Source organism: Hyaena hyaena, unplaced genomic scaffold (genome assembly GCF_003009895.1).
Source record: "Hyaena hyaena isolate Hyena2069 unplaced genomic scaffold, ASM300989v1 scaffold_836, whole genome shotgun sequence".
Lineage (NCBI taxonomy): Eukaryota > Metazoa > Chordata > Mammalia > Carnivora > Hyaenidae > Hyaena > Hyaena hyaena.
The window spans coordinates 434,157-550,523 of record NW_024081464.1 but is presented as its reverse complement, the minus strand read 5'-3'; the positions used below and the strand labels follow the sequence as shown (position 1 = coordinate 550,523).

General features: G+C 46.4%; 3 protein-coding genes and 1 pseudogene across 7 annotated transcripts; 2 read left to right on the top strand and 2 right to left on the bottom strand.

The window, feature by feature from the left end:
• Positions 1-21,552: 21,552 nt before the first annotated feature.
• CTSB (cathepsin B) lies at positions 21,553-41,313 on the top strand. Of its 3 annotated transcripts, XR_005525952.1 has the most exons (11): positions 21,553-21,654; positions 33,426-33,576; positions 34,591-34,676; positions 35,423-35,537; positions 36,737-36,855; positions 37,657-37,742; positions 38,005-38,148; positions 38,668-38,784; positions 39,718-39,846; positions 40,335-40,489; positions 41,098-41,313. XR_005525952.1 is itself a non-coding variant. In XM_039219727.1 (10 exons), the coding sequence occupies exons 2-10, from the start codon at positions 33,451-33,453 to the stop codon at positions 40,430-40,432; spliced, it is 1,020 nt and encodes a 339-aa protein (XP_039075658.1). In that variant the 5' UTR covers positions 21,553-21,654; positions 33,426-33,450; the 3' UTR covers positions 40,433-41,313. The 3 variants fall into 3 exon arrangements, 2 of the variants coding, with proteins under 2 accessions (XP_039075658.1, XP_039075659.1); XM_039219727.1 differs by having other exon boundaries at positions 40,335-41,313; XM_039219728.1 differs by lacking the exons at positions 21,553-21,654; positions 33,426-33,576; positions 34,591-34,676; positions 36,737-36,855 and having other exon boundaries at positions 35,464-35,537; positions 40,335-41,313.
• A 986-nt stretch (positions 41,314-42,299) lies between these two features.
• Positions 42,300-82,189, bottom strand: FDFT1 (farnesyl-diphosphate farnesyltransferase 1). Of its 2 annotated transcripts, XM_039219726.1 has the most exons (8): positions 81,940-82,189; positions 72,687-72,784; positions 71,654-71,837; positions 64,599-64,727; positions 61,105-61,296; positions 53,013-53,189; positions 51,773-51,925; positions 42,300-45,597 (listed from the first exon to the last, which is right to left on the bottom strand). In XM_039219726.1, exons 1-8 carry the CDS (start codon positions 82,036-82,038, stop codon positions 45,376-45,378), a joined length of 1,254 nt encoding a protein of 417 aa, XP_039075657.1. In that variant the 5' UTR covers positions 82,039-82,189; the 3' UTR covers positions 42,300-45,375. The 2 variants fall into 2 exon arrangements, with proteins under 2 accessions (XP_039075657.1, XP_039075655.1); XM_039219724.1 differs by lacking the exon at positions 81,940-82,189 and having other exon boundaries at positions 72,687-73,057.
• Positions 82,190-88,346: 6,157 nt separating this feature from the next.
• Positions 88,347-90,046, top strand: LOC120222040 (annotated as a pseudogene).
• Positions 90,047-92,881: 2,835 nt separating this feature from the next.
• Positions 92,882-105,624, bottom strand: NEIL2 (nei like DNA glycosylase 2). Of its 2 annotated transcripts, none has more exons than XM_039219733.1 (5): positions 105,473-105,624; positions 103,446-103,585; positions 97,432-97,787; positions 95,779-95,975; positions 92,882-93,909 (listed from the first exon to the last, which is right to left on the bottom strand). In XM_039219733.1, the coding sequence occupies exons 2-5, from the start codon at positions 103,581-103,583 to the stop codon at positions 93,548-93,550; spliced, it is 1,053 nt and encodes a 350-aa protein (XP_039075664.1). In that variant the 5' UTR covers positions 103,584-103,585; positions 105,473-105,624; the 3' UTR covers positions 92,882-93,547. The 2 variants fall into 2 exon arrangements, with proteins under 2 accessions (XP_039075664.1, XP_039075665.1); XM_039219734.1 differs by lacking the exon at positions 105,473-105,624 and adding an exon at positions 105,286-105,303.
• Between the last annotated feature and the right edge of the window lie 10,743 nt (positions 105,625-116,367).

The window sequence follows — 116,367 nt, the reverse complement described above, 5'->3', positions numbered from 1 at the left end:
CGACGCGGGGCTCGAACCCACGAACCGCGAGATCATGACCTAAGCGAAAGTCGGACGCTTAACCGACTAAGCCACCCAGGCGCCCCCATTTTGAGTTTATTTTTGTGCATGGTGTGAGAAAATGATCTAGTTTCATTCTTCTGCATGTTGCTGTCCAGTTCTTCCAACACCATCTGTTAAAAAGGCTGTCTTTTTTCCATTGGATATTCTTTCTTTTTTTGTCAAAGATTAGTTGGCTGTATACCTTTGGGTCCAGCTCTGAGTTTTCAATTCTATTCCATTGGTCTATTTGTCTATTTTTGTGTCAATACCATACTGTCTTGATGATGACAGCTTTGTAGTAGAGGCTAAAGTCTGGCATGGTGATACCTAGGGTTCTCGCTCTTGCTTCCTCGGCTCACAGCAGCACGATCTGGTCTAGGAACGCAGCCTCCATATGTGCCTCCAGTGTTTACATTAGTAGGTGAAGGATAGAGGCTCCTTTCGGTTGGGTTAAGTGAACTCACTTGAGTGCGTCACCCAAGATTTCTATCTCAATGCTAATAGCTCTTTGTACATAAAATAAAAATCTTCAATTAAAAATGATAAATAAATAAATAAATAAAATAGTAAATATATAAAAATCCAGATTTTAAAAAATTCTATTTATTTTAAATAATGTGGGGCTTGAACTCATGCACCAGCAATCAAAAGTCCTATGCTCTACTGACCGAACCAGCCGGGTGCCCTTAAAAATCCAGATTTCTACTTCTATGAAATAAACCAGAAAGCAGAGCAACATTCTGTTGGCATTCCCTGCATGGCAAGAATCCGCTAGAACTGAGTAGAAGTTATCCCTTTATGTAAGGCCTAAGTGCTCCATGGCTTCCCTTACCTCTCCATTCCCCAAGGTTCTCCCTAATGCTGAGACACACAATAATTACCACTCATCATAATGAACTTCTTTCTCTGATAATAGAGAAATATTTCTCTGTGCAAGACTCTCAAAAATGGGGAGAGGAACTCAGAGCTGCCAACTCAAGGAAGCCTCCGATGGACTCTGATATGACAAAGACAGTTTATGAAGGATGTGGAGGGCCCATGGAGCCACTGTGTACCATTTTGCAATTCACCCCATTGCTTCTGTGAATGATGCCCCCTAGGGTTGTGCAGTGAGCAACCTGCACAACTGTTCAGTGCATTCTGGAGGCATGATAAAGATACAGATGTGGCACAGTCTGGTGAGAACAGGGCAGGCAGGATATGACCCCAAATGGGGTGGGGGAGCACACTATGTCCACAGAAGGAGCCCTTTCAACTTTACTAGAAGAGAGAAGAGAAATGAAGAGGGCTTGGGTTCGATTACGATGCCATACCTCAGAAGAAAATGGACACACTTAACTCTTTCTTCTTTCATCTTCAGGAAAGGACATGATCCTCAAAGGGGAGAACACAAAGCAAACATGAGGAGTCCTCTGAAGTCCGAGGTTAGCAGTATGCACCTTGCCCTTGTCGAATAGGCTAGAAGCTCAGACTTCCAGAGGGCTCCAGTCTCAGGGGCAAACAAAGCATAACTGACTTCTCTAGGTTTCAACTTGGTGTTTTTTATTATAGAAAACAAGAAGTTTCTAGACTCTGAGAGACAAAGACTAGACAAAATATTTTGTGTTCCCTTTATTTCCTCTCCACTGGGCGGCCCACCCTTAGCCACAGGACCTTCGATGAGTCCTGCAGCCAAGTCTGGGGAAGCCACCAGGTAGTAGTTTTAAGCCGCCTCTTCCCTTCCCCTAGGGCAGAATGTGGGCTCTCAAGACTTGCAATCACAATTAACTTACTTCTCTCATAATAATGAGGGGCAAGTGCTTTGATTTTTTTTTTAATGCAAATCGAAACATTGGAAAACAAACCTACTTAATAGTCTCAGAATGTTCTGCGGGTTCAAGACTTTCTCCTTTCTCTGCCTGGCATATTTTCCAAGAGAGGGGAAGGTAAACCTTGGTGAAGGCTGAAGACTAGACAATGGCCCCAACTAGGTTCCACCTGCTTCCCAGAGTATAACGAATTTATTGCCCAGTGAGTGCCAAGGCCTCTTGGGATTGGCTGAGGGGCTGAGGGGGCAAGACCGGGTATGAATTTAGCAGGAGGCATCTGGGAAGACAGGGACTGAGGATGGAGGCTGCCATGAGCGCTGAGATGCCCATGTGCAGAGTCAGAAACAAGGTCCTGGAAAGGGGCCGAGATGAGCAAGACACCACTTCTCCCTCCTGGGGCTCCCCAGGATGCTTACCACCAAATAACCACAAGGCTGTTGGCAAGGTGACTACAGAGAGCCGAGAACTGACTCCAGAAGCTTCAAAAGAGGGAGAGTGCACTTCCTGCCATGGTGATCAATAAACACTTCAGGGGAAAGATGCATTGATTCTTAGCCTGGAACTCCAAGGTGGAAGAGGAGAGAGGGATAGCGTTTAAAGCAAAGGGCACTGCAAAAACAAACTTCACAAGGCTGCAGAGTCTATTCTTACTCCTTCCTGGTGCTTAACCCCCTCGCCCAGGTCCCACATTCTGCCACATCCAGCCATATTCAGGGATGTGTCGTGCCATGTCCCTCTTCCCCAAATGTTCATGCTGATTTCTTGCTTAGAAGGATCTGAGGCATTTGCTCCCCACTCTTCCTCCTGTTGAAATTCTGTCTTTAGAGGTCTGAACGCAGAGGTCTCTTTGGTGAAGTCTTCCCTGATTCTCCAAATCAGGATTCCAGTTATGCCCTCTTTTTCCCCATCCTTTGCCTGACAAGGTGTGTGTGTGTGTGTGTGTGTGTGTGTGTGTGCGCGCGCGCGCGCTGAAGTGCAACTCATTTGGTTCCCCAGTTAGAATACCACCACCTCCTGGGGTGGGCCCTGGGGGTCCCTCCACTTTCTACCCCCATGAACTCCTCTAGTTGGTCTTGATTACTGCTCCTGACTGATTTGCTGAATCCCAGCCAAATGAACTCAGTCTGTATCCTGGCTTTACTGCTGACTGACTATGGGTGCTTGGACAGATTACCTCAATCTCTGTGCCTCAGTTTCCTCATTTATTAAGAGGTCTTATAGGGTTGATGTAAAGAATGAATGACATTGTACACTGAAAGTACATATTGACTATTATTACCATTTATATTTATTTGTATGTATATATCACGTATATTTTTAAATCCATCTTTGAGAATCCAAGGTCCTTTTCACCTTGAATCCAGAGATAAGAATTTCCTTCAGTGACTGAAATTGAGCAAAAGAGCCTGACTTGTCTTGAGCTCACAGCGACCTGGGACTATTCTGGAAAGACAAAGGAATTCCCGTCATCCTCTTTGCAGCTCAAACCACAGATCAGGCTTCTAGAAAGCCATCAAATATTTAGGATGGGGCTTTTGCGACATCAAACTTTCCCTAGCTGGTCAACATTTTTATAAATAAATGAATATTACTGTTCATAATAATAATGAAGATGAGAGACTGGTGGCTTTGTTATGCTTCCCTAATGTGGAGAAGAGAAAAGTCAGGTGATTTAATGAAGAGTCTGAACATTAGAAAACTGAGAAAAAATACTCTTGCCCTTAGAAAAATAGCTGTAACTTCACTGCTTCCAGAGGAAGTAGCACTTAGTGGGGGGTGCTATCCTCATTCCACCCTCAGCTGCTGTACTCCTGGGTCCATTCTAGGGGCTCTGCTTTTAGGAAGATAGTGGCAAATGGTTAAGAGGCCCAGCCAGAATGATATCAGGTCTGGGAACTGTATCCCAGGAGCATGAGCTAATGGAACTATCGCCATTTGGCTCGACACCAAAAGACATGGCAGCCTTGCCTGGGCAGAAAGTGATATTTGAAGCTGAGGAGTAAGGAAGGTGGGCAGAGATCCAACTCCATATCAGGAAAACCAAACCTGCAGACATCTTGATCTCAGACTTCTAGCTCCCAGAAGTATGAGAAAAGTAATTTCTGTTCCTTAAGCCCCCCAATCTGTAGCACGTTGTTACGGTAGCCTTAGCAAACCTTTGAATCTGGGATATTTCGTTCCATCCTCATAACTACTCACATTATTTTCCTTATTTTGCAGAAGAAACTGAGGCTCAGGGTAGTCAGTTAATTTTCCCCAGTTCTTACAGTGCACCCACTGTAAGCGGCAGAGTCAGGATTTTGTATAAGGTTTGTGGGGTGTGAAACCCACATTCTTTCTACCTCATCATGTTGCCTAGTGAAATTAACGTTTTACTGAAAATACTCTACAAACTGGTCCTGTAACCAGACCAATCGGTGTAAGATGCTCCAGTGGAAGGAATTTATTGCTGGTACCGTAGGGAGGTTGGACTCCACTCAACTTAACCTCCTGGGACATGCTTTGCCACCACTCACAGCAAGGTCATCTGGACCTGCAGAGATGATGATAACCTGATGGGGGAAGTTCTGTCTGCTCCTCTCAGGGTATTCGAGCCACGTGGTGTCCAATAGGACCTGATGGGAAGCAGTTGGGAGAGGGGAAGTCTCCTTTGCACTCTCTCAGAGAGACAATATTCTACAAACCCTGATCTCAGCCCCTTTCTCTGATGGATAAGAGAAGTCAGGCCCCTCCCCTACTAATTAGGATGATGACCACCACCGACAGCTTCCATCTCCCAAGCACTATGCTAGGCACTTGGCATCCGTATCATGAGGCAATTACTATCCCCTATCAGAGAGGACACAGAGGATGAGACTGAGGCTTAGAAAACTGAGTGACTTGCTCAAGGAGGCACCAACTAGAAAGGCACGGAGCCCAAGTTACACCTTCCAAACACTTGTCCTTCCTCTCCACCACCCTGCCTCATGCTGACAGACACCAAAGGACACATGGAGACACACCCATGCAGCCCACTAGTGCTGGACCCCAGATCCCTAAGAAGACATGCTCAAAAGCCCACAGAGACTCTTCTTGTAGTCTCACCACAAGAGACAGGAGACCGCCACGGATGGCAACCTCATCATCCACCTAATAAAGTGGGAACTCATGGTTAACAGCATGTTCCCATCCAGCCATACCCCTAGCTTCTAGCCCTCTGTGTCTCTCCGCCCCTTGCCTTTGACCCACACTGCAGGAGGCAGCCATGAGGGCGGGGAAGCAGCCAGCAACCACACTATAATCATGGCGTTTGTTAACTCTGGCTCGGGAAACACCAGCACGATGATGATACCTGTCAGGTGAATTCCTACGTTCGGCTTGTTGACATCCGCGTCAAGTGGTGCCATCATCTGTGTGCGTCTGGAAGGATGGGTGGCATTGGCAGTGGATTCACACGCACAGTGCCTCCCTGGAACTCAGATTCTTACCTGTTCCAGCTCAGATAGTTTCATGTCTGTGTTATTTCTCTACCTCTCATCATCCTCAAGCCCCAGTTAAGGGGCTAAGCTAAATTATCTCAAAAGATTTAAAAAACATGTACCTCAGAAGATCATCAAAGCACCAGAAGTTTTGGATTTCATTCCCTGGATTTCATCTCTGTCCCAGTCTGGCTGTACCAAGCTCCTTATTATTAGTCAGGGTTCTCCAGAGAAACACGCCAATAGGATAGAGATATTTATATAGAGAGAGATAAAAAGGGGATTTATTCTAGGAGTTGGTTCATGCAATTTTGAAGGCCAAAAAGCTGGACAACCAGGAAATCTGTAATAGAATTCAGTCTATATGCAAGAGCCTGAGAACCAGGGGAACCCACAGTATAATTCCTAGTCTGTGGTCAAAGGCCCAAGAACCAAGGAGCTACTGGTATAAATCGAGGAGTCCGAAGAGTAAGAACCAGTAGCTCTGATGTCTGAGGGCAGGAGGAGATGCTCATCCTGGCTCAACAAGAAAGAAAATATTGACCCTTCTTTTGCCTTGTTCTGTTTGGGCTCCCAGTGGATAAGATGATGCCCACTTGCATTGATGAGGGCTGGTCTCTACTCAGTCAACTGAATCAAATGCTAACCTTCTCTAGAAACACCCTCACAGACACACCCAGAAATTATGTTTTACCAACTACCTGGACATCTGTCAGGACAGTCCAATTAACACATAAAATGAACCATCACACTCCTAGATGAAAATCAGAGTCACCTTTATAATCCATACATTTATCCCTTTACTGAATCATTCAGCTGACCCCTGCTAAGTGCTTGCTGTGAGCTACCTGTTAGAACAGCTACAGAAAATCACTGGAAAAGAGTGAAGTAGCACTTGGCAACCTAGCTTTCCAGACCCCTAAAGGTATGCAATCTCTAGATAAAAACCACAGCCATGGTGGGTTTTGTTGGTGGGCTGACTCATCTCTCTCTCCACTTATATCCTAAGTTATGCATAAGTCATGCTTGCCACTCGATCCCCAGTACAGCCTGGCTCATAGTAGGCAGGAAAAATATATAATAAACACTGCAGACCTGAATACATATTTTTATATTAATACAAACATGAATATGAAGTTACAAGTGAAAGTTGAACTTTACATGCATTTTTCATATGAAAACTTTGGGTCAAAAGTGAGAGAGGCATGAACAGGTGGAGTGTAGAGGTTCTTTTTAGGTCCGTGAAACTCCTCTGTGTATGGTGGATACATGTCATCGTAAATTTGCCCAGATCCATAGAATGTACAAAGTCAAGAGTAAACCCTAATGTAAAACCTGGAATCTGGACAATAATGACGTGTCGAGGCAGATTCATTGATGGTAACAAATGTACCACTCTGTGGGAGGTGTTGATAGTAGGGGAGGCTGTGCATGTGTGGGGGCATGGCGCATATGGGAAATGTCTCTCCCCTCCTCTCAGTTCTGCTGCGAACCCAAAATAGCTCTAAAAGAAACCAAAAAACCTTCAGGGCAAGTCTGTGGGCTGGGTAGGTGTGTCTAGAACATGTTCCCTCTCCCAGGAGAGCTTCTAGAGCACCAACAAAGCCATTATACCAACTGAGAAGGAGCTGCACCCCCACCCCCAGTCCAGGGGCCGGGGCCCCTGCTAACCAGCTGGTCCTCTCCGTCCTTCCCCACAGCCACACCCCAGGACTGGGAGATGAGCGCAACACTGGGTTTCCAGGCACGTACAATTCCGCCAGCAGTCCTGCCCTGCCCCATTTAGTTCAACTGAGCAAGTTAGGAATTTCCTAAAGGAACTTTCCCCGAGAAGTGAAACTGAAAAGAGAGCCTAAGACTGATCCCTGAGCTCTGACTGGTGCAGGACCTCCTGAGGCCAGGTTGGGGTAGATAAGCCTTGAGGGACTTCAGAGAATGGGGAGGCTGCTGTGCCCGAGGAGACAGGGAAGACATGGGTTGTTTGACCACTGAAAGGAAAGGGCAGAGATACGTAAAGGAGCAAGAGAGCCAAAAAGACGGAGAGGTGGGGACTAAATGGAATCCAGCACAGGTTGGGGAACTAAAGAACATTATCTGAAAGGAGATGCCTCATGTTTTGGATGCACTTCTGCAAAGTAATGTTTATTTTTGAGAGAGAGAGTGAGAGACAGAACATGAGCGGGGGAGGGGCAGAGAGAGAGGGAGACACAGAACCCAAAGCAGGTTCCAGGCTCCAAGCTGTCAGCACAGACCCCAATGTGGGGCTTGAACCCACGAACCATGAGATCATGACCTGAACTAAAGTCGGATGCTTAAGCCACTGAACCACCCAGGTGCCCCACTTCTGCAAAGTAAAACCCTCCTCCACCTCTTGGCCACCTCTGGCCCACCTCACTGCCCACTCCCAAATCTCCAGGAGGGTCTACTAAACTCCTGGATTTGTGGAGGATTTGTGCAGATGTGTACAGAAATCAAGCATGGGGTGGAGTTCTATGTCCTCAGAAAGCACACTCACCCCCTTCCCCTAGTGCGCTTCCCCCACCCACAAATATGCAAATATTGAAAGGGACAGCTTTAAACATGGAAGGTTTCCCTCCATATTACCTGATTCTAAAGAAAGGGGAAGCCCCCAGTTGAAAACCTAAAGCAAAAGCACAAAAATAGAAAAGCATAAAGGGAACAAGTTGACAGAGCACAGCTATTTTTGCTTTGACTAACTCAGTTGATCTTAGCTACACCGACCACGGTTTCCCTCCTGTCCCATGGTCTTCAGCTGCTGTGCTGGTTCACCGTGAAGGCTGCCTTCAGGCTTGAGCCAAAACTATCCTCTCGCCCTAGACTACCTGACCCACGTCTGGCTCAGTGCTCCGAGCACCCTCTGATGACAGGTCTGGTCATGTTACAACCCTGCCGCCTACATGTCAACTCCCCTCTGTTGGCAGAAGGCTCCATGCTTTTACAGATCCACAGCCCATCAGCCCAGCCAACCTTCCAGGAAGCTCCTTTCCAGGACCAAAGGCCAAGTCCAGCTGAGTGAAAGCCAATAAACAGAGTTCGGATTAAGTCTGTCCCCTGCCCCCATTGAATGTCCAACTCCTTCTCAGCCCTTGGTGCAAAATTCACCAGCTTCCCCCACCTCATCCCCTGATGACTGATCTACTATTCCCCTTCACACGCACAAATGAGATGATTAACAGTTGAAAAATGCCCTCTATGTTTAGTCACAAACACATCAATTAGAGGAGGTCTTCTCATCCACACATAACTCTAGATAAACAAACAAGGATGAAAAGCTCACACAGGTAAACATCTGGAGGAAACAAAGGATTTCAGTCTTACTGTGGAGTTCTAAAATCTGAAGACATACTCAAGCTAAAGGAGAATTTATGAAAAATAAAAACACTCTTCAAGGATTAGTTAATGTTTAAAAATTACTTATTGGCTATCAATAGCAAATGAGCCAATGTTTCTAAATTGATAGAGAAATTAGACCATTCTCCATGGCCCATCTCAGTGATATTAAAATGAGCCTGAGCAATGATTATACATTTAAATGGGAACCCAGTTTACTCTTCACCTTCCCTTCATTTGGATTATGGCCAATGATAGAGAAACCCTAAATTGAGGTACTTTCCTATTGTCACTCCTATTGGCTAGTGGGTATTCACTGCTGGTGGCATGATGCTGCCTTTTCACAGAGAGCTAAGTCAGTAAGTCTGCCCCTAGGAGAAATTTAGCACCTAAGACAAAAATACCCCAAAACATTCCATGAGAGCCCAAAGTATGAGACCCAAACTAGACTCTTCAATTCTCCTACCTCAGACCCTCTTTGCAAGCTTCTCAGGAGCCTTGGAGTAGGTCCAGGGGACCCTGTGGCACTGAAGGTGATGACTATGATCTCAGAAAATGAGACAGGAAGAACACTGGCCTGAGTCAGGAGGCTTAGCTGCTTATGTGCATGTGACATTGGAAAATTGCCCAGCCTTTCCTTGGTTTTGTCATCCGGAAAAAGCCTACCTCACAGGGCTGCTAAGAGGCTCCAAGTAGAAAAGGTTGAGTGAGGGTGAGAATATGTTGTAAACTGTAAGAAGCCGTATGAGTGCAAACATGCTTACTTGTATTGCCAGTGCTTTGATTTGGAGGAGTGCTTTGATTACTGAGCTTGCTCTGTGCTGGGCACTAGCTACTAACTTCCTGCCATGGACCAAATTGTGTCCCCCCCAAATTTCATATGTCTAAGCCCTAATCCCCAATGGCCCAGTCTTTGGAGATGGGGCCTTTGAGAAGTAATTGGGTTTATTTATTTTTTAATGTTTTATTTCTTTTTGAGAGACAGACAGCATGAGTGGGGGAGTGTCAGAGAGAGAGGGAGACACAGAGTATGAAGACAGGCTCCAGGTTTTGAGCTGTCAGCACAGAGCCTGACGCAGGGCTCGAACCCATGAGCCATGAGATCATGACCTGAGCCGGAGCCGAAGCCGGATGCTCAACCGACTGAGCCACCCAGGCGCCCCAGAGAAGTAACTTGGTTTAGATGAGGGCATTCATGAGAATAAGAAGAGACACTAGTGAGGTTGCCTCCTGTCTCTCTCCACCTGTCCTCATGGAGGAAAGGCCATGTGAGGACACAGCAAGAACGCAAAACCATTTGCAACCCAAGGACAGAGCCCTCACCAGATGCTAGCCCTGCAGGCACCGTGAGCTTGGGCGTTCAGCCCCCAGAACTGTGGGAAATAAAGTCCTGGTCTTTAAGCCACTCTGTCTACAATGTTTGGTTATGCAGCCCAAGCTGACTAAGACGTTCCCTTGATCTCCTAACAACCCCGAGATCACCTCTATCATCACTACCATTCTACAGATGAGGGAAAAGGAACCCGGAGAATTTAATAAACTTGTCCAAGGTCAAGGCCACCAACTGGGAAGAGGTGGAACCAGGATTAAGAATTCATGGCAGAGACCACCAGGACCTCACACAAACCATTTCTTATTCCTGGGCACACAGCTAAACCACGTTTCCCAGCCCTGCTATGGGGAAAGCTCTCTTCAGTGGAATATATGTGAAAGCACTGTGTGCTGCTCAGAAGCTAGGGTGGTGCTGAGGACATGGGCATTCCCCCACTTTTCTCTCTTTCTTTGACAGGGACCTCAGAGGTCCATGTGTAGGAGATGGCCCTGCAACAAGAAGGGAGCAGCCTAGGTCCCTCAGGGACATTATGAAGCAGAGCTGCTTCCCCCAACCAACCCTCACTGGCCTCCAGCTTTAACAGGAAATGAACTGTTGCTGAAAGAAAGAAAGAAAGAAAGAAAGAAAGAAAGAAAGAAAGAAAGAAAGAAAGAAAGAAAGAAAGAAAAAGAAAGAAAGAAGGAAAGAAAGAAAGAAAGGAAGGAAGGAAGGAAGAAGGAAGAAAAGAAATGAACTGTTATTAGGATAGATCTATTAGTGTTATAGATGCTCACATGACATACCCTGACTAATATGTTCCCAGGAGTCCTTCCTAATTATATAAAGTGAATTCTAAAAAGCAAGGCAACCAAACCAGTATTTTATATGAAAATGATGAAGATATTTGTTTACAATGTAAAAACCTGAATACCACCTCTGATTGTAAACCAGGAAATAACACAAAGGTACTTTTTTTCATTTTAAAATTTTATTTAAATCCAAGTTAGGTAACATATAGTGTAATAATGATTTCAGAAGTAGGATTTAGTGATTCATCAGTTACATGTAATACCCAGTGCTCATTCCAACAAGTGCCCTCCTTAATGTCCCTTGCTCATTTAGTCCATCCCCCCACCCAACACCCCTCCAGCAACCCTCAGTTTGTTCTCTGTATTTAAGAGTCTCTTAATGTTTACTCCCTTTCTTTATATCTTGTTTTTCCTTCCCTTCCCTTATGTTCCCATGTTTTGTTTTTTAAATTCTACATGTGAGTGAAACCATATGATACTTTAATTTTTTAATCTATTTTTCAGAGAGACAGAGCACAAGCAAGGGAAGGGCATAGAGAGGGAGACATGGAATCAGAAGCAGGCTCCAGGCTCTGAGCTGTCAGCACAGAGCCCTACATGGGGCTCAAACTTATGAACTGTGAGATCATGACATGAGCCGAAGTCAGACACTTAACCGACTGAGCCACCCAATCATATGATCATATGATACTTTTAAAAGGAATATAGGAAAGCTCATTTGCTGTGGCATTTGTCTTCAAGGAAATTTATTTTGATTACCAACACTTGTGCTACCTAAGTCACTATGTTCTATAGCAAAGTGTCCTTTTAACTTTCAGTAGCCAGCAGAGCACCTGTCTTGTAAGAGACTATCAGTTAACATTTGCTGAGAATGACTGGCCTTTGCTCCCTCATTGCTTTCTGCTCACTACCCTGTTGAGACACATACAGTCAGTAATGTCCCCAGATTTTTCTCTGGGGTCTCTTTTGGGAAAGTCCAAAGCAGCCCTGTCCCTGTCCTCTAAGATAGTGTTAACAGGCCGAACTACATCCCTCCAAAATTCATATGTTGAAGTCCTAAGCCCCAGGACCTCAGAATGTGACTGTTTGGAGACAGGGCCTTTAAAGAGGTGATTATGTTAAATGATTCTATTAGGGGAGGCCCTAATCCAATCTGACTGTTGTTCTTATAAGAAAAGGAGGTTAGGGCACAAAAAGAGACACCAGGGATTGTGCATGCAAAGAAGAAAAAAGATATATTTGAACCCACCTTTTAAGTATAGTTTTTGTGGAGTTGTTTTCAACTTTTGTTGTTTTGTTTCGTAGAGTTCTAAGACCAGAACTTTATTCCAATGTGATATTAAGAAAAATCTCAAAGATAACAAAACTGGAAGAATTTTACAGTGAATTTTATGGTGAACACTGATATGTATACCCAGTATACTACTGTGAATATTTTACTGCATTTGCTTTATTGCACACTTACCCATTTTCCCGCCCTTCCTTCAATTTCTCCATCCATCCATCCATCATCCTAATGCATTTCAAAGTAAGTTGTAGATATCTGTAACTTCCCTCTCAGCATCCACATCACTAACCAGAATCCAGTATTTGGTTACAGTGGTTTCTTTTCACGTAAAGTGTATCAACGATGAGGAAATTCACAAAGCTGAAGTGCATATTCCCAACAGCCTTGAGAAGGATATACATCTGCTGTTCTGTGAAAGGGAAGTATATGCAAAAAGACTTCCAAAGGCCGAAGGATCCTTTTGACCAAGGAAAAAGGCTGACAAATTCATCGAGGCAAGAAATGATTTATTTAGGAAACTTAGGAAAGACACATGTCTTGCATGGATGCAAGCCTAGTAGATTTCTGCAACCCTACCTCCCTGAAAACCTACTTTTTATAGCCCTTAGAAGCTGTGAGTCCTTCCTGGGGGACCACTCAAAAAGAGAATGTTTAGGAATAGGTGTCTCTCAGTCTTCTTTCCAGGGAAGATGATGGATATAATGCCCTGAGGGTATGCTTAAGGGTGTGTTTAAACAAAAAGAAAAAATGGGGGGAGGGGGGAGCTCAAGAAGGTTTCACGGTCATGAAGGTGGCAGATTTGTCCAAGATGGCATCATTGTGCTCACACACCTGTGTAACCCAAACCCCTCTCAAGATGTAGAATATAACCATCACTCCAGAAAGCTGCCAACCCTCTTCTCAGTCAATTCCACTCTCACTATCCCCAGAGGCAACTATTATTATAATGTTCATTCCACGATAGATTGGTTTTGCTTGCCTTAGAACCACATTTAGTATATGTGCTGCTGAAGCGAGCACGCCTTAGAACCACATTTAAAAGGAATTATACAGTATGCATTCTTTTGCTTACGGTTTCTGTCACTCAGCATAATGCTTTTGATACTGATCCTGTGGTTGAGTGTAGCAGTGAGTTGACCTCTTTCTGCTTGGGAAGTATTGTTAAATATATGGGGGCTTGTTGATAATTCTCCTATAGATGCACCCTTGGCTTGTTTCCAGTTTTTGGCTGTTATGAATAAAGCCACTTTAAACACTCTTGTATAGCCTTTTTGTGGCCATGTGTCTTCATTTCTCTTGAGTAAATACATAAAAATGGAATCGTTGGGTCATAGGGTAAGGATGTGTTTAGTTTTGTTTAAAAAAAAAAAGTGTCAGAGGTTTCTTAAACCAAAGTGCCTGAACCCTTTTACTTTCCCACTAACAATATCCGATTACCCATTGCTCCACATCCTTGCCAACATTTGGCATTGTCAGTGTTTTTAATAAAACTAGACCTTTCTAAATCTGGCTCTAGACATTAGGAAATGGGAGGGGTTTGTCATCCCTAAGCCTGTATCTGTGGGCACTGTGGTTGGTGAACTGTACAGGATCTAATTTAAATTTATTCCTCATAACCACTTATTGAGAGGCTGGGAGAAGTGGGATGATTGTAGAACTGGGCTTCAACCCCAGGTTTTTCTGGCTCTTTTTTTCCCCCCTCAGCTTGATTAGAAACAAGAAGATATTAAAAAGGGAGATCTCTGTGCAAAGGAATATTGTCAACCTTAGTTGACATTAGTCAGAGCCCTCCAGGAAACTCAGAAGATTCTGTTTCCTTATGGAAGCTGATGCTTCTGGTCCTGTAGGTTTGGATGACTTGGGGACAGAGAATGAGAGGGGAGCTAAACCCTTCTCCAAACATAGGCTTCCTTCCACCTGCTACAGGTCTCAGGAAATCAAGCTCTCAGGCTCATAAAAGGCCTAGAGAGACCTTCCAGAGGTCTTTTCTGCTTCCCTAAGCCCTGAGATAAGGAATCTCTGGGGCTACAGGGTTCTGGTTGCAGCTCTAATCCCAGTTCAAGTTAAATAATATCCTCCAAAATGGGCTGGTTGATCCAGTGGGAGCCAATGATTTCTCTGGGGAGCTCCCAGATTTGAGGAAATATATCATTGCTGGGATCTGGGTAAAAATGGAGAGGAAATGGAATGCATGGAGCCTTGTCCATCTAGTCCTCATAATGGGATGAGGTAAACACAAACATCTTCATTAGCCAGATGAAGAATATGAGGGTCAGAGCCTCTGGGTCACTTATCCAAAGTCATACAGCTCTACATTGCAGATTCCAAACTCCATCCATCTCCTAGTGGAAAGGATTGATGCAGGGGTAATAGAATCACAGGCTTGGAACTGAAGGACTGACAGAACACTCTTCATAACCTGCCAGACCACTCGTGAGAATGCACGCTATGGTGACATTCTCAACAAGGTGGCTGCAGCTTCCGCCGCACCCACTCTGTGTTGAGACCCCACCCCTGAGACAGAATGCTAAAGCAAGATCCTGAGGGAAGGCAGTGCCTTCCATGTAGGGACTAGAGCCTGAAGCTGGCAGGGAAGGAAGTTCCCAGCAGAGGGACACTGGGCACTTATTTCTCCAGCTCACCTATTTGCATTTTAGCAGCAATCTCCTAATGACAGAGCGTCATGGCCAGAGAAAAAGCCACTCCTTGTCCCTTCCTAAAATCCCCTCACAGACTTTGTGGCTCACGGGTGTGTGAGTTGTGGCCCCTCTTACTGCCTGTTGAGGCAGGAGAAAGGCTGTGGGGGCGGATTCACAAAGTCCTCTTATAAACTCTGCTCTGACCCCAGTAAATTGTCTCAAGATGTCTTCAAGTCTCTTTTTCTTCATCTCTAAAAACTTTTCCTTCCATCACAGGGTTGTTGAGAATATTCTTTAAAAGGCGTGTATTATATAATAAAATGTATTACAGGGTAGGCAATCAATTAGCGTTTTTTATTCTCCTTTCCTCTGGTTTGGCCAAATACATTGTTAAAAAGAAAGTTAACTTGTTATATTGTGTTAAACACCATCCTATTCCTTTGGGGATTGTGAAAAGACTTCATGCGGACACACTTTTGCCTTGGGCCTATGACCTTCTGTCCAGCTCCTGTCCTTTCAAGTCAGTTTGGGTAGGAATGTTGGTCTGATCTTGGAAGACTCTTGCAACTCAAAGCCTGCAGGCAAATTTGAATTAACAGGTTGCAGCACTAACTGGGAGGAAAGGAAAGGTAGGGAGGGGATTCACTCCTCACTGTAGAGTCAACGCCTGGGAGAAGGAACTGACCACTGCTAAAACTGTTACCCAAAACTGGCTTCTCCCCTTGGTGGATGTTGAGCCTAAAGACACAAGCCAAAGAATAGAAAAAGGAAGAGTTTTGGTTGCAACAAGTACAGAAAAACACCTAGGATATTTCCCAAATCAGTGTCTTCTCGAACAACGGAGTTGGGGAACTGTTTGAGGTTTTTACATTTTTAAATAATGTTTATTTTTGAGAGAGAGAGGAAGAGACAGAGCATGAGTGGGGGAGGGTCAGAGAGAGACAGAGAGAGAGAGAGACAGAGAGAGTGAGACAGAATCCAAAGCAGGCTCCAGGCTCCAAGCTGTTAGCACACAGTCTGACACTGGGCTTGAACTCACAGACCTCGAGATCATGACCTGAGGCAAAGTCAGAGGCTTAACCAACTGACCGGTCCAGGGACCCCCAGGACTGGGGAAGTTTTAAGCTAAGCGTGCATGCATATTTATGAACAGGCTTGTGCAATTGGAATACAGCATGAGGTTGGGGCAAAAGTCATCTTAAAGTGAAGGAGTCCAGGTCAAAGTCACTAGGGCCAGCAAGGGTCAACATTATCAGTTCTCTGACTCTAGTTTGTCTGGTATTTGAGTGCTCAAAGGGGTTTAGATCCTGTGAAGATTACTCACCAATGTGTGTCAGGTCAATTTTCACTTTTGAATATGATTAGGCTACCTGCTGACCTGCTAGTGGCTGTTTGTTCTTTTGTTCTTACATTCTTTCCTAAGACAGCTGGAGGCCTAAAATGATTTTTCTTATGTCAAGAGAGCTATGTCTGTCTTTCTTTTTCTGGGGAACCCTAACTCTTTGTGCTTACAGTACCAGACAGAAACCATTGTCAACTACTGAAGAACCCACTGAATAGCAACAGACCATTGGTGAAAAATCTTTCCACTGCAGAGGCTAACTCCCTGGGATTTAGAAGGTGGCAGAGAGAAGTCAGAGAAAAACCAATGTACAAGCATTTACAATTAAAATGAAAACAAATCAGGCATTTCTTCAGAAAAAGGACTTCTTAAAGGACAACCCAAAAGGGGCACCTAAGTGGCTAAGTCAGTTAAGCACCCAACTTTTTTTTATGAATGTAATTTATTGTCAAATTGGCTTACATATAACATCCAGTGCTCATCCCAACAACTGCCCTCCTCAATGCCCATCACCCATTTTCCCCTCTCCCCCACGTGTCTCCATCAACCCTCAGTTTGTTCTCTGTATTTAAGAGTCTCTTATGGTTTGCCTCCCACTCTTTCTGTTTGTAACTATTTTTTCCCCTTCCCTTCCCCCATGGACTTCTGTTAAGCTTCTCAAGATCCACATATGAGTGAAAACATAGGGCATCTGTCCTTCTCTGACTGACTTATTTCACTTGGCATAATATCTTCCAGTTCCATCCACATTGCTGCAAATGCCCAGATTTCATTCTTTCTCATTTCCAAGTAGTATTCCATTGTATATATAAACCACATCTTCTTTACCCATTCATCAGTTGATGGGCATTTAGGCTCTTTCCATAATTTGGCTATTGTTGAAAATCTTGCTATAAACATTGGGGTACATGTGCCCTAAAGCATCCAACTCTTGATTTCAGCTCAGGTCATGATCTCACGGTTTGTGAGATAGAGCCCTCATGTCAGGCTCTGCGCTGACAACACGGACCCTGTTTGGGATTCCCTCTCCTTTTCTCTCTGTCCCTCCCTACCTTCAAAATAAATAAATGAAAACATTTTTAAAAGGGGGAGGGCGCCTGGATGGCTCAGTTGGTTAAGCTTCTGACTTTAGCTCAGGGCATGATTTCATGGTTTTTGAGCTTGAGCCCCATATTGGGGCTCCACACTGTCAGTGTGGAGCCTGCTTGGGATTCTGTCTCTCTCTCTCTCTCTCTTTCTTTCTCTCTTTCTTTCTTTTTTTTTTTTTAAATAAACTTTAAAAATATAAATATTATATGTAAATATATAAACATAATAAATGAAAGTATAAATATAAAACCGTCATCACAATTTTAGAACACTTTTATCACCCTGAAAAGAAATCCTATATCTTATCTTTCACTTCCCAAATCTCCTATTTCAGCCTCAATTACTAATCTTTCTATTCTACATATAGAGTTGCCTATTCGGAACATTTCATATAAATAGAACTAAAAAATATGTGGCCTTTTAACTGGTTTCTTTCACTTAGCATAAATGTTTTGAAAATTTATTGATGTAGCATGCACAAGTATTTTGTGAATGAATATTTTGTGAATGAAAACGATTCCATTGTATGGGTGTATGACATTTTGTTCATCAGTGGACGGACATTGGGCTTTTCCATAAACAATGCTGCAATCAACATTGAGCACAAACTTTTGTGAAGACATATGTTTTCAAGTCTTTTGAGTATATACCTAGGCTTCTTTTCCAGGGGCTCAGCAGGCGAATGGCTTTTGCCTCTGCAGGCCCAGGTCCTTCTATAAGCTCTGAGGGGTATTCCCTAAGCCTCTAACCTCAAACCTGGCAGATTAAGTCAAAATTCTACTGAATCTTCAAGTCCCACTTCATTCACCAATAGCCACTCAATAAATATGTATTGATTCTGTACCGGGTGCCAGGCACTCTGTTACATCCTGGGGATACAGAAACAACATAGCATTAAACACCAAAATTCAACCAATGTGAAGATCTAATTAGCTTTAATAACCAATTTATGAATTGACCAGCATTGTCCATCCAGCAAGTAAGGGGAGCTCCAAAGAGCTGTGTGAAATGGAAGGTTTTTACTACACGCCCGAAAAACAAACAACCCAGTGAAGAAATGGGCAGAAGATATGAACAGACACTTCTCCAAAGAGGACATCCAGATGGCCAACAGACACATGAAACGATGCTCAGCATCCCTCCTCATCAGGGAAATACAAATCAAAACCACACTGAGATACCACCTCACACCAGTCAGAGTGGCTAAAATGAGCCAGTCAGAGAACTCTAGATGCTGGCGAGGATGTGGAGAAACGGGAACCCTCCTACACTGTTGGTGGGAATGTAAACTGGTATAGCCCCTCTGGAAAACAGTGTGGAGGTTCCTCAGGAAACTAACAATAGAACTCCCCGAGGACCCAGCAATAGCACTGCTAGGAATTTACCCAAGGGATACAGAAATGCTGATGCATAGGAGCACATGTACCCCAATGTTCATAGCAGCACTCTCCACAATAGCTAAAACATGGAAAGAGCCTAAGTGTCCATCAACAGATGAATGGATCAAGAAGATGTGGTTTATCTATACCATGGAATACTACATGGCAATGAGAAACAATGAAATCTGGCCATGTGTAGCAACATGGATGGACCTTGAGGGTGTTCTGCTGAGCGAAATAAGTCAGGCAGAGAAGGACAAATATCATATGTGTGCACGTATAGGAGGACTAGGAGGAACTTAACAGAGGAACAAGGGGGAGAAGAAGGGGGGAAATGGTGGGGGAAAGGGAGAGAGGCAAACCATGAGAGACTCTTGAATGCTGACAAAAACTGAGGACTGATGGATGTGGGGGGGAGGAGGGATGGGCATGGAGGAGGGCACTTGTGGGGATGAGCACTGGGTGTTATGTGGAAACTAATTTGACAATAAACTATTTGTAAAAAAAAAAAAAAAAGAAAGAAATGGAAGGTTTTTTACAGGAAAGGGTCTGGGGCAAAAGCTTAGTAGCAAAAGAAAAGACTGTTCCAGGCAAGGTAACCTTCCCTTAGACGGAGGGCAGGGGCCCTTATTAGGTGGGTAATGTCATCTTCCTGGAGGGGAGAGGGCATCGAAAGGGTCCGTGTGACAGATTACCTCATTGGTGCTGACCAGAAATTCCAGATAGATTAGTTTAAAAAATTCCACTCTTGGGGAGATGGGACCTGCAGATAAGTCCTGTTTGCTGTCCTTGGGGCAAATGACTCCACTGTGGGCCCATGTCTTTCTTTTTAACTACAGGCAAACATCCTTGTCCTCCTGGAGTGAAGATCCAGTGAGGGCAGCGAGGAGAACAAACAAGTTATGTGGTGTTCGTTTCTCTGTGAAGCATTCCCAGATGTGGTAGGGAGGGTTCAATTCTACTCTGGCGGTGCTTGGTTATCTCTTTTTTATTTCAAAAGTGATTTCTATCTCTATAATGGCACCCATTCAAAACATCATACAAATAAGGTGATGTTGGGGTGCCTGGGTGACTCAGTCGGTTAAGTGTCCAACTTTGGCTCAGGTCATGATCTCACGGTGCGTGGGTTCGAGCCCTGCGTTGGGCTCTATGCTGACACCCAGCTCAGAGCCTGGAGCCTGTTGCAGATTCTGTATCTCCCTCTCTCTCTCTGACCCTCCCCTGCTCATGCTGTCTCTCTCTCAGAAATAAATAAAAACATACAAAAAAAAGTTTTTTTTAATGAGGCGATGTAAAGTACTGCCCACTCTCCTGTTACCATGAGGATTTACCATGTTTATCTGTGTGTCTTCCATGGCTTCCTTTTATAAGGGCCATTATGGGGGGGGGCCTGCCCCCAGGTGGGACATGTATGATACTCCTTGGACAGTCCCGGCTACCCCAAAACAGGAAAGGACAAAAAACCCAAATGGTTAAACTAAAAATATCTCCACCAGTTTACCAGAAAAAGGCAATCCTATCAATAGTGTAGGGTCCAGGAACTCCCCACAGTCTTGATGTTAATGCTTTGCTAGAGGAAAGAACAACCTTAGCTAGACAATAGCTAGGCCTCCAGTAATCTGTGAGTCTTTAGCATAAGAAAATCTCTTTGGAAACTTCTTGACTTTACCTCCCCCAACTCCATAGTATATAACCAGTCACTCTTCACAACCCCAGCGCAGCTCTTTCTGCCCATGGGTCCTGTCCCCATGCGTTAATAAAATCACCTTTTTCACACCAAAGATGTCTTCAAGAATTCTTTCTTGGCCGTCAGCTCTGAACCCCACCATCACTCCAAAACCCCATCAAAAACACTGATTTGCAGTCTAGCCTTCATGGTTTTCAAGATATGACCTAGGAAGCTTGCAGCTGGGGCCATCTTGGCGGCCAGCCTTCTTCCCCACTCTTGGGAGCTCCTCAGCTATTCCACTCAATTGAAGGTTTAGTAACCGTGAGTGGACTCTGAGACCTCTACTCCCATCTTTAATTGGGACCAAACAGGTAGAAGTGTATGTGTCCAGATCGCTCTCTCTGACCTGCCATGGCAGGCACAGGGACTAACAGCTCATGGCCAGACATCTCCAAGACGCAGCAGCTATCAGCCAGGACTTCTTGGGGACAAGAACTACAGACCTAGAGTTTTTTTGTTTTTGTTTTCGTTTTTACCAGAAGCACCTGGATATAAACTGGACTTCCCTGAGCCTCTGGAATAAAACTGAGATTATACCGACCTACCAAAGTTGTCGGAAAGGATTAGAAGCCCTGGGATTCATGGAGGGGGTGGGTCTTGAGACACCCCACCTTCTACATCAGCCTCCCTAGGCACTCCCCGAATAAACTCCAAGTAAAACAGTGTACTTGCTGTGAGGGTCCCCTTTAGGACAGGTCTCCTGGCACCCCTCTTCCAAACATTTCTGCCCCTAAGATCCTTCTCTTCCGTGGACGTCCTGCCTCAGGTTCTGAAATTCATGCCCATTGATTATTATATAGCCGGCCTATTTTATAGGCACGTTCTCCGAATATCCATGCTAAAAGAGACTTTTAAGGCTCTTCTGGGAGATCTACTCTCACTATACCCACAACTCAGGCAGCGCTTTCTGAAAGAATGAAATAAAGGACGTTATTCCCTCCCCCAAGCAGGGACCCATCAGGCTTTGAATGGCTGCTTTCAGGCTTCGGCGGCCCCTGGGGAATTTCTCCCGGCTGGACAGCGGCCCTTAGGGCCACCTGCATCTCCCCTCCGCTCCCCACTGGCCCCATCCGTAAGGGTAGAGGCCGACGAGGCTCGGAGCCCCTCTTCCTGGCGCGGCGCCAGGAGCGTCCCGTCAGCCCAGCGTAGGAGCTCTCGGAGCCGAGTCGGGCGCAGGGTCCGCGGGGGGGCCCGGGGCGCGGGGGCGGGCCGCCGGCCGGGGTGGGGGATGGGGCGGGCCAGCAGGCCCCGGGCTCGCAGCGGTCACGTGGCGAGTCAGCTGCGCGCGCAGGGCGGAGCCGGGCGCGGTAAATAGGCGCGGGGGCCGGCTCCGGGAAGCTACGGCGGCTGCTCGGCACCGGTACCCCAGCTCGCTGGCTGCAGGCCCAGGCTTTCGGCTGCTGAGTCGGTGAGTCCGGGCGGTGGGGGGGCGGTGGAAACGCGGCGCCACTGCGGTGGAAGTGACCTTGGCGATGGGACGGGGAGACGGGGCTCCTCTGCACCCCCGCGAGGCCCAGGCGCCGTCCCGAGGCATCCCCGGGGCGGCGGGAAGTGGGGGGACCCTTGGGCTGTCACAGCTGGGCGGGCAGGGATGGTAGCCCACACACTTCTAGAAGTCCGTGTGGGGAGAAAAGCAAAAAACAAGAACAACAACAACAAAAAAACAATCAATCCCACGCGGTCAGCCTGGCACCCGCCCCGGACCCCGGCCGGAAAGCAGGCACCCGCCGGCCCGTCCCCGAGGGCTGTGTTCGCGACCCCGGGTCGGCTCAGCCCGACCCCACGATCCGCCCGGCTCCAGGGTCGAGTCTGGGAAGCAGCTCCGGCGGAGCCGGGGAGTTTGCGGGGGAGTCCGGGGGAGGAGCTTTCGGGGAAGGGTTTGGCCTGGATCCTGGAGACTTTCCGGCTAGAATCTAGCTCCCCAGCCCCTTGTGAGCTTCTGGGCCTCAGTTTCCTCAGGAAATTGCTGATAAAATAGTGTCTCCGTGCAGCTGTTTTTTTATTCCAAAAGATTTGCTCGGGGAACTTTTCTGCACACGACCACACACGATTCCAGGGACCCCACGAGATAGAAACGGGAAAACTGGACCCTAGAACTGGGTGGAGTCGGGTGGAGGCCACATGTTGAGCTAAGTCCACCGATGGGAGGAGAAATTAAGCAGGAAGCAAGTTGGGAGACTAGGAAAAGGGCGTGGGGGCTCCAGCCCCCCTCTTTCTGGGAGCCCGGGGCGGAGGGGACGGACGATGCCACTCCCTACCGCAGTGGAGCGGAGGCGGTGCCTTCCACAGGCCCAGGGTTGTGTGGGAGAGGAGAAAGCAGGGCAGAGTCTCTGGGGCATCTTCCCTGAGTTAGTGACTCTGGAGGCCTGGGAGAGGGAGTCGGAGGGTAGCAGCTGGCCGTCCTGGTAGATGTGAATTGGATTTACCTTCTTTGTGGGCCTAGATCATCCTCTTCCCCAGGCTGGAGGAAGCCAACAGGCTGGGGCAGGGAGGACTCTTACCCTGTCCCTCACCTCCCGTGGGTTCAAAGGAAGCCCGAGCTCCTTTTGTTACCTTAGAAAACGAATCCTCAAGTGCCTCCGCCAGAGGCAAACACAGCTGAGATACATTCGCCCAGTTGACTTTGTAATAGATTCAGAACTATAAGGTGACAGGTGACGTGGCTTAGAAGTGGTCTGTTTTAGTAAAGGCTGCTTTTCTTCCATAGCATTCTTAATGTAATGGAGAATTGTTTTCTGTTGGCGCTGATGATGGTGACCCAGAGCCCTTGAAGTTTATGGAAAAAGGGGCTGAGCTCCACCCGATCCCCCCCCCAGGCAGTAGCTTTCCCAAAGGAGGGTTGAAGGTGCCCTGGAGAAAGGTTCTGCTCAAATCTTTTTTGGGCATCTGTCCCAGAGCTGGGGAGTGGAAAGGTATAGATCCCTTATCTGGGGGACTTTGAGGGCCAGTCCAGCCCTGGCTCCAATAATTGCCCTGCTCTTGGGTGAGGACAACCGTTTCTGAACTGGTCGGGTGGTCAGGCCTTTGGGCTTTAGGATGTGCCGCAGGTGTGCTGCTGATTCAGCAGCTTGAGCTGAGGCCTCTTCTAGACTGGTTCTTTTTCTCCCCAGTTAGAGGATCTGGGAGTTGGGGTAAGAAGTTAGTTGCACACGTCCCAGGGGTAAGAGATTTTGTATTGCTATTGGCAGTTGGATTGAGAGGCCATGGAGAGCACATCCAAAGGAGCCTTCGAGCATCTGCTGGGTGGTTTTCTTCAATGTGGTCATGAGTTGTGGTTGTGTAGACTTTCCCTGTCCTAGGGAGGGAAGAACTGAAGTCTTTTGGAAGGAGGGCTGTGATGTCTGCTGCCTATTTTTAGATAGTTTCACATAAGGACAATGTTAAAGAAATGGAAATTTTTCCAGATCAAGAAGGATGGAAATCGGGCGTGTAGAGAGAGTTGACACGGAGAGGAGTCTAGGCGAGGCACACGCAAGTATGTGTTGATTATACTTGATCTGCAGCAGTGTCTGCGCCTGGTCCCATATATAATATAGCGTCACCTCTTGGTTTAAGCTCAGCACACATTCCTGAAGCTGCCTAAGAAAAGGTGTGTGGGCGATAAATCCTCTTTTCATGGCTGTTAATTAATGTTTCTATTCCATCCTCGTATGGATAGGGAAGGGGACCTAGGAACCAAACGCCATTATATATTTAGACTTCACTCCATCTCATTTTTAACCTCAAGCCTCATGCCCAAACCTTTTCCACAGCCCCTGCAGCCTCCAGGCCTCAGGCTTGTGTCGGTTCCGAGGTGAGCGCATTTCCTCTTGGTCACAGCTCCCCTTTGAAGGAGGCAGGTTGCAGCCTGTTGGCTCCATTACCCTCTGGGACCTGCCTCTGATCTTCTTGGGAGACATTCTGGCTCCTGTCTGTTCTTTTCTTTAGAATTCTCCTGCACCCTTTTTTTTGGGGGGGGGGTGGTTTTAATACTTTGTATCAATCTGTGAACAATGTTATTAAAATTGATAATACTCGAGTTAGGGGGGAAAATAAAATAATGGTACTTGGGCTGCGGTGTATCCCTTTCCACAAGTGTTTGTGAGACTTATTTATGTTGCTACCTGAAGATCTAGTTCATTTCCAATGCACAGTATACACCAAGGGACAGTTAGCTTTTACTTTTTCACCAGTCACGGAAGCACTACAGTAACCCCACCAATTGCTAGGTCATAAGGTGTGTGTGCATTTTCCGTTTTGCTAGACACTGATCGAGCGCTGTCCAGTGACGTGTTATCAGTAGGGGCTACCAGAGGGCTTGAGGGTTCCTCTTCCTCATTTACCACCACTAGCAATTACCAGACTTTAATTTTTACCAACCCGATGGGCTTGAGATGGTGTTGCTGATTGAATTTTTATTTCCAGGAATTCAAATTAAATTCCTTTCCCAGGAAACCATTGGTTTAGTGAGGTTTTCTGTTCTTGTCCTTGATCACTGTGTATGTAGTTTTAATGTGTCTGTTAACAGTGAGAACTTACTAAGGTTTCTCTAGATCCTAACAGGTATCTGGACTTCTCTGTAATTAGATAACATTTTCTAATTTTTTTTTTTTTTTAGTTCAGGATGCATGTGTGTTTGGGGTACTGTAGTTTGACTTTTCCACTTTCCAGATGAGAATATTGAGGCTGCTGCAAGTTTGTGACATGACAGAGGTCACTAAAATAATTGAGGTGGAATTTCTCCTGGGGTTTGAGCTGTGGCCAGTTGTCTGTCCCTACTCAGATATACTCCTCAGGGCTCGCTTGTTTTCCCAAGCACCCATTTCCCTCCCATGTTATCAAACAGAAGTTTTATAGAAGACCCAAAGGCCCCTTTCCAGCGTTACTGTTTTATGAATGCCGACGCCGAGAAAGCTGCATGCCTGCCATCCTGACTGTTGTTATCTGTCTCTACCAGGCCAGTAACTCACTTTGGTCTGGTCATCAAGATAACCTAGTTACCAGGAGGGCTGAGGGGAGGAGGATGGGAGAGAGCCCACCGAAATAGTAAACCGATCCAGTGTAAAGCACCTACTCTGCAAAAAGACCCAGCAGGGGCTGGGCATCTCCACGACCCTCCGACCTGGACATGGGCAGGATGTGCCCACACATAAAAAGGCGCATGGCCTCCAGGTTGCGCAAGACCCGGGAAGTCAGTGCCAGCCCAAGGCCTCCGCCGCTCCAGAGTTGCGGCCTCCTCAAACATCAGCCGGCAGCCAGCCTCTCACGCCATTTAGCCCTCTCTGCGTTTGGGCGGGCGTGGTTCTGGGGGTCAAGAGAGCAGGGTAAACCAGCGTTCGAGGACTTGCTGCTGCAGGTAGGAAGATTATAATTTTTCATCCATGTTTCCATGTACTTCTGAGAGGAATAAAGGTTGAGCCTGGGACGTCAAGAGTTCAGTGGCCTGTGACTAGAGCGATGTGTACGCCCCTCTCTAGTGAGTCCACAGCCGTGTCCCGGTGGCACGTTACAAGGGCTGCCTGCTCTGAGCCGGGCTGCGTGGAAGGCGCTTTCAAAAAGCCCATCTCCTTACATCTCCCAGCAGCCTTGTGAGGTGAGTACATTTTCCTGGAGCCTCTATAGGAACCCAGATCGAGCCGGAGGGCAAGGCCTTTCTGTCACTTGTGTTTGGCACTGCCGAAGCCTCCGCCACCTCAGCCACCAGCCAGCAGGAGATGTGATCTAGCCTGCAGTCGAATTACAGGGCTGCTGCGCCCCTGCAGGCTGGGGAGGCATGGGGCCCTGAGCTCATTTCAGTCTCCAGGCATCTCTGAACACTTTATAAAGCAGTCCTAAGGTCCTTCAGAATCCAGGCAGAATGCCCGTGTTAGAAACAGAGACATGAGAGTGCAGTGCCCCCTTTAGCATGTCCGTTAGTATCAGAGTTCCTGAGCCCAGCTGGTGAGCAAAAGTTCCAGAACTTTCCCCTTATCCCTTTGGTCCTCAGCAATGCGAAAGTTTTCAACTGCTGATGGCCTTCCTGGGGTCCATTGTTTTAAGCCGAAGGCAGTAATTCTCTTCTGTTTGCAGGATGTGGGCTGCTGTGGCTGATCTTAAGCAGTGTTCCATTTGTGGGCACTGTAGCTAGATGGTTTCCAGGCACTGTGGCAGATGAGCTCTGAGGAGGCCCGCCCTGCTCGACCTGCTGGGAATTAGTCACTGATTTTGGACAGATGGTTGGCAGGGGTTGCAGCAAGGAAAGTACCTGTGAATGGCCTGAACTGTTTCAGTGGGTGAGGCGGGTGGGGCCTCCTCACTGCTTCCCCTGGGGCCTACAGGGCTGTTAGCTGCACAGTTGGGGGCCCACTGCAGTGGACACCTTTTTGGGTCACTCAGGAGTTGCTTGGGGGCATTCGGCGGATCCTGGCTCTAGAGGACAGATTAGCAACTGCTGCCCACTCACCATCACAGCTTTGAGGAGACAGACTAGGAGCCTTTTTTGTTGTGCTCTTTTAAATTTAAAGATTGTAAACCACAAAGTAGTTAAACGCGTTTCCATTAGGAGCAAAGACGTGAACCACGTGAACCACGAAAGACCTATCAAGGCTGTGAATCAGACTCAAAGGCAGGGTCGGAGCGAATCTGAGATGAAGGCATGTGTGGGCGCCGCAGCCGCTCCAGCACAGAGTTGTAACTGGGCAAGTCGAAGTCAGAGGAAGTGAAGATCTGCCTGGTTTCGCTGTGTAGGTAAACTGAAGTGGTCGAAACTTCAGGAACAACGGTTGGTAGTGACGGCAAGAGACAAGATAAGTCTTCGTGGAAGAGAAAGAAGCTTGACAAATTCTCTAGCAAGGTCCCACTCAGTCTTCACAACCCTCCCGCCCGTCCACTTTCCCCCTAAACCGTAGCTACAGTGCAACTTTAGTTTGTGGCTGTTGGCAAAATCACTCAGGTTTTGATTGTTTAGAGCCAACTGTGCAAAAGGTTGGCAATATATGAACAGCAGCAGTGGACAGGGACGAGCCAAGTGTGGGATAGAAGACGTGGTGGGCATCCATTCATCTTCTATATGGGCCACAAGATTACCACTGGCTTATTTGGAGATTTCAGATCTATACGTCTGGTCTCCTTAAATTCAGTACAGATTTAGAATCCAATCTACCTGAGGGTTCTGCAGTCACATAAGAGAGCTTTTGTAAAAATCAAGCTTGATGGTGGTACAAACTGATTGCATGTCCTTAGGGTTATCGGGACTCAGCCTTCTGCGACTTGGCATCAGCTCCTCTCCTGTGTTTATTCTTACTCCTTGCAGAGTCCCCAGGTCTATATTAGTCCCAGGAATGGCTTCAAAGTAGTCTGGGGAATGGTTCTGCTATAAGGGGCTGGAGAAGTGTGGCTAATAGGAGCAGCTGGCCCCAGGTCTCTTGCACATGATGACATTCTATAGAACTTAAGTGAGGTGTGCTTTCATATAATAAACCCTTAAGTGCCACAGGGGTTTGGAGAGGAAAGAAATGTGAGAGCCTCTGTTTTTTAGCCAGAGATTGGCTTGGCAAAATGGCAGAGGGGTATAGTGGAACCCAAGGCCTACCCAGGAAGACCAGCTGACCAAGGGCTAGAAGCATCATCGGCCCACAGCTGTTCCCTCCACCATCCCATGCCCTGGGAGGGAGTCTGGTGACTTGCAAGTGTTCTTATCCACTTTGGGCCCTTCTTTTCTCACAGAATAAGGACTTTTTGTTCATTCTCTGCTGTAATTTAAAAAAACAAAACACAGAACTGAGAAATTAAAAGGGAAGTATTTGCCCAAAAGAGGGGAAGCAAAATCTGGCTCTGTTTCATGCGAAGGCCATAGAACTCATGACAGCTTGTTAATGAGCTTATTTTATTTATTTCAGTTTTGTAATGTTTATTTTTGAGAGAGTGAGAGAGACAGAGCACAAGTAGGGGAGGGGCAGAGAGAGAGGGAGACACAGAATCCAGAGCAGGCTCCAGGCTCCGTGCTGTCAGCACAGAGCCCGATGTTAACAAGCTTATTTTAACTGTTGGCACATAGGTTGTTCAGTGTGCATGCTTTGTGTGGAAGCAGAGAGAAAGGTGACTGGCGCTCACTGGACTGAAATTGCTACTGCTCTCAGGACATCTGTGTCCCCTTCAAGGAGGAGAAAGTTGATTTAATATTCTTTGGGCTCCAGTCTCCAGACTCTCAAAATGGAAGCCCATTTGGAGTTCTTTTGAAGTTAAAACCTCATTTTAATTCAGACTCTTCTGAATTAATGTGATAGAGAGGTATTGTGGATGGATTTGGAGTGAACTGGAGTTCTCTGGCACAGGCTAGAAGCAGGGGAAAGAAGGGAAGAGGGAGGGAAGGAAGCCGGGAAGGGAGTTGGACCTGGGAATTGAGTGTGCGCAAGTGAGCAGCCCTTTGTTGCTATCTTATTATAGAGCAGGCACTGTACCAGGGGCTCTGCCCACCCTCTTGACACGCTTGATTTCCTCCTGGAGCAGTGAATGGTCATTAACCCCATTTTACAGGTGGTGACACTGAGACTCAGTGCAGATTGGGACTCAAGGGTGCACAGTTGTGTAAGTGGAAGATCTGAATCCAGGTCTCCCAACTCCAAGCCCAAGGGTCCTCCTGCCCACAGGCTACCAGAGTTATTGACCACTTCAACCAGACTTTCCCAAATGCCACAGCCCTGTGCCTGGAGTGCTGATCTGAAAGGAAGAGCTTCCCAAGTGCTCAGTCCTAATGGGTCCAGGAGTCTGATTCAAGCTGAGCTGCCGCCCTCCAGGCTCACCTCTCTGAAGTTCACTGGGGCCCCTGGTTCTTCCTGACTCAAGGTAGGGAGAATGAAGTTGACAAGAAATTTGCAAGAGGACTTGTGGAACCAAAAGAAAAGGGCAAGTGCACCAAAGTGTCCCTTCGGGGGCGCCTGGCAGACCTTAGTAAGGAGTTGGGCCTGGGTACGGCCATGGCAGCTGTCAGTGCAGGAACTGAGAACCGTCTGGGAGATGGGTGGTGGCTGTGTTATCTGTCACCAGAAGAACCAGTGGAGTCTTGTGTAAAGTCCAAACTACCATGGAATTGTTCCCATTCTCCACTTTTGATTTAACGACTCAGCAGATGGCTAAGCCCCAGGGGGCCACCTGGAGGCACTCCTATGTGACAGTGCCCTGGGAGCATCCCCCTGGGCCTGGCTCAGGACCCAGCCACAGTCCTGTCACCCCTGACAGGTCACGGTGAAAGCCGAGAATAGGGTGTGATTCTGATGGGCTTGCCAGCCAGGCCTCAGCCTGCTGGCATGGGTGTGAATGCCCGTGTGCCCAGAGCGTATGCTTTAGTGTTTGTGCATCAGAGTCTTACGTCTGGGGAAATGCGAAGGTACCACCTAATTCAGAGGGCGTCGTGACAAAGGAAGGAATCTGACCGCTTTGCTTCTCTGCCCAGAAGTTCTCAAAGAGACCTCGGGGGCGCCTCAGTCAGTTAAGTGTCTGTCTCTTGATTTTGGCCTAGGTCATGATCTTGTGGTTTGTGAGTTTGAGCCCTGCATCAGGCTCTGCACTGCTGGCATGAAACCTGCTTGTGATTCTCTCTCTCCCTTTCTTTTGGCCCCTACCCCACTCATGCTTGCTCATCAGCGCTCTCTCTTTATTTCAAAATAAATAAACTTTTAAAAAATGTAAAAAGACCTCAGCTCCTTGCCCCTTTCACCATGTGAGGACATAGACATTTACCTAACAGTTTGGAGGTTATGTGGGTCCCTGATGTGGTCATGTGAACACCAGCGTCGCTGTGAGTCACTGGAAAGAAGGTGTTCCTGTTTTGAGCAGAAAGTCACCGGGGAGAAGTCCTCACTTTTGACTGGGAATCAATTAGAAGTGCATTTGGGCTCAGGGGTTTGGTAGCTCCACTACTCTCCTTCCTGAAAGACCAAACCTTTGAATATAATATGTTCATTTAATTTAAAAAAAAAAAAAAAGGTTAGTGGAAAATAAATCTCCCTGCCGCAGATACTGCTTTCATGTTTTTCTTGATATTTTACATTTGGTAATGGTAACGGGCATGTACATTGCTTAATGGTCTCACACTTATCGTGACTCACCCGCTCTTTGCTCTTTTCCACTTATGTGTATCTTGGGCTTATTTGCTTATTAGTACAATGTGGTTCGCTTCAGCTAGTTCGTATCTTAATGGTTGCTTTGGATTCTATTAATCATTTACTGTAACTTCACAGTTTCTCTGTTATTAGACACTTGCTTTGTTTCTGGTCTTGTGTACTGAATATTCTGTGTATTACAAATCTGTATAACTGTATCTGTGAATTTGAGGCTGGTAGAATAAATCTCTGAACGTCAAATTGTTGAGTCAAAGGGTGTGCAGATCACCAAGTTAATAGAGACGGTCGGGGGTGCCCTGGGTGGCTCTGTTGTTTAAGCATCTGACTTTGGCTCAGGTCATGATCTCATGGCTCATAAATTTGAGCCCCACATCTGGCTTTGTGCTGACAGCTCAGAGCCTGGAGCCTGCCTTGGATTCTCTGTCTCCCTCTCTCTCTGTCCCTCTCTCGCTCATGGTCTCTCTCTTTCTCAAAAATAAATTAACATTAAGAAATAATTTTAAAAAAGAAACGGGTCCTCCTTTCTATGGCTGCACCTTCCACCGGGTTCATCAGCTTCCCCACGCCTAACCCCCTCCTCCTGCCCCAAGGAATTGTCCAGCTGTATGCCTTTTCCAGTCCTTAATTTTATCTGTACCTCCCTGTGGTGGAGCATCTTTTAATATTTGCTGGCCATTTGTAGTTCTTTTTCTAATAACTTCATTGTGTGTGCCCCTTTGCCATTTTTCTATTCTGTTTTTCAGATTTTTTCCCTAAGTTTACTAAGTTTTTTATTTTGTGAGAGACAGAAGCAGAGAAAGGGAGAGAGAGTAAGCATGAGCAGGGGAGGGGCAGAGAGAGGGAGAGACAGAATCCCTGTGTGGAGCCAGACGGGGGGCTCGAACCCCCTGAACTGTGAGATCATGACCTGAGCCAATATCTAAGAGTCAGATGCTCAACTGACTGAGCTACCCAGGCACTCCTGTTTTCCTTTAGATTTTTAGGCGCCTCTTGCATTTTAAGGAAATGAAGCCTTGCATGTATGTAAATGCTATTTTGTAGTCGGTCACTTTTTGTTTTGTTTTCTAGAAGAGTGGCCTTATTTGCACGTAAGCAAGCATCGTCCCTTGAGGGTTCTGTTTTATGTCAGTCTTCAGTATCTCACTCCGATATTACGTTATTTAAAGTGTATTTATTTTCTTTATACGGTTTCCATTTTTATTCAAGACCTTTGTTCCATGTAACACTTCTCGTGTGCAAGAAACCAAGTGTAAAGATTCAGCCTCTTTATTTTTTCCGAGGTGCAGTCGTGCGAGCATGCTTACGACACATGCTTCTCCCTCACCTACCCGTACTGCACTCTCTGAGCACCCACATGTAGGAGGTGCTCCTGAATGGTCTGTTTTGTTGACCTGACTGTCCCTGGGCAGGGGTCACCCAGGGCTTTATAAGGTACCACCTGCCCCAGAAGGCAGGCCTCCATCAGCGCTCTTTTCCAGAACCGTTGGCCGCCATCACACAGCTGTTCTTCAGGGTGAGTTGTCGCTGAGGCCACTGTCAGGTTTAAACCTTCCTTCAGACATGTTCGGTGCATCTTCCTGTCACCCCGTGACCCTGGAGGAGGTGGTTCACTCTGGAAGCCCCGGAGGTTGGGGACAGGAAATCCTCTGCCCCACCCCCACCCCCCGTCCCCGCTGCGTGGGCATCTCAGAGGGCCCATGGTGCCGTGACACTGGAACATTTCTTGCTTTCATTAGAGCCACTTGCCTAAGTGCTGATTCAGAGGCCGAGCAGGAAGCTGCTGGGCCCCTGACTCTCAAGCCCGTCCAAGGTCGACGGCCTGTGGTGGTAATGGGATGGTTTCCCTTCTTGGAGGCTGCCACGTTGAGCTGGGAAACCGAGCCCTTGGCTGGCTGGACAATCCAGAAGACTCTGGATTCGTGCCACCGGCCAAACCAGCCTGGCTTCCCTGGCTTTGCTGGGTTTGGCACGCACTGGGCTGGGCTGGCTTGTGTTTTGCTTGTTTTATGTCCAGAAGGTGGCTCATGAAGTGTGTTTTCTTTTGTATTTTCTTTATCTTGTTGGGCCTCCACTTGGGACCTGATCTCAGAGGCTGTGTACTCTTTCAGAGCACTGACTTGGAAAAAGGTCTCTAAGACTTGGTTCTGCAGACCATGGAGAGGTGGCTTGGCAGTAGGGGGGAGGGCATGAGGTCAGTTCAGCCTGAGTACCTGCGTCATGGAGTTGTTATGGAAGGAGTCGTGGGTCCTGCTAGTGGCCGGGGCCCGGGGGTTATGACAGGCAGCAGGTCGGTGGGCAGCTATCCTCACAGCTCCCAAGATGGCCACAGGCCCCCCAGGGAACAGCACTGACTCAGACACGGCTTGAGAACAGCCCCCGAGACCCAAGCCACATGCGTCACCTGGGCGCAGCTGCAGAGGGGCCTGGCTGCAACGCGGCCATTTGGTTTTCTCTCTTCCAGCTCCCAGGCATCTGGAGAAGCGTACACAGCCAGCCTTAGCCCATGGGCTGCTACCACACAGTGCTTCACGTTGGGTGGCTTCTAATCGGAACTGTGTTTCTCAGTTCTGGATGACGGGGGGATGCCTGAGGCCAGGGTGCCAGGATGGTTAGGTGAGGGCACTCTTCCAGGTCACCATGCTTCTTGCGGAGTCCTCACGGGGCCGAAGGGGGAGGAGCTCTTTGGCATGTCTTACAAGAAACTAGTTCCATCGCGAGGGCTCCATCCTCATGACTGATCGCCTCCCACAGGCTCCACCTCCTAATCCCACCACAGTGGGGTTGGGATTTCACCATGATTTGGGGGGTGGGGGGCACGAATGTTCAGTCTGCAGCATGGCCCTGTGACATGGGCGTAGGTTGGGATTTTGATGAGATGAGGCCTGGGAGCCCGTGGGCGCTGCCACCACACCCTGGCCTTCCAGGAGAGGAAACAGGAACAGAAAGGGGCAGAGATGGCAGAGCCGGGAAGAGAACGTGGCTGTTTTGACCCTTGGGTGGTTTCTGGCCCTGGAACCATGCTCTGAGATGGCACCCTTGTGTATGGTAAGCACTTGAACTGAAAGAAGCGTCCTGACATCTCGTGTGTTTTCTTTTTTAGGTGAATCTGAGATCCAGCTTCCAAAATGTGGCAGCTCCTGGCCACTCTTGGCTGCCTGGTGGTGCTGACCAACGCCCAGAGCAGCCTGCCTTTCCAGCCCCTGTCAGATGAGCTGGTCAACTATGTTAACAAACGTAACACTACATGGAAGGTGAGCTGTGGGGACTTCTGTGCGTGCCCCTTTTTGGGCATCGGTCTGTGCGTTCTGACTCGCAAGGGAGGTGGCTGAAGCTGTGGCCCACAGGACACTATGTCCTGGACAGTTGGGCTGATTGAGAATCCTGGCCACTCAGGTTCATGCCTACCTGCCCCCTTCCCTCTGTGTGTGTGTGTGTGTGTGTGTGTGTGTGTGTGTGTACGCGCGTGTGCACACGCGCATGGAGGTGCACTGGGTGAGAAACCAGCTTTGGCAGTGCTCGCAATCGGGAAGGCCTGAGCCCCACCGTGGTAGGCATTTGTGCTCACCAGCAGTGGCAGCACCTTGATCCTGCCCTGCCTGCACGCCTAGGGCTGCAGGAACACAGAAGGGAGGAGCCAGCCATGTTCAGGGCTGCAGAGCCGTCTCTCGACAGCGGCAAATGTAGCAGATCAGAGAAGACGCCCCCTGGTCTGGGAGCTGCGTGCTGCCCGTGTGGCTCACTCTAGGCTGATCGTGGCCTGCTCTTGGGGTCCCTGTCTTGGTCCGTTCAGGCTGCTATAACAAAATCCCACAGGCTGGGAGGCCTGTAAGTAGAAATGTATAGCTTGTGGTTCTGGAGGCTGGAAGAACAATCTCGGGGGACCAGGGCGTGGTTGGGCTCTAGGGAGGGTGCTCTTGTGTTCCAGACGGGTGACTTCTCATTGTGTCTTCACTTAGTGGGAGGGGCAGGCCAGCTCTCTGAAGTCTCCTTTATAAGGACATGAATCCCACTCCGAAGTCTCCACCCTCATGACCTGATCATTTCCCAAAGGCCTCACCTCCAGACACCATCACATCAGGGGGCAGGCTTCATCATGAATCTGGGGGGACACATTTGTTCTACAGGAGTGCCCCCAATGCCCCTTGCTCTGCTGAGCTGGGTGGGAGCCCTGGCCTCGTCAGGCCTTGCGGGTGGGCAGCGTGCACACTTCCATCCACCCCCATCTCTAGACACTGTTAACTGTTGTGGGTGGGGCTTTCTTCCAGGCTGGACACAACTTCCACCACGTGGACCCCAGCTACCTGAAGAGGCTGTGCGGCACCTTCCTGGGTGGGCCCAAGCTGCCCCAGAGGTGAGTGCCTGCTCCCGGGGGGGTGGGCACTCTGCTGCACCTGCACCACTGCCATGGGGACCGCAGCTCTGTGTTGGGTGCGGCGGGAAGGAGGAAGAGAGAAGGCCTCCTTGGCACCCACAGGTCTCCCTCCCCAGAGCCCCAAGGGCGCTACCTGACAGGGCCCAGCCCCCAGTGCCCGTGTTTTGTTCTGCTGCAGGTGTCTCCCAGGTCTGGTTCTGCGTGCCTGTGTGTCTTGAATGGCTTAAGGATAATTTAAGAAAAGCCGTATGATCTCCATTAATATTCCATTTTTTCTAGAGAACTCTGCAGTGGGTGTTTTCATGTAGACATTATTCTCATAGGAAGCATTAGAAATCTCTGACAATGCGGACGGAAAAGCTATGGGACTTTGTATGGTGGTGAAGATATTAAAATTGATGCGAGGACTCCGGGCAGACCCAGGGTGGGGGGGGTGGGGTGTTGAGGGGAGTACAAACACAGTTTTGTGGACCTTGTGGCCAAAAGTCCTGAAAAATATCCCAGAAAGTAAGACTAGAAAGGAGCATGAGAAGTGAGAAGTTGTGTTGAGCTGTAGGATTCCTGGTTTGGTTCTACAAAATTCGCAGGGGACAGTCTTGCAGCTGTTGTCGTGGGCTTGTCTCCCCTGTGCCTCCCCTTCCAGGTGGTGGCCCACAGCCCTGGCTCCTCAGGGGTGGGGGTGGGCTGTGACACGCGAGCTTTTCACGGAGGCCTTCCTTTACTAGAGTTTCGTTTGCCGAGGACATGGTTCTGCCCGAAAGCTTCGATGCCCGGGAACAGTGGCCTAACTGCCCGACCATCAAAGAGATCCGAGACCAGGGTTCCTGTGGCTCCTGCTGGGTGAGAGGGGCTGGAGTGGGTGGGGGGATGGCAGCTGTCAGATCAGCCGTGACTAGGCCAGTCACACGAACTTGCTGAGCCTCTGTTTCTGTCAATGTAAAAATCATGAAGATGTGTGGTAGAAGAATAGATAGGTGTGCAAAGCACCCTGTGTGCAGTGTGCCCCATGTGTGTGCTATGATGCTGTTTTTATTTCTCTTTGACGCACTATCCCAGGCCATCAGCAAATACCATTAGTTTTGATTCCTACTGTGCCTTGTGGAGAGAGATCCCCTCTGTATCAATGAGCTGTCTTAATTTTGTTTAACTGTGGTAAAGTTCACGTGGTCTATTAACCGTCTTACCCATTTTTGGTCAGCAAATTCTTTTTTAACGTTTATTCATTTTTGAGAGACCAAGCACAAGCCGGGGAGGGGCAGAGAGAGAGACCATCCAAAGCAGGTTCTAGGCTCTGAGCTGTCAGCACAGAGCCCGACATGGGGCCAGAAACCACAAACCATGAGATCCTGACCTGAGCTATCTTAGCCATTATTTTAACTAAGAAAAATTTTTTATTTCATTTATTTTTGAGAGAGAGAGAGACAAAAGTGTGAGCAGGGGAGGGGCAGGGAGAGAGGGAGACACAGAACCTGAAGCAGGCTCCAGGCCCTGAGCTGTTAGTACAGAGCCTAACGCGGGGCTCAAACTCCCAGACCGCAAGATCATGATCTGAGCTGAAGTCAGATGCTTAACTGACTGAGCTACCCAGGCGCCCCTGTCTGAGCCATTTTTAAGTGTACGGTTCAGTGACGTTAAGTACATTCACATTATTGTGAATGCGGTCACCATGGTCCTTCCGTACAACTCTTGACACCTCATAAGAATGGAAAATAAACACGAACCCTCCATTCCCTGTCCCCCAGCAACCACCCCGCTTCTTTCTCTTTCTGACCAGTCTAGATCCCTCGTGCTGGTGAAATCATACAGTATCTGTCCTTTGTATGAGCTGTGTTTTATAACAGAAACCACGTTTAGAAGTGAACTGAGTGCCTAGGCAGAGATTTGAGGCGGGTGGGTGTCCTAATTTTAAAGACTGCCGTGAGCCTCAGGCCCCTCACTGACATTAGGAGAGACAAGTCAGCAGGGTCTGAGCTGCCCTCTGTGGTCCTCTGACGCGGTGGCTGGTGGGGCTCACCTGTGCAGGGCTTGTTTTCCTGCAGGCATTTGGGGCCGTGGAAGCCATTTCTGACCGGATCTGCATCCTCACCAATGGGCACGTCAATGTGGAGGTGTCAGCCGAGGACATGCTCACCTGCTGTGGTGACCAGTGTGGGGATGGGTGAGTGTGAAACAGCACCTCCCACTGTGGGAGCCGGGACCCCAGGCCGAGGCCCCCTGGAAGGTGGCTGAGGGCTCCCTGAGAACAGGTCAGAGAATGGTCCTTTGCTGGGGACAGCTTGGACCTGGGGAGTCCAGAAGCAGGCCTGTCGTGATTGCCGCTTTCTGGGAGCCACCTAAAACCAGGCTGGCCCCACAGCGCTGGGTGTGGGTGGTGGGGTCCAGGCACGACACAGATGGCCTCGGAATTTGTGCTTAAATTTCAGTGCTCATGCCTGGATTTTGGCCTCTTTGTTCCCTCTTCTTGCTCAAGGAAATGTAATCGCATTGGGGTCTGTTTTCTGTCTTTGAGAAAGAAGCCTGCCTTTTTGCTAGCTCTGGCCTTGGTTTTACAATGTGGTTCTCAGATGTGGCTGCAGGTTAGAAATACCTGGGAATTTAAAAACCAGTGCTGAGGCCTCACCTCACACCAGCTAAGCCAGCCCTTGGCCTTAGCATTTTCTGTATTAAACGCCAGAGAATAGCAGTGTGTATTCCGTGTTCCAGGAAGGACACAGCCTAGTTTGGGGTAGACAGGAATAGCAGAGTCGTTCCGTCTTGTTGAGGATGGTGATGGCGATTCCCTGGAAGAAGTGACAAGCCCAGGGAGGATGAAGCAGGATTGGCCGGGACCCAGCAGAGCTGCTGGGCCAGGTGCTGAAAGCAGTGGTGGGTTGCCCATTGACCCTGAGGCCCCAGGCAGTGGTCTGGGAGCGGCTAGAACTTCTCTCACAATGAATTCAATGAATGCCTCTTCTCTTAGCTGTAATGGGGGCTTTCCTGCTGAAGCTTGGAACTTCTGGACAAAACAAGGCCTGGTTTCCGGTGGCCTCTATGACTCCCATGTAGGTGAGTGTCTGCCATCAGCCCATACCTGGTTAGATGGATTTCATAAGCCACGTATAGTAACGGGCTCCTCGTGCATAGTGAAGGTGGAGGGCGGAGGGCACTGGGCTGGAGAAGGAGAAGGCAGTCCCCTCCGCGGCAGAGTTAGTGCAGTGAGTGCTGCAGACCTGACCTACCGTTCTGTTGCCCCGGCTCTGCCCTCTGCTTCAAGGGGCTCCTGAAGAAGCTGTCAGCTGACACCCTCCTTTCCACTTGATCCCCCCAGGTTGCAGACCCTACTCCATCCCTCCCTGTGAGCACCACGTGAATGGCTCCCGGCCCCCATGCACAGGGGAGGGGGATACCCCCAAGTGCAGCAAGATCTGTGAACCCGGGTACACCCCATCCTACAAAGAAGACAAGCACTACGGTAAGGTGGGGCCTGGGCTACCCAGCACCCTGGGTTGGGGACCTATTGACACCCTTCCCAGGCCAGAGGAAGGGAGAGGCCAGGGCAAGTGAGCCTGAGTCAGGAACACAGGATGGAGAAAGGAAGGTCATGAATGACTCTCTTGTCAGAGGGAGCAGCACACTGCATTTCTGCCTGTCTCCGTCCTGAATTTGGCCTCAGGATTCCTGTCGTTTTAGAGTCACAGACCCTCAGAGTTGGAAGGGACCAGACCCCTCGCTTTACAGGGGAGTAATCTGTCTGGCCTAGTATCCTGGGTACCACTTTACCCTTCTTCCAGGGTCTCTTGCTCACTGCCTCTCCTGGCACAGAGCTCTGCACTCCCACATCTCGGCTTCTGGGTCCCACTCCATCGTTCCTCCCGGGGGAAGCCTTCCCTGACCCCCAGGCTGGGTGAATCCCCCTATAAATCAGTGCATAGTTGACCGAGGGAACCGTGGGAAGCACACCTCACCCCCACTCTGCTGGTTCATTTGCCAGGATGCAGTTCCTACAGCGTGTCCAACGATGAGAAGGAGATTATGGCTGAGATCTACAAAAATGGCCCCGTGGAGGGGGCCTTCTCTGTGTATTCAGACTTCTTGATGTACAAGTCTGGTATGTGTTGGCCCCCAATGGCAGCGGGGGCAGGGGAGGTCTGGGTTCCAGGGGACCACCAGGACTTGATCAAGGAAGAAGACAACATTTTGTCCTGGCCACGTCCCGGATCATGCCTCATGTTCCATGGCTGAGGAGACAGGAAGCACCCGGCTGTGTGCAAGGCTGTGGGAATCAGGACAGCTCTCTTAGAAACCCCCCATCCTAGATGAACAGTCTAGCCGACCACTTCTGTCTCATTTACACTGTGCCAGGTGGAGAACTTCAAAGCTCTCAACTTTTAGGAAATCTCATTGGATAAAGGAAGAGGAGTCCGGCAAGGGAAAAGTTAAAAGCTGGTAGTGTTTAACAGCCCCGTCCCCACCCCCGTATTATAAAAGGATGCGTTTTCAGTTGGACAGAGTGATTCACCAGTGAGGGGATCGCCTGCTCGACAGGCCCATGAGCACCTCAGCCTGTACCTTTCTTCATCCGCCGATGCTCACTGCCAGCAAGCCAGCCTGTCTCCTTCTCTTCTGGGTGTATCCCAGGGCGGCAGTGTTACAGAACTCTTTTGACAAATAAGTCCTCACGTGGAGTCTCTGTATGTAGAACAGATAACTGGTTTGTTAACATTAAATTTTTTCCTTACATTAGAATTTATAACTTTAGTTTTAAAGGCAGCCAACAAGCACATTTTGATATTTATTCAACGTATGAATTTTGGGCTTTCAAAAACCTATTTAAATAATTCCCGAACATGGTGGGAGCCGCTGGAGCCTTCTGAGGGAACACCAGTCCTCTTATATAACCCTGTTGGCAGGCAGTTTCTCAGGAGGGCTTGATGGGCCCTCTGGACCCCATTTGTCCGGACAGGATAGCCGCCCGAGTTGCAGGGAAGCTGTGGGAAAGGGCGCATCGGCCCAGTCTGCATCCGAATGGGCTTTCCCTTAGGCGTGTACCAGCATGTCACCGGAGAAATGATGGGAGGCCACGCTGTCCGCATCCTGGGCTGGGGCGTGGAGAATGGCACCCCCTACTGGCTGGTTGGCAACTCCTGGAACACTGACTGGGGCGACAACGGTGAGTGGCGGCCCTCCTCCTGCTAACAGGGTGTAGTGAGCCAGGACGGTGTGGTGCTCTTTCCTTCTCTGCTCTACCTGGTACACAGCTCCTAACTCTAGGCCGGGGCTCAGCTGTGACCGTCCAGGCTTCCGGGAGCTAGCGAGCTGGGGCTTCCCTTGCCGTAAGGGAGACCCTGATCCTGAGAGGGCAGCATGGACCAGGACTCGGCTTCACGTCGCTGGCGCCCTCACAGCTGCCCCATTGCACCGGGCGCAGTGCCGGTTTATGTGGGGTCTGCTGGGTGGTGTCCCGAGGCCTCGTGCTGGGGCGTCAGGCTCCTGGGCAAACAGTGGACAGCAGTAGGGCTCCTCAGCGGTGATTTGGTGACTGCTTCGGGGCTGGGTTGGGGTCTGCCACGCCTGGGTGTTTCTGGGGTGGGTCTGAGTACTCTGGCAAGCCTCAAAACCCAAGGTACACTTTAAAGGCATGCTACTTTTGCTCTCCAGGCTTCTTTAAAATCCTCCGGGGACGGGATCACTGTGGCATCGAATCGGAAATTGTGGCTGGAATCCCATGCACTGAGCAGTACTGGAAAAGGATCTGATCTGCGGCAGGACTGGTCTTGCCAGCCCCCGGGCATTTGTTCCCTAAATTAAGCTAGGTGGGCTGGTGACGTGATGGAGGGGAGGAATGTTTTTTATTCTTTGCGTTCAGATGAGATACAAGAGGTTTCAGGGCCCGAAGGACCGGGCCAAACCTCGCGTCTACCATCAGACTGTCTTCCAAGGAGACCCCTCCGAGGCCTGCCATCCCCCCGGCCCGTTCGGTGGACCCGCTGTCTCCGTGCACACCTAGACCATGTCAGCGCCCGCTGCAGGCACTGCGAGCCTCCCCCCTAGACTAGCTGCGCGTAGTGCCTGCTTTTCCGACGCCTGCGACCGCCACCTCCACGCCGCCCCCCCAACCCCGGGCCCACGCACACGGGAGCGAGACGGACACCCCCATGGGCCTGCGGGCTTTCCACAGGAATAGGAAGTGGACGTCCTCGCAGGACAGGTCCCCACCCGCAGCAGTGCTTCTGAGCCAGGAGCTTGCTGCATTGGAAACAGGTTCTGAAGGAAAAACAGCGGGGCAGCTTTCTGGAGGGAGAAGGCCATTCTCCCAAGGCCCCCGCGTCCCTCAAGCTTCACAGTGCCGTGCCCCCTCTCTGGTCTTCTCCATGGCATGGCTCCTTTTTAAATAGAAGTTTTATTTTTGTGTGCACCCCAGCTGGTCATGTGGACAGAAGAGTAGCCTTTGGAAGAGCTGGCCTGCTCCACAGGCCGTCTCCTTACCACACACCTGGGCGTCGGCACCGGACAGGCCTGCCAGCCTGACACAGTGGGATGCATCTGGGAGAAGCCAGTTTTCACGGTTTCAAATCACTGCTTCACTCTGTTAATTTAACAAGGAAAGGAATGTGCCAATAAAAGTTTGCTCCCTTAACGTGACGTCTCGTGTTCCCGGGGGGATCCCACTGTCCATAGACCTGGAGCTGCTGTCTGTCCTTACTCTGCGGAATCACATTTTCCTGTTTCTGGAGGTCTCTTGCCTCAGTTGGGAGGAACTAAATACATGCCTACTTTAACTTCTCACTGCCCCAGCCGCACTTACAATCCAGGGTTTCTGTCTCCTTAGGTCCCTGTCATTTTCATCCACCCTGCTTTGTAAATTCATCGCCTAAACTGCCTCAAGCCCTGATAAGCCCTGCCCCTGCTTATTTAAAGAGCTAAGAACACCGGTGTCCCCCATGTTTTACCAGTTACAAGCCAGCGGTGACCTGCGTGAGGATTCACACGAGCATGGTGTGTTGGTGATGCCATGACCCAGGTGTCCTGGTAGAGGGCTGGCTTTCCCTGGTGTCCCCTCCGGTGTTGGAACGGGGTAGAGGCAGAGCCTGTGTGTCGTATTCTCAGTTCCCTACGTCTCTGATTTACACTGCTGGTTAAGAGCTGTGGCTTTGCATGGTCCTGGTTAAGAATCCTAAGCAACAATGCCACCCAGTTCTTGAGGGGAACAGGAAGCCGCAGCCATCCCACTGGCTGTCAACACCCGACTTCTCTTTCCCCCAGAGGTAGGCTCGCTCCAGAAGCATGGGAAGTGTGACTCCTGATGTGAGAAGTTAGAAATCAGAGGGGCACCTTGATAGCTGAGCCAGCTAAGCCTCTGGCTCTCTAGTTTTGGCTCAGGTCACGATCCTGTGTTTCTGGGGATCGAGCTCTGCATTGGGCTCTGCACTGATGGCGTGGAGCCTGCATGGGATTCTCTCTCTGCCCCTCCCTGGTTTGCACACTCTCAAAATGAATAAACGTTTAAAAAAAAAATCCAAAACTGCATCAAATAAGCCCTTACACCTGGTGAATACTGAAGTGAAAATTTGTGAAACCCAACACGCTTCAGAAGTGTTTAACAAAGGCTACTAAAGCCACAAATTTTGTAATCACTTTATTCTTAAAATTGCAATCAGAAGTCATTCATAACCTCAATGTAGTTCTAACAAATTCGACCTGCTCTCCAGATGGAGTTGAATCATCCCCTTTCCATCCTGTCCACCACGTGCCCACCTGCAGCCCATCCTCCCCCTGGAAGGCAAAAGAGCTGCACTAAAGGAAGTACCTAGATGAACTGCAAAGCACCCTCAGGCTCAGCTTGAGGAGTCTTTGTTAAAAAATAAAACCATGTCTATTTAGCACTGGGATCAATGTCAATACTTCTATAAACCTCAAATTACCTCACTGGCCATACTGTGACCTCAGTCCAATTGGAGCCATGTTTTTCTGGGGTGCCTATCCCCCTGTGAGATGGAAGTGACCGTGCCTTTTCATTCATTACCTGGAGAGGGGCGTGGTTTTAGTTTAGACTTAGAACTTATTAAGCACATAGTTGAACCTTTTCCACTCTTTGTGTGCATCAGATAGCTACACTTCAAAAGCATGGCCATCACCTAACTTGTTAGAAATGCAGGATTTGGGCCAGACCTCAGCCTGCATTTGCAATTTAACAAGATGCCTAATTCAATATGTTCACTCAAGTTAGAAAAAGAAGGCTGTAGAGCAGTGGTTCTCAAACAGCTCCAGCCAAGCAGCAGTACTTGTATCACCTGAGAACTTGTTTAACATGCAAGTTTTGGGGTACATCCCCAGACCTGAGAGACAAATGGTCCTAAGCCATCTGGGACCGTCAGGTAACTCTTGATGCTGAAGTTGAGAACCACAGCCATAGAGCTCTGCTTCCAAGACTGCGGAGAATAATTAACAAATGGCCAGCCCCCTCTCCTCCCCTGTGCAAAAGCAAATGCACATGCCAGGGCCCTGAGAAATGGTTCCGATAGAATGGGGCTTCCAGTTAATTGCTCCGAGCACTTTCCCAAAGGGGGGTGGCTCTCACGTGTGTGCAGGCTTTACCTGCAGCTCTAGGAGCTCCCAAAATGGGGAGAGCAGGCTCCTGGCTCGGGTCTGTTGTAATGGAGTTTTTTAAACTTCAAGCCTTAGATTCAGATGGGTCAGATACTTCTCCGAGGAAAAGCTAAAAATACTGCACTGCAAGTAGAAATCAAGTAGACTGTCGGCCAGAGATGCTAAGTATTTGAAGACCTTTGCACAAGTCAGTGACAGTAAAAATTACATAGCTTTACAATTGGGGGGTACGTAGGAGATCATCTAAACCTTACAGAAGCTCAGAAAGTCGCAGAGATCATGACTGAGCCAGGAGAAAATCTTCCGGTACATCCACCTCAGACCAAGACTCTCCACCAAGTTGTCCTGTGTTCTACAGGGAATTTAGCAGAACTAATCTGATATTTCAACACGCAAATTTATAACAACCTACCCTGGACTCTCAAGCCAAAGTTCTGATGTTTAAATTGCTTGGAAGATTACTGTCAAGTGTGGCTAACAGCTGTCTGTCCTCTATGCGGCAAATGGCTTTGCCTTCAGCGTGGTGACAAGTGTGTCCGGGACTAAGCCTCAAACAAATCAATCAAGTGCAGCTTCCACGGGCCAAAATGAAGCCATTGTGTCAGGAGGTGGCAGCAGTCACAGGACAAAAACTCAGTGTGGGTATGTGTGTAACAACGCGAGGCCAGTATTATTGCTGGGGAAAACCCTCAACTTCGGCGAGGAAGTCACCATCCACAAGGGACAGCAGCTTCAGAGTAGACTATATACTGTGTACACTGAGAGCATTAATGGCTTCTAGAAAGCACTTTAATGCCCTACAACACTGACTGCTCAGCTTGAGAGGCTTTTTCAAACACCTCTAGAGAGGGGCCATGTCCTCCCTGGTGCAGGCTGAGATTCTCAGTGAGTCACTGGGTGAGAGCGCATCACAAACCCCACTGTGTGGAGATAAAGAGGAAGGCAAACAGCGATGCTAGAAGAATTAGGCTAAGTACATTTGGCTTTGAGCCCATCACCTGAAAACACTTTTGTGTTTGTTGAGTGTATAAACACAATTTTTTTAAAAAAAGAAACGAGATTAAAAACAACCACCACCACAACCACAATAAGAAGAACCACAAAAAGCCCCCTGGACATGATCAAATTTCTGCTGCAGCTAAGAGACTTGGCCGACTGTACAGCAGGCTGGCAGAGTTAATGCAGGTTACGGGCTGGGCAGTGAGGCAATGCTGCCACTCGCTCACCTCCAGTGGGCACAGTGGGGCTGGGGCTGGGCCCCTGGATCCTTTTTCTCGGCACTGCTCCGGCTGGCTCTGCGGCGGCAGCAGCGGGACCCCAGCCCTTGACCACTAAACGCCAACTCTTGGGTTCCTGTTTGCCATGCGCATCCAGGCTTTCAAGTGAACTGCCCTTGACAAATGCAAAGTAATTCAGTTCTTTATTATAAACACATCTTTATATATGGTGTCTTCTCAAAAAGTCAGCCTTAATTGGAGGCCAATCTTCTACAGTGGGCCCAAAGGCAATCCTGCAGTTTCTCTGTGAAAGCTAATCTCCTTTCAAATGAGGAAACAATTCCAGAACACCCAGAAGTGAATCCTTAGCGTTCATGTGCAGAAGACAGTCTGCATTCATGGGAAACATGGGACCACCACCTAGACCTACAAACACTGACACCTGCCACATTCGAATCAACTGAAGAGAAAACAAAATGAGGAGAAAAATCAGAACCAAACCGAGAAAATTCACTTTCTATTAGGACACGTATTCCAAGGTTGCTTCAAATTAAATACATTCCATTAGAATTCTAGCCAGGACTCAGCTAAACAAGATCTCGAGGCAACTGCATACGCAACCACTTGCCCGGCCCTGCAGCGAGGGGCGCTTTGCTGTGGCCGCCGTGCGCAGACATGAGCCCATCCACAAGTGCCTGCTTGCCAAGCGGGAGGTATCCTTCCCGTTTATCCTCATCTTCTCAACTGCAGGTCACAGTTTCTAAGGGTCCAAGTCCACAGAATTCTCTTAGGGATCAGAGCAGGAGGGAAATAAGGGGGCGGGTAACCAACATCCTTCCTTCAAGGAAAGGTCAATCCATTCCACTCTTCCCCAGTCAGTGCTCTCCAGTCTGAACATAGTCCTCTGTGACCTGGGACAGGGTGCTCAGATACTGCCAGCTCAGGGCAGCCAGGAGCATGACAAATGACAGGTATATGGGGGAGTAGTGACTTCGGGAGATCAGCTGACAATTGGGAAGATTCTGTGTCCTGATGGTGGAGATGATCTGTCTTGTTTTACTAGAAGATGGGTCTGAGCTGGGGATTCTATGATAAATCTGTTAAAGAAAGGAGGAAAAAACAGTAAGCACCACTTTATTGAGTCCTCGGAACTTTATAAACATCTTCTGTGTTTACCTCTTACAATAACCCTAAACAGGTATTTTATGTCCCCATTTCCATTATGAGGAAACAGACTCAGAGAACATGAAAGGAATCACCCCCTAGTCACTCCACTAATAAAGCAGGATATCAACCGAGGCCTGTGTAACCCCACAGCCTGTCCTAGGGAGCAAGGAAGCCCGCCACCCAGGTGCTCCCTGACCTCCGCATCCCCAACGCCTCAGAGCCAGGGGCACAGTGGCGCCTGGTAATGTCGGCACAGTTTGTTGGGCTGGAGGAGAGCAACACCGAAGAGGGGAAATGATACTGGAAAAGACCGGGCAAACACGGCCAGACAAACAAGATGGGAACTGTGGTGTGCGCAATAGGCTAGCAAAAGACAAGTGAGAGGAGAAGCAGGGCGCCAGAGAGCTATCCTTGAGTCTTCCTGGTGCCTTCACCCCTCCTACCCCTCCACAAACCTGACACATTTGCTGAGTCTAGGCCTTACCTCCATGCTTGCAACTACAGCAGCCTCTCATCTGAGCTATTACCAACCTCCAACCTGGGCTCCTGACTCTCCGGGGTCCTGATGTCCACTCACCTGCTCTCCACATTGTCACCAAAGAAACTAAACACCTCTGCCGGACACCTTCAGTGGCTACCACCTGCTGAATAAGGTCTGAGCTCCACGATGTGGAACGTGAGGGTGCCCCTGACCTGGGCCCACTGAATCTCTCCAGCTTCACCTGCTGCTCCACCCTGTGGTCTCTTCTCACTCTACAACTGTAAGACACTGTTGTCTTACACTTGTGATGCTCTGCATGCATCTGTTCCCCTCTTTGCTCACACCATTCCCTCTGCCTGGAATGCCCCTGTCACACTCCTTCACCTGGCTTAACTCTTACCTGTTGCCCAAGTCTTAGGTGTTAGTCTTTTAGAAAACCTGCCTTGAACCCCCAGGTTGGGCCACATGCCACTCTCCTTCACAGACTCCTACCTTACCACATAGCGCTGAATGCACCTGTTTCTATGCGTCTCCCTCACTAGACTGCAAGTCTCTAAAGCACCACATTTTACTCACCTTTCTACCTCCAGCCCAGCACTGTGCCTGGCACTCAGGAGGCCTTTACTAAGCTGACAAAGCAGTTAAGAGATGACTGAGGGGGGAAGAGACAATGATGTGAGCCCAGACAGAGACAAAGAAGAGGAAGATTACAGAGCAGGCATGTTTTTTAAATAGCTTTTTACTCAAAATTTTCATTATATAATGGGTACTTAAAATTTTTCTTAAATGTTTATTTTTGAGAAAGAAAGACAGAGAGAGCACAAGTGGGGGAGAGGCACAGAGAGCAAGGGAGACACAAAATCTGAAGCAGGCTCCAGGTTCTGAGCTGTCAGCACAGCCCGATGTGGGGCTCAAACCCATGACCCATGAGACCATGACCTGAGCCACAGTTGGATGCTTAACCAACTGAGTCATATAATGGGTATTTTTTCCAGACATAAATTATATTCTTGCCACCCTCCCACCTCCCCACCAAAAGGGCACAGTTGTAATTTAGTATGACAAAAGAAATGAATATGCCCACAGGGGTGCCTGGCTGACTCAATTAGTAGAACATGTGACTCTTGATCTCTGGGTCATGAGTTCAAGCCCCACAATGGGCAGAGAGCTCACTGTAAAAAAAAAAAAAAAAAAAGCCTACAGAAATATGCTAATGATATCTGATATCTAATATTATGCTACCAAGAATAACTCTAGAAAGAACAGAAAAATGGATGAAACTATAATTTCCTTTCTTTTCAAAAAAAATTAGATAATGGAGTTAAGCTTATAAAAACAAGATACAGAAATAAAGTAAAAAGTCAGAATTCCCTTACTTGCCCCATGATCTTGCTGTTCTTGAGTTCAAGTTCTGCTTTGGGCTCTGTGCTGACAGCTCAGAGCCTGGAACCTGCTTCAGATTCTGTGTCCCCCTCTCTCTCTGACCCTTCCCCGCTCACACTCTGTCTCTGTCTCTCAAAAATAAATATTTAAAAACAAAAAAAGAAAAGTTCTGACAAGGTAGGAACAAAAGCTAGCATAAGTTGAATTGAGAAAAAAATGGGAATCAGTAACATGAAGTACATGTATCTTTCGAGAAGCTTACCTCGGAGACGAGGAGGAAAGGGATGAAGTAAAGAGGGGCAAAGTCAAGCCAAGCATTGACCTGTTTACTTTTTGAAGCTGAGTGGCCATAGTGCAAACTAGAGGAGGCACCTGGAAAGGAGGGGGCTTTAGATAAAGAGGAGGCAGATCTTGAGGGGGCGAGAGGCGGGAGCAGGGGCGCATGCATGCAGGGGTTGGGCTCACACAGCAGCGGAGGACAGAGAAGTGGAGAGAGTTCACAACATATAATCTTGCACTTCCTCACATGGTTCAAGGCAGAGCCAGCTGAGGAGGAGAGGATGGAGAGGTACAGCAGCACTTTTCTTGTTTTGAGACAGACAGTGAGTGAGCACATGAGCAGGGAAGGGACAGAGGGGGAGAGAGAATCTTAAGCAGGATCCAGGACCAGTGAGGCAGACAGGACTCGATCTCAGAACCCTGGGATCATGACCTGAACCGAAATCAAGAGTCGGACACTCAACCGATGAGGCTACCCAGGCGCCCCCAGCAGTTTGCTTTTCAAACTTTCTGTTCACAGGAATCACCTGGGGATCTTGGTAAAGGCAGACTCTGAGTCAGTGGGTTTGAGTAGGGGTGAGGCTCTAGCTAGTGCCCAGGGGCCGCCAATGCTGCTGGCCTGAGGGCCACACTTTTGAGTTGTGTGCACAAAAAGGGCTTGGAGAACATGACGACACTCTAGAGGAACGGCAGCGCAGGGTAAAATGGGAAGGTGTGCCCGCTTGAGAGAGGTTGCCCTCGCCGGGGAATGAGCATTGGCATGGAAGGAAACAACAGCTTCTGGCTGTTTGCCTGAGTATTTGTTCCTGTCCCAAAATAGCTGGCTGAGCTGCTCGCCAGCTGACAGGTATCCAGACTGGTTTGAAGCTGAGGCAGCTCGAGGGCAACAGAGGGCGCTGAGGAGCAGTGCCTACCTACTCAGGAAGGTTTGAGTGTCCCTCTAACTCTTCCTTTTTTTTTTTAATGTTTATTTTTTGAGAGAGAGAGAGCACGAGCTGGGGAGGGGCAGAGAGCGAGAAGAAGACACAATGTGAAGCAGGCTCCAGGCTCTGAACTGCCAGCACAGAGCCCAGTGCAGGGCTCGAATTCACCTGCCATGAGATCATGACCTCAGCCAAACTCATATGCTTGACCAACTGAGCCACTCAGGTGTCCCACACTGACAGAAGGCTTGCAGCCTTCCTGCAAAGGACAGACTTGGTCAGTGAGAACAAGTAGGATCAGGGATAATATCTGGACACCAGCAAATAGACAACTTGTGGTCTTCAAACAAAAAGTTTTAAGTTGAAATTTCATTCATGCTGACATTAAAACCATGATCACATTTTATTCCTTTGGACTTGAAAGACTTCAGAGATTTTTCTGAATCAAATCAACTCAAGTATTAATGTTTCCTCCAAATTATGTTGGGTTTCCCCATAGTAGCTTTAAAACTGATGACCTCGGGGCGCCTGGGTGGCTTAGTCGGTTAAGCGTCCGACTTTCACTTAGGTCATGATCTCGCGGTTCGTGGGTTCGAGCCCCGCGTCAGGCTCTGTGCTGACTGCCAGCTCAGAGCCTGGAGCCTATTTCAGAGCCTGTGTCTCCCTCTCTCTCTCTGACCTTCCCCTGCTCACGCTGTCTCTCTCTCCCTCTCTCTCCTAGAAATAAAAATATTTAAAAAATAAATAAATAAATAAAACTGATGACCTCAATCAGTGTTCCTTAAAGGGCCAGAAAATATTTTCAGCCACCCTCTGCTGTAGCTCCTCAACTTTGCTACTGTATTTTGAGGCCACGTCAAACAATACATAAGCAAATGGGTGTGACTGTGTTTTAATAAAAAGCAGTGGGAGGTGGGTCAGCTGTACACAGTGTGTGTACCCATGTCCCAAATCAAACTGTTAATCACAGCTAGGATTTAATTCCAATGGTTAAGGAAAATACCAGATAGCATCTGAATTTAATATAGTAATGGAACTAGCTACATTTTTAAAAAGTGGTTTTTTGAAATTGGTGGTCACTATTAAAGCTAAATATTCTCTGAACTACATGGTACATAAAAGGATTCTAATTTATATAAAATGGAAAAAAAGTGCCTCATAAAGTACTACTCAGTTTAGAAAGGATAATCCAACCCCCTCAAAATTGTAGTGAACAGCCTAGGGTCTGAAGTCAGCCAGATCTGGGTCCAAATTATGGCTCCAGCCTCAAGTTTCCTTGATATTAATAGTCCCACCTTTTTGGGTGCTATGCCAGCACACAGTAAGCTCAGAGTAAGCACTGGCTCTATGGTGAACAAGACTGTCCCCAGTCTCATCAGCAGCAATTTTTTGGTCAATGGCTTAACACTTCAATCACTAATTTTCAGGTTAAGAAAAAATTTTGGTCTTCTCTTACACCTTCTACAGGTACCTCTGGTAGAAATGCGCAAGGCCAAAGTTTGTCAGATAGAAGACAGGGAGAACTCCAAGGAGAATGTGCAATATGCCATAGAAACCAGAGGAAATAACTGTTTTTGCAGACTTCTATTTAGAGGAAACTGCTATTACAAATCACATCCCTGTAAAGGCACAGTAGTTCTCTCTGGGGAAGAGGAGGGAGGAAGGTCTTGTTATGTTTCCGTGTATTTCTGTAGTATTTCAATCTTCAGTAAGGACATACCTAAGGATCTCAGGGCCTCCACTCACCAGAAGGCAGTAGCCACCCATCTCCCCAGACTGACAATCAAAAAAAAAAAAGAAAGAAAGAAAAGAAAAGGAAAAAAAAGGTCTCCAGATATTGCCAAATGTCCCCTGCAGGAAAGGAGGTGCAAAAGTATCTCTAATTAAGAACCACTGCTCAGGTACCTGGATGGCTCAGTTAGGCATCTAGGCATCCAACTTCAGCTTGGGTCATGATCTTGTGGTTTGTGGGTTCGGGCCTCACGTGAGGCTCTGTGCTGACAGCTCAGAGCCTGGAGCCTGCTTCTGATTCTGTGTGTGTCTTTCTCTCTCAGCCCCTGCCCCCACTCACTCTGTTTCTGTCTCTCTCAAAAAAAATAAATATTAAAAAGAAAAAAAACGAAAAAGAAACCACTGATCTAAGACCTAGTGATTATAGAGTTTTAGCCTCTAAGAAAAGGGTTTTTCTTTTTTTTGAACCTAGTCATGTATTATACCCTCCATAGAAGGAGATTTGACTTGAACAAGTATGTTTTGTTTTATAGGATGATTTTGGTACTTGAAATGAGATCTGCATTAGAAACTTTAGAAATCAGGGTACCTGGGTGGCTCAGTTAGTTAAGCATCTGACTTTAGCTCAGGTCATGGATCTCACAGTTTGTGGGTTTGAGCCCCATGTTGGGCTCTGTGCTGACAGCTCAGAGCCTGGAGCCTGCTTTGGATTCTGTGTCTTCCTCTCTCTGCCCCTCCCCTACCTGCACTCCATGTGTCTCACTCTCTCTCAAAAATAAACAAAAGCATTAAAAAGATTATTAAAAAGAAAGAAAATTTAGAAATCATTGCAACTTGATGGTTTTCCTTTGCTGAAATTCCCTGTGGTGGTTTCTCAGTTGAGGCCTATGAAGTAGTAGAAAGTACTGGATTGGATGTGAGGCAGTGTGGATGGACCGGGGTCCCAGATCTTCTCGGTCAGATACGGCATTCACATGAAAGCCTTAGCCTCATTCTCCTCACCCATAAAACAAAAATCCTGGTTGGCCTCTAACATGAGCTTCCAGCTCAAAGCCTATGATTCTGCTTAGGATCTCCACCCTAAGGCTGGCTGCCTTGTACCCCTCTCACTGTGTCTGCACAGTCAGCAACCCGTGCATATACAAAATTTCCGCATACAAGAGACCAACTCCTGTCCTGTCTCTTTATACCATAACACAGTGAGTTGTTAGGATCATCTAATGTCCAAATACGAACTATTTAAATAATGACATTATTTAAATCCCCCAAACAGCTAGAAATGATCCAGGTAGTTAAATAGAAACCCACCTCTTCCATATACTGGTATATTATAGCTTTGACAGCCGGCATATTCGTGGCGTCCATCATTAGAGTTACTGCTTGTCCTTTTCGGATCTTCACTACGCCTTTGAATACCTGCTGGTTATTGTAACAGGCAGCCAAAGTGGCAATGGCCATTACCTAGAGATAAGGAGGGGGAGAGGAAAGAAAATGCTAATTCATTTCACTTCATAAAAAAAAGGAATGGTACTATAAGCAATTGCCGTTGTGAAAACGTAAAAAAAAAAAATCCTCTATAGAATAAGGAAGTGCCAAAGAGCTAACATGTAACTAACCAGAAAAAAAGTACCTATGAAGAAAGCATATCAAAACTTGTACCTTTCCCTCTCCTCCCTTCCTCAACAACACCCAGACTCAAGTGGTCTTTGCAGTCTTAAATGATTCTTTGGTTTGACCACGAAAGCTCCTTTTTATTTGGAAAAAACAAACAGGAGTCAATACAACATTTTCTATGCTAGAGTAATGAGTCATAGAGCCAAAAAATGTATCTCAAAAAAATATTATCTACAAAGAATTTCCTATTTTTCCGACAACAAACACAACCATTATACGTGAAAAAGCAGCATGGAGGGGATAGGGTACAAATGGGAAGGAGGGATAGTTCTCAAGCTCAAAGGTGTATTATTTCTAGAATAAACGGAAGTCAGGCATACAGATTTTAGTTCCAACGACCATTCAAGATTGGCCATTTAAAGATTAAATCGAGTTTCCAAATCAGCTAAATCCTAGAACTTTAATTTATTGGAGTTAAAACTGAAATAATTGGTAAAGGCATTTAAAAAGTGTAAGCTCCTAGGGTACTGAGGGGCTAGGTCCATAGGACCAGGTACTGTTCTCCTGAGTCTAGGAAAAGCCCAGCATAAACTAGGCACTTAAGACTTTGTAATGACAACACTGTCACCTACATATTTTATCCAGCACTCCCCATACATCTAAGCCAAAGCTCTGGATTTTACTGTCAGAATAAGGATCTAGTGAGGCTGCGCTGAGTGTGGTGGTCGTGGAGCAAAGGGGATGTATGGTGAGACACTGCCTGCCTCTTCACCAGCCAAAGCAAATAGACCAGAGTCATCTTTTTAAGGAACCATATTCCCGAATACAGCAAGCCAAAATAGAAAATGTATTCTCTCCACCTCCATCAGCACCAGCACACCACTCCCTTTAGCTTCCACCTTTCCCATATAACAAGAATAGCCACTCTGCATACCTGTGGAATAGCGCAGAAGTTAAACACACTTTGGTTTCTAAGTCTTGAAAGGTAAGTGATGACATCTGGGATGTGGTGCAGTGTGTTGGTTATAAGTTCGTTCAGGCACTGCACGGCCGAGTCAATATTCTGTGGCTTTGCAAAATCACCCAACTTCTTAACATACTTGCCCCAAACCTTAAAAAGAAGTCAGCATGTGCATAAGGGAAGAAGGTATAAGCAACATGAAAGAATCTTTGTGAATAAGAACAGTGACGGACAGTAAAGTTTTTTTCTTAGCCATGGACTCCTCTTTCACCAAGATCAAGTCCGTTTTAAGCTCCATGAAGTGGCCATTTGCGACAAACAGTCAGGGTCTGATCACAACCTGGGAGTCAGTTAAGTTTCTGGGAAATTGTCCTTTTGGGATGATTAGTACAGCATGGACTAAAGCAATAGTTTAATGACTTCAGATGAAGAAAACTCCTGTTATTCACAAGACATTAGTCTACTCCTGAAAAACATAACCAGATATACACAGACTCAGCTACAAGAGTGCTACAAGCTAAACATTAAACATAATGAAGATGGTCAGGTCTCCAAGTAATTAGTGATTAACATCACATTCCCTATTCTGAGAATGCTGCCAGACAATCATATTTGAGGAAAATGAGCTGAGTCTGTACTATGAGAACATTACCTCCTTGGACCTTAGTAACTCAAAAGTGAAATAACATCTTCAACTCCAACAGTGGGACTGATTTGACAATTTTTAATGATATTATTTAAAGGAGTCCCTGGGGGCACCTAGGTGGCTCAGTCAGTTCAGCGTCCAACTCTTGATTTCAGCTCTGGTCATGATCCCAGGATGATGGACTGAGTCCCCAATAGGGCCCTGTGCTGAGTATGGAACCTGCTTGAAATTCTCTCTCTTTCTCTCCTCCCACCACTCTTCTCTGCTCATATTCTCTCCAAATAAAAAACAAAAAACTTTAAAAATTTTTAAAAAAGTAGTTTCTGAAGCTAGCAAATAACCTATTTTCATCTTTGGTAACAATTTTTTTAGCATTAAAAAAAAAAATTTTGTTTATTTATTTTGAGAAAGTAAGAGCAGGAAAGGGGCAGAGAGAAGGAGAAAGAGAATTCCAAGCAGGCTCCACATTGTCAGCCCAGAGCCCGACGTGGGCCTTGAACTCAGGAACTATGAGATCGTGACTTTAGCTGAAATCAACAGTCGGATGCTTAACAACCGAGCCACCCAGGCACCCCATTTTTGAAAACTCTTAAGCTTCCCAAAGAATAACATTTATTGTAACTTTACACACTCCCCCAAATAAATGACTGGCCTAAAAGGACTAGGAGATTCTATGGAAAGTCAAATTTGTTATCCATTCTTAATTTGTACCTAAACACGCTCAAATTAATGGTACTAGATCGTTCTACAGAACTTGGAGAAAACATTTAGCAAACCCCATGTATGCATCCACCAGCCTCAACAACTATTGACATTTGGCCTGTCTTGTTCCGTCACGCAGGGTCTGTCTGCAGTGTTGGGGTCTCATCTGCACCCACTTGTGTTCCTGGGGATGCTCTGTACAGCTTATCCATGGGCCGGGGTTTGGGTATGTTTGTTTGAATTCTTTTGTTGAGTTCTTTTATCTCTTTTTGAGAATTTGGGAAAACTCCTAAAACCATGCTGCTGCCACAATCACTACCATTTTTACAAAATCCAAAATTCGTGCTAATCGATGCAGAAAGGATGACAGAATTAGGATAGCACCTTTTGGCCTCTCCAGTGATAATGCATCTAGGCAGTGAGCACTGAGGAAAAGAAAAAGAACTCACAACTTATAAGGAAAAGAAAATTATTATTAGATTTTCAACAGCCAGTCTGTAAAGCCGAAGAAAATGGGAGTAACACATTTAAGGTACTCAAAAATGTGAGCTAAAAACTTTATAGCTAGAAAAATCTGACTTTCAAATATCAAGGACACAAATTATCATCAGTATGTATAAACACGGGGAATTATTATATCATGGGTCTTTCCTATCTACCAGAGTGCGAGCTCTAGACAACCAAAATGGTAGAGACATCAACATAAAGACTGGTGGTGAGCATAAACCAAGACAAAATAAAGGAGAAAGGGGAGATGTTACAGTGGTAATGGCTATCTGATCTGACAATTCAGACATAAATAAACTCATAAAAAACTGGGAATTAGGAGAGCATACGCAAAAACAATTTTTTCAAATTATTTTCAGTAATCATATTTGGTGGTAGTAGCATAAGTATCACTATTCAGAGACTGCAAGATCTGTAATGTGGAAAAAAAGCAGATGAGTAGTTATGGCATGTACTAATTCTAGCACCTCTTATTTCCCTGAGAACTATGAATCTTAATGAGGAAGAAATGATGTAGAGATATAATACAGAGGAGGAGATATATAACCACCCTGTTGTCCTGAGTTTGAAATGGAAATATCAATACAAATTTACAAGGTATTTGTAAATTTATCAATATAAATTACAAGGTATTTTAGCTATAAAACTAAACACACACATGTGCGAACACACACACACACACACACACACACACACACAGACTACCCCAAGAGCAATGACTATCCTGCCCAAGTGTGCTGTTGGCTACTCTTTTCCAATAGCCCAGGTGCCTTGCCTGGGCTTCTTGAAGAGATGGATGAGTCCAGATCTTAGACAGGAAATGCACAAAGTAAGTTTAGAACATCTTCACATATCAAATGGCAAGGAAGCTACCATAGACTATTAAGGGTCAAGAGGACTCAAGAGCCAACCTGAATCTCTTCCTGAGCAAAGGAGGGAAATTTTAAGCTTTCAGAGTGAGAATAATTGCAACAGATTAAACCCAATCAATATGTTTTAACCTGTGAGTTCCTTATAATGATAGCAAAAAGTAACTACTTGGTCACCTTCTGAGGGTGACAGAAAATTATCTTAAAAGCTGGGTAAAGAAAAAGAATCAAATATATATACTGCCTTCTGTACCTGAACTGTACCACTCAATAAGCAAATAGCAAATGAGACGATGCATCTCCTATAAAATCAGCCCAGCTAATAAAGGAAGGCACAGATATAGAATTAATAAGTTCTTACTTTATGGCAAAAAATTGAAAGTCCTGAGATAAACTCTCATATTCAGGGTCAACTGATTTTCAACAGGGTGCTAAAATAATTCAATGGGAGAAAGAACAATCTTTTCAACAAATAGTACTGGGACAGCTGGACATCTGCGCGAAATGATGAAGCTGGACCTCTACCTCACACCACATACAAAAACTAACTCAAAATGGATCAAAGCACTCAATGTAAGAGCTAAAAATATAAAACTCTTAGAAGAAAATATAGGCATAAATCTCATGACCTTATATTAGGCAATATTGGGTTTCTTATATATGACACCAAAAGCACAATAACAAAAAAGGAAACTAGATAAGCTGGACCTCGTCAAAATTAAAAAAATTTTGTGCTCCAAAAGATATCAAGAAATGAAGAAGATAACCCACAGATTGGGAGAAAATATTTGTAAGTCACGTATCTAATAAGGGACTTGTCTTCAGAGCATAGAAAGAACCCTTAGAATTCAATAATAAACACAAACGATACCATTAAAATATCTGAAAGTATTTTAGTAGTTTTCAGAAAAAGTACCTGCATAGATATTTCTCCAAAGAAAATATACAAATGGCCAGTCACATGAAATGTTCCACATCATTAGCTATCAGAGATTATGTACCAAAACCACATGAGATGCCACTCCACACCCACAAGGAGGGGTATAATAAAACAAGATAGATAACATAGAGAAGTAGGGAGCTACTGTTTAATGGGTACAGAACTATACATTTAAAAAATAGTTTGAATTGTAAATCGTACATTATGCAAACTTTACCAAAAAAAAAAAAAAGATGTTATACACATACATAAAAAAAGATAACAACTGTTGGTAAGGATATGGAGAAATTAGAACCCTCCTATACTGCTGACACGAGTGGTACAAGAGTATCACTGTGGAAAACATTCTGGCAGTTCCTCAAAGGTTACTAGCTGTGTGAACCTGCAATTCCTCTCCTAGGTATATATCCAAGAGAAATGGAAACACGTGTCCACTCAAAACCTGTATATAAACGTTCACAGCATATTAATAATAGCCAAAAAGTGGGGGCGCCTGAGTGGCTCAGCTGGTTGAGCGTCTGACTTCAGCTCAGGTCATGATCTCATGGTTCATGAGCTCCAGCCCCCACATGGGGCTCTCTGCTGTCAGTGCAGAGCCTACTTCAGATTTTCTGTCTCTCTTTCCCTCTCAAAAATAAAAATAGCCAAAAAGCGGAAACAACCTAAATATTCCTCAACTGATAAATGAACCAATAAAATGCGGCTGATCTATACAAATGAATATTATTTGGCTATAAGAAGGACTAATGTACTGATAACATCCTACCTCATGGATGAACCCTAAAAGTATTACACTAAGGGGAAGAAGTCAGTCACATATATGATTCCATTTACATGAAAGGTCCAAAACAAGCAAATCTACAGAGACAGAAAGAAGATGGTTGGTTGCTGAGGGCTGGGGAGTGGGCATCAGGGGAAAACAGATCGTGACTGCTAGAGGGCATGGGGTTTCTTTCTGGGGTAATGACGACGTTTTATTTTTATTTATTTATTTTTTAAAAATATTTTTATTTATTTCTAGGAGAGAAAGAGAGAGAGACAGCGTGAGCAGGGGAGGGTCAGAGAGAGAGGGAGACACAGACTCTGAAACAGGCTCCAGGCTCTGAGCCGGCAGTCAGCACAGAGACCGACGCGGGGCTTGAACCCACGAATCGCGAGATCATGACCTAAGCGAAAGTCGGACGCTTAACGGACTAAGCCACCCAGGCGCCCCAATGACAACATTTTAAAATTAATTGTGGTGATTGCTGCACAACTCTGAACATACTAAAAACTTTAGAAGGATGAACTGTATACAGTAAGTGAACTGTGTCTCAATGAAGCTGTGATAAAAACACTTTTGCAACCCTAATAAATTAACAGAACTAGGCATGAAGCCTCATAATGACTGCTAACATCAAAAGTGGGCAAAGGTCAGACATTATGTGCCTCTTGATTAAGAACACACCAACGTCTCTTTCATCAAGAGGTGCACGCTCACTTTTATTTAAACACATTTGATGTGTTTTAACCCACTGCCATTTTTATTCTTTTTGATACTCAAATTGTTCCATGTGTGGCCAGTGAAAGCCTCTTCAAATAGGATCCTGTCCCTCTTTATCCTGTACTGTTTTTTTACTTTGATAGCTCCCACTTCCTGGCATGACAGTATATTCCAAGCTCCTTTTATGTATTTTCTGCCCCTACTATTCCTTATACTGGGAAATGGTATTAAAAGACCAAATTAGAACACCAGAGGTACATATTACTACTGGTTTGGTCATTGTTGGTAAACAGAGCTAGACTTTTTTTTTTTTTTAAAGACTCTGTATTACGAGTTCATATTGGTATTTCCAATTCAGTTCAGGATTATGGGGGTTTTGCTTAACTTTATTGTTTCATATTTGTATCTTTCATTTCAGACTGGAAATCCTTGGTTCCTAGACTGATAAGAACACAATTGCCTATTTACTTCATGTTACAAAGTTTCTGTCATAGTTTCAGTATTTCAACAAAAATATTACTCACGATTACTGAAAACATTTTATTAGTTTTGGTTTATCCTTCCATTTAAACTATGCTGTTGAAATAAGCCAATTAGAGACAAATACCATATGATCGCACTCACATGTGGAATTTAACAAGACAGATGAACACATGGGTAAGGGAGGGGAAAAAGGAGAAAAAAAGGAAACGAACCACAAGAGACGCTTAATGATTGAGAACAAACTGGAGGGTTAGTGGAGGGAGGTGGGTGGGGGATGGGCTAGATCGGTGATAGGCTCTGAGGAGGGCACTTGTTGGGATGAGCACTGGGTGTTGTGTGTAAGTGATGAATCCCTGAATTCTACTCTTGAACCCAATACTGCACTGTATGTTAACTAACTAAAAAACAAAAAAGAACTACGGTATTATGCACCTGCATTTTTCATGTAATGATAGAGCCTGGAGATTACTCCAGAGTAGTACAGTTCTTCTCGTGCTCCAGCAGGTCAATATACCATAGCTCATTCAATCAGTCCTGTATAGAGGGACATCCAGGTTGTTCATAAATTGTTACTACAAAGGACACTGAATCAACATGCTCCCAGAGGACTCATTTGCCAAACTGCCAGCCCTCAGGGCTGTACAAGCGTACGCTCACCAGCCACACAAGAGTGCCTGGTTCCCCAATCTTGCTTCAGGTTTATCAGAATATGACTGTCTGCCAGTCCGATGCAAGAACAGTGTCTCAGGATCCTGTTATCTCATTTTTGGGGTAAGCTATTTGAACTGACCTTCATTAAAGCACCCTGGGCTGCAGTTTATCTCATTTTACACACACCACCTCCCTGTGGTATGAACTATTCCATTTTACAGAAGAGGGAAGTGAAATGTGTACAGGACTGCAGAGCTGGTGCTCACGAACGAGACTTGGGTGATGCGCCTGTGAGAGAGGCAGTGTCGTACAGTGGACAGACCCTGGCTGGGCTCCAGGAGATGGGGGTGTCCCTTCCAGTGGCCGCTGACTCACTCACTGCAGGTCCTCACACGAACCCGTTCCCTTCTCAGGACTGGTGTCAAAGGAAGGGCGGTCAAGAGCTGCTTCTCAACCCAGCCTGCACAGTAGTCACCTGGGAAGCTTGACCAACTACGACATCTGAGCCCAGGATAGTTTTAATGTGAATTTTTCTTAGGAATAAGATTGATCATCTTTTTAGCTGTTTAATGATCTTTCTTTCTGTGATCTGTTCTCATCTCTGTCTGTTTTTCTATAGGGTAATTAGTCTTAACTTTTCCTAACTTTTAGCAATTTTTATATTAGGAATATTAACTCTATTTGTGGCGTAAGTTGCAAATATTCTCCCTACTTTGTCAGCTGTCTTTTTTTCCACTTTAAAACCACTTGGTTTTTGGAAACCATTTTATGGAAAGCAACAGGCAAATGCTAGGATAAAACCAGGAAATAGTCATAAGATTTTCTAGCTTTCTGGGGCACCTGGGTGGCTCGATCAGAAGACTCTTGATCTTGAGGTCGTGAGTTTGAGCCCCACATTGGGTGTAGAGATTACTTAAATTTAAAAAAAGAATTAAGGAAATATATTTTCTAGCTTTCCTTCTGAATAAAATCAATGTCCAAGCCTTTCCTTTCCCTATCTATTTTTTTTTTTAATTTTTTAAAATGTTTTATTTATTTCTGAGAGAGAGAGAGAGGCAGCGTGAGCAGGGGAGGGTCAGAGAGAGAGGGAGATACAGAATCCAAAGCAGGCTCCAGGCTGTGAGCTAGCTGTTAGCACAGAGCCCGACGTGGGGCTCAAACCCATGAACCGCGAGATCATGACCTGAGCTGAAGTCAGACGCTTAACCGACTGAGCCACACAGGCACCGCCCCCCCATCTGTTTTTTAAATGAAGTCAAAGATGAACTCTTGTCTCTTATAATGAACATCTGTAGTTTTTGTCTATCTAGCATCTTCCTCCCTCCTGCCATAGAATCCTTCTTCCTGGGGCGGGTGGGGGGAATCCATCTGTGTGTGTTGGGCAGAAATAATCCAGGTCTGGCCAAAGTACTCACCCCTCTGGCTACAGTAGCTGATTATGGGATGGGCACAGGAACCAAGCCCCACCAAGCAGGCCTTCCTAAGGACTTTTTTGTTAAGCTAGTAGGTTATGAGTCATGGAGTGTTATATCTACCACTTGGAAAAGGCCTGTCTAAGAGATAGAAAAAAGGGGACAGAGCACCCCTCCACACACACACATATGACTGAACCTTGGATTTAGCTATTCTACACTGAAGCAAACTAAATCTTAACCTCTTTTATACATTCTCCTATGTTCCCTAAGGTAGCTTGATTCACATTTCTATCACTTGCAACCAAAAGATTTGTTTTGTTTTCAGAAAGTATTTGAAACTATTTTTCCCAAATGCCCTAACTCTGTTACCTCTTGAGGCCAAAACTCCCTTCCTTCTCGTTGGTCTTCCAGGTAATCACGAATGATGTTTGTTTTCTGCAGAAACAGGCCCATAGAATTGGCACGCTCTATATCTTCACCGACCAGGGGGTCCTCTAACTCTGAGGCGGAGAACAGACGGGAAAGGCCAATTCCCACCAGCCCAGCGACATAGTGACAGTACTGTAAAAGATTATTTTTAAAGTACTTTAATAAATATTTACTAAAATGAAAACGGTAAAGATCATTAACTACAAAACAAAAACAAAAACAGGTCCCCAACAGTATGTACATCTCATTTTGATTAAAACACAAATATACACTATGGACATGTAAGGAATAAAAAACATCCAAAAGGGATGTGCACAAAAGATTCAACCACAGTGATCTCTGATCTCTGGCTGGTGTGATGTTTTTATTTTTTTCACCTGTATTTTCTGTACTTCTGTGAATATGTATACAAGGTTACTGAAAAAATGAACTAGTAAACTTTTTGAGATCTAAAATGGAGAGTGAAGGCAATAAGGGAATAATGAATATTCTAATAGAAGCCAGAATACTAAGTAGAGCTTAATCCTGAAGACACTTTGAGATCTGGCAGTGTCTCAAAATCTTCATTATACAGAAGAACAAAGCACTACCACCATGTTCTCGACATGGTTTTAAACACTCTGCATATTCAGTCCTCCCAAACACCTTTATGAGGCATGTGTAATTTAAAAAATTTTTAATGCTTATTTATTTTTGAGAGAAGAGCAGGGGAGGGGCAGAGAGAGAAAGAGACAGCAGATCCAAAGCAGGCTCTGTGCTGACAGCAGGGAGCCCAATGCGGGGCTTGAACTCACGAACTGTGAAATCATGACTTAAGCTGAAGTCAGACACTTAACTGACTGAGCCACCCAGTGCTCTGAGGCATGTATTATCACCACCATTTTAGGAAGCTGGCGCAGAAAAGAAGCCAGTTAATTGCCCAAGATCACTCATCTGGGAAGTCAGAGGCCAGCGACTCAAAGCCAGGTGGTCTGGCTTAAAGGTAGGCTCTAACAACTTGGCTGAAACTGCCTCTCCTCCAAAGAGATCTTGGTAAACATCATTCTTAATTGTCAAAGAATTTTTTCCATAAAAGTGGCTTGTTAAAGCTATCTTCTCCTGAAAAGAGTACTGCAAGAAACTTAATGCAATACTCTTATGAAATGAATGGCCATTAGACAATTTAGGAAGTGGAGGGCAGTTAAAGAAGGGAGGCACACTCTGAGGAGGGAATTAGGAAGGGTAAAAGTTAGGGAAAGACCAAAGAGGAGGGTCTTGGGTTGAAAGAAACACAAAGCCAGAGACAAACCAAGGAGCACAATGAAACAGCAAGACAAATGCACTTGAAATATGGTCTAGGAAAGGAAGAATGTGGATAAAGAGTAAAGATATGCTACAATTAGACAGAAATGAGCTGTGGGAAACTCCAAGAAATTTCCAAAGAATTACTGGAAATTAAAGAACATTAGTACATGCATAGGGATGTCCAAGGAAAAGTATACTTTAAGGTAACAGTTCATTGGATAGAAATAATATTCCTAGAATAGAGGTAGTCCTCTTCCTCCACAGCTGAAGGGAGAGGGGGGAATCATTAAAAGTAGTGACCTAATCAGAACTTGCACTTAACGAGCTATCATTAGGTTCCTTGTGTGAATCTGCAGGGCAGAAAAGGAAGTCACCACGCAACTAACCAGTGATGATTTTTGGCCAGGAGGAGTTTCAGCTTTAACTTTAAATTGATCAATTGCTACCCCAGCACCAGTCACACTCATGGTCATCTGGAGAACATAAGCCAGCAGTTTTGACGACTGAAGGATTAGGATGCCAGACTTTGGACCTACATTCACCCAATGCATATGTATGCAGGAGTATCTCATCTGAGATCCTAAGCTAAATACCATTAAAGATACAAAATACATACATACCCAATTCAGATGATTAAAATGTCTTTGCCTCCAATGAGGTGATGAAGGCGGCTCACAACCACCAGGCCTATGGAAAATGGGCAAGACTTCTTCCTTCTATCCAGTATTCTGATATTTACTTTAGTCACCAGAGTCAATTAGGTCACTTGGTCTAGATAAACACTCCTTCCCTGCCTCCTACTCCTACCCTGGCCAATATCCTACTCAGCTGCTGCTCAGGAATAAACTCAGGCCAAATAAAAGCCATTATAACTTTATCTGCCACGTCATCTGCTCTCATAGCCCTTTCCAGCTACCCTGTCTCCTTAGGAAGACAACCTCATCCACTGGGGTCTCCCACTGCTAATCCCCACAGATACCATTTATAACCGCCAGAGGAATTGGGGGAGGTCAAGACACTTGGAACATCTCATACTGTGTTAATTCTGTAAGCAGATGACGGGAGAGAAAAAGGTAAGGTATTGGAGAGGTGCTCACTCCTCAGCACAACACACCCAAGATCCAAAGTTAGTACCAGTTCAAGTGATGCCTACTTCTCCCAAACAAATGGGGTCGAGCTGGCACCAAGTTTAAAAGTAATTTTGTGTAGAGGCACTTGGGTGACTCAGTCGGCGAAGCATCTGACTCTTGATTTTGGCTCAGGTCATGATCTCACAGTTCGTGAGATTGAGCCCCACAATTCAGAAGATCGAGCCTCCAGGTATCAGCGCAGAGCCTGCTTGGGATTCTCTCCCTTGCCCCTCTCTTGTTCATGCTCTCTCTCAAAACAAACAATAAATAAATGTAATCTTGTGTTAAGTGGAACTGGAGAAATGATTCAGATACTACATTGTGTACACATACACATGTACTCAGAAATGGAAAAAAAGAAAATACAAAAAACATATTTTTAAGATTTGAAAACCACTAATATGTTTATATTACATGAAGTAATTTGGCTATTTATCTAAAATATCACAGCGTGGGGCGCCTGGGTGGTTCAGTCTGTTGAGCATCTGACTTCAGCTCAGGTCATGATCTCACAGTTTGTGAGTTCAAGCCCTAAGTCAGGCTCTGTGCTAACAGGTCAGGGCCAAGAGCCTGCTTTGGATTCTGTGTCTCCCCCCTCACACCCTTTCCATGATCATGCTCTGTCTCTCTCTGTCTCTCAATGATAAACAGACATTAAAAAAATTTTTTTTAATAAATAAGTCAAAATAAAATAAAATAAAATAAAATATCACAGCGAGTCAGAAACACTTTTAGAAGCTTAACGTCTTTACCCCTGGGACAAGTTCTATCTACTTTGGCCTAACTTAATGATAAACATCCCCCAGGGCATGGATTAGTTTGGGTATTCAAGGATAAGCTCCTATATTAAGTGTTTATGATGAGCTATTCAAACTAAAAAAAACCTTGGAACCTTGGAATGGGTAAAAGCAGAAACCTTGGAACGGGTCGACAACTCTATCCCTCATTCGGAAGCGCACAGTGAGCGCCCTCGGCTCTGTCTCACGTACCACACACCAACACCACTTTGTAACCACTAACCTTGTCCCACTCCTGTTCGGACGTCACTTGTTTAACCAAAAACTCCGCCATCCCAAATCCCATTTTCCGGCAAATCTCAGCAATCACTGTTTGATATTTCTCAGCCAGATTTCTAAACTCGAGGGAGATCTGAAATAGAAATCACACAAAAAAACCCAGAAAATATTAAACATGTATACACATTGGGAACCAACATGGTACCTATAGATTGTAAAACAAAGCAAGAGTGAAACTCATTAAGGCTTCCAAATGATTCATCTATAAGCCCAACATCGAGGTTATGCTAGTTTTCTACATACTGAATAATAAACTCAGAAATTTTATAATTATTAAAATAGAAGGGTCTAGGGTCACCTAGTTGGCTCAGTCGGTTAAGTATCCAACTTCAGCTCAGGTCATGATCTCACAGTCTATGGGTTTGAGCCCATGAGGTGACAGCTCAGAGCCTGGAGCCTACTTCAGATTCTGTGTCTCCCTCTCTCTCTGTCCCTCCCCTGCTCATGCTGTCTCTGTCTCTCAAAAATAAACACACACTAAAAATTAAAAAAATAATAATAAAATAAAATAAAAATAAAATAGAAGGGTCTAAAATGCTAAGGTTTCTACACTCAAAAGAAAATTCAAAATCTTACAATACACTCATCTTCCCAACATATAATAAATAAGATGCTTCAATACAGAGTAGGCATAAACATAAGAACTTTAGGAAGAATGCCCCATTTTAGACAAACCTCATGGGATAGGGGACTCTTTCCTGCAAACATGTATCAAGCACTTCCTCCATAACAAGCATTGTTCTAGGCACTGGGGATGCACAGCCTTGGAAAGGACTAGAAACTCATGCCCCTGTACAGTTTACTAAGATCAGCCAGCTATTCTCTGTCATCAATTCCTAGTTTCTATCATGAAGTTATAGTGTCTCCCCTCTAGAAGGCTATACATTTTAATTCCTCAAACAACTCAATTTAGCTCAACCTGAGGCATGCTACCCAACATTCTTTTTCCATAAGCCCAAACTTTAATGTAGAAATCATACTGATATTTTTAAAATTCACTGCTATTATACAAATGTCCTATTTAAGTTCAAAGAAGTATTTCTAGATGATCAAAACGCAATATGGAAAACATCATGAAACTTCTTTATAAAATGCTACAAACTATTAAGAGTCAACACACAATACTGAAAACAGTAGACTTTATTAAGCATCAAAAGTGTGAGAATTTCTTGGTCCATGTTTGCAGAAAGGTTAGAAAACGTGCTCAAGAAACACCTATATGTAAAGACCTGAGGGAAAACAAGCTGGCTGCACAGCACGGAAGGGATTCGGAAGCCTAAGACACCTTAGCATTACTCTGAACAACATAAACTGGTAAACTCCTGTAAGTCGGGGGCGCCTGAATGGTTCAGTCATTGAGCTCAGGTCATGATCCCTGGGTTTGTGAGTTCAAGCCCTGCATCAGGCTCCCCTGCTGACAGAGCAGAGCCCACACTGGATTGTCTGCCTCCCTGCTTCTCTGCACCCCTCCCACTCTCAGATGCTCTTTCTATCTCTCTCTCAAAAGTAAATAAACATTAAAAAGGAAAAAAAAACTCCCAAAAGTCCATAAAATCAATCCAATCTTTTGAGAACACTGTTCTTTCCAGAATAGCTGCTCCAAGACAAAGCCAAAAAATCATTCTATTGTGGATTGAAACAAATGAGCAACTCTATCAAAGGGCATTTGAATCCCTGAATCTCCCTGGACCCCATTCTGTCAACAGATCCTTGACTCGGTCATTCTGTTTATGAGACCAAAGGCCAATGAGGTGGGGGAGGAGTGGCTCAGATTCTTAAAATCAAGCACATCAAAATACACACTTCACTGCTGAATGTGAACCATCCCCTTCAACTTTTTGGGATTTATTATTATCTAATTATAGAATTCAAAACATGAAAACAAAAATATCTAGGAAGGCGCACGGGTGGCTCAGTGGGTTAAGGGTCCGACTTTGGCTCGGGTCATGATCTCACTGTTTGAGTTCAAGCCCCGTGTCGGGTTTTGTGCTGACAACTCAGAGCCTGGAGCCCATTTCATATTCTGTGTCTGCCTCTCTCTCTGTCCCTTCCCTGCTCATGCACTGTCTCTCTCTCTCTCTCTCTCAAAAATAAATAAACATTAGAAAAAAAAAAGGTGACAGTGAAGAGCCCGACGTTTTCCCAGACACCTGAGGGAGGGAAAGCACTGAGGGCTCCTCCGTGCTTGGCACCCTCTTTCACATACTCTCTAGGAGCACCAGCAAGCTCTGCTGAGTGAAATGAGCCACAAGGACATTTTTATTTAAATATTTATTCATTTCTGGGGTGGCACAAGCAGGGGAGGGGTGAAGAGAGGAGGTAAGAGGATTTGAAGCTGGCTCTGTGCTGTCAGCACAGAGTTCCACGCGGGGCTTGAACTCATGAACTAGGAGATCATGACCTTAGGGGAATTCAGACGGTCAACCGACTAAGCCATCCCAGTGCCCTGAGCCATGAGGACTTTTTACTATCACTCCAGGTAACTGTTTCACAACTACAGATTTCTAGGACTGAGTCACTATCTGGTGATTCAAGCACATAAAGGAAGGATATCATGGTGAATCTACTAGTATAACGGAGGAAGGCCAAACACCAAGTAGGGGTCAAGGGTAGCATGAGACTTCTATTAACCTATACTAGAAACTCCCTATAAATTTCAGGATGGCATGATCAAAGCACTGGGTGATTTTACCTTCACTTATTTGCAAAGTCCTGTTTTTAATCAATTTTTAAAAAGGCAGTAAAGGGGGCGTTTGGGTGGCTCAGTCAGTTAAGCATCTGACTTCAGCTCAGGTCAGGACCTCACGCCTCATTGAGTTCGAGCCCCACACTGGGCTCTCTACTGTAAGCACAGAGCCTGCTTCACATCCTCTGTCTCCCTCTCTCTGCCCCTCCCCTGCTTGCATTTTCTCTCTCTCTCCCTCTCAAAAATAAAATAAACATTAAAAAATATAATAAAAAATAAAAACAAAAGGGCAGCAAAATATCCAGTGATTAAATATTAAAACTACATTAACATAAAATCATAAATAGTAAATCAATAATGAAATATACTTTGTAACTAATTCACAGCTCAATAAGTATATATTATTATTGCTATTATCATTTAAAAATACTCTGTTATCACGAAGACTAATTTCTAGTAGTACCAGGAAAAAAAGATGTGCTCTAATCTCATCCATAATATACAATGAGAGTTCTAGAAGGCCTGACTTTAAAAGATACCAAGTAACAACTACTAAAGCATAAAATACCAGGTTCAATCTCAAGGCACACACATTGAGGAAGGGGTCACTTAGAACTCTCTGTCTCGGCTTTTGCCTAAAATCTGTGGGATTAAAATGATCTTAAAATGATCAGTCATTTGTTAAACTAGGAACCTGTGAAAAATAGGATGCTCTGTTCTCCTGCCTGGACAGAGGTGCCTCCACAACAGCCTGAAGGACTCGAGGGTGAATTTAAAATTCCCTCAGGACCTGGTTCCGAAATGCAGCAGGGCAGGCCACTGACCCCAGCTCCCAGCCTGCGCGCACTCTGTCCAGCACCAGGAGGCCTAGGGGTGCGGTGGCTCAGGGAATTCCAAACACGCAGAGCATAGTCTAGAAGGGGAGCTGCATCAGTTCTGGGCAGGCACACTCCCATGGCCCTCGGAACCCCCCACCCCTTTGAGAGTGAGAAGCGGTCTTTTTGCCTCAGAGTAGGGCCCTTGGCACTTGGGTGGCTCAGTCTGTTAAGCGTCCGACTTTGGTTCAGGTCATGACGTCACAGTTTGTGAGTTTGAGCCCCGCATCCAGCTCTCTATCAGCTCAGAGCCTGCTTCAGATCCTCTGTCTCCCTCTTTCTCTGCCCCTCCCCCACACCCTCTTCTCTCTCAAAAGTATGTAATAAAACATAATAAAAGAAATGGCTGTGTGCCTTGTCTAAGAGCAGTACTGTGTGAGTGAGGCCAAGTTATCTGTTCTGCCTTAGGCCTCGCCCAAAGCTGACTGTCCACCTAACCAGACTGCTTGACCTTTCAAATTGTGCATCATATCTCAAGGAGGTGGTGGGACAGATCAGCATGTGTACAAACCTTTCCCTAAGAAAGTAAGGCACTGTGAATTTCCATACATTTCTATCTCAGTTGAATGATAGGCTGAAAGGACCTCCAGTTCAAAGGGTGGCTCAGTCGGTCAAGTGCCTGACTCTTGGTTTTGGCTCAGATCATGATCTCGTGGTTCATGAGTTTGAGTCCCTCATTGAGCTCTGTGCTGTCAGCACAGAGCCTTCTTGGGACTCTCTCTCTCCCTCTTTCTCTGCCCCTCCCCTACTTCACTCTCGCGCTCTCAAAATAAATATACTTAAAAAAAAAGTAAACAAAACAAAGTTACACTTTCACAAAACACCTAGCTCCATAGACTTCACAGTCATAAGGATATAAAGGGTTAACACTGGGAAAATAGTGACACCTGGCCTGTACTCTGTTTCAATCTACTCTTCCAGGGCTAGTCTCTGTTTCAGGACAGTAGTGTGTGTCAGCCCTCACCTTTTCCCCAACACAGGAAAAGATAGATTTTATGCTGAAATTTTCTTTTTTTTTTTTAAATCAGTGTTTTCTTTTTTAAAAAATTTTTAATGTTTTATTTATTTCTGAGAGAGAGAGAGAGAGAGAGAGAGAGACAGCGTGAGCAGGGGAGGGTCAGAGAGAGAGGGAGACACAGAATCCAAAGACAGGCTCCAGGCTCTGAGCTAGCTGTCAGCACAGCCACTCAGGTGCCCCTATGCTGAAATTTTCTTGAACTGTCGTTTTTTTCGTTGCAATGCAGTATTTATGAAGAAGATTTCGGTTTTCTAAGCATATTGGAAATATTATCTAAACATTTACCAGCTCTCCCCCACAAATTACTCTAGCATTCACACATTTTCATATCCATTTCTGCTGAGTGGATAGGGCCACCTTGATTTTTAAAATACCTATGACATTTGTCCCATGACTAGAAATGATTTGTTATGAATCTACTCAAGTCGAAAGTAGTTTGGAAGGTTTTTTTGGTTTCGGAGGCTCTAGCTAGAATATAACTTTTTAAAGTGAGAATACACATCAATTATAAAGGCTCTGGGACCATGGTGCCTGGGTGGCTCAGTTGGTTAAGCATCCGACTTCAGCTCAGGTCATGATTTTTGAGTTCACGGGTTCGGGTCCCACATCAGACTCTGTGCTGACAGTTTAGAGCCTGGAGACTGCTTCTGATTCCATGTCTCTCTCTCTCTCTCTCTCTCTCTCTCTCTCTCTCTGTCCCTCCCCTGCTTGCACTTTGTCTCCCTCTCTCTCTCAAAAATAAATATTTAAATAAACAGATAAATAAATAAATAAAGGCTCTGGGACTCTGTCTGCAGCACTTTCTCTACATTAGCAGTGTCACAAGTTCCTCAGTGAATGGCTGTGGATTTCCAGTCAGAGAAAACCCAACCTCTGCTCATGTGAGAGGTATCCTGGGAGAGCTAAACCAATGGCCCCTTCTCTGGGACAGAGCTCTAATTCCTCACCTAATGATGCTTCGCGGGCTCTTTTTCCTCTCTTGTATTGTAGTACTGCACTCTATCAGCTCCACCTAGTAATTCCTCACAGACTTTTACTTTTGGTTTGAATCGTACTGTATTTTATTTTTGTCTTTGTCAGTGAAGCACACTCTCAGTAATCTCAAATAGCCCTTGCTCACTCAAGGAAGGAGTATCCCAAACATTCTTCTGTAATGGGTGGATTCCTTGCCTCCCCACTCAGGAATACAGACCTGTTTCAACAGCAACAGCCACGTGAGGACTATCCTTCGCCCCAGATTCTAGCAATTCTAGCCCCAGGTTCAGGGCTTCTTTGGGCTATTAGAGAACATGAGACTTTGCTAAATCAAACCTTTATTTATAAGGTAAGAAAGAAGCACTTATTTGTGTGATAAGACATTCAAATTCCAGGAAAGTAAGACCTAATTACATGTGTAACATAAACTTGCCAATTGTCTAAAACTCAAGAGTTTAATTGTAAGCCACTTTACTCCAACAGAATGGACTAAACACCTACTATTTATCGAATACTTAGTAGGCAGCAAGCAATCTTCTAAGTACTTCATTTTCATTTATTTATTTTATTTTAGAGAAGGAGTGTGAGTGGGAGAGAGGGGCAGAGGGAGAGACAGAGAGACAGAGACGGAGAGAATCTCAAGCAGGCTCCACCCCCAGCGTGGAGCCCAATGCTGGGCTCCATCTCATGACCCTGGGATCATGACCTAAGCTGAAACCAAGAGCTGGACACTCAGTCAACTGAGCCATCCAGGTGCCCCCAAGTACTTTACACATATGAACTTAGCAATCCTGAGAGCTCTTAACTTTACAAATGAGGAAACCAAGGCACAGAGAAAGGCCGTAAGTGGCAGGCCATCGTCATGCTTGTCTGTCCTCACCCCAGCTGCTAAGAGCCTGCTCCCTACCCTGTAGCGGCTAACCATCAAGAACAACATATCCATACTACCCGGTCAAGGGTACCAGAAGCCAGCAGGCAGCACTCTATACTTAGGCTGTATTACACGGCAACAGGTTTGTGAGCGAGCCTGAGAAGCCATCTCTTAACACACTAGGTTCGGAATGTATCTTTCTGAAGAAAGAAACACGGGACTTGCAAGCAACATACTGGTAATAATAACAGAAACTAACACCATTCTAACCTGGATTACCTCTTAGAAATCTCACGTGAGGTAGGTATTATTATTATCTCTATAGATGAAGAAATGGAGGCTTAGACAGGCCTCCACATCACTAAGCAGTGGTTAATAAGTGGAAGAGGTAGGATTCCAACCCAGGCAGTTTGGCTTCAGAGTCTCAGCTACCAGAGTTCTTACCCATCACAGTACATGACACTGTCGTCAGACTGCTTATTTCACTGCTCTCTCCTGGTAAGGGGGCTAGCCGACAACTAAGTCATCAATTATCAACACAGCCATACACAGAAGAGATATGTAATTCTGCTACCGTTGGGAAGTCCTCTAGCACTTGTCGATCCTTCTCCTTGCTCTCCATGTACCGCCAGTCTGGCTCATAAAGGTAAGAGTGGAAGTTGTGTAACAGTGGGACCTTCTTCTCTACACTGATGGTCATGTCATCTTCAAGGGTGTCCAGAGCTCGGAGGACCAGATAAAATATGCATACCGCATGGCTGTAAAAATGGAAGAACTATTAATATAAAAGACAAACATCCAAAGACAAGTATTTTAAAATAACATGTCACTAATGCAAACCGGCTATAGCCTTACCTCTAAAGAACTCTGAAAGGAGAGCCAAAGCCTTCCGTACTTAAGGACACATCTCAGCTTTCTTTTCTTAGATGGGAGCAATGGACTTTAGTGGTTTATTTATAAAACACGAAATAAAAAACCTAGCAGCTGGATGTCACAACTACTCCCAGAACGAGTTACATTTAACTACTGTTGAACAACCATACAAAGATCAACAGATCAAGTGTTTACATGGAACTAATATGTTGCAGATAAGAAAGCCTTTAAAAGCTGCTCTAACTTCTCAGTATAAATACAATCATACACAAAGGCAATTGGTCTAGGTTCCATATGCAGTCTGCACAGCAGCAACTTGGGAAGAATTAGCCCCATATACTAGAATTGCAAAGCAGCCTAAGTGAAGCCAAGAAAAAAAAAATGCATGACCTACAGAGACAGGTTCAGCTGCCAGGACTAAAAAAAGTTAATAAACACCACCATCTACTCCCCCCCCCTTCCTCCCCGCTTCCCTGAAGCTGGGCCCACAGGGAAACTATTAGATGGCGAACTGCCTGGAAGGGCATTCTAAAGTAAATACAGGGGTGTTCCAAACAGACCATTGCCTTCACTCAGGTGGGGCACGAGTGGGGCACGAGTGGGGCACGTTCTAGCTGAGCCACAAGCGGAGACTGCAACGCCAGGGGCTGGCAGAAAGTAGCTTCAAATGGCTCAAAGTCCGCTGGAAAAGCCTTCTTTCCCCAAGTGAAAAAAGGAGCTGTCTGGCCACTCACCGCATTTCCCCATCCAGCGCCTCGATGACAGCTGCGAAACTGCGACTAGTCTGATTGAGATACTTGTAGCAAGTTTTCAAGCTGCTGCTGAGCGAGTCCTGCGGGCAGAGGAGACACACGGTGGTGGTGGGGGACGCCGAGGAGGAGCAGGAGTGGGAATGGGGCAGGAGGCTGGCCGCTGGCGGGCTACGCAGCCGGCTGCAGGCACCCTCTCCGCGTGGCCAGTCCTTGGAGGGCCAGGCGGCGGGAGGCAAGGGGCAGCCGCGCGGCGGGGAGCCCGCGCCCGTACCCCGGGGCGCCGCGGCGGGGCTCAGCACCAAGGTCCGCTTGAACAGGGACATGGCCTTGGTGCCGCAGGCGGCTGCAGCCATGGAAAACGCAGGGCCGGCGCAGAGGTTTTCCTCCATAGACTCCAGCCGATCTGGGAGGCGCGGCCCCGAGGGGCGGGGCGGGCTGTCCCTCCACCCGGCCCGCCGCCTAGACGCATCTGGCCCAGCGCCTGGCCCAGCGCCTGGCCCAGCCTCGGGGCCTCCGCCCGCCCCGCCCACCCAGTTGGGGGCCACCGCCCTCCGGAGGTCAGCCCCGCCCCCGCAGGCCAAGGCTCGAGACCCCTCCACCACCTCCACCTTCCTCCCAGTCTTCCCCTAGTGCCCTGAACACACTGGCGGCTGGCAGAACCCAGTCCACTCTGACAAGTTGGCTCTTCCTCCAGATGTCAGAACCTCTCCTTGACCAAACTTTCGTCGGACTCTCTGATCCTTCCATCTTTGCACTTCTGCGCCTCTCCCCGCAACGGCCAATTTTAGCGAGAATCCTGCTACTGACCACCTAGACCGTCCTGCAGGGTTCCTCATCTCCCATCATCCCATCGCCCTGGCCTGCCTCCAGCAAGAATCCTGTTAGGTTAGGTCGTTTGGCTAGAATGCCCCTCACTCCAGATGTTTCATCTCAGTCACTTTCCATCCACTGACCCCTCCACTCTATTGTTGGCTGGAAATCCCCACTTTTCCTTATTATATTAGAAACTGAGCCCAAGTCTACACTGGGGTCTCTTTGCCCCTAAAGCTTTTCTGAATAAAACCTGTTTCTACCACTTTACTGTCCACTTCTGGCGTTTCTTGAACACCTGTTGAAGTCTGCTAACCTCTGGAAAGCTAGCGATTACTTTTAATATTTCTAACCCTCTTTCTTTTTCAAATTAGTGAGCTGTAATGAGCTGCTTCCTGAACTTTACTCTTCCGTAAGGAAAATGAGAATTGTTTTTCCAGGGAAAAAAAGCCCTATTTTCAATGCAAGCATATCTGAAAGAATTGCTGAGTGTGTTACAGAGACTTTGATTTTAGAGCTGTTTTACATTCACAAGAGAATTGAGTAGAAAGTACAGAGTTCCCATATACTGTCCTCCCAACCCCAATCTCCTCACTGTCTTTGTAAGAGAAGGAAAACATTTGAAATATCAAACAGGACAGTGGTTAAAAATATACATATGGCCTATCACCAGGTTGATATACCACTTTGGAATGTTAACAGTGAACCATGAACCTCAGTGAACCCATGTTCTTTTTATATGTGTGTATTTCCTAAATTCCCTATCATGGATGCATATCATACTGTCAAGAGAGTAATCCTTGAAAAAAACCACAATGTCGTGAGAATTTCATTTCATTGCCACGTTCAATTAAAAAAATTATTAGTAAAGGGGCACCTGAGTAGCTCAATTAGTTAGGTCTTTGCCTTCGGCTCAGGTCGTGATCTTGCAGTTTGTGGATTTGACCTCCACGTGGGGCTCTGTACTGACAGCTCAGAGCCTGAAGTCTGCTTTGATTTCTGTGTCTTCCTCTCTCTGCCCCTCCCCTGCTCATTCTCTGTCTGTTTCTCTCTCTCTCTCAAAAATAAACATTAAACATTTTTCTGTTGGGGTGAGAACTGGGTGTTGTATGTAAGCCGATATGACAATAAATTACATTAAAAATGTTTTAAATTCTTAATAAAAATTAATACTTACTGAGCACCATATATTAGCAAAATCATTTAGTGCAGGGTCTGGCATATAAAAATACTCAGTGAAGGTTTGATGAATAAATGAATACACTTAAGAGTATTTAAAAACCATTCACCAACTCCTTCCCTCTCAAGTATGGAGAGGCAAGGCTTCACAACAAAACAAAAGAAAACAGAACAACAGCTATTACTGAGCTCCATGGCAAGCTCTTCACATAAACTGTTGTTACCAGGCCACAATAATGCCTTTCTCTGTGCTGCCAAATGTTTTAATCCTCAGCTATACCTAAAGGCTTTGAGGGCTGATTTCTTTAGCCATGAGTTCCACTAAAAAGCTGGACAGGTTTTGAAGAGCCACAACCTTAAAGAACACTACCCCTCCTACCAACACCTCCTCTGCTCTTTAAAGGAGCAAAGTCAATAAATCCCTTCCCTATCTCCTTCCCTCATCATTCTTTTCCCAGTCACCTATTTGTTTCCGTTCTTCGCTCTGAACAGTAAATCCATCAGATTATCAAGAAGATATAGGAAGATATTAAATGCTGGAAAAAAACTCTACGCACTATAAAAATTTCCACTGCTTGACTCACATGAGTTGGCAGGCAGGGGAGGGTGGAAAAAAAGTCTAGGGACTGCTGCCTGTCCCTAGAGCCTCCTGACGCTCTCCATTGCTGTTTGAGCTGAAGTGCACCCCAGAGAACTCTCAAGTAAGAGAAAACAGGGATGAAGGGCATTTAGAGGAAGAGCGTGCCGTGGCCAGAAGGGCAAGACTAAACTTCCAGGACTGGGGCTCCAGCCTCAGGCGTGTTCCACAAGCTACCAACCCTTCTGACAGCTTTCCTTAAGACTTTAACACAGATTGCTCAGAATAGGGAGAAACCCCACAAACAGAGCCAAATTTATGTAACAACAAGGTTAACAGCTACCATCTATTGCGCAGATACTACATGCCAAGCACAATACAGACATTGCTTTTTACCCTTATAAAATGCTCTAAGGAAGATATTACAGACCCACCTACATTCAATCTTCATGGCCAGATGTGTGGCAGAATTCAGAATTTTTAGTGTTGTAGAAAGCAGGTAATAAGATGCATATACAGCCCCAGTTGTTAGGGAGTAACATCCCATAATTAAGTGTTAATATTTCTCCTGCCCAACAATGTGAATATACTAAGCCAGGATCATTTTGATTCAGGGCAGGTTTGCTGCCAAATGACTTTGAGCCACATTTATGAAAAAATTCCTCATTTTCAGATCATTTGCCAGTTGGTAAATTGTGGGTAATGGGCCTCTGATCAATATTTCTACTTTACAGATGAAAAAACTGCTGCCTGGAGCTTAAGTTACCAAAAGTTATTCAGCTAAGAGTCAGGATTTTGACTTGACAGAAGCCAGAAATGCATCATTATGAAACATCTGCGTTTTCCATTATGTGCCCCTCTGAGTGAGGTCATACAACTTGCGGGTGACAGTAAGCCCCTATTTACTGATACACTCCTAAAAATTCAGTATAAATCAAGTTTACTGAACCCCAAATCCTACAGCCAAATCCTTTTGTGACAGAAATAGTCAGCCCTCAATATCTACTAAGTGTACATTTCCCCCCAGTTTAAATGAGGGAAACTAAGATCATGTTAAGCGAAGGAAACTGTACGCTCCTCTGTTTAACTATTTTCTTTTCTAATGGCTCTTTGGGCTTAAAAAGGACTCAGAAAAGCTGCAGGCAACAAATAATATTGTACTGTATTATTCATCAAATCTTGGAGCTAGAAGAGTCTCACTTAAAAAAAAAAAAAAAGAGATTATAGTGTGTAAGGTCTTTCTCCTACCCTCTCACCATTTCTCTCTCTAGGAGTAACCAAGGCTACTCTTTTCTCCAATAGTCTTATTTTATAGAAAAGAAAATGAGACAAGTCAAGTTTCTGGACTCAAATCATAACCTTATAAATTGTGTCCCCTGACTTTAGACACTCAGATCCCTTGCACTGCTATTATTCTTCTCTGTAGCATTATCTCCACCTGAAATCTTACATACAGTGGACTCTTGAACAATATGCTAACCCCCACATAGAAAATCTGCATATAACTTTTGATTCCCCAACACCTTAACTACTATTAACCTACTGTTGACTGAAAGCCTTACCAATAGCAACAGTCAATTAACAAATAGTTAATATTAAATGTTATATACTATATTTTTACAATAGGTTTGAGAAAAGAAAATGTTATTAAGAAAATCATAAGAGGGGGGCCTGGGTGGCTCAGTTGCTTAAGCATCTGACTTTGGCTCAGGTCATGATCTCAGTTTGTGGTTTCGAGCCCCGCACTGAACTCTGTTATCAGCGCAGGGCCTGCTTCGGATCCTGTCCCTGTCTCTGCACCTACCCTACTAGCGCTATCTCTCTCTCTCTCTCTCTCTCTCAAAAATAAACAACTTAAAAACAAAAAAGGAAATAAGGCAGAGAAAATATATTTATAGTACTGTACTGCATTTATAGAAAAAATCCATATATAAGTAAATCTGCGCAGTTCAAACTCATGTAGTTCAAGGGTGAACTGCGTTTGCTTTTTATCATTCTCTCTCTCTTCCTCGGCTCATAAAAGCAAGGTCTTCACCTATCTTGTTTGCTGTTGTATCTCTAGCACCTAAAACAATATCTGACATGCAATTGGTGGTCACATATTTGGGGAGGAAGGGGCGGGGGGAGGGAGGAAGAAGGGAAGGCAGGAAAGGAAGGAAGCCCCTATACCCCAGATTGGGAAGGGAAGGGAAGAAAGGAAATAGGGATTATAGAGTGTCTGGGACGTTCCAGGAGCACGGGTGACAGTGGTGGGATCTGATCTGCTATCTGAGGCCCGTCAGACCTAAGCTCTTCATCGAGAGCAAACTAGAAGCATGCAGGTTTTCAGACTAGCCTGAGTTGGCATCCTGGAACCACTTCTTGCAAGCCATATGACCTTGACCTTGCCTGATTGCTTTATGCCACTGTTTCCTAATCTGTAAAATAGCATTAATAATTGTACTTATCACTTTAGGGCTGCTGTCAAGATTGACTAAGTATGATGAGTTACAAATGGGGCACAGAAGTTTATGGCTCTTTCCATCAGGGGATGGGGTTTTCTCCACATCCTTGAAGCTGGGTTCCCTTGCGACTATCTTTGGCCAATAAAACAGTAGGAAATGTGACTCCAACAGAGGCTTGAAAACTCCAGAGGCCATGCAGAAGCCAAGGGCTAGCCTGCTGGATGATGAGACACACATGGCCCGGTCTCCCCTTGACACTGCGGCCTACAGCCTGCTAACCGCCAGATCGTCCAGCCATAAGCCAGCTGGCCAGCTGAGCAAAGCCCAGAAGCAACCAACCAAACTGGTCCGGACAAGTAGAACTCCCGAGCTCTCCCAGATGACTATGAACTTAAGTTGTTGATATTTTAAGTCACTGAGGTTTTTTTTGTAAATTCGCAGCAAAATATACATAAAGTTTATCACCTTAGCCATTTTTTTTTAAATTTTTAAAAATGTTTTATTTACTTCTAGGAGAGAGAGAAAGCGTGAGCAGGGGAGGGTCAGAGAGAGAGGGAGTCACAGACTGAAACAGGCTCCAGGCTCTGAGCTGGCAGTCAGCACAGAGCCCGACGCGGGGCTCGAACCCACGAACCGCGAGATCATGACCCAAGCGAAAGTCAGACGCTTAACCGACTAAGCCACCCAGGCGCCCCACACCTTAACCATTTTTAAGTGTTCAGTTCAGCGGTGCTAAATACATTCACACTGATGTATAATAACCAGTCTCCAGAATTAAGTCACTGTTTTGGAATGGTCTGTTACTTGGTGAAAGCTAACCTAATACACTGAGATAACAGACTTGAAGAGCTCAGTACAGTGCCTGGCACACAGAAGAACACAGTAAATGTGGTCCATTGCTATTATTAGGTAATTATGATCATTATTAATATGATTATTCTAACTCACAATATAATTTCTTCCCAATCCCGCTCACTTGTCGAATTTGTGTTTTAAACACGTTGCTTTCCTTGTGTCATACTTCTGCTCTTACCCACTACCTGCTTTACTGATTACAGCTCGGCTTGGGACTCCCACATGCACTTAATGAACTTTATGCTTCTAGCTTACACTCTTCAATTTCAGCCAAGTTGGTTTCCTTATCCCATACACAGCATGTTCAGGCCTGAGTAACCTGGCCCATGGTAGCCTTTCGACTGAAGATCTTCCCCACTAAACTAAATCTGATACTTACAAAGTACTTTTCCTCCGTTTTCTGAAAACTTTTCACTGTAAAACACTTCCAATTTCACTAATATTTCCTAAAATTTACATTTCAAAATGTACTCAAGATTACTTGGCATTTCCTAGGCTATCTTACTTTTGTACACCTATTCTCCGCTAGACTGTGAACATATCAGGGTGGGCATTTTCCACTTTGTGTCCATCACACCCAAGTGGGTCAATTTTAGCGGCATCTGGACAATCCTCTGTTTAATGTGTCTCTGTGGCCCATCACCTGAACAATTAGCAGCATGGTGGGGTCAAAAGAAAGAGCTCTGCAGTGAGACAGCCAGGATGAAAGGCAGGCTCCACCCCTGAATAACTAGACCTCAGGCAATTAATTCACCTCTTTATGCCACTGTTCTTCATCTATAAAACAGAAAAAATAACAGTACCTTCCTCATAAGGTGACTGGAAGGTTTTAAAAACAGATGCAAGGAGGAGCATAAAATAGTGCGTGGCACACAGTAAGAGCTCAATAAATGTTCGCTGTTATTACGACACCCTTAATCTAAAAGGTAAAGAGCTAGGTTTAAAAAGAGTTTTAGCATAGGGGCGCCTGGGTGGCTCAGGTGGTTAAGTATCAGAGTTCAGCTCAGGTCACAAGCCCCACATCGGGCTCTCTGCTCTCAGCACAGAGCCCGCTTCAGATTCTGTGTCTCCCTCTCTCTGCCCCTCCACCACCTCTCAAAAATAAATAAAACATTACTTATTTCAGTATTTTTCTACTTGCTTGAAATATTTTATAATTAAAATACAGTTTTTAAAGTGAAAGGAGTCTTCAACTATGTTACATAGAAATACCACATCCATAAAAAAGGAATTTAAAGTTCTGAAATGAGCAGACCACACCGAAAGAGGACTGTTCAGCTTTGGATGCTAGACTTTAAAGAAAGAGAGAGACCAGGCTGGTAAATGATCTGGAAAGAAGAACATTTAACGAATAACTAAAGGAAGAACATAGAACATAGAATATTTGGCCTGGCTATCAGTATGCCAACTTAGAAAGCACAGGAGAGTTCCCCTAAAATATGTCAAGTGCTGGATTACAAACACGGGTTAGACCGTGGCTCCAGGAAGAGACAAGACTGAAAACAGTTCCGCTCACTGTACTATAAGGTAGCACTTCCTAAAATTGAAAAAATGTCTGAGAATGAAGTGGGCAAGTAAGTCTCCAGAGGCAGTGAACTACTTGTCACAGGTAGTGCCCAGGAGACTGTACAAACTGGTGTGCAAAGCAGTGACTATCCTTGGGGTCACAGATCTTCAGAAGGGTATAATATTGGACACTGTTCTCCCCTCAAAACACACAAAAGTACAGTAATATAAATGTTTGCATATAATTCCAGGAAAGCTCCGAAAACTCTCAGTAAGAATCTCTAATTAAACACCTACTGAGCAAGGCACAAGAGCAATGGAAAGTTGTACTTCTTATAAGCATCTCAAAAGAGGACTCCCCTATCCCAACCAGAAGTGATTTTTCTCTTCTGTCAATGTCTTTATGGCATTTACTATCTTCTGCCACATTTACTTAAGTTTATCTTGTTTAAAAAGCTAGAGGTTTCTTGAGGGTACTGCACCCACCTTTTATTCATTAATTCACCAAAGGTACATCGAAGGAGATTTCCTATATCCAAATAGCTTCAAAATCCAGAATCAAATACAGAATCTTAGCTCTGAAGGGGATTTGGGGATCATAAGCCAATACACAAATATCCACCGCACAAGATGTGGGGCTGACATACGGTAAACAGTATGAGAGAAAATGGTTGAGGGAGTTGCAGAGGTAACTTGTTATGGTGCTTTCCTAAATTTTCTCTGAAAGTCTTATAATGTCTTATTCACCTGAGAAGATGGTAAGCTCTCTGTATGTCTTACTTGTCTGTCTGTACCTGCCATGGTGCACCTACCACAACAGCTAGCACGAAACAGGTGTTTAAAAATGTCTGCTGAAGGGTCAATTGAGGTGGCACTGACTGAAGCTAGACCTCGAAGGACGAGATGGATCCTGAGTGATGAAAGAGAAAAATAAATTTCTGATGGGCAATTTAAAGTGTTTATTTAATAAAGGACACCCATTAAGAGTGCGTGTAAGCAAAAAACAGTATCTGTGATGTTTCCCTTGGAGAAAAGAATTTAAAACTTTTGATATAACCCACTAATTGGGCTGAAAGTGTCTATTCATTCACCGATCACTTAAGAGCGATCACTTAAGTTTCTTGTTGGAATAAATACCTGTGTAAGCATTCATTTAACAAAGGCTACAAGAATGAGGCAGATGAAATATAAATAAATAAATAAAACCAAGTCTGGCCTTCAAGCAACCAACAATGTCGGCAGATAAGTAAAAAGAACTTGGAAGAGTAAAGATGTGTTATTAAAAAACTGAAGAATAAGGGATTGATCAGATTGCAGGAAGGAACCTTATACAAGAAGTGATGTAACCGAACACTGGAATGATAAGCAAGGTTTCATTCCAGAACAGGTATTGTGACAATATCTGCATGGCTTTTTACATTCACAAAATTCTCTCACAGGTCCTCTCCCACCTACTCTACCTACGGGATCTCAATTTTGCAACCACCAGTTAAGGCACAAATAACATCAATGCTCAAGGACTTAAGGAAAAGTGAAGAAAAACTACCTGGCAAGCAATGTCTTGAAAGCGTAGAAACATCAAGACAACCTGAGGGAGAGCTGGAGACGGAAGAGGAGGCCTACCAAAGGGACCACAGCCACCTGGGCCCAATTTGGAGTTTGGGAAGCAAAATTAGGCTGGGCGGGTGGGGCCGCCAGAAGGGGCGAGGATCTGCCGCCCCGAGGGAAGGAAGGTGCCTGAGGCGTTTGTCATCGGCTCGCGCGCCCCTAGCCCAGGATTTTGTGCCCGGTCCCCCAGGCCCCAGGCCCCGGCGCCGCGCGCAGCCGCCCCGCCCCAACCAGGAGGCAGGGATGCTCGGCCCACCTGGTCCATCTTGGGTATCACCTTCCGCCGGCCTCCCATCTGGAAGCGCAATAGGTTGTAGAACTCCTCCGGGCGCCCCAAGCACTTCACGAACTCCATGGTAGCGGCGGGCTCCCGGGGATCGGTGCTCACTTCCCTGTACACCTCTGGTGGACACCCGCCAGCACACAGCAAAGGATTAAGCCGGGGTGGCGCGGCTGGTGGGGCGGGGCGTAGGCGGGCCCAGTGCAGGGTGCCACGCCCACATCCCGCCCACCTCAACGGGTCTCTGGCTCTCGCGCCGCTTCCCGTGGGCTCGCGGGGTGGACTGACGGTCTCTGACTGGCTAGGACCGCTCGCACCAGGAAGACGCAGACCAATCGGCGGTAGGATGAGTCTGGCGTGACGACCACAACCTCTGGACTAATTGGAGAATGAGAAAGGGACAGGCGAGCGGGATTGGTGCTTTTATGGGGGCGGGCCTTTTCCTCAGCTCTCCCTAGGCGGACGTGAGGCTGGAACACAGAAGGGTCCTAACGTGGCGCTGCGGCTTAGGTGCAGGGGATTCTGGCCCAAGCGTGCGCTTTCGGTGAGAACCCAGCAGACCCCAGCGGGCGACAAGACGCTATTTGTCAGTAATCCCTCCATCTGTTTCGTCGTGTTTTGTCCTGCCGGCCGGATGAGCTCTTCACGGTCTGCACGCGGCCGCGCTCCTCCTGCGCTGGATCGGCGCAAGGCAAAAGGCGGGTGGGCCCCCCACCGCGGGGTCGGTGCTTCTTGCAACACAAGACGGCAAAAGCTTGGCAGGGCCATCCGCGGCACTTGCAGCACATGGAACCCCGGGCACCTGGCCCAGCAGTGACACCCCTTCTTTGCCCGCTTCACAAAGCCTTTCACTTCCGAGGGATAGCACTCACTCCTACAATTTCAACTCTAGGATCTCTTTAAGGTGCTTTAGATCCCGAACGAGTCTGAAGTTTTTCTACGACCTCTGTAAGAGGGATGTGGAAATTTAGAGCTCCATCGGAGGTCTCTCGAGTCCTAGAAACTACTTGCTACTGCAGCTTCCCACCCCCAATCTATTTTAACACAGCAACCAGCTATCGTTTTCAATTTAAGCCAGATCCAATCACTGCCTAAAACTCCGCAACCTCTTCCCTTTTCAGTAAAAGCCTACGTCCCTAAAAGTGTCTACAAAGGCCTGTATCATTACTCCTCCACCCCCATTACCTTTCAGGCCTACAATCTTTTATCACTCTCCCATTCTCTGGCCCTAGGGCTTTTTTGTATAGCTGTTCACTTAACCCTTCCTGCACTATTTTACCACCAGATACCCAACTAGCTACCTCCTTCATGTCCTTGATGAAATCTCACCTTCTCATTTAGGCCCACCCTGGTCATTCTATTTTAAACAGCATTTGCACACCCACCCCCACTGCCACTGCTGATTCCCAGCCTGCTCTAGTTTTTTTCCCATAGTACTTATCATGTGCTAATAACAAGATTTAAGATGTTCAGTGTCTGTTGCCTATTGCTGGAGCGTAAGCTCAATGATTGGTAGATCTTTGTTTTGTTCACTGTCACACCCCCAAGTGTCTAGAGCAGTGTCTGACACATACTAGTTGAACAATTAATATTTACTGAACTAAGCTGGACCTCCTTTTTGAAGTCCTTCAAACAGTGCAAACTTAACATGTCCATAACTGAAACCTCTAACAAACTTTTTCTGGTGAATGGCACTAAGAGCCTCCCCAGCTGCCAATGATCAAATCTAGATGTCATCCCTAACTCGTCCTTTCCCTAAACTTGTCCCCTTTGAAATCATTCATCAAGTCTACAGAGTCCAAGGAACAAACATTTCTTGTCTTCATCTCTCCTTTGTGATCCATCTTGGTTTAAGTCCCATCTTTTCTCCCAAACTGTTTTGAAGTCAACTTCCCATTTCTCTCTCTCCTTGCATTCCTGTGTGACAGCTTGAGTAATTTATCTAAAACGCACCTTGATTATATTACTCTCTTGCCTACAATTCTTCAAATTTAAATTTCTCAAAGGAAATGCCTTTCAAGAGAATATTAAGGATTCTGGAAGAGAATAAAAACTCTCTCAGCGTGCCTGGGTGGCTCAGTCAGTTAAGCATCCGACTTCAGCTCAGGGCATGATCTCGAGGTTCACAAGAGCCCACTTCAGATCCTCTGCCCCAGTCTCTTTTGCCCCCCCACCTCAAAATAAATAAACTTAAAAAAGAAAGAAAGAATAAAAACTCAGCATTTGGCAACCACATTCCTTTTTTTGGGTTTTAGCCACCTTCTATCCCATCACTGCCCTGCCTTCTAGCCCTGGCCCAGCCCTGGCAGCACTGGGGGGGTTCTCAGACCGCAGTATACCCCAGTCTATGCCAGAGTAATTCACCTCCAGGGTGCTCTCCCCTGCTCTTCGCCTGGCCCCCCACCTCACGGTCATTACAGCTCAAGTGGAATCCCCTCCTTCGGAAATCATTTTCTGAAGTTCCCTGGCCTCATCATTATCTGTTCTTTAGCTTCAACAGCCATCCGCCGAGCATCAGCAGTGTGGCAGGCACTGCAAAAAACAAAGATGAGCAAGATGAGCTTTGACCCCAGAGAGTTTCCGGAGGCACCACGCAAGACACGGTTGATGTAATGGTGCTGGCATTTATTAGAGACATAGTTGAATCCTAATCCAGCTCCTGAGTCTGACCCACGTGCCCAGCCAGAGACTGCATATACAAACAGACAATGCTGTTATATACCATAACGGCACTCTGATCCACGACCTCTGCAGCAATAGGCCCAGAATAGTCAGGACTAGGTCAGTAACTTCTCTTATTGTGCCCTTCCTTTCCACTCAGGAACAACCACAGAAAGTCAAATAAATCGCTTAAGATACCCAGCTGCCAGTTAGCCTGCTTCCCGCTCCTCTGTGCCAACCTCCTCCCATCAGAGCACACCTGACTCCTTCCCTTTTGTTCATTATAAAGCTTTCCCACTCCCCTGCCTCTGAGTCTCTGCCAAATGCAGATGACAAGTGATAGTGGCTGCTGCCCTTGCTACACGGCAAGCTCTGAATAAAGGGCCTCACTTGTTCCATTTCAGTAGTCTGTATTTCCACGGATCTCAGTACTTGCATCATATTCAGTGGATGCTCTCATCTGGAAATTGGTGTGTTCCAGTATCTCTCTTCTGTCCCTTCCCTGTGAACTCAAGGCCAGAGGCCAGGTCACAATGTCACATCTGGCACAGTGCTTGCCACCGAAAAAATCTCCACTACTTCCTGTGGGATAACAATGCTTGAAATTGGGACTGTACTCAAAATTTTCTTTTTTTTTTAATTTACTTTTTTTTAAAGATTTTATATATACATTTTAAAGTTTATTTTACTTGGAGAGAGAAAGTGTGTATATGTGCGTGTGTGTGTGTGCTAGAGTGTGTGAGTTGGGAAGGGGCAGAGAGAGGGAGAGAGAGAATTTTTTTTTTTTAATTTTTTTTTTTAATGTTTTATTTATTTCTAGGAGAGAGAGAGAGAGAGAGACAGCGTGAGCAGGGGAGGGTCAGAGAGAGAGTGTCACAGACTCTGAAACAGGCTCCAGGCTCTGAGCTGGCAGTCAGCACACAGCCCGACGCGGGGCTCGAACCCACAAACCGCGAGATCATGACCTGAGCGAAAGTCGGACGCTTAACCGACTAAGCCACCCGGGCGCCCCTGGGAGAGAGAGAATTCTAAGCAGGCTCCACGCTGTCAGCACAGAGCCCAACTTTGGGCTCAAACCCATGAACTGTGAGATCATGACCTGTGCTTAAATCAAGAGTCAGATGCTTAACCGACTGAGCCACCCAGGTGCCCCTTTAAAAGATTTTATTTTTAGGGGCGCCTGGGTGGCTTAGTTGGTTAAGCGTCCGACTTTCGCTTAGGTCATGATCTCGCGGTTCGTGGGTTTGAGCCCCGCGTCGGCCTCTGTGCTGACTGCCAGCTCAGAGCCTGGAGCCTGTTTCAGAGTCTGTCACTCCCTCTCTCTCTGACCCTCCCCTGCTCACGCTGTCTCTCTCTCTCCTAGAAATAAATAAAAATATTTAAAAAAAAAAGATTTTATTTTTAAGCAACCCTCACACCCAACATGGGACTTGAACTCACAACCCCGAGATAAAGTCACATGCTCCACTGACTGAGACTGTCAGGCACCTCCGCACTGGAACTTTTAGAACATAGTCCGGCACTCACTTATCCTCCCTACCCTCAACAGCATTTTTTCCCATAACCTACTGAAACATTTTTAATACTCTTTATAATAAGCCAGACTCCCCCAACTAATGTAGGGGTCTTTTTCTTCTTTATCCTTGTGTTCCAGACCCAGCATTTAGAAGGCATTTAAGAAATCTTTATTATAGGGCACCTGGGTGGCTCAGTCAGTTAAGCGTCTGGCTTCAGCTCAGGTCACATTTCGAGGTTTGCCAGTTTGCCCCATATTGGGCTCTCTGCTGTCAGCTCAGAGCCCGGCTTGGAATCGTGGTCTCCCTTGCTCTCTGCCCCTTCCCTGCTCATGTTCTATCTCAAAAATGAACAAACATTAAAAAAAAAAAAAGAGGGAAGGAAGGGCGGGAGGGAGGAAGGAAGGAAGGAAGGAAAGGAAGGAAGGAAGGAGGAAGGAAGGATGGAAGGATGTATGTATGTTGGAAGGAAGGAAGGAAGGAGGAAGGAAGGAGGGAAGGAAGGAAGGAAGGAAGGAAGGAAGGAAGGAAGGAAGGAAGGGAGGAAAAGAAAAAAAGACTTACTGAATGGCTGGGGCCAATGAAATCTAACATTGAGTACCAAGTTTTTCACAATGTCAGTATCACATAACTCCAGTTCCTGAGATAAATAAATCTTTCCCCTAGAATCTGTTGAATACAAATCTCACCTCTCCTTACTTCTAAGTGAATCCCGGACTCTCCCTCTGTGAATCCCACCCCTCACCTGCAATGCTGTCAAGCAGAAGCCTCTCCTTCCATCCAAAAGGCACAGGGTCAGTGAGAGTAATTCTACTGTTCCATCCTCCCCCCACCCCTGCTGCTGTTTCTGTATCACCATCACCTCTTTTCTAGCTCCCATTCACTCCAGTTATGCCACATGTTCCTCCCTCCTTTCAGGACCAACCAGAACTTTCTGCCAGCCTCCTGCCATAATGAATAAAATCTTGGAGGGGAGCATGGTAACTGTGGTTTCTGTCAGCTCTCCAGGTTTCTGCTTCCACATTTCCTCCATGGAGAACCCAGTCCTTGTAATATTTTTTAATGTTTATTTATTCTTTGAAAGAGAAGAGGAGAACATGAGCAGGGCTGGCACAGAGAGAGGGAGACGCAGAACCTAAAGCAGGCTCCAGGCTCTGAGCTGTCAGCACAGAGCCCCAATGTGGGGCTCAAACCCATGAACCAGGAGATCGTGACTTGAGCCAAAGTCAGACGCTCAACCAACTGAGATGCCTAGGCGGTGCCCCCTCAACCCCACCCCAGCCTGTGTAATTCTGATGAAGTTCTGATGGTACCCACAGCAGCACCTACAACTCAACTGTTAGGTGAGGTATTTTCCCCATTCGACAGACTTTAGGTAAGTCAGTGAAGTCAGAAAAAGATGTCTGCTTCTGAGAGGACAGAGAAGGCATAAGAATGATTCTTCCATATTTTTCTGTAAACTTTATTATCTTATCCTATTTTATTTTATCTTATTGTACTCTCTCAGAGAGGGAGAGAGAGAATGTGAGTGGGGGGAAAGGGGCAGAGGGAGAGAGAATCCCAAGCAGGCTCTGCACTGTCAGCAAGCACAGAGCTTGAAGCGGGGCTAGTGAGATCATGACCTGAGCCAAAATCACATCAGATACTCAACCAACTGAGCCACGAAGAAGTGTCCCTGTTCTGTAAACTTTATCACTTGAATCTCTTGATATCTGTAATTTAAAAGATAATAAAGACACTTTAAATAATCAAGATTCTCATTCACTTCCTTGGCCTTCTACCATTCTTACCCAGACCGCCTTCAACTGTGGGTTAATACTTCGTCCATTTCATTGTTTTGGAACGCATGCTACTCTCCCTGCTGGAGAAAGTCCAGGAGGTAGAGCAATTCACCCTGCTTGTTCAATATAGCTCTGCAACCCTTCCCTTGAACCCTAAGCAGCTCTGAATTCTCAGAACAGCTATTACAAAACTCACCACCCCCCTCCTTTGTACTTGAAAAGATCATCTTTAAGTGCTGGCACTACTGTGCTCTCCAGTTTTCCCTCTTAATTAATTATATACAAATCCTCACAGTATATCCACCTTTGATTTATTTAATTTTTTGAATGTTTTTTCTTCAAATTTATTTTGAGAGAGACAGAGACAGAGCATGTGCAGGGGAGGGGCAGAGAGAGGGAGGGAAACACAGGCTCCGAAGCACATCAGATGGAGAGTAACCCCGAGAAGCTGAACAAAGTGCTGGCCCAGGCTGGGGTCACAGGCCAGTGGCGCTGCTTCGAGGGCAGGATGTGCTGGGGCTGGAGGACGACGCTCTAGGCTTGGTGCCAGCGCCTGCCTGCGCGCTGCTGCTGTTCCCCTCACGGCTCAGCATGAACTTCAGGAAAAAACAGATCGAAGAACTGAAGGGACAGGAAGTGAGTCCTAAGGTAAACTTCATGAAGCCGACCATCGGGAACTCCTGTGATACCGTCGGACTCATACATGCAGTGGCCAATAACCAGGACAAACTGGAGTTTAAGGATGGATCTGTAAAAACTCCCTTGGGCCAAAAGGTGAGGGGCTTGCAAATGAGGATACCAACCACTGTTTGATCTCAAACTCTATTTGGGTAGAAGGTCAGGGGTGGAACAACCTACCTCCTCCTGGCTTCAGCAAGCCCCTGAGATGTAAATCTTTAGTGAACATTGTGATTAGAATGGTCAAACATGTTCTTCAAGCAGCTGTTAAACAACCCGCACCTCTAACGACAAGATTCTCTCTTCTGTACACCGGCTTCGCCCCTTTCCCTCTATAAACCCTGAGCCATGGCTCGGCGGGGCGCTCTTCTGAGGATTCTTCGGGTGCTCGGGAGGGGCCATCCGGCCTGACTAAAATAAACCTGAATAACCAACTCCTTTAGTGTTTTGTGGGCTTTGTCCTCGGTGATTCTCCTTTGGAAAAGGTGGTCTAACAGATCCGTCCTGAAACAGTTTCTTTCTGAAACAGAGAAGCTGTCCCCTGAAGACAGAGCAAAATGCTCTGAGATGAGGCCATTCAGGCTGTGGCCCAGGAAGGCCAATGTCAGGTAGATGACAAAGTGAATTTTCATTTTATTCTGTTTAACAACATGGATGGCCATCTCTATGAACTTGATGGACGAATGCCTTTTCTGGTAAACCATGGCACCAGCTGAGAGGACTCCCTGCTGCAGGATGCTGCCAAGGTCTAGAGAATTCACTGAGCATGAGCAAGGGGAGGTCTGCTTTTCTCTGTGGCACTCTGCAAGGCAGCCCGATGCCCTAGGGGAGGGACAGAGCTTTCCCCTGCCTCTTCCCTTCAGCGTGAAACCTGTCCCCACAACTCAGTCTAAAATGCTTCAGTGCTTGTGGAACACAGCTGTGTTCTCCTTTGGTTCTGCAGATACACTCTCACCCTCAACCACACCCAGGCACTAGCAGAGCTCAGCTGTCCATCGAGCAAAATTGGATAGAAGCTTCAGGTGGCGAAGCATTGTGCCTCAGTATGTATTGTACTCAATAGCTTAACGCTTTAAATGGCCACTTTGGTTTGTGTCTGTTAAAGTTAAAGCCTTGGATATGGTTTAATTGTCTGTCCTTAACATAAATAAAACTTTTCTGCTGATTAAGGCATGAAGGAAAAAAAAACCAAACCCATGAACCGTGAGATCCTGACCTGAGTTGAAGTCAGACACTTAACGGATCCACCCAGTCGCCCCAATTTTTACCCTTTAATCAATGACTCTCCTCCCTGACCTCCTCTTTCTCATTTCCTTGGAGACTAACCTTCTTGAAGGATAGACCTCATCACTTCTTCCTCAGCTTCCATGCCATTTTCAGTCTCTTTAGACTGGCTCCCACTCTGCACAAATTGTTCTCTTGAAGGCTCTCATGACCGCATTTGATTGACTGACAAATGCAAAGGTCTCTTCTCAATATTCTCCTCCTTCAACTCAGCATGAGCCAGTATTATGGACTATTAGCATCTACTTGATTTTTCCTCCTGTTTTATTTGATCTTTCATGGACTGGCGTCTCTTTCTGTTCTTGCCCCTTAAACCCAAGACATTCTCTACGGTCCCACTGTGACTGCCATCTTTCCTCACACTATGTGATGGTCCCTGTTAACCTTCTCTGACTGAGCGCCATGCTCTGCGGAAGGCTCCCACAGCTGCGCCTCCCAGCCCGGCCTGCACGTGCAGAGAACCAGGCCTACCCCAACTATGCTGTCCCTCCAGCTCTGGTGCCATACAGGTGCCTCCGGCTCAACACACCTCAGGCCTGAACTTCCTCCCAGAACCTGCTCACCTCCCCGCTGATCGTCCCTTTCAGTCAGCAGGGAGGCTCCTCTAGCTCAGGCGCCAGGCCTGAGCCATCTTCAGCTCTTCCCCTCCAACCGCAGCCTCAAGTCTCCAAGTCTAGAGACCCAGGAGCTCGACCCCGTGGCTGCTCTTGCACCTCTCCCCCTTTCAATTCCCACTGCTGTTTCCGGTTCTATCACTTCTTTTAGCAACAGCAGCCAACAGTGTTTTTCTCCTTCCTTTTCTACCAATCACAATGGAGTAGACTCACACACAGGCCATGGTCCCCAGCCCTCCCCTCATGTTTCTAGAACTTTCCCAGACCATCTCCCTTTTGTATTCTGGACCAACTGTACTGATAAGATGTTGCCTTAGAGGAAACGGTCTGTCTGGACATCGTCTCTGCCCTATCATTTCACCTTTATGTTATCCCATGTGAGTTATAAAGGTAAATCTGAATTAAGGAAACATATATACGTGTAAGCATATATATACACATACACACATATATTTCTGTATAATATATATACATACATAGACATACATCCAAAACTGCAGAAGTATCTTCTCATAGATACAAATAGCGATCTATTACTCAAATAGTAGTTTCATAGCATCCAGTCTGGAAATAGGGTTTTACAAACTAATTTCAGTTAAAAACCCCATTTCCCACCCCAGCCAACTCTTACATTGAAGTCTTAACCTGCCATGCAGGATACTGGGATAGGACCTTTAAGGAGGTGATTAAAGTTAAATGAGGTCATAAATGTGGGGCCCTAACCCATATATTGGACTGGTGTCCTTCTGAGGAGAGGAAGAGACCCCGGTTATTACCGGCACATAGAGAAAAGACCCTGTGAGGACACCAAGAAGGCAGCTGTAAGCCAGAGAGGGACCTCAGGCCAAACCAACCTGCTGGCACCTTGGCTGTAGACTTTAGGCTCTGGAACCTTGAGAGCATACATTTCTGTTAAGTTTCCCATGTTGTACTATTTTGTTAGGCAACCCTAGCTGACTCATATATAGCCTAAGGTCAAAAGAATTGGCATATCTGTGAAGTAAAAAAGGTAACTAGGGTACAGCTGTTTAAGATACTTATGAAAGAAATAGAAAGTAGAAATGATTTAGATTGGATATAAGAATGTCATGACTGAGGGACACCTGGGTGGCTCAGTTGGTTAAGCATCCAACTCTTGGTTTTAGCTCAGGTCATGATCTCCCAGTTTGTGACATGGAGCCCCACATGGGGCTCTCCACTGACAGTGTGGAGCCTGCTTGGGATTCTCTCTTCTCTCTCTGCCCCTCCCCTTACTCACTTGCGCATGCTCTCTCTCAAAATAAACAAACTTTAAAAAGAACATTATTGAATAGGGTTGCATCATCACTATTGAATCCTACTGGTTGCAGGCAATGACCCAAAGAAACAAGGGACGGTGGAGAGGCACAGGTGAGAGGAGATTCAAATGATGCTTGCACAAGTGAGATCCTAAGAGATTATAGCCTTTTCCACACTCCATTCCAAGGTAGAGTAAAGGTGAAATGACTTCATGGTGAAATAAGGTTTGGAAGCAGCAGGCAGAGCAAAGTAAGAACAATTAGCAGAATTTTGCAGAATTCTGCAGAACTGGGAGATTGCAGAGTTCTGGGAGCCTTTTTGTGAGCTCCATGAAGCACCATGAGGGGGATCAGGCATTATTTGATGACAGAACCCTTCAGCTGTGAGACACCAGGGGCGATGCTTCTTCCTAGGGTCACATTTTCAGAGGTGCTGGATCAAAGGAAACTTGGCTACTTTCAGGGACATACCCCTAATGGTGTCAGTCAACACCTGGGTCAGTGGGAGGGCACAGTTATCGAGGCCTGATACAGAAGGAACTACAAAGTAGTGAGCGATACGTGTGTGCCCTTGAACCCTGTTAACTGTGTGATCTTAAGCAAGTTCTTCGGCCTCTAGAGTTCAGTTTCCTCATCTATAAAACAAAGACAACAGCAGTGAGTACTTATCTCCATGGGTCTTTTTTTTTTTTCAGATTATATGGCAATAACGAGGGTAAAGGCTTTCCTCATTTAGTACTCAGTATGTATTATTTGTGCTATAGGTTACAGGTCTGCCTTCACACATTCCTGATGGTGTAAGAGGAATGAGAGTAAAGGAAAGCCTTAAATATTAACCACTGTTTTTACAATTTTGCTCATGCAAATCACTATCTTCTACAGGTCAGAGGCTGGTGGCATTGGAAGTAAATCCATCCGGGCTCTGCCACATTTCTTGCCAGTGCAGCACACCTACAGGCAGAACTGCAGGTGTGTGTTCACCCCCTCCCTGCCCTGCTCCTTTTCAGTGGACCCATCAAACCAACTCTGCCAGTCCTACACAGCCGCCTTCACGGGGAGTTCAGGTATTTACAGTGTAAGAGCCTGACTGCCAAATAAAGACGACAACAGAAAATGCCAAAGAGCTTTATTTCACGTCAGTTCGAGACGTTGCTAACAACCTGACGACGTGTCTCTACAATCCTTGATTCTTGCGCAATTCAACGTATCAGCAGTCACAAATATATCACCTTGAGGAGGAAATAAGTAGCTTTTCTCTAAAGCTCACTGGGCATGGCAGGAAGGTGGCCAATTCCCTGGTTCCGCTCTTCCTCCCCCCTCCTTCTCTCGGGGTCTCCCTCCCCCAAGAAAGGATCCAGGTGGACCAGAATCCTCATGCTCTACTCCACCCTCATGACTGGATTCCAGTTTCCTGTTTCTCCAATGGAAGGCCTGAAAACCAACCAAGGTTTCAAAAACAAAACCCAAGGCCTGCAAAGCAACGTGGAGGCACAGCTGTTCTCCACAAGCTATCATTTTCACTGGCCTCCCACCCGGGAGGTTTCTCCCTTTACCGCTGTCATGAGTGTTCTCATCTTTCACAATGGCAGGATTCGATAGGAAGAATGAATCATAACTAGAGAAGAGGGAAAAAAAAAATCTAACCCTGTAGAAAGTGCCTTAGACAGAACACCAGAGAGATGGACAGCAGGGGCACTGACATTCCCCGGCTCCCCCCTCACTTGCGGTGCTCAGTCCCAAATACTGACAGCGCCCCCTTACCCGGCACGCGGGAATCACAGCCCCTGCAGAGCAGAGTGTGGTGAAGTAGGGGCCTGAGAGCCGGAGGAGGGCTGGCTCTGCCCTTGTTCGTTGGCCGGCAGCCTGGGCTGGCACTGCGGGCACCACCAGGTGAGCCTCTGGAAGCCGCCCGGAGGCCCAAAGGCCTCTTTCATAACCTGGTGCCCAGCGGGGCACTGCTCCTTCTGGTAGACCTGCGTGTGCTGCTGTCTGCCCTGGAACTTGCCCCGAAGCCAGTCTGCACTGAACTCTACCACATGATCCACCAGGGCCTCGAGTCGTGGAGGACTGAGGAGGGAGCCCAGAGAGAGGGGATGGATCCCAGCTCTGTACAAGGCTTCGTTCTTGATGATGTTCCCTGGGAGGAGGCAGGGAGAGGACAAGGGAGGGAAAAAGAACAGATCCATGAGGAGCCCTGTCTGCAAAGTCAGCAGAGCAAACTGCAGCTGGTTGGAAGGCAGCAGGGAGCTCCCCCAGAAGACCTGGAGCCAGCTCTACCACGGACTGGGGGCTCCTGGGCAAGTCATACAGCCTGAACCAACTTCCTGTCTGCCAAGTGGGTTTGCTAATACTTACCTTTAAGGTTGCTGTGAAGATGAAATGTAATAAACTGAGGCATGGTCCGTGTTACAGCAAAGAGGTTATCAAAACAGGCTACGGAACCTATCTGCCTCTGAACCTCTGCTCAACCAGACCCTAGCTATGTAACCTTGGAAAGTTCCTTAACTTCTATAAGCTTCACTTTCCTCATCTCTAAAATGGGGCTTGGTTACCTGGCTTTTGTGAGCAGTAAATGAGAATTCTCTCTCTTTCTCATACACATACACACACACACACACACACACAAATGCTGAGCACTGTGGCTGGTACACTGAAAGTCCTCAATAAACATTAGCTATTATTAAAATATCAAGCATAATGCCTAAAGTAGAAAGTGTTTAAGAAGTGTTATTTCATTATTTTTCTACTGCTGCCACATTCCCTGAAGTCAGTCTTGAGCCCTCCTTCTAAAATCAGTTAACTGATTCTCTTCAAAATGTTCCAACAGCACACTTTCTTTAACCTCTACTAGGCATTTGCCACAATCTATCTAAGTTATGGTGACCGAAGTCTGTGTTCGCCAGGCCCTTAATAGCCTCCTTAAGGAGGGAAGCGGAGCTTGGTGGAAGGCAGGTGTTCAGCACGCGTGGGATGGATGAACGATTCACTGCAAACTAGATTCTTGGCCCAGCTGTACCGCCTGTCTGCAATGTGTCCTTTGCTTTAGTTGCTTCATCCAAATAAAGGGAAAACGAATAAGTAACTATCCTACAGAGAAACAGTAAGAATGAAAGCAGGCCTGGCATGTTAGAGTCACTTAAGAAAATGCTGGCTGATATTACTATTGTTAGTAGTAACAGTTAGTAGAGCATTAGCTCCCGCTATAAATATTGCAAAGGCTACTTTTAGAGGTCTCTTTATTCCTCTTTATGAGCAACAGTCTTCCTGTGAAAACGTGAGGCCGTCGTCTGGTGAGCCCCTGGGCCTCCTCCCAGGTCACAAGGCGAGCTATGGCCACGGCAGGCATGAGGCGATGTTGTCGTACATCAGGTGATTTTGTCATCACCAGCTTGCTCGACTGCCTCAGTAGCCAATCACAGGTGCGGTGAGTTCTTCTAGTTCAGCCAATTAGCTGTTCTAGTTTTCACAGTGCTCAGCTCTCCCACCTCAAAATGCTCACAGTCTCATTGCTTATGACCCTTGCACAGAGAGAAGGAAACTGCTTCCCTGGTCATGTCTTTTAAGCTCCCAACGGAGGCCTGAGGCGTGTTTGCTTTGGCCAGGAGGCAGCTCCATCTGCCCCAGAGAGGCCTCGCCAGCAAATGTGCTGCTCACTGCTCTCCCACAGCAAACTGACAGCTTTCAGTTCCCAGCAGACACGGATCAGGTGATCGAGTTCCTCCTGCGTGCCAGGCACCGCACCAGGCAGTGAAGCATTCAAGGAGGAAGAAGACGGGACTCTCGCCCCCTTAGGAAATTATGCTGGCATGTGGCCACCAGCTGACTTCAGCTTCTAATATAATTAGGATGCAAATTCTGCAGCTGGGAGAGAAGGTAGAAACTGCCTAATCTAACCCCTTGAGTTTAAAAATGAGGAAAGTGAAGCTGAAGAGGTTAAATGATGGCCTCAAGACCAGCCGTACTGGCGCACCTGGGGTGGGTATCCTCCCTTTCCCATCAGTCATACCTAAACCTGAGAAGTATCTTTGGTCCAGCAGTGTATAGCAGACAGGCTGCTCCTGGCTCAGAACTTCTAAGGCTTGTCCTCGATGGAACTTTTCAGACAAGATGTCAGAGGTGGGTGTGACCACTGGGGAAGGGCTCCAAGCCATCTGACAATTATAAAATGCCAGGAAGCCGCCACCGCCAAAGTACAGGACCAACCTGGGAAGAAAGAAAAGATCATGCATACGTGGTGCATACATTTCAGGGCACGCATACACACAGCTCCCACTCGAGAGTCAGGCCAGACTGTCCACAGTGCTCCTACTCCACAGTCATGATTAACCCAGGGAAGCTAAGACCCCCAAAGAGAAAAGGTACGGCTCTGCCAGAGTCATAAAAGTCTCAGGGCTAAATGCAGTGATTAAAAGAAAACATCTGTCTCGCTCCACTTCTCTGACCACAGCAATACATGGTCACTGAAGACAATGTGGAACACACTAAGCCCGACAGTGTGGCAATCTGCACAAAACAGTCTGTTATAAAGGACAGAGAAATGAACGCTAAAGAGGCACGAACTCCCAGTCTAGGCAGGATTTACTAAGAAATCCGTATTCACACGTACTCCCAGGGGATTCCTGAATTCCAAGGACAGAGGAGAAACTTTATGAACTTTGATAAAGAAATAATGGGTTACTTTGTAAGGGCAGATAATCAGACCGCAACTGAACTCCACATCTGAAAGGGAATATCCACATAGCTGACCTAGATGGTACCTTCCGTGGAAGTAAAAAGACAGCTTCAGAGGAAGAGGACTTGGAGACACATCTCCCATAGCATCTGAGGTTAACTACTCAAGGAAAACTATGTGTCCAATGGAAATGAGATCAGTAGGGCCCTCAAGCCAAGGTGAATAGAAAAGGGGGTGGGTCATAAGGGGCAGCACTGGGTTGCATAATATTTATTGTGAGATATAAGTACAGCAGCATACCTGAGAACCATAATGTGTAAGGAAGGGATATGTGTATGTATATGTAATACATATATTATTTATATATATAAAATTTATATATATAATTTATATATATTATATATGTATACACATACACACACACACAGAATTCAGCTAAGTGTGAGCACTTCTGCAAAGCCATGAGTATGTGCATTCTCAGCGACCAGCAACACACACACACACACACACACACACACACACACACAAAGAATTCAGCTAAGTGTGAGCACTTCTGCAAGGCCATGAGAATGTGCATTCTCAAGGACCAGCAATGACTCCTCTGGGAATCTGCACTAAGGAAATAATCCTGAAAATGGACAGAGATTTACACACCAAGATATTCCTCTCACGGTGCAGTAGTCAAGCCGTACAATGTCCTTCAGAGCCATCCCATCCTCAAGAGCCACGCTTTTGGGAAAGTTCTTCCTTTTTTCTAAGCTGCCCCCATAGGTTTCCTCCCCTCTCTGAGTACAGACCACAGTGTGCTATTACAGGTAGACAGAGAAGCGTCTTCTCTCTCATAGGATGTGCGCACCCCGAGAGCAGGGAGGACAGCCATGTGAGCGAGCCCACAGAGCCGGGCCCCAAGCCTGCATGAAGGGGCTGTGTTAAATACTGCCCACCCTGCAGAGCCACAGGTCCCGGCCTGCTCAACCACACCATTACCTTGGAATGGGGTCCCTCCAGTCACCCTTCTTGTTTGCTTTCTTCGCTCTGGAGAACTCGTTCACCCAAATGCTGCCAAATAAACCAAAGCTGACCTGCAGCCACCTCTCAGCGGCCCCTGCGGGAGTGCCTCTCTGCAAACACTCCAAGCCATTGTCTCCACTGGGAACGACACGCTCCATGGACGGACATAACTGGTTAGAGATTTCCCAGCTGCTGGGCCCCAAGGCCTGCTTTTGGTCCTCAGCCTCTTCCTCCCTCTCTCCTTCCTGCAGAAGCTCTGGCAGTGACTTGTTGCCAAGGGACCCAAGTTCTTCATCTGGATCAAATCTAAGGAATAATTTCTTTCCATGGACCTGGAAAAAAAATGCACATGATCTAATAAGACTTGGCTATGGAGTTGTTTGTGCTCTCCCAAAATCTGTATGTTGAAACTTAACCCATAGTGTAATGGTATCTGGAGGTGAGGCCTCTGGGAGGTAATTAGGCCATGAGGGTGAGGTCTTCATGAATGGGATTAGTGTCCTTAAAAGAGACCTCAGAAAGCTCCCGTGCCCTTTCCATCAGGTGAGGATGGCAAGAAGATGGTTGTCTATGAATTAGGGTGCAGGTCCTCACCAGACACCCAAACCTCCAGGCCATCTGATCTTGGATTTCCAGCCTCTGGAACTGTAAGAGATAAATCTCTTTGGTGGACAAGTCCCCTCATCTGTGGTATTCTGCTAAAGTAGTCTGAATGGACTGGGACAGCCTTACAGACCCAGAAAAGGGAAGACGAGAAGAGGGGTATGCAGATCTCTCTCTGAATGCAAATTTATCCCCTTCTGCCCCTTCCATGAAGCTTTCTCAAGTTGAGTGTTTTGTACCTGGCTTTTGCTCTCCACTCAAGTCGTGTAGGCAGTTAGCAGACAGTTTTCTTTCTTTTTTTTTTTAAATGTTTTATTTATTTCTGAGAGAGAGAGACCGCGTGAACAGGGGAGGGTCAGAGAGAGAGGGAGACACAGAATCCGAAACAGGCTCCAGGCTCTGAGCTGGCAGCACAGGGCCCAACATGGGGCTCGAACCCACGAACCGTGAGATCATGACCTGAGCCGAAGTCGGACGCTTAACCAACTGAGCCACCCAGGCGCCCCTAGCAGACAGTTTTCAATGTGACTGAAAGCAAGACTTAGATTAGCAATGACACAGATTCACGCTAGACAGCAGGACGACACTACAATTCCTGAGGGGAAATGCTCCTAGTGCTTTCACAGGTTGGCTAAGAAATAAATGCAAATTGTCATTCTTGTATTTAATTAATATCTTTTTCTTTGTTAGAAATAACCAACACACACACACACACACACACCCCCCACCCCACACAAACAGACAGCAGGTAAAGTATTGTATTTTATACACTGTAAATATACAATGTATTTTACACATCTTAAAATCTGGTACCTCTCAACTCACTAAACTGGATTTAGAATAATCAACCACAAGAGAACTCACAATAAAAATATAATCAGTAGGGGCGCCTGGGTGGCTCAGTCGGTTAAGCATCTGACCTCAGCTCAGGTCATGATCTCACGGGTTCGTGGGTTGGAGCCCCGTATCGGGTTGTGTGCTGACAGCTAGCTCAGAGCCTGGAGCCTGTTTCAGAATCTGTGTCTCCCTCTCTCTCTGATCCTCCCCTGTTCACGCTGTCTCTCTCAGAAATAAATAAAAACATTAAAAAAATAAAAAAACGATAATCAATAAAAATTGAGTATCAATCAACAAAAAGTGATTAGTGAATCAAACCATAACATGTATATAAAATATAATAAGGAAAAGAATTCACCTCATACCAATGAAAATGATTTCAGTAAAAGAGGAGAAAAGGAAGTATAGGTAAAAGAATGTTCCAGCTGCTTCGTATTCTATTTTCATTTTGCTAGCCCTAGTATGTAATATGCATGTCCAGATTCCAGGATGAGCTGATCCTGCATGATTTGAAATCCAGGCAAAACCAAAACACCTGGCATCAATAATGGAATCACCTATGGTACTTTCTCAGCTACCAAAAGTACATAGAGATCACACAGTTCTGATATCATCTCCAGTTTGTCAATAAGTATAAACATTATTACTGTAGCAGTTCTTCAAAATCCTCTCTCTAAAAGAGGGCATTACCAGGGCGCCTGGGTGGCTCAGTCAGTTGAGTGTCAGACTTCGGATCAGGTCATGATCTCACGGTTCATGGGTTCAAGCCCCGTGTCAGGCTCTGTGCTGACAGCCAGAGAGCCTGGAGCCTGTTGCACATTCTGTGTCTCCCTCTCTCTCTGACCCTCCCCTGCTCACACTGTCTCTCTGTCTCAGAAATAAATAAAACATTAAAAATTTTTTTAAATAAATAAAGAGGGCATTACCTTTCTCAATAATTCCAGAATAACTCCTCTGTAAATCTGAACACAGTAGTTTGCTGCTACATATTAGAAAACGCTTCACTGAGCAACATAAAAAAACTGGAGAAAGAATTAAGTAGGCAAAACAGGGTTTGCTCCAGATAATACTCTCTTCATGAAAATTCACCAATGTTGGTATAATGCTGATGAAAATATTTGTCAAATGCCCCTCTCGGGGTCAAAACAATCATCAGGTCAAAAATGCCTAGGTCAAGACATCATTGGCAATTTCTACTGTCTCTCTTTTAAATTCCTGTGAAATGGTTGTTATTTCAATTAACTAACCATTAGTTGAGCTTATACGATGTGTCAGGCAGTATGCTAGGCTCTGAGGGCATACAGATGAGTAAGTCTCCACTCTTTCCCTTTGGAAACTCATTATTTCAAAAGGAAATTCTTGACACAAGCTACAACATGGATGAACCTCGAAAACACTATGCTTAGTCAGTTAAAGCAGTCACAAAAGAACACATGTTGCATGATTCCATATATGCATATATTCCAAAAAACGTGAAATGTTTTTTTAAAAAGGGCAAATCTATAGAAGCAGAAAATACATTAGTGTTGTTTAGGGCTGGGGATAGAAGGCTGGGATAAAATGGGGAGTGACTGCTAAGAGGTACAGGGTTTCTTTCTGGGGAGATGAAAATGTTCTAAAATCGATTGTGCTAATAATGGTTGTAAAACTATGTGAAGATACTAAATGCCACCAAATTGCACATTTTAAATAAACTGTATGTTATGTGAATTATATCTCAGTATATAATTGAGATAATTGGAGGATTGGTTAAAAGTCTAATTATGTAGTGGGGTGGGAGATCTAACCCAAAAAGGATGGAATAGAAACATTAGCAGCCATGTGAGGACTCAATATTTATCCCCCATGCACTCTTTCTCGGGCAGCTCCCGGAGTGTGTGCTTTGTAAAACGAGAGGGGAAAACAAAGGAGAAGACATGGAACCTGGTGTCGGGGGTGCTGCTGACTGGCTCCCCAGCTCGCTCTCTCCTCTTCCCTACTGACAAACCTGCCGAATTATGGGGATCTCAATATTCTCCGCTAAAAACCTCTGTCTCCCAGACTCCCTTAGCAATGAGGCAGCCAGTGATATATATGCAGGAGTGGTCAAATGTGATTTCCGGAAAAGCTCTTTCAATCAGGTGAGCCATGAGGTGCCTGGGTGGCTCACTCAGTTAAATGTCTGACTCTTGGTTTCAGCTCAGGTCATGATGTCCCAGTTCGTGGGATCAAGCCCTGAGTCAGGCGCTGCACTGTCAGTGAGGGGCATGCTTGGGATTCTCTCTCCTCTCTCTGGCCCTCCCCCACTCTCTCTCTCTCAAAGTAACTAATAAAACAGGTGAACCAGCAGCTTCCAGGTCCCTTCTGCCCTATCCCCCTTCCTTCCTCTTTCTTCTTGCCTCGAATGTAATGGCTGGAATCCCAGCAGTCATGTTATCATCATGAGGATGAGGGTCACACCTCAGGGAGTGGAGAGCAGAGAACCCGATGCCTAATGATCACGTGTTGTTCCCATACCACCCTGGACTGTGTTCTCTGGACTTCCCATTATTTCAAGGGTGGGGGGAGGGGGGGAATCTCCAGACATGAATAAGTTGTTCTTCTGAATCCGTTATGAGTAATAAAACACAATTCCAGATACAGAAACTGGAGAACCGACAAGGAAAGACAGGGAAGTGACATGCCAGAAAAACAGGTGGCATGGAGTGGAGCCAATCTTTTCCCTGCTTCATCAGCCCACTGTTCTCATTCTGTCTCCATTTCCCTGTCTGTAACTGCTTCACAAACCTCAAATGCCCTTTCTTTTCCTTTTGGACCATCAAAATCCTCCATCCTTCAAGATCCAACTCAAATCCCACCTCCGTCATGAAGTCTTTTACTCCAGGCCACAAGGACCTCTTCTCTGCTGAGGCCCTCAAATGGGCCTTAATCATATGTTCCCCTCCTTCCTGTTCACCATTACCTAACAGTTTCTTCTGTTGCAGATCCAGGTCTTACTTTCCAAATTCGACTCTCAGATCCTTAGGAGGGAGAGATGCAGAGAAGGAAGTGCAGTGGTGAGAACTTACCACCCACATGCCAGGCTGTTCCCCAAGGCCATGTCCCAGAAGTTTCTTGGGCTCCCACAACTGCCGGTTTCTGCCTTGGTTTCCTAGGAAACCGGCTCCCAGTTCCATCTCCAGGCTCCCTTTGCACACAGTCTTCAGTCCACTCAGCCATTCCGTAAATATTCTCTGAGAGCCAGCTCTGTGGCAGGCACGGGCTAAGTGCTAGTGATCCGGAGATGAAAGGATAGAACCCTGCCCCTGCAAACCTTGCAATGTAGCAGCTGGTAAAAGAGTCCAAAGGCTCCCGTGGGAGAAGCACAAATCTGGAAGCCAAGGGGCCGGGGCTCCAGGTGGCTGTGTTAATTTGGGTTGAGAGTTCTACCTCTCTGAGCCCCCATCTCCAAATGTTGAAAATATAAGTGAAGGTCTAAGGCCTCTTTCAGTTCTAACCAAGAATGGTTTTATAACCCATGGGCTATGTGTGCAGGGAAAGGTTTGGAAAAAAGAATCAGCATTGATGGAGCACCTATCTGTGCCAGGCATAAAGTCTGTTTAATACAGTTTTAACTGGTAAGTTATTTAACCCCATTTTACAACTGCAGAAAGGAGAGCTGAAAGATTAAGTAATTTGCTTAAGAGCAAACAGCTAAATACCAGAGCTAATTCATTTTTTCTATAGAAAATTACCATATCTATGCCCCTAAAAGCAGGCACCTGCTTAGTGCTAGGCATACAACAATACCAATGAGGGCACAGGTCCTGCCGTTTACCTGTCTCCTCCAGGCAACAAGCAAAACAAATTCAATAGGAGGACCCCCCCCTTTTGGGGGGGGCGCCTAGAAGCAGAGAGAAGTCTCTCCCCAGCCTTAGAGCAGGCAAGTCAGGCTTCTCAGAGGAAGTGATGGCAAAGCTGAATCCTGAAGACGAAGAATTACCACGGTCACATGAAGGAACAGGAATGGGGGCAGATTTGGAGAAAAAAGGAAGACCTGCCCAAACAGGGGAACAGCATGTCAAAACCCTGCGCAAGAAGGATTGGTAGAGGAGGCCCAGATAGGTCAGTAAGACTGGAAGAGAGATTTAGGGCAGGGCACAAAGCAGGGCCAGAGGAGGAGCCACAAGTCAGACCACAGGAGCCACGGGAGCTCCTTGAGACAACTGACTTATGCTCAGGGCAAGAATGAGCCAACCTGAATCTAGATCAGAAGGCTATGCTCTTCTTGCCTTCCGGCCTTGCTAGTTCCCAACAGCTGGAGTGACCAGAATCGCTCCAGACTCTGAATTGGCATCCCCAGCTCAGGCATGCACAGTACACTTTTTATAGCTTCACAGGCCACTGTGATGCCCACTTCTGGCTGGGAACTATCAGACTGAGAGGGGCTGCGTGGGGTCCTAGGGTGGCTGTCGTGGGCTCAAGGAAGCGACAGCATGGAGAGTCTGCAGATAAATTCTAAGGGAGTCACAGGATAGGCTGATGGAGGCAGCCATTTACGTGCAGTATCAAGCAAGCCCGGATGAACTCACCTGGTTGTCTTGAAGCCACAGGAACTGAAGGCTGGCAGGGTTGAGCTTCTTACTGCTGCCCCCTGTCTTGACCACCTGCTGCCCCACAAAGGGGGAGACCAAGTGGTGGAACTTCCTCACAGACGGTCCTTCCGGCATCCCTGCAGGCAGAAGTGGGGAAAAGAAGCCCCTGACCTAGCTAGCTTTTCTCTAGCATTACTGATGGGTACCAAGTTCCAAGCAGCTGTTTTTTGCCACCAGCTTGAAGAGTATATATGGCCAAAAAGGGAGTGCGGCTGAGAAGAGGGATCAGATCAAAGAGAAGGACCAGCTGTGCCAGGGTGTGGGCCAGTTTCCCAGTAATGGTTTCCTTCTCCAGCCCCTCTCACCCTTCTTCATGCAGCAAACCTGTTACACACCAACAGCACGCCAGGCATCACCTCACGGGAGCCTCCACTTTGCTCCTGCGGCAGCCTGAATGGGAGCTGCTGGCCTAGGTATTTTTTGCCTGCCCTTGGGGGCCCCAGACTCCTCTCCAGGCTTTCTCTGTCCTCCCCCTTCTTCAAAAGCAATCATTCCAACCACTGCTGCTGATTTCTCTCCCCACTTTCAGGGGAGAAATGGTGATGGAAAAGAAGGCTGTAAGGGACACAGAAAAAAAGATATGGATCTGGTCTCCCCAGGGCCACCCCACTAGTAGGGGCTCTGTGTATGTGATGACAGACAATACAGAGTTCAGAACCATGACAAGTGCAGACGAGGATCATGTTAGTTCTGAGCAGGAAGAGGCCACATGCAGCTTAACTACAGATAATTATTCCTGGTAACTGAAGACAGCTGGCATTGTTTTAACCCTGATCCATGCTTATCTGTGACCCTCATCTCTCCCTGCCCCAAATCACCCAAGTTCACTCAGAGTTTTACGTATACGCATTCAGATGTTTGAGTCTGAGTGGTCGCTATCCTGGCTTCTTGCAGCTAGGTGAGCCTCCCCACCCCCTTAACCAGGGCACACGACTTAACCATCCCTTTCCTCACCTGCACAAGACTGTAAGTTATGACAAAACCCCAAAGAACTAAGTAGGTACTTGGCATGGTGGTAGCTATCGTATTTCAGCAATTCTAAAAAAAGTTAAAGTTTTCCGAAGTGAGGATGCCTCTTACTATATCCATGCTTTCTCATAGTTTAATTAGCAGCACGTTCAATAATGTGTATTTTAAATTTGATGGTGCTTTAGATTCGCTGAAAACTAGCGCTATTTCCCTTAATCAGACCTTCAAGATACTGGAGAGGCTTTACTTACAAAAAGTTCTGGATTGCAAGGAGACCTGCCAGACTGCAACGGACCTTACCCTCAACCAGCTCTATGTACCCAGGTCATCTCCAACGGTGGAAGCTTCTGGAAAAAGCGTCCATCTGAAATTCACTTAACCTTTGAAATTTCTTGACACGGGGGGTGTATTTCTTTTAGGTATATTTATGGAGACGTACAACTGGGCAGGAAGTTGCCTCTGCCATAGCCTTAAGAGGTCGGAAGGGGGAAAGACAAAGATTTGATGGGATAGCTTGCCTGCCTACTCTCAAGCCCCCTCCTTCCAGAGGCCAACCGCCTCAGTGAGGCTGATGAACGGCTTCCTAGGAGACCACACTGAAAGTGGCAGAGGAGAGGGGCTTCAGGGCGTCCTCGCTTCTTGAATCAAACCACTCACTCCCAGAGGGAGGCTCTAAAATGGCTGCTATTCCCGAGTCTCTCGGGGTGAGGCGGAAAGATGGGTGGGCGCACAGACAGGCCTGAAGGGCAAGTGGGGGGCCTCCCAAGGGTAAATGCAGGGACGCACAACGGTAAACAAACCAACCAACCAAAAACCTGGGCCTCGGCTGCGGGCTCCGAAAGGGATGCTTCTAGAACTGTCGGTCACTGCGTCGTCGCGCAGGTGACGACTCCGCGCAGGCCGCGGGAGCTCCGCGCACCGCTGCGCAGGGAGCCTGCGCCGCCCCCGGCCAGCTTCCCTCTCCCCCCGGGCGGGGGCCGGCCGGCTGAACTCACCGGCTCCGGGCCCGCACCCCGCGGCGCGCCCCAGGACCGCGACGGGGCCGGCACGCCGCCTCGGGCGCAGGACGCAGAGAACTCAGCGGCCAGCGTGCACTCGGCTCTGGCCGCGGAACGGTCCCGGGAGTGGGTAGCCGCCGCGGATCCCGGTCCCGAGGCGGGGCGGGGTAGCAGCAGGCTCCCCCTCTAGGGGGGCAGGGCTCCGGTGTTCCGTCAGGGCTTGGCGTGGAGCGGGACTCCGCCCCCGAGAGTTAGGGGGCGAGCGCAGGGGGAGGGCCCTGCTCTGGCCGAGGGAGCGCGCGAGGCTCCTCCCCTGAGGGAGTGGCCGCGTAGATCAAGATCTAGCACCTGGCGGAGGGGAAGCAAACCGCCTTTGGGAACGTTTATTGTCTTAGGAAGAGTGGCAGCCATAGAGAAAACTTAAATTCCTGAATAGGAGAACTTTGTGTGGTTCGCGCAAAACCTTTTTTGAGTTGATTGTGCACGGCGTCCAAGCTTAGGTCATTTTGGAAAGGAAACATGTTTCAAGAAAGTCTCATGAAAGTTTTCAAGGGTGGGATCTTTCCCTTTACATTATTTAAATATTATTTAAGTTTGCCATAAGCAAATTTTGCTTTAAAAGTCATATTTAAATTTTTACCAGAGAGTAATAAAGATAAAATGGTAGATTATTTAAAAATAAGTATGTTCTTTAAAAAATTTTTTTAAATGTTTTATTTTTGAAAGAGAGAGAGAGCACAAGTATGGGAGGAGCAGAGAGAGAGGGAGACAGAATCCGAAGCAGGCTATCAGCGCAGAGCCCGACATGGGGTCGAACCCACGAACCGTGAGGTCATGACCTGAAAATATGTTTTTGGGGCGCCTGGGTGGCTCAGTCAGTTGAGCGTCCGACTTCGGCTCAGGTCATGATCTCATGGTTCGTGGGTTTGAGTCCGGCGTCGGGGCTCTGGGCTGACAGCTCAGAGCCTGGAGCCTGCTTGGGATTCTGTGTCTCCCTCTCTCTCTCTGCCCCTCCCCCACTCATGCTCTGTCTCTCTGTCTCAATAATAAATAAACATTAAAAATAATAAATAAATAAAAATAAATAGGTTCCATTGTTAGTTCTCCAAAGAGGTTGGGGAGCCAGCACTTTCCAAGAAGACAGAGGAATTTTTGGAAGTGCCAGAGCAGGTGTTCTGGACTGTCAAGGATAGCAGGTAGCAGGTACCATAGACCCTGGCCAAGAGGATCCTGAGGGGGTCTTGGCCAGCACAGGAGACAGGCCAGTCCCTTAGCAGATTGTGTCTTGCTGACTGAGACAGAGCAGAACCTTCTACTAAAGGGGATGGGGCAGGAAGTGAGGAGAGGAAGGCTGGGAGGCTTGGGACACTTAAGTTCCTCAGCATAGAGGAACCCTGGAGACAGAGGGGATGAGGTTTGCAGGTGCAGAATTTCCAGGTGGGAAACTGGGATCCCCTGAGAACCTTCTGGTCTCCCTCTTGCTATATCTGGCCTCTTTTGGAGAACATCACCATCAGGGTGCCCCCTGCTGTAGGATCTGCACAAATGGTAGCTTCTGGATTCTCTAAATCCCTATTCTCTAGGCTCGGGCTGACCTGGGTAGGAAGGCAGAGCCCCAGTCATTGCCTCAGCTCTTGGAATGAATGCTGGGTGCCTGAGGCCAAAGGCCTATAGAGTTAAGAAACCAAGAGTACGTCAGTGGCTCTGTCAGTTGAGCATCTGTCTTTGTATCAGGTCATGATTTTGCGGTTCTTGAGTTCAAACCCTACATCAGGCTCACTGCTGTCAGTGCAGAGCCTGCCTCCGATCCTCTGTCCTTCTCTCTCTCTGCCCCTTTGCCACTGTGCTTTCTCAAAAATAAACAAACATTAAAAAAAACCCACCAAATGTTTCACAGCTGGACTCTATCATTTATAAGAGCTATTTGTTGAGTACATACTATATGTGAAATGCTGTTGAAAGCTCTTTACATTATATTGCCTTGTTATTAGCTATGGGAAGACAAACAAATCACAATATCTCTGAATCTAGTCATGTTTTAAGTGAGAGATATATGGCTTTATTATGGAAATATTTTAAAGCAGGGTTTCTCAAACTTTAATATGCCTATGAATCGCCTGGGAATCTTGTTTAAATGAAGATTCTGACTCCGGTTTCAAGCAGGGCCCAAGACTTTGCCTTTCCAACAAGCTCCCAGGTGAAACTGCTGCTCCTGGTCCAGGGGCCTCACCTGGGGCAGCAAGGCCGTAGAATGTAGTGCTTGGCAGTTGGTAGCCACTCAATAATAAATATTCTTTGAGTGAATGATTAAATGAGATATTAGAAGCAAAACACTCATAAACTGTAAAGTGTTGTGCAAGGGTATGTAACCATCATTCTAAGACAGTAAGGCTGCAGAAGGACAAACTCCTGGAAGGGCAGCTCTGTAGAATAGCAGCAAAGAACACTATTTCTGCAACAGACCTCCTGGGTGCAGATCTCATCACTCAGTGGGCAGATCTTGGGCAAGTAATTTGCTTTTCTGTACCTTAGTTTCTTCATCTGTAGAATGAAATGAAATGCCTGCCTCACTGGGCTACGGTGGGATTTATTGAGATGATTTCCCTAAATCTCTGAGCCCTGGGCCTGGCTCCGTATGTTTCGTTATTAGTCTTTGTCTCCTGGATTGGGGGCAACCCCAAAGCTCACGGGAGCCTGGGCCTCAGCACCTAGCTCTCTAAGGGCCATGGAGCCAATTCCTCCCTCTTGCTTTGCGGCCCTGATTTCTCCAACAGCATTAAAGTTACAGTGCACATGAAATACAGCCACCTCAAAGATAGCAAGAAAGGACGTGAAGGAGAAAAGCAGAAAGATCTGGTGAGGAATCAGATTGTCAGTGAAAGGGCATGGGGATTCTGAACCACCCTGAGAAGGTTTCGTTTGTTTCTAGAGGCATATTCGGTCTGTGACCTTCAGTGAATTACTTAAAATCCATGGGTTGTATCTTCTTTGTGTTCCAAAACAGGATTGTGAAGATATAGACGTCTTTTATGTGGATATATAAAGCTACTAGCAGCGTCTGATGTGCAGAAGTGCCCAATAAGCAGTAGGTACTTTTTTTAGTAGAATTTCTGGGCTGACCTCAGATTGCTTGCAAGTCAGGCTTCTATAGTCTGGTGCCCTCACATGGGGAGTGCATTAACTGCAAGGATGGTACTTTTATGTCAGGCTCAGAGCCTTCCTTGAGGGTAGGTGTTAATCGTGGCTCTTCCTCACATCAGCTCTGTGGCTTTGGGCAGGTTCCCTCAACAATGGTGGGAGACAAGACGGTTTGGACCAGATGATCTGAGGGCCCTCGTGATCTGTAAATGAATCAGGCATGGTCTCCAGTCCAGCTATCTGTCCTTTTTTCCTAGCAGCGTTCAGTTTTCTTTCTGTTCGACTCTCCCAGGCCAGCTACCGGAAACCTTAGCAACGTTAACTTCCCCAGATCCTTAGCAGCCTATGTCCTGCAAGCCCATTGTATTCCCACAGACTCCAGACCCATACCATCCCTGTAAGGATGACCTACCAGGAATTCCTCATCCCTGTCCTGGTGCAAACAGCTGGATTTTAGGCTGCAGGACCTCTTGGGAGTCTAGAGCAGCACCAGGGCCCCTGACAACTGCCCCGGGATTGTTTGATTGCTTGACTTCATAGCTAAATAGGTTTACTCTAACCCAACGTGTCCTACCAAGTGCCAGGATGCCCTCGACGGAGCTGACCTGGTCACCTGGCCAAACAGCCTTGCAGCACTGGACCAAACCAGAGCCTGAGAGCAGGAGTTCTTAACCTGGGGTGTATGGAGAAGTTTCCAGAGTTCATAAAACCCCTAAAATGGTGAATAGCTTGTAAAATCTAGGGTATGGGTACCTTCCTGGGAAAGTGGACCTGGCTTTTATTATATATTCAGAGGGGATTTGACCCCAACAGTAAGAAAACCACTGCCCCAAATTGCAGAATGTAAGTAATGTTCTGCGGGAAGGCTCAGAGGCAGGCTCCAGTTCCATGACCTGCAGTCCCTCTCAAACCTCTTCAGTGCAGCTGGGTAGTGAGGGGAGACACCAACGTCTTTTGATGGATTTAAGGAAACACCAGAATTAGTGCATGGCATGCTTTCCTCTGCAGTGTGTCGGCCATAGAAAACCTGAAAGGGTTTTCCATGTCCCCTGCTTTGTTTGCTGGGAGTAGCTTTCAGAGTCTACAGAACATTCCTCAATAGCCCTTCATTTGATGACAAGTTCCTATCCTTTAAAGGGGCAGTGAGAAAGGACTGGGGACAAAATTTGGTCAGGTGATGTAATTCTATTTGGGGCCCCATGTCGAATGTGGCTAAGAAGCAATGAGCAATAAGCCTGGTTCTCTTAGGCTGACATGAGCAGATTCTAGACAGTGTCTAAAGGGAGTTCCAACACATATTGTTGCAATGGCTGCAACCCTAGAATAAGTAGTCTTTGACGTGGCTACTTTGTGAGACAATACTCACTGGATGTATAGCTTCTGGAACATTTTTTAAAGTTCATTACTTAGATCACAAAAAAAGGTAGTTTTCCATTTAAAGTACATCAATCTGGAGTCTCTAGACTCCAGGCCCTGAGGTTTCACTTGTACTGACAAGAGTAAGTAATACTGAGAGGGAGGTGAACCACTTTCTTGTAGTGTCAGAGCAGATGGTCCAAAGTGCTGGATGGCAGACCTAATTCAGTGGGTCTCTGGGGAGTAATTTCTCTCTGTCGTTTCCTGAGCATCCTCACAACACGGTAGAGTACCAAAAAGGGAAGGTAGCGCATGCTCCTTGTATGACACCAGATGTGGCAAGGATAATTTCAGATTATCACAGCTATCATGACTACTTAGAGCTCAGAAGAACCTTAAAGATCTGCTGGCTCCAAAACATTTTCCAGATAAAGATGCTGAGGTGAAGAGCAGTTTGGTGAACTGCCCTAACTTATGCAGCCAGATGATGGCCAAACCTGGACTACAGTTCTGAACCCTTGAATTTTATTTTTTTAAGTTGTTTTAATGTTTAGTTTTGGAGAGAGAGGGAGGTGAGGAGGGGTAGAGAGAGAGAGGGAGACACAGAATCCGAAGCAGGCTCCAGGCTCTGAGCTGTCAGCACAGAGCCTGACATGGGGCTCGAACCCATGGACCATTAGATCATGACCTGAGCCAAAGTCGGTCACTTAGAAAATTGAGCCACTCAGGCGCCCCAAATTCCACTGTTTACTCTTTCTGGTGGACTCCCTCCCCCAGGTTGTGGAATCGAGCTCCACATTGGGCTCTGGGCTGGCAATGAGGAGCCTGCTTGGGATTCTCTCTCTCTCTCTCTCTCTCTCTCTCTCTCTCTCTGCCTCTCCCCCTGCTCAGTGTACTCTCTCAGAATAAATTAAAAAAAAATAATAATTTTATTTTTGACTCTTTCTGGTAGACTCCCTCCTTTTTTGAGGAAGCAGAGGCATGGATGGAGATGATTACAGAATCCATTCCAGGAGTGTGTATATGACAATGGCCCTTTTCTAGAGGCCCAGGGCCCAGAGATTCACCCAATAGAAATCCACAAGTAATTTTTAAATTGTCAAAAAGGGATGCCTGGGTGGCTCAGTCAGTTAAGCGTCCGACTCCGGCTCAGGTCATGATCTCACAGTTCGTGGGTTCGAGCCCTGTGTCGGGCTCTGTGTTGTCAGCTAGCTCAGAGCCTGGAGCCTGTTTCAGATTCTTTATCTCCCTCTCTCTCTGACCCTCCCCTGCTCACACTCTCTCTCTCAGAAATAAATAAAACATTAAAAATTTTTTTTAAATAAAATAAAAATAAATTGTCAAAAAGCCCCAAGGTAACCATCCTCCTAATTGCCATACCAAGACTGTAAAGCAAACTAAAAATCTGCCTTGAGTGGGAACTCAATCACTTCAGTGTATCCACTATCTTGTACTTGGTAGCAGAGATTAGCGGTTATCTTTTTGTTCTTTTAAAAATTGAGATGTAATTTACACGTGGTTGTATTTTTGATCTATGACAAATGAGGAAAAGCCTAAATGATTATGTAAATAAAACAATTTCAAAACATGAGAATTAGGGCAGGGCTGGGGTGGGGTAAAGGGGAGTTGGGCTGTGGTTAAGGCTGGAAGCCATACTGAGGAAATCTGCAAGGTGAGCTGTACCACAAAGCTACAGTCAAGGATGTCAGAGAGAGAGGGGGAGAAAACAGGTGGACTTCCTAAAAGTGTTTCCAACCCTCATCACTACGGCAGTGCTGGGGGATGCTTGGAATAATCAGCAGCACCTGTAGGATGAAAACCATACGAAATGGTATTACCTATTTGTTCGGCAGAGAGTCCTCTGCTCCTGGGCCTGTTTAGGATTCTGCTTATGTCAGTCTTTTCTTACTACATCTGTCCCCCATCCCAACTCAAATGTCTCAGATAATCAAGAACCCTAGGAATAACAGAGATTTTCAATTTTTTATTTTCTTGAGTTCTAAAGGAAAAGAACAGAGGAGGGATGGTGAATTTAAATGTTTCCACATCTCTAATGACAATCCATTTCATTTGAGCAAATCCATCTTAAGGAAGAGGCAGCACAAGAGACTAACCATTGTAAGAGGGGTCTACTAGTATTATCTATTAGTACTATTTACTAGTACTGAGCTGCTTCTGAATTAACCCCTTGCAATCAGAAATTCACTCATCACTGCAACCTGCCATTGCTCAGTGATGAGAATAGCAGGTGCATCTGTTTAAAACCCTCTTTTTTTTTTTTTTTAATGTTGTATTTATTTCTAGGAGAGAGAGAGAGAGAGACAGCGTGAGCAGGGAGGGTCAGAGAGAGAGGGAGTCACAGATTGAAGCAGGCTACAGGCTCTGAGCTGGCAGTCAGCACAGAGCCCGACGCGGGGCTCGAACCCACGAACCTCGAGATCATGACCTAAGCAAAAGTCGGACGCTTAACCGACTAAGCCACCCAGGCGCCCCTAAAACCCTCTTCTAAACCCAGAGTGGAGGAAGTCAAACCTTTGTTTCTCGGGAGAACCAGGGTCACCACAGCTGTATGAGAGAGTACAATCACCAGAGAGGAGGGAGGGGATGGAGTGTGTGATGGGAGTAGAGTGTGTGATGGGAGTAATGTGCAGCGCGGGTGGTTGGGGTCTCATTTACCACCCTTCACCCAGGAGCAGAAGCTCCCTGTTCGCATCCATGGGAAGGCCTCCCCAGCTGAAGCCTGCAATCACACTTCTACAGCCTGGGCCCAGGAGCACTGGGTGCCTTTTTCTGATTCCTCTGTTCCCAGTAACCCACAGCACAGCTCTCAATTACCTCTCTAAATCTCCCAACTTTCAGTCAGAAGAGTGAACAAGCAATGCATAGACCAAAAGAAAGCCAACTTTGAAAAGCTACGTTTGTTTTAATGTGGTCTTTGCTTGGATTATTTAGTTCTCCTTGTCACACCACAGCCACTGGAGGGGGGAGGAGAATCACCCTGGGGCCTGCATGCTATAGGACAGCAGCACTCTCCAGGAGGCCGAGGGACAGGGGCCTCAGTGACTGAAATGAAAGCAAGTGCCCAGGGATGGGGAGACCTGGAGAAGACGGATTCCACCTCCCAGGCTAAACCTGGAAGCTCTGAGGCTGATCCTTGGTAATTGGGATGATATAAACTTGTGTTGTTACGACAGGGCATTTTGGTGTTCTAGCTTCCAGCAAGGCAAAGGATACCATCTGAAGAGTCGCCTCCAATGTCAGAAAATGATCAAAAAGCCAAGAAGCAGTCACTTCCACTTCAAAAGCAGCTTTCCAATGGCTCTCTCATGCAGTCGATATTCAAGTATGTTGAGTTCTGGGGGCTCAAGGAGTGGGAGGCTCATCCAAATAACCCCTACTCCAGCTCCATTAGGTGCATGTTCAGTGAATATAAATGCATCCTCACTATGGTCAACTGAAGCCAAACATTATCACAGATAAATGTGCTATAAGTTGTCCCCTAAAGGCATTCAAAAGTCAAATATTAAGGGGGCACCTGGGTGGCTCAGTCGGTTAAACGCTCAACTCTTGATGTTGGCTTAAGTCATGATCTCACAGTTATAAGACTGAACCCCATGTCAGGCTCTGTGCTGAGCATGGAGCTTGCTTGAGATTCTCTCTCTCCCTCTCTTTCTGTCCCTGCTCAAACTCTCTCTCAAAAAAAATTTTTTAAGTCAAATATTAAGGATTAATGCTCTCCAACCATTAATTCCCACTGTGCTTCAAAAGGTTTTATCATTAGGGCACCTGGGTGATTCAGTTATTAAACATTCAACTCTTGATTTTGGCTTTGGTTGTGATCCCAGGGTCATGGGATCGAGCCCCATGTTGGGGGTCTGAGCTGGCAGTGTGGAGCCTGCTTGGGATTCTCTTGCGTGCTTCCTCTCTCTCTCTGCCCGTCCCCCACTCACATGCACACACTCACACAAAATAAACTTTAAAAAATAATAACATCAAAAATAATTTAAAATTACAAAACAGTTTTGTTATAGCAAGAGGTGAGACTCAGGGAATGTGAAGGATTTTGTAACCGGGACACATGCATTGTCTGCTTCACTCACCACATCAGGCCAGACATTTATTCTAATGACACCTCCATTGCTAGTGGCTCCCCTCCCCCAATCCTTCCACACCAGCTACTTCCCCACCCTCTGGGAATTGCATCCTTTAGAATATCCTGATTGGTAGTAACTTGACCTTCTCTGAGAATGGATTTGATCTGGGGAAGCAACCAAGTCCGGTGAGCAAAGAGGCTGAATCTAGCTTGATTATACCAACTAGGGTGAAGCCCAAGTTAGGACTGTACAAGGAATGAGGTTGATCTGGTGATGTATATAATTCTGTCTTGAAAGCCATTCCTAAAGGGAAGTGGCAACTGTCTTCAACAGAGACTTCATTGTCAGAAAACACATGCTTCCCGAGGCCAGCATAAATCCTGGTAGGTTTTGAATCTCTTTTGTTACTTAGTCATCTGATACTCATTCTTCTGGATGGCAGCTACATTTTGGCTATATAGGTTTGGCTATTCCTCAGCAAATTTAAAAGCTTTTCTGATTTTACATAAAATAACGGTCATCATAGTTTATTTTTTTTCTTACCTGCTCAAAAATAACATGGGTGCTGTGAAAGGTCAAAGGCCACCAGTTGTCCAGTGGATTTGGCATAAGCCAGTTGAGAGAAGGCGGAAGGCACCATGGACAATTCTGAATGGGGGCAGGTGGGCTTGGCTGGGTCTCATTCCACAGGTACTGGGTCAGAGGGTGGCTGTAGGACCACTGCCCCCACTCCCACCCCACTTTTAAGATGAAGCAATTAAGCAATTTGTAGCCTAAGACCATGAAGACAAATGGAAGAAGTTTTCCCCTCCTCTCTAGAAGCTTGCTTGGATCAGACCATAAAGGAGAAGTGGGAAACAACGAGAAAAGTCAGGGTGATTCCCCCAGTACACATCTTAAACCAGGTGGGCTGGACAGACCACTGCCCTGCACTCTGCCTCGTGCCCCAGCCCCTGCTGGCCCAGAGGGAAGCCCTAGAAATGGCTCCCTTCAATGGGCAACAAGTGTTGGGCCACAGGAACTTTAACAGTTGGCCCAACCCTCTCCTGGGAAACCAAAGCCTAAAGGTTACCTGTCAAGGTCGCAAACTAGCCAGTAGCAGGGCCGGGATGAGGGTTCTTTTCACTAGCCACCATCACATACAGAGGAAGTCTTGGCCAACTGCCATAAATGACTGAAGGGAGGAAATGATATTATGCAGCCTGTGAGCAGATCAGCGAAGGGGCCTCCGTGGCTCAAGATTGCCTGGCAAAGGGCAGCATCGAACCTCCCAGTAATGACTTCTGAGGGAGGAGAAGGAAAAGAGGAGTACAGATAAATTTATTAGTTAAATACTGATTTTACAGCCATTTCACCTTAAGACAATGTTAACAGGTTGTGGGTTAGGGAAGGTATATGAGGGTGGCCTTCATGGAAGAAAGCAATGTAATGATGATTAAAACAGAATCTTGGTTTAAAAATATTCTCTGCTACAGCCAGTAGGACTTTGGGGTTGGGAGCTGGGTATCTGAGGGGAAGATGTGGTAAGGCCACAGTCAGCTACAGTTCTGTTGATGATGAGGACCAGGAAGGAGAAGTCTCTGTGAGCTCCAGCATCTCGGGCAGAAAGGGCAACATGGAGAGGAGAAGGCGGCCAATTCCAGGAAAGCACAAAAGCCAGGGACTCCCTTGAGGCCTGCCCTCAGCATCTTCTCTTATTGGCTGTTGTCTTTCTGTTAGGTCTGTGCCATGTTGAGCTGGTTTGCTTTGAATTTATGTTGCAAGATCCCCAGCTTTTTGCCTCCTGGACGAAAGGTGTCTTCTGGGGAAAGGATGTGGGTAGGTGCAGGGGCTCCACACCCCTTGGAGGAACTCAGCCTGCTGTCTGAACAAGAGGCACATCTCTGCAGAACGAGAGTGTCGTCCACGAGACCTAAGCACAAGAACCCACGGAAAGCCCCTGCCCGTGCTCAGTGCTGGCCCCAGCCCCGGGGATGGTGTCTGCCAGAAACGTTCTCCTGAAGGATCTCGAGTCTCAGGTGAGTGTTTGTCAAACTCACTTTAGCAGCAGAACCTTTTCTGTACTTGCTTGAGACCTGCCTGTGTGTGATGGGGTAGATGAAGATTTTGGGGGGCAGGCGTGGGGAGGCTGCCATGTGGCTAAACCGCCAAGCTTTTGTTTTGCGGAGGGAGACACATGTTCAAGCTGAAGGCAGAGCTGAATCACTCAGCAGTGGAAGGGATTTTATTTGAGGCCTTGGGGGTGAGGAGAAGGAGCGGAGGCTTGAGCCTTGGGTCAAGGAAAGGAACTTGGGGGAGGCGAAG

Excerpts from the sequence above, each read along its gene's own strand:
- CTSB (XM_039219727.1), top strand. The coding sequence starts at position 33,451 with ATGTGGCAGCTCCTGGCCACTCTTGGCTGCCTGGTGGTGCTGACCAAC. Across the intron at positions 38,785-39,717 it reads CTTCTTGATGTACAAGTCTG|GCGTGTACCAGCATGTCACC; the intron begins GTATGTGTTGGC and ends GCTTTCCCTTAG. Across the intron at positions 39,847-40,334 it reads CACTGACTGGGGCGACAACG|GCTTCTTTAAAATCCTCCGG; the intron begins GTGAGTGGCGGC and ends TTTGCTCTCCAG.
- FDFT1 (XM_039219724.1), bottom strand. The coding sequence starts at position 73,057 with ATGGCTGCAGCCGCCTGCGGCACCAAGGCCATGTCCCTGTTCAAGCGG. Across the intron at positions 53,190-61,104 it reads GGGAGTTTTGGCCTCAAGAG|GTTTGGGGCAAGTATGTTAA; the intron begins GTAACAGAGTTA and ends CTTCTTTTTAAG. Across the intron at positions 45,598-51,772 it reads TATACCAGTATATGGAAGAG|ATTTATCATAGAATCCCCAG; the intron begins GTGGGTTTCTAT and ends TTTCTTTAACAG.
- NEIL2 (XM_039219733.1), bottom strand. The coding sequence starts at position 103,583 with ATGCCGGAAGGACCGTCTGTGAGGAAGTTCCACCACTTGGTCTCCCCC. Across the intron at positions 97,788-103,445 it reads TGTGGCTTCAAGACAACCAG|GTCCATGGAAAGAAATTATT; the intron begins GTGAGTTCATCC and ends TTTTTTTTCCAG. Across the intron at positions 93,910-95,778 it reads AAGATACTTCTCAGGTTTAG|GGAACATCATCAAGAACGAA; the intron begins GTATGACTGATG and ends GCCTCCTCCCAG.